The following is a 141,915-nucleotide window of genomic DNA, read 5'->3' as shown; positions in this document are numbered from 1 at the left end:
CCTTTGGACTCACAGCCATCCTCCTGCCTCAGCCTCCCAAGTGCCGGGTTTACAGGTATGCACCCTTTTTTTCTTTCTGTACTGGGGATCGAACTCATGACCTTGCACCTGCCAGGCCAGTGCTTATGCCACTGAGCTAAATCCCCAGCAGGAGCCTAAACTTAACCAAGGAAATGCTGATTTGAATCACCTTGGTTAATACTAGTAGAGTCCTAAGAAGTTGCAGTCTTCTTAAAAGTACAATGTGATTTCCTCATCTCCTTTTTCCCTTTTATTTCTTCTGTCCTACCTCAGGCTGTCGTCAAACTTACAGGATTCTCCTATCTCAGCCTCTCAGAGTGCTCGGATTGCAGATGTGTGCCCTTGTCCCCAGCGTGGTTTTACTTTTTTTAGAGGGTGAGTCTGGTGAGAAGTGGGTGTGGGAAATGTGAGATCCCAGAGCGCATTTTGTTCTACTTGATCAGTGGGCCACACACTTCTGTGGACCTGACACAGCACAGAATGGAAACAGGAAGCATCTGAGTCTCTAGCCTTGACTGGCTGTCCTAGGGGGAGCCCCAGGGGGAACCCCTGAGTTTTATCTCAGCTGGATGGGGGAGGGTGTTTCTTGTTCTTTTCAAAAAACGCAAAAGCATTGGGTTTCCAAACCCGTGCTGTCTTGTCAGAACACAGCAGTAGGGTAAACCCAACACTGTCAATAAGAAGTTTTTTTCATGGACCTTAAAAATGGATGTCCCTGCAAGTCCCTGGGCAATTCACATTTCACTATAATAATTTAGCATAGTTTAGAAAGATGTCAGTGCAGCCTTTGTAACTACTCAGAACATTATTAAGCAAAAATGTTTTGAGACCTCAGGTATTCAGTGATGGCCTCAGTACTGATGGCACCCGCAATCCTGCTTTTTTAGGAAGCCACTCAGCTTACCTACCAACTCTTGTGTTTCTGCTTCTTCCATTTTGGGTTAGTGGGGACTGCGTCCAGGGCCTTTGCATGGGATGACATCCCCAGCCCGTATTTAAAAATTTAAATTTTGAGACAAAGACTCTCTAATTGATTAAGTTGCCCAGGGTGGACTAGAACTTCCAATTCTCCTGCCTCAGCCTCCCAGATTTTAGGAATTACAGTGTGCACTCTCATGCCTAGGTACTTACCAACTCTTAGAGTGAAAATAGCTCCTCTTTCAAAGACCAAGAAGACTTTGAGGTATAGCCTAAAGAGGAAAACTCCTGATCAAACCCTTCCCCGAGGACCCTACTCTTTTCTTCTCTACATTTTCAGTCCAGAAGCACAGAGGACCAGAGATGTGCTGTTTTGCAAGCACAGATCCTTACGGGCCATCAAAGCACCACTGTGCCCACTGTGGGTAGCACTTTGAGGACTTAGGAGTGGGCCATGGGATCCCCATGGTGCCAAACCACTGTCAGATCTGAAAGGGTGTATTGATCTGCCCAATTTTTAGAGCAATGATTCTCTGAAGTATGGTCCCAGCAGCAGCCTAGACCTTGGCTGGGAATTTGTTGGAACAGCTGAGTCAGAAAGCCAGGGCCCGGGCCCAGCGATCTGCATTTTAATGAGCTAACTGATTAGCAGCCGGTCCTGGTGCAAGGCCCAGTGTAAGACCCTTTGAGTCATACGGAGTGAAGCTGACAATTTCTGGGGGCCAACTGGAAATTTCCCCTCTGGTGTGCATGTACGCGTGTGTGTGTTGCTGGAGATTGAAGCCAGGTCTTTTAAACTGAGGAACTTTAAAAAATTTTCCTTTTTAAATGTTGAGACAGAGTCTCACTAAATCACTAAATCGCACAGGTTGGGCTCAAGCTTGGAACACTCCTGTCCTACAGTGCTGGGACTATAGACACGAGCTACCACAGCTGGCTCTATTGGCACCTTTGACCCCACAGTGGCTGGACTTTGTACCTCCCAGGACATGCGCTGTCACGGAGACAACTATGGCACCTGTGTACTCCCCCAGCTCCTATGAATTTCAGGATTCCTAGACTCAGGTTAATTCTGCACAATTTTTAAATGGAAGACCGGAAGTATTCTATCCAGGGAAATTTTACCCTCCATCCTTGATCTCTCCTTTCTAGATTCCAGTTTTTTCACATATAGAATGAATCCTTAAACCAGGGATCCCCAGTCTCCAGCGGACGCGCAGAGCTTTAAAAATGACGGATCACACCCGAGATTCCCATTCAAGTGATCTGAGCTAAGAACGGCGCCTAGGGAGCAGTTGCCTCAAGAGCCCAGCAGAGGGCACTGCGTCCCTGCACATCCAGGGAAACCTGCGGTGGAGCAGGCTTCTGCGAGCCAGCTGATCCGCGAGGGCGAAGGGCCCGAAGGCATTGCCCTTGTGCTCCCTAGAACATCGCCTCATGAGGCACTAAGTTGTGAATCTTGCTGAGTGACTTACAGGCAAGTCCCAGCTTCTAGTCTTTGATTTCTGTGGTTTTACAAAGGGAGGGTTTGGACTGCGTTCGTTGTTGCATGAAATGCGCAGCACAGTGACCCGCGCGCAGAGGGAAAGCTCACCTCCAGACCCGGTAAATGTGACAGCACTGGAGAGTGGAGGCTCCCAAGGGTCCTGACTTCAGGGAAAGAGGCAGTGGGGGAGGGGCGTCTACGCCTGTGCTCCTTTGCACCGCGCTTGCCTCCTAGCCACGGTGGGACTAATTCCATCTTACATCTGAGGAAGCCAAGGCTCAGAGATGTCAAGGAGCTGGCTTAAAGTCACACAGGAATCGAGGGTGCAGCATGGAGGGAAACGTGCGCGTTTGACTTCAGAGCCAGGACTGGCAGCTCTGCGCACCAACAGGGGCTCCTGTATCCGCCTCTCACATCAGGAGCAGACCCCACCTCCCAGACGCTGGTTTCCGGAAGTTGGATTTCTCCTTATCTTTCCCTGCTCTGGCCCCAGAGGCTGCTGCCTGCTGCTGCCTGGGAGAGATGGACTCAGAGTCCACTGTAGCCCTGCTCTGGCCATCTTGACATCCGGCCAGTGCAGGGCAGATGCCTGCTGAGCAGCACCAATTTTCAGACTTTCCAAGTGTGAATGAGATTTCTGACAGGACTGGTTGCCCACTGGCTTTGCTGCGGTTAGGAGGAAAGAGAAATGGAGGAGACGCAAAACAGGGGCAGAGAGGATCTATTCAGAGGGGAGAGAAAGGCAGAGGCAGCAGCACAGGAACTTCTGAGTAGAATGAAGGGCTTCCTAGGTTCAGAGAGGTTAAGTGCCTTCCTAAAGGTCACACAGCTAGCAAGCAGTATAGGCTGGGTGAGCTCAGCTAATTGGTTGTGTGTTTAGCATTCCCTGGAAGCATAAACTCCCAACCCAGGTTAAACCTTGAGATGCTGTAATGTTCTCAGCTGCATGGGCAGAGGGGAGGGTTGGGGACAGCTGGAAAGGAATAAGGAGAGTGTTGGACTTTGCTGCTTGACAAATTGCCCTCCCCAGAGGGTCTCAAGATTAGGATTTGGGTGTTGTAAGCAGAGAGACATTTTCACCAGACACCACAGCTGTCCCTGCTTTGGCTTTGAATATCCCAGACACCAGAAATGGAGAAAATAAATCTAAATTTTTATAAACAAAAAAAAAAGAGATTGAATTTGGTGTCCAAAGATTGCCCCAGACAGAGGCATCACCAAGAAAAACGGGCAAGTTGTGTTTTGGCCACTTCTGCCATCAGAAGGTGTGGCAGCTGAGGCCGGTCAGGGCACAGGGCTTACCCACCCACTTGCCCACTCCCCCTCTGGCTGAGGGGAGGACTGGGAAGGCACGAGGACACTGCTGTCCACTTTCCCACCGGGATACTATGTCCTGAGCACGTGTCCCTTGGTGCCACCTACACTGCGTCTCTCTAAGGCTGCCATCCGTCTGGCCAGGGAGTTCCAGATTTGGGGTTGCCTGAAGCCTCCCAATCCAGGGCCCTGACATGGTGTTGAGAACGACCAAGCCATCCAGGGGACTTTCTCCTGCCCTGAGTTGGGGTGCGGCAGCAGCCCAGGGCTCCTGGGAATACAAGTCTACCTCTTCCTGCCACCCTGGAGTATGCCCTGTCCTTGTGCTTGTCTCTGATTCTGGAGAAGGAGGCCCAAGGTGTTCCCTAGGCATGAAGGAGAAGCCCTTCCGGATGGCCAGAGAGGCCCTGCCCGCTCCTGCACCGCTGTGGGAGGCCAGCACTGTGCGGCAGACTGGGACTTGTTGTTGGGCACAGTGAGACAACAACAAAATCACTAGTCTTCCAGACAGGACTGGCCACATGGCCTCTGTCACACCACAGGCCCCTGCCAGGTGCCCCCCGCCCATTCCAAGCTACACCACCACCATCTCAGAACTCCCATCGCTGCTCGGGACTGACAGCAGTGACTTTCTTACTTTGTTTTTCTGAAGCACTCTGTTTTTTATAATGAAAATAACAGGGAAAGCTCAATGCAGAGCAGAGAGCCAGAAGCTCCTTTCGCTACCTTTTCTTCATGAATCGCAAAGCCCCGTCCATTGAAGGAGGGTGGAGAACAGGCAGAGCCGAATGTAGCCGTGTAGGGGTGGTGCGCACCTGTAACATCAGCACTCTCTGAGCCTGTGCAAGTTAGTGACTTAGCCAGACCTTGTCTCAAAATAAAGAAATAAAAGAACTGTAGCTCAGTGCAAAGGCCCTGCATTGGATCCCAAGTTCTGAAACAAACAACAAAAAATGCAGGTAGTGGTGGCCTCCCCGCCCAGGCCCACAGTGACAGTCCTTGGAGGCCAACGGTAGCACAGTTGAGTGAAGTTGCTGGCTGGGCTGGGCCAGCAGAACAGAAAGGACAGGAAGTGGAGACATGGCAGGGCAGCTGGGTGTGAGGCTAGGCTCCCTGGTTAATGTCCCTGCAGGCAGCACTGAGAGGGGGGACAGTGAGGCTCCCACTGCCTGGGCCAGCCTCTAATTGCACCGGCAGGGCACATCCGCTCCTTAATTAGCAAAAGCCACAATATCCTGGTGGCTTGAGAGTGCAGCCCTAATTGTATTTGGGCAGCAGCTGAAGGATAATTACCCTTCCCTATAGGTGCTTTGAGTTCTTTTGCTTTGTGTTTGTGAGCTCTTCCTCTTTAGCTGACCTTCCAGCTGATTGGAGCCCATGCAGAGTGAGGAAGATTCAGGGGGTCAAGGGGGATGATGCTGTTGAGGCTTGGTCACTTCCAGTGGTCAGCCAGAGCTAGGGCACGGTCCCACACGGGCCTGAGGAAATGCCAGGTTCCCTGTACAAGATGCAAAGGAGAGAGTCCCTTCTTCCCCAGGAGGCTGCAACCCTCTTTGATCTAACCCTCGTGGTAGAGGCTGGCTTTGAACTCCAAGCTGCAGGGAACTGAGACCCCCTCCCTCTATTTAACCCATTGAGAAACAGAAAGTTCATTGTCCTTGATTTCTTATAAGACAAAAATAGCCCCTGTGTCTGATCCTGGTGAGAAGGATGTAGGGCATTGCTGGCCCTAGCGATTGCTTCAGAGACAAAGACCCCAGAGTAATAGCAGAGAACGTGGTTCTCTGAGGTGTAAGGGGTTCACAGGACAGCTTAGGGCCGTAAGTGTTTCCAGGGGAAGCAGGTCTTTCTAGGGGACCTTGCAGATAAACTTCAGGGGGGAATGATGAGCTGCAAATATCACAAGCGGAGTTTGGAGAGAATCGCAGCAGCTCTCTGGTCACCACACGACAGACCTGTCTGTCCATGTGAGCAGCCCAGACTCCAAAGCCACCAACCAAGTCACTGTCCTGCTCCAGGCAGTGCTCGTTCTTCCACCCCAGTGCTTTGTACACACCCTGGCCCTGATTACACAAAATGCTTAGCTAAGAGGCAACAAGCGTGGGTGAACCAGCTCGCACCTCATAATCCTCCTTTCTGGGCCCTCCCTTCCTGTGAGGACAGATCCAGTGATGATGGACTTGAGCTCCTGATGACCAGTTTTCTAACATTTCAAACATTCTGGGCTCTATTTGGGAAGATGTAACTACCCCCTCCCCAGAGGCTACTACGGTCCCAGAGAAATGTACCCTGAAACAGTGACTTGCCCTCGAGCCCACTAAGTCCCACTCCCCACTTCTAATTTCTTTCCTCTGAATTTACAGCTGTCCCCTTAGCAACGCTTGTTTCCATGGTTTCCTCCATGACAACGATTCCCCAACCCCTCTTCTCTTACTTCATGACAGTAATGGGTATAGGGATCCTCAGTGTGGCTACTCCACATAACCATGGTAACAGTTAATTGAGCCTTTATTTTTTGTGAAAAGCTAGGGAATATGAAGCTTTTGATTTAGAGTAAAGGTAGAGGCAGGGACCGGTCCAGAGCTAGAACTGCCATTCTCTGAAGAGGAAGTTAAGGGACTTGGCTGAATGCTTGTCAGTAGCATGTAGTTTGGACCTGTGTTCAGCCTCTACTTTAAGATGGCTAAGCTCTAGGAAATCAAAAGTGACAAGACATAGCCCCTCATATTGAAGGTTTTACCGGGTGGCACTGATGTTCATGGTCCCACTGGCATCAGATGTGGTCCAGGAAGGAAATGCTCCTGGTAGCAACATTGTAATCATCTGTCCATCCCCAGCATCCCCTCCAGCAACCGCCAAGAAAATATTGAGCAAGGGGTCCGTGGATGTGAAGACATCCTTCAGGCTGCCAGGCTGTTATTGGAGGGTCTGTCAAAGAAGGAAGGAGAATCTTTGATTCCTCTCTTAGAAATGTGGAAATCAGTGCCATCATCCCTAAATTGTTCTGTTTATTGCAGGCAGAGAAGAAAAAACAAACAAACAAACAAACAAACAAACACCCCAGACCTGCTGAACTCCACTGTCATAGGGGCTGAGATAGCCTCCAATCCCGGGGCCACCATCACCTACCTGCTACAAGCCATCTTTGGTAGGAATAGGTCTCATTTAGAGGATCATCATCTCCATCTATTCAGCTTTTCTCCTTGCTGGAAATTCAGGCCAGAAGGACAGCTGGGAAGAATGAAAGTGGGAAAACAAATCAATGACTATAAGACAGCAAAGCTGAGTGAATCCAAAATCAGAGTTAACTGTTCATCTCTTCTAGCTTTCCATGCTTGTTTCCAAAAGTTTCACCAGATCCCTAACAGTGAGGACCCATTCTGAATTTCTAGGGAAAATCATGAAATTCTCTGTGTCTTCACTATGATGATATCCATAACCTCTGCTGACTTGGAATAATCATGACATAAAATAAAATGAAAAAATCCACAGAACAATTTATTATGCAGATTTGCTCAAGTAAGCTACAAGTAGCTAGGTAGAAAAGTTCATCCTTGCCAGTCAAATGCAATCTGGATTAGCCAAAGTCCCAGGCCCTGGGTCCAAGAACTCTGAGTTCTGCCCTTTGCTACTGGGTAGACCTAAGGCAGATTTAATCATCTTGGTATCCTGCTCACTCAGCTAGTCAGAAAAGGATAAATGGCTTCCTCTTATTGGTTGATGAACAAAATACATCAACCAATGAGAGAATGGTTCTTCTTTTCTGGCCAATAAGCTCTTGCTTATTTCTTGAAAGGAAAGTAAATCCTTTGTCTATAAAGAAATGAGTAGAAAGGGAATTTGATTTTTGTAACAAAATGACTACTGTTGCTATGGGACATTATTGGTGTGATCAGTGATTGCTGCTCAAGAGAATTATAAAAGAAAATACTTTCAGGAAAAAAAAAAAAACTACAAAAAGCAAATCAGTTGTGTGGCCTGGTCTATCAGGAAGTTTCTATAGTAACATGTGAGAGGCATTTTAATGTAAATGCTCCCCAACTGTATCTAGCTGGTCCACCAATGTCATCTTTGGCCATAAGCATACATTGATATCATAGTGATTTTTAAGAATTATTTTTATCAACAAATGAAAGAAAATAATAAAAGGAAAGATGTTTGTGTTGGTGCAGGCATTGCAGGCGAGATATGGTTACTGCCTAAAATATGGAGATTTTTCTCCTTTTCTGTGCAATCAAAATAAGGTTTTGCTTTGGAAATAGAAAGTTACAGGCTGTTAATGAGAAGAACTAACGCATAGGACCCAGGTCATCCTAGTAACGTGCTAGTGATTTTCCCTGAAATCACCCCAGAATGGCACAGCTGCCTTTCAAAAATTGCGGGTGAAGTGCTTCTCTAGCCAGATGTTACAAATGAACACATGTGAATGGGACTGACAGGTGGAAACCAGAGTCCATATTTGTCACTCCAGGGAAAAAGAAAAGACCCCGGAGCCAGATGCTAGCGGTGCTGTTTGTTAGTTGCAAAGATGAGCTGAGCGCTGGAGGAGGAGAGAAGAGAATCTTGAGCCGGTGGCTGCTTGTTGTGGGGAGTGGGCTTCTCCCTCCTCCAGCTCTGTGCTTCCATCTAGAATGCACTCCCTCCCCATGTGAGGGTTCGGGGCAGGGGCTGTGATGGCTTAGACTCTCTTTACAGTAAATATCCTTGGACAAGACCCTTGCTCCTTCTTGTTCCCCCACGAAGAGCAAACGCATTTTTCTCATTTAAAGGAGGGGGAAAGGGAAGAGAGAAAATGGGGAGATTGGCGCCTCCAGTATAGAGGGATAAGTGTAGAACTGCAAATCCTGAAGGTTACTATTACTTCTAAAGCAAAGGTTCGCTGGAGCTGGTGTGGGAGGGGTTGCAGGGAAATTGCCCTGCGCCTGGATTTGAAAAGAAAAATTCGTCTCCCAGGATTTCCCCAGGTAGTGGGGGAGGATGAAGTGGGAGGGTGCTGACGTTCACCCGACCTTGGGCTCCAAAGGTTCCTTTTAAAGAATCAAGGTGCTCACGGTAATCAGTGGCCAAAGCCCCTCCATTCACTGTAACCAAGGCAACAGGAGGCTGGGGTTGGTTGCCTAGTAACCACACGGTGCTGCGTCCTGTCCGCCGCTCTCTCCTCCCCCACCTCTGTTAGCCCTTTTGTGGTAGATTCCCCCTCCACGGCTTTTGCCCCTTCCTGGCAAAGCAATCCCCTCTGCTGCTCGTACATAGGGCAGTTTGGATGTCTTTGAATTTAAAAAACGCGCAACTTGATGTTCATTTCGGACAGATTTCTTTTCCTATGTCCAAAGGTTGGCACCAAGAAAAAATATGCTTCTCCCCTCGCCCTCAGTATCTTTTCTCTCCATCCCGACACTTTTTGTTTCATTCACTTTCAGTGGGGCTACGGAGATTGTGGGACGGGAAGGGGCGGGTTAGAGAGAGGATGTGGAGATTTTGCCCAAGAACTCCAGTGCTGGAGATTACCATGGAGCCTATGCGTCCCTGGCCCCTGAAGCCTGACCGGCACTTAGCGCTAAGTTTTTCCACTAGATGCAAGAAAGGGATATTAAATGCCCTCTGAGAAACACCAGACCTCTGGAGAAACGAACAAGAGGTGTCCCACCATGCTCTGCAAAGCCACCTCACCTCCTGGACTTCGCGCTGGGTTCCAGGGATCCTCACCAACTCCGCAAGCAGGGCGCTGTCCAGCTTCTGGTGCTGAAACTGGAAACTCGGATTTGCCGGGGAGGGGCTCCAGGGACCTACGACAGGCGGATTGCGACCCCTAAACAAGGACCCCGCAGGCAGGGAAAGGCGAGACTAGCACACAGCTGCGCTAGATGCTCTTTTTCAGCAAACGGGCCTTCCGCCTCTCCATTACCCTCCCGGGTTGGTGGATTATTTGCTGCCATCGCAGTGGGTAGGAAAAAGGACCCTGGACACGAAGATTATTACTCAGTTGCTTCTGGGGACTTTCCACGTTTCCCCATCGGTGCTGGACTCTCGGAGTGTTGGCAACTGGATTCCCGGGGCTCCTGGCGCGCAAACCCGACTGGGACGCTTTTCTGGGTGCAGCAGTTCTGCTGAACCTGGAATCTGAGGAGCGAGCAGCCCAGGTGACGTGGAGCGGGTTGAGGGGATAGGGGAAGGGGTTTTTGAGAGCTGCACTCCCGAGGCTGGGGTCTATCTGCCCCACAGAGCGAAATGCCCTGGCTGGGTCCAAACTAGACGCCCCCACAACTCGGGCTGACGAACAGCAGTTAGGAACGCCAGGCTCCGGACAGTCCCCATCTCACGCCCCCTGACTTCAGCCTCGTGACTGCAAGAGGCACACTGGGCAGTGCTGAGCCCGGGCTTGACCTTGGGAAAGGGCTCGGTCAGGGACTTTGGCTGGGATTTTACCTGGCATTGGTCGCCCTGGCCGGAGAGGGAAACCGATTGCTTGCTGTCCACTTCTTTCTGGAAGAAAACTCCTTCCTACCTGCCGCTCGAACTGCAGAGTGAGGGCTGGGGAGGAAGAGGAGGATGGAGGAAGCGGTCTGGGGAATACTTGCCTCTCTCAGGCTGTCTGTCCTGCCCGCGGCCGCCAGAGTGGGAGGCAGGTCTGGAGTTCGGGCAAGGTCCGCCCAGGTGTCGACACGGTGGACGCGGCTGCGGGGGCCAGGGAACAACAGCTGCTTTAAAGCCGGGAGCAACCCACAGGTGGCCTGTCAGAGGCACGGACGTCCGTGACGTCATCCTGAAGGCCAGCAAGGAAGGGAGTGTTGGGAGGGGGTCACCGCGCTTCACATCAAAAGTCCCCCGTGACCATGGCAACAGCTGGGGGGGGGGGTCCGCGCACCAGCAGCCTGCTTCACCCTCCCACATCATCCTGCGCTCCGCTGGGCTGGGGTCCAGCAATCACGCTGAACTGAGCTGCGTCCGCGCCAGAGGAAGAGCCATAGCAACCCCGGGGACCAGCTCTGGGTCCCGTGCTTGTTCCTCCAGCCGGGCTGGTTGGTGAGAGCCGGAGAGGAGCTGCCAGGTCCCAAGGAGAGACTTTCGACGCCCACAGGGCGACCGTGCAGAGTCCTTGATTTCCACAGGGACCTTTCCTGTTCTTCCACCGCGCCACCTTGACAGCCCAGATGTGGCTCACCTGAGCACTCACATACGCGTCCTCCTCCCGCAGCCGGAGAAGGATCCCAGAGCCAACCCCGCTCCCCCACCCCCGCCCCTGCACCGCAGCAGGCACCTGGACTCTCACCCCTGAGATGCCTCTGACCGCATCCTCACCTGTCTGAGCTCACAGAGGCTCCAAAGCTTCCCTGGAGCTTCCGAGAACACAAAACCCGGCCAGAAATAAATCTACCAGGGATGGCGCACACGATTCAGGGATCACCGACTGGTGGCTAAACAAACGAGACACAAAGAGTGTTTTCTTAGTCTCCTACTGTTTTTAAATTTTGAAGTACTTGTTGACAAGTCGGAGATTTTACATGGAAATCTGAGTTTTCCGCGTCTCTGGAGCAGGGTGTAGGCATCCTGCCTGCCTTAGGGAAGCCGTGAAACCTGCAGAAATGGCTGGGGTACAGGCCTGCCTTTCCTTTTTACCAACTCACCAGGATATTTGTCACTATCTTTTTATTTTTATCTTATTCTTTCGACAGTAAAGAAGAAAGTGAATTTTTTGGTCTCTACCTCGCCTGGTTTTCCATCACTCACCTGTAGGCACCCCACTTTTTGCCCCCCGAGTCTCCCCACATTGATCGGCAGAAGCTGCCGTGGTTTAGTTCAGGTGTGATTCTGAATACACTGCTGGCTGGGGTCGCATGGGTCCAGCCTGGTCTGACGCACAGAGTTCCTTGTTGCCTACTTCCTGACCACAGAGAGAGGCAGCAGGACATTTCCTGCTATAAGGCAAGATTTTGTTTTGTTTCTATTTTTGTGTTTAAAAATGTGCAGGTACTGTGAACATTTAAACATCGTGTTTTCCATTTATCACCTAGATATATGATCACATACAAATTTTCTCCTTTTTCAGTGCTGGAGATGGAATCCAGAACTCTTTAAATTTAAGGAGCACTATCTCATTCATAAGTATATGGAAGGCTAGGGCTCTAGCTCAGTGGTAGAGTGCTTGCCTAGCATGCATGAGGCCCTGGTTTCAAATCCAATGCACACATGCTCGCACACACACGCACATGCACACTAAAATAAATGGAGAACTGGAAAAAAGAAATTTGAACCACTCTCGTACTCACCCTTTGTCATGGTAACCTAGCTCTTTGTGAACAACTGTTAGGCAGTGGTGGTAAATCCGTGGCAGGCACAGCCCTCTCTGTAGGCAAGAAAGCCATGTTGCCGCACCAGCAGAGCAATGGACAGCACTTGTGTTTTCTGAACTAAACCCTTCGTATTCATGTTTAATTGCAGTGTTGGCAGTTTGTGATAAGTAAGTGGGTTTGGGGATGATATTTGGGCACTTGTGTCTCTAAAAGGTTTACCATCTCTGCCATTAGGTTTCCTGATGGAGTTCTCCAATTCTTTATCTACCCTGATTTGATCCTTAGCACACTGTATTTCTCTTGGAAATATATCTTTATTTGTAGATCTAAGAGCTTTAGGCTGTAGGAAATATGAGAGGACAATAGTAACCATCCATTCATTATCTGTATAGGACACCTGATACTGTGTCAAACATCTTAAATCACATAGCTGGTCTGATAGCAGAAATTCCCTGTTAATAAGGAGAAAAAGCAGAACTCTCACTGTTTAATTCACTTGAGTTACCAGGGCTCTTTATGCTAAAAAGACCTAATTGTGTTCCTTACCTGAGTTATCAAAATTATTTATTCAGTAGTTTAAAAAGTTAAACAGACAATTACAAAAATTGAAAAACAACAGATATGTATTTGGACATGTTTTGTGCTTTGTTTAAAATAAAAAACGTGAATTATACAATATAGGGTACCACTTTCCACATACTTTTTTTTTTAATCCACTTCCAAATTCTGGAGAGAGTATGGTGAAATAACTCATGGTAATTGAAAGTTTGTTAAATTTATTGAAATGCAATTTTGTAAGGTATATAAAGTATGATAAACATGTTCATGCCCTTTGGGCCGATTCTTCTTTCTGAATATTCTAATAAAATAATCTTAAATATAGGAAATGCTACAAATGTGAAAATATACATTTTAGTATTGGCTAACTTTTTTAAAAAATGAAAGCAATGTGGGGGGCTGGGATTTAGCTCAGCAGGCATAAGCGCCTGCTTTGCAAACAGGCAGTCGTGAGTTCGATCCCTGGTACCGATAAAAAGGAAAAAAAAAAAAAAAAAAAGAAAAGAAGAGAAAAAGAAAAAGAAAAAAGAAAAGAAGAAAAAAAGAAAGCAATGTAAATATTCATCCATAGGGGTCCGGCACATCAACCTACTGAATGGATGGAATGTTCTACCAGCTCTAAAGACTATACAGATGCTGAGACGTGAACAAAAGAAATACTTGTGATATACTGTCAAGGAAAGGAATAAGTAGAATGTAAAATTGCCTCTGCAGTTATGATTAAAGCAATGGCTTAAAAACCATGCATAGGGCTAGGGATGCAGCTCAGTGGTACACACATGCTTAATAAGCAAGGCTCTGGGTTCCATCCCAGCACTGAAAAGAAAAAAAGAAAGAGGGGCAGGGGAGCATGCTACATAAAAAGCAGAAGAGATGTGTACCAAAGTGTGATGAAGTTGGAATAGGTGAACTTTAGTCTTTTTTATCATGTGACCCAAATTTTCTGAAATGTGACATAGTTCTGTAATTAGAATACAATAGAAGTGTGAGAGGGGGGTATTTATTAGGCATTTATTACTTATCTAGCACTGTTCAGACAGGTGTAATTAGGACTCGAGTGAAGACTGGGTCTCAGACCTGCACAGACTGTTTCAGATTTTGCCTGGGGTGTTTGGTGGTCATGGAATGGTTTGCCTTGATCAGTAAAAAGCTGATAAAAGACATTTGGTTACTGGTCACCTCAGATCTATCATCCGTGTAGCTGGCCTAGTCCTCCTCTCCCGTGAGTGTGCTCTGTTGCTGGCATCTACCTCCTGACCATGTTTCTTTCCAAACATGAAGTAATAATAATGATAATAATATTTCCCTTATATTTTTAGTTATAATGCTTCACATTTTGATGCTTTCCAGTTTTTTTCCAATGTTTGTTTTTTATTATTGGTACATTTGTAGTGCATAATGATCACATTTCTCATGGGAATTTGGTACGTGTACATAACACATCTTGATCCCTTTTTCACTTCCTTCCCTCCTCCCCTTCCTTCTCGCTCCATATCTTGGTGCCTTTCCCGTTTGCAAATGATCTATCTCCCTACAATGTTTTATATAACTTTATATCACTAAAATATTCAACTTAAGTATTGCATCATTTAATTATCATAACAACTTTATGAGGGCATGAATTACTTTCCCCAGTTTTGTTTGATATCTGGTTAAGTAACTCCCAAACACCCACAGCTGATAAGTGGTGGATCCTTCTATAATTTGACTTCTAGATAGTCCGTCTTCATAGGAAAGTGGCAGTTTAACTATGGGTAATCATTCTTCTTTGGATTAAAATTTAAAATGGAGGCAGTATTAGTTGGCTTTGTGTTATTATAACAAATACTTGAACTAACTGACTTTAAAGAGAAAAAGTTTATTTTGGCTCACAGTTCCAGAGAGTCCAGTCCATGGTTAGTTGGCCCCTTGCTTTTTAATTTTTTTATTTTAAAGATAATAAAACAAAACAAAACAAAACAGAATAAAGCAAGTCACAACAGAACAATGCAAGTGATACAGGACTTCAAAACAAGGCAACAGGACATCAACGATGGTTACCATGAAGTTGCTCATTTTCTTCAAAATAGCTGTCCATACCACCACACACATTAAAATCAATCAATCAATCAATCAATCAATCAATCAATCAGACAAAAAGAACACAATCAATCAGAACAAAATAATGAAAGCATTACAGGACTTCAAAACAATAGGAAATCAATAATGGCTACTATATTGTCTCTTATTTTCTTCAAAATAGCAGCCCATATCTTCATATATAATAAAATTAAACATTACAAAATAGACTAAAACCAATCAAAACAAAAGAATGAGAGCATTACAAGACTTCAAAGCAAGATAATAAGAAATGGACAATGGCTACTGTAATATCTCAAGTTTTCTTCAAAATAGCCATCCCTACTATCACATATGATAAAATCAAATAAAGCAAAACAGTAAAACCAATCAAAACAAAAGAATGAGAGCATTGTAGAACTTCAAAACAAGATGATAGGAAATTGACAATGGCTATCATTGTGTCTTGTTTTCTTCAAAATAGCTGTTCATGCCATCAAACATAATAAAATCAAACAAAACAGAATAAAACTAATCAAAATAAGAGAATGAAAGCATTTTAGGACTTCAAAGCAAGAAAATAGGAAACCAACAATGGTTACCATAATACATCCTGTTCTCTTCAAAATAGCTGTCCATATCATCCGACACAGTAAAATCTAACAAAGCAAGATAGAATAAAATAAAACCTAACAAAATTATGAAAACAATACAAGAATTTAAAACAAGATAATAGGAAATTAAACAGTGATTACCACTTTCCCTTTTTAGTTATTTCCTCCCCTATCACTTTCATAATATCTATTGTGTTTTTTGGATTCCACTAACTCCTTCAGTTTTTTGTGCCAGGGAGATACTTGGTGTTCACCCTATGAGTTCAAATCATTTCCCTCATGAACACGATCTCCAGTTGCATTTATTTACCTGCAAGAGCCTTGAGATTATCCTACTTTATAGCTGGGTAGCTTTTCATTGTATGAAAATCCTGTATCTTTCTTATCTATTCTGCTATCAATGGGCAAGTTACCCTTGCTTTCTTCTGATCTCCTGTTGCATGGAGCAACTGTTTTCTCTCCTTTGATTTTCAGTCTATGAATTTCCTTTCAAGTTAAATGTGCTTCTTGTATACAGCATATCTTGTTTCTTGATCCACTCTCCCTGTGTTTCTTTTTATTGGTGAATTGAGGCCATCTACATTAGTGGTTACAATCGGCATGTACTGGTTCATCTCTGCCACGCTATCCTCTTTTTTTTTTGGTATTGGGGATGGAACTTGTGATCTCATGCTCTCCAGGTAGGCGTTTATGCTGCTGAGCTAAATCTCTGGTTATGCTATCCTCTTGTTGATTTTCCACTTTTCCTCCTCATTCAGTTGCCTGTTCTGTTTGGCGATCCACCTCTGCTGCTGATCCTGGAACCATGCTCATCTTTATCTCTGTCTAGAATATCCTTTAGCACTCTCTGTAGGGTTGGTTTGGTGGTCATGAATTCCTCCAGCTGTTCTTTATCATGGAAGTATCTTCATTTTCCATAAATTTTGAAAGATAGTTTTGCAGGGTATATCAATCTGAGTCAAAAGTTGTTTTATTTCAGGATTTGAAATACTTCACCCCAAACTCTTTTTGATTTGAGGGTTGTATTGATAAGTCTGCCATGATTCTGACAGATTTTTCTTTATAGGTGATCTGTTTCTTTTCTCTAAGAGCTTTTAACATTTTGTTCTTGTTTAGAATTTCTCAGATCTTGATTGTTATGTGTGTAGGGATAGATTTATTTTGGCTGTGGCTAGTTGAAGTTCTATATGCCTCACTTATTTGACCACCAGATCCTTTCCCCATGTTTGGGAAATTTTCTGCTATTACATCTGTAAATAGTCTTTTTATTTCATTTGTGCTGATCCCTGCTTCTTCACTGATAGTTATCACTGTTAAATTATTTTTTTTTTGCATCACCTTGCAGCCATTGAATTGTTATTTCCTGGTTCCTTGTTATTTTTAAGAGATCTTTCCTTTCATGATTGCTAGCTGTGATCCTGTCTTCAAAGTCTGAAAGTCTATCTTCAGTCTCTTTCAAGCAGTTTTTCCAGCTTTTGATTGACTTTTTAATTTCCTGAATATCTCTTTGAATCTGTTTCACGCATCACTCTGCCCTCCTATACTGTTCATTCAAGGTTTCCATGATTTCACTATATTCCCCTCTTTTTAAATCTATGTCTTCTTTAGATATGCTCAGCAATTCTTTCATTATGTTTGTGATTTCTTCTTTTATCTGAGACATTATTTCTGATCTGATTCCTGATCTGATCTGATCTGAGCCTCATGAAGTTGTTTCTTTACTTCAGTTGCTATCCTTTCGGGGATTTCAGGTATGTGACTTCCATTTTCTTCCATGTCTATATCTCCCAGACTTGTTCTATGTAGGCTCGAGGTCTGAGATTGCCTTTTGCTCCTTTGTCTTGACATTTTCCTGGGTTCCTCCCAATGAGCCAGTATTAGGGTACCAGGCACTTCCCATGTTGGCTGTCCCTCTACTGAGTAGGGAAATGGGACAGGTTGCTTTGAACCCAGGTTCCCAGGGTGGTAGCAATGTGTGGGGTAGGCTTCTCTAGACCAATGCAGCTACACTGAAACTTCCCTGATGGTCAGGGGTATATGGTGGCAGGGCTGTTTTTTCTCACATTCTGCGTGTCTGCACTGGGACTTCCCCGATGGCAGCAAGCATACAGGGGTGCATTTGCCTGATTGTCCAGGTGGGCACTGACTGTCTACAGGAAGAAAGCTTTCCGATGGTGGCAGTAGTGCATAGGGGCAGATCCGGCTGTGTCTGGCCCCTTGCTTTTGAGCTAACATGAGACAGTACATCATGGCAGTAGAGTATGATGGATCAACACTGTTCAAAGGCATATCTGGAAAACAAGGCTAAAGGAAGAGAAGTGGTTAGGGTGTCAACATCTCCTTGAAGACATGCCTCCAGTGACCCAAGACCTCTCACTGAGCCCCACCCCTTAAAGTTTCCCACCACCTCCCAATGGTGCCAAGCTTGGAACAAAGCCATTTACACATGGGGGGGGGGGACATTCCAAATCCAAACTATAGCACAGATCAGATTGGTAGCTTAGCAGACTTTATTGCTACCACTGACCAAATATTAATAATCCTGGGCACTACCAGTTTCTCCAATATTCTCATCCATTAATTCCTTGGAATTTATAAACCTGGATCAGATGTCAAGATTCTATGATAGAGGATATGGATATGGCTCGGTGGTAACATATACAACACCCTGGATCCCATCCTCAACATTGAAGAAAATCTTTTTAAAAAGATTCAGTGGGATCAGATATTCTGTGTGTGTCTCTGAGATAGGTTAACATTTCCAAAAATGTTCCTTTCTGAAAAAGAAGATGGCTGTTGAGAGACTTGCTTGCTACAGGTGGCTAAAAGGTCACTGATATGCCAACAATCTCATGTCCCAATTGTGGAGTCAGAATAATGCAGGGAGGAGCCAGGGGATCGCTCTTCTTTTATCTCACTTAAGTAGCAAATATTTCTTTTTTCTTTTTTTTTTTTTATCACTTTTTTTTTTTGTCTTTTTTCATTTTTATCGGTACCAGGGATCGAACTCATGACTGCCTGCTTGTAAGGCAGGTGCTTATGCCGCTGAGCTAAATCCCCAGCCCCTCTTTTTTTTTTTTTTTTTTTTTTTTTTGTCTTTTTCATTTTTATCGGTACCGGGGATCGAACTCACGACCGCCTGCTTGCAAGGCAGGTGCTTATGCCACTGAGCTAAACCCCCAGCCCCGCAAATATTTCTCAATACTTCCCTGATTACCAAGAGAGCTTTAATTTTTAGATTCAAGAGCTAACCCAGCCTGTGGTGGATGGCATTACGGCAGATGATCAGATAAAATATTCTTTGGAAAGAAAATATAATAGTTATACCAGTTCAGAAAGGAGCTATTTTACAATTTAGATTAAACTTGTCTTTGGAAGATTTAAAATACAATGTTGGAGAATTACACACACACACACACACACACACACACACACACACACACACACAGACAATTCTTGGTTTCTGGAGTATTTTTGATAGTCTAGCTACCCAGGTAATTCTAAAAGTGACACAGGTTGTTCTTGGGTAATATAATCACTTTAAGAAATGGGAAATTCCTCATTTGCTCCATGTGTGGAAAATCATGTGACTTGTACAATTAAAAGTTAAAAATTTATCATCGCTTTTATTTAGCTCTTTATGTTTATACACTGAGGTTTATTGCACCTTTGCTTATTGTAACCAAAATAGGAACCCAAACCCCTCAGCTGTCTGATTTTTGACAAAGGTGTCAAATAGATGTGGGGGAAAGGATAGCCTCTGTAACAAATCATTGCTGGGAAAACTGTTTATCCACATGTAGAAGAATGAGTCTGGGCACGTATCTCTTGACCTGTAGTAAAATAAAGTAAAAATGGATCAAAGACCTAAATATAACTGAGTCTGCAGGAAGTTAACATAGATTAAACACTTGAAGATATAAGCATAGGCAAGGACTTTTAAAGAGAGTTCCACTCCATGTGAAATCATATCAAGAATCACTAAATAGGATTACACCAAATTTAAAAACTTCTGTACAACAAAGGAAGCAACCAATAGAGTGAAGAGATAATCTATGGAACTGGAAAAAAATTTTGCCATCTACTCCTCGGATAGAGAACCAGTACCTGACCATATATGAACTCCAAAAAATTTAGACCCCCCACATAAAAGACTCAGTAAAAAAAAAAGCACAATTGAAATGAAACAATACTTCTCAAAAAGAAGTACGAATGGTCGTATGTGCATTAAAAATGCTCAGCACGCCTATCGTTAGAGAAATGCAAATCAAAGCAACACTGAGATTCCATCTTGCCCCAGGAAGGACTCAAGGACTCAGAAAACAACAAATGCTAGTGAGATTTTGGAGGAAAAGGAAGCCTTCTACATTGTTGATGTAAACTAGTGCAACTGCTATAGAACTAAGTTGAAAGATTCCTCAAAAAACTAAAAATAGCTGGGCATGCTGACACATGCCTATAATCCCAGCACCCGGGAGACTGAGGCAGAAGGAACATCATGAGTTCAGGGCTAGCCAGGGGTATATAGAGAGTTCAAAGCCAGCCCGAACTAAGTAGTGAGACTTTGTCTCGGGGGGCAAAAAAGGAAAGAAAAATCCTAAAAATAGAAATTCCATTTGACCCAGATATACATTTTCTAGGTATTTTCACCAAAGAGTTAAAGATATGATATTTCAGTGATGTGTTGTATACTCCCATTTATAGCAGCACAACTTCAAATAGCTATATCATGGAAGCAGGCTATATGACATTTAACAGACGAATGGATAAGAAAATATGGTATGTACACAACTGAGTATGACTCTGCCACAAAGATGGATAAATTTCAGTGAGTCATAGGAAAATAGACTGATCAAAAGGCCATAATGCTAAGTAAATCAGACATAGAAGGCTAAATGTCACATAATTTCACATATGAAAGACCCAAATATAGATAATTTAAATTAAAAAGATGATAGCCAGGTGTAGTGGCTCGCACTTGTAATCCTAGCACTCAAGAGGCTGAAGCAGGAGGATGACTGTGAATTCAAGGCCAGCCTGGGGCTGCAAAGGGAGCTCAAGGTCAGCCTGGGCTGCATGGTGAAACTCTGTCTCAAAAAGACAAAAAAAAAAAAAAAAAAAAAAAAAGTGACAGGAAGCAGGGAGCCAGAGCTTTGGAGATGGGAAAGGTACCCAGGGAAGGAAGGAGAGGGGAGAGAAAGGAGAAATAAAAGTGATTCAGACGTGATATTTGTATGTACCAACCACCTGATATAATTATTAAATATTGCAAGCAAATACCAATAAAAATAGATAGCTTAAAATACAGAAGCAACCCAAGCATCCAACAGTGAGTACACAGATAAACAGATTGTGGCATATACACATGATGGAAAATCACACAACCTTATGATGGGAGAAAGCTCAGACAATACACAGCCACACAGATGAACCCAGAGGATGCTGCGTTGGGTGAAATACTCTGGTCACAAAAAGACAAATCCTGTGTGATTCCATTCATGTGAGGTACTTAGAATAAACAGATACACAGGGACAGAAGGTAGAATAATCATGCCAGGGGCTAGGGAGTTATTTTTTCATGAGTACAGAGCTTCAGTTTTGCAAGATGAAAAGAATTCTGTGGCTGAATGGTGACTGACAGTCACAACGATATGAATATACTCCAAGCCCTTACAGTGGTAAGTTTTATATTACATGTATTTTGCCACAATAGAAAAATAAATAAAAGAGAGGTGATTACAATGATGATGTCCAGCAAACCTTGAGTTGTCCCATTCATACATGAATATGATGAAAATTCAGGTCAAATGCTAATTGTTGCTTCACTGTACACAGCACTTTGTTCCACAGGATTTGTTGAGTGGATGGTATATGCCAGACACCATACTAGAACATTAAACACAAGGATGAATGAGACACGTAGGGAACGGACTTCAGGCAGTGTAAAGTCAGCTGCAAAGAGGTGCAGACCTTCCTGCAGCAAATGCAAATACTAAATAACGGATAAAACGTAACAACAAATGCAAATATTCATCCAAGCTCTCAGAAATAGGAAATCCTTTGGTGTTAGGAATAATGAAGGAATGGAGCCCTGGAAATGTGAGCTCAGGAGTTGCTGTCCTGGAAGTTCGGTGGGTTAATGGACCTGGGGATAAAGCCCTGAGGGCCAGGTGCTTAGTTTGTGCTTAGGGACAGTATAGAGGGTCAAAGGCTCAAAGCAATCAAGAAAGAGGATCTAAGGTGCCAGCATTGAGCTGAGAAGAGGCTGGTAAAGGCTGCTTCCTTTGGGAGTGAGAAGCAAGCACAGTTCTACCAACGAGCTCAGAAATAACAGCGAGGACTGCTGATGAAGTGAGAGAGGAAGAAAGAAAGAAAAAGCCAAAAAACCTCACATGAAATATGAGGAATGAATACATAGGCCAATCTATTTTAAAACATAGATGTAAAGAATCCTAAATAAATTTTTACAAAGCCAAATTCACAAAATATGTAAATAAGACTTTTCTTAGGTATGTAAGAATTTTTAATGTTTGATGATCTTAATTTATGTAAATTAATGCACATTTAAACTTAGAAGGGAAAACAATCTTATGAACACTGAGCAAATGCAGACAGCATTTGATAAGATTCGATACTGAGTTAAGATAAAACTTTTAGCTAAGCTGGCATGAAAGGAAATTGCCTTCCCTTAATAAAGGGTATCTGTTCACATTAACACTAAGGTATGAAAAGCGTTCTCTCTCTTAAACCAGTAATGTGACTGCTTGTGGCAATATGATGTATTAGACCTTGAAGATATCAAAGGGTCCTTAGTTCAGAAATGAAATTATGTTATAGAACATGTAAGAGAATTTACAAATATTATTATCTAATTTTTGTATGGTATCAATGTTTGAAAATCAATAACACAATTGTAAAAAATCAATGTAATTGAAAGTTGGCCCTTTGGAAAGGTTATATAAATTAATAATCCTGTAGACACATTAAGAAAAAAAGAGAGCATATTCAAGTTGCTTTAATCAAGAGTAAAGGAGAGGAAAAAAAGTAAAAGAGGAAACACTACTAAGCCGACAATAATAAAAATTAGAAGAGTACTATAAGCAATTATACACAAACAAATTAGATAATCAAGATAAAACTGGCAAGTTTCTGAAAACACGCATACTGGTAAAACTAACTCGAGAAACATAGAAAATCTAAACAGATCATAACAAGTGAAGAGATTGAATCAATAGTCAAAAAATTCCCCACAAAGTAGAAAGCCAGGAGTCTTCACCGCTGAATTCTACCTAGTATTTGAAAAATCAAAACCAATTTTTGCCTGGCATGGTGGTGCATGCCTGTAATCCCAGAACTCAGGAGGCTGAGGCAGGGGGATTGCAGCAAGGTTGAGGCCAGCCTGGGCTGTATAGTGAGGCCAGGCCAGCCTGAACTACACAGCAAGACCCTGTCTGGAAACAACAACAATCAACCAACCAAACAACAACCACTCAATTTATTATAAACTTTCTAAAACTGAAAGAGATGGGCTGGGGATATAGCTCAGTGGCACAGTGCTGCCTGGTAAGCACAAGGTCCTGAGTTTGATTCCAGACACCAAAAATAAATAAGTAAATAAGAGGAGGAAGCATTTCCAAACTCTTTCTCTGAGTCCAATACTAATGTGGTATCAAAGCCCTATCACAAGAAAAAGCCCCTACAAACTAGTAATAATGCTTATGAATACACAATTGCAATAAAATACTGGAAAACCAAATCCAGAAGTATATTGAAGGTATTATACCCTGTCTTAGTTACTTTTTATTCGTTGCTGAGCAAAATACCTGAAGTCCAAAGTTGGGAAAGGAAAGGTTTATTTCTTACAGTTTTTGGAGGTGTCAGTCCACACTCAGCTGGCTCCAAGGCAGGGTGGCATGGCGGGGCTGCAGTTCATGGCAGATGCAAACAGGAAGGCAGAAACCAGCAAGAGAGTGAGACACACCTTCTTCCTGCCATTACATTACATCCTGGCTCCACCCCTAGGTCAGTGTAGCCCTGACATCCCCTATCCAAGCACTAGACAATGAACCTATCACAAATGCACAATGCAAATGCATGAGGCCTGGGGGCCACCAACATAAACCATGACATACCCCATGATCAAGAGGGTTTTATTTCAGGAATATATGATTGATTTAAAATACAGAACTCCATCAATGTAACAGCCCATATTAACCAGAACAAGGGACATAATCCAGTTAACTCTACAGAGAAGAAAAACTTTTTGAAAAAATTCAATACCTTTTTGAAGCCCTCAAGTGAAGAACAGGAAACTTCCATAACCTAGTAAAAGGCATCTACTTGAAACCATAACTCAGCCAGTTGTTGTGGCAAATACCTGTATTCCCAGCTACTGTGGAGGCTGAGGCAGGAGGAGTGCAATTTGAGGATACCCTGGAAAACTTAGTGAGACCTTGTCTTAAAATTAAAAAGAAAAAAATTTTCTGACACAGGGCAAGAGAGATAGCTCAATGCTAGAACAATCTTCAGTTCAGGTTCAATGTGCACTGCCACAAAAGAAACACACACACACACACACACACACACACACACACACACACACACACCAAAAAACTCAAAAAACAAAAAACAGTATAAAGCCTACAAATAACATTATACTTCATGGAAAGACAAAAAGTTTTCCTCTTTAGATCAGGAACAAAAAGAGAATATTCACTGTCATATTTCTAGCCAATATTATACTACAAATTCTATCAGTTAAGGAAAAGAAATAAAAAGGATTGGAGAGGAAGGAGTAAAGTTTCCCCATTTATTGATTATAAGGTTTGTATACAGAAAATACTAGAGAATCCACACAGAACTATTAGAGCTAATAAGTTCAATACATTGGCACATTTTATACCGTAGCAATGAACATTTTGAAAATAAATGCAAGAAAATAATTCTATTTGTAATAGCAATCAAAAGATTAAAATTTACTAAAGAGTAAGTCTAATGAATTTCAAGACCTACATTGAAAAATATAAAGCATTGCTGAAAGAATTAAAGAAGAGCTAAATAAATGGAAAGAAAACCTCTATTCATGTATTGGAAGACTTAATATAGTTAAGATAATAACCTCCAAACTGATCTGTAGATTGACAATGATCCTAAATCCCAACACAATATCAGGGTTCAAACTAGCATTTTTTTTTTTGCAAAACTGACACATTGATCTTAAAATTCATATGAAAATTCAAGGAGTCCAAAAAACCCAAAACACTTAAAGTAGAAGACAGGTGGAAGACTCATTTCTCCAACACTAAAACTTGTTGCAGAACACCAGTAAACAAGACAGTATGGTATTAGCATAAGGAAAAACATAGATCAGTGGATTAAATTTGAGGTTCAGAAATAAATCTGAATATCCATGGTCAATCAACTTTTGACAAGGGTGCCCAGACAGTTCAGTGGGGGCAAAGAGTTTCTTCAATAAATGTTCTTGGAACAACTGGGTAGCCATTGTGAAAGAGTGAATTTAGACCTGACTTTACACCATCTGTAGTAATTTACTTAAAATGGATCAAAGACCTAAACAGAAGACCTAGAACTACAGAACTCCTAGACCAAAGCAATAAGTGCAAGACTTTGTGATCCTGGGTTATTTGACAGCTTCTTAAGTAGGACATTTAAATCACAAGAAGTCAAAGAAAATATTAGACTTAATCAAAATTTAAAACTTTTGTGCTTCAAGCACACTAGCAGGGAAATGAAAAGACAGTTCACAGAATTGGAAAAATATTTGACAACATATACTGAAGTTCTCAGACCCAGAATATATATAGAACTCGTACAAATCAATAATAGAAACATAATCTAATTATAAAATAGGCAAACATTTGAGTATACAGTTGTCGAGAGATAATATGCAAGTGACAAACAAAAACATGAAAAGATGCTCAATGTCATTATTTGCTTGGGAAATGCAAGTCAAATTTACAGTGAGTTAAAGCCATTAGAATGGTTATCATTTTTTTAAAAAAAAGATCAAGTACGGGTGTAAATATGGAAAAGTATAACCCTCGAATATTGCTGGTGGTGATGTAAAATGATATGGCAATTTTGGAAAATTGTTTGGCAATTCCTCAAAATGTGAACTAGAGTTATCAGATGATTGAACAATTCAATTTGTAGGTATATATCCAAAATAACTGAAAACACAGAAATCTGTACCAAAAGCTTCATAGAAGTATTATTCATAAGAATCTAAAGTAAGGAAAAATTCAAATGTGCACACTCTTGATAAATGATTAAGAACATGTTTAGTCATATAAAGGAATATTATTTGATTGTGAAAAGGAACAAAGTACTGATTAATACTACAACACTTCAACTACAACCTCGAAGACATTATAACAAGCAAAAGGAGCCCAATATAAAAAGCCCAATACGTAGTGTCTGATTCCATAAGAGATAAATGTGTAGAGACAGGGAGAAGATTACTAGTTTCTAGGCACTAAAAGGAGGGAATAATAAAAGTGCCTGTGGGGGGGGGCATAAAGTTTCTTTTGGGGTGATGAAAGTATACTGGAAGTAGTAGCAATATTTGTACGATCTTTTTTTTTTTTTTTTTGGTCTTTTTCTTTTTTATCGGTACCGGGGTTCGAACTCACAAACACACACTTGCAAGGAAGGTGCTTATGCCACTGAGCTAAATCCCCAACCTTGCAATGTTTGTACAGTCTTGTGCCTATAACTAAACCCACTGAATTGCATAATTTTTAAATGGCGAATTTTATGCTATGTGAATTATTTCTCAGTCACAAAAATTAACACCATTCCAGAGCAACACCTAATTTAAAAAGACAGTCTGCTAAATGAACTTGAAATAACAAGAACAGCTCTTAGTTACCTAGAAACAACTTTAATAATTATACACTATTACTTGAGGACTAAATAAATGGAGAAAAGTTGCATATTTGTGAATGGTGGTAATGGTATGACAATGCTGATTTTCCAAAATTAATTTATATATTTTTTGCAATTCCAGTTGGAAACTGGGGTATCTTTTTGTGGGCATGTTAACTTGACAAGCTGACTTAAAACCTTATATGAAGTTAAAGAGCAAAGAAGAGCCAAGAGAATTAAGAGAAAGGAGGAAAGAACTCCTTACTAAATACAAAGACTTATTATAAACCTGGAGTAATGATGTGAACATATATTATTTTAAAAGGGGGTAACTTTTGAAAATGTTAAAATCACTCCATTGAAGGCTTGGGGGAAAGGGGACCAGAGAGCATATGAGATAAATTCCTAGTTGCTATCGTAAGAAGACTGTAGTAACTGTCTAAAGTTGGTGATTCAAAGAAAGTAATATTTACAGATGCTGTAGAGCAACAGACATGACAAGTCCTAAGGAAACAGCTGAAGAATCTGAATTTAAAAGGAAGGAGTGTGGGGAAGGGTTAGTGTGAAGCCGTAGACTGGAGATTGCTGTACTTGGCTTTAAACCTTTAATGTAACCTGATGCGCTAAAACCACACAAGCATATTACTTAGATTTTACAAGTACTTTCTAAAGCGCCTTAAAATGTCTGACAAATTGTATGTGATTACTAGTAGAAGTACCAAACTGATCACGTTGCTTTTACGTCTTGTTTTTTCTCTACCCGAGGAAAACATGGCATGAAATCATCCAGTGTGATCGCAGACAGCATCAGCTCGACATTGTTCCGTTTCTGGCCTTCCAGCCCACTCTATGGAGTACAGATGCCCTTATACTCAGCAGTGTGCTCAGTTTAACTTACTGTACTAAGTAGGCGATATATTCATGGCACATAAACTCAAAGCGGTGTAAACTGCACGCAGTAAAGACAGCCTTCACCTCACCCCTACTCATCTGATTTCACTCCTGTATCTACCCATCTTATGAGTTAACCAGTCATTTGTGTTAGTTTCATGTATATTCTTTCATTGTTTATGAAAATACAAACACGTGACAGTGTATATTTCACTAGATGAGCCCGTATATCCCAGAGATCTTTTCTTGCAGTTGCCTACAAAGCACCCTTGCTTTTCAGTCACATGGATCTTTTTTAGGTACATTTGTCACAACTCGTTCAGCTAGCCTCTACTTACAGGATTGTTCCCAGTCTTTGGATAAAATAAATATACTACGCCGAATGACTTGTATATACATTATAATGTAGTTTGCAAGAAGAATTTTTTTGCAACAGTGTTTGTCAAGAACACTTGTTTTCTGCCAAAGTAAAAATTTTAAATAAATTTTTTTCTTTTCTCCTGTTTTTATTCATTGTTTCACTAATGAACCATTGGTCTTTCTAAGTATTTCTTCAGTGCCATCAATTTCAAATGGGAACATTCACCATGGAAACATTAAAAAGCAAGTTACAAAAAGACTCAAGCAGTAACAGGGATGTAAGAAGCAAAATACATATAATGTTACTAATGCATATTGTCACAGTTAAATGCATATGTGCCAAGTGTTAGTAACACGGGGACAGGTTGGTAGTCACCTCTGGCAAGGAAGGAATGGAGTGGGGTGATGATAATTGCATTGCATCATTTCATTTCTTCTTAAAAGATATCTGGGGTGTATATTTTAGGGTGTGTGTTATTATAACAGCTGCTAAAACTAAGGAGTATATCAATGGCTATCTTTTATATTTGCTGTATTATAAGCATCCTTGACATTTTTAATAATTTATTTTACAAAGTAGATACAGTCTCTGTTCAAGGTTGCTCGATGGTAGAAAATGGGAGCCTTTTAACCTCTCGCAGGTCACTGAAAGGGGACAGTAATCCTTCGTTTTCTGCCTGATAGCATTTGGGCGACGCTCGAATATGCTTATTCACAAGAGAGTATCTTCAGAACTATAAATTTTGCTTAAAGCATGGTACTATTGTTATCACATAAAATTAAATGGCCAAAACAAAATGAGCTAAGAACGACTCCGCCTGAGATTTATAACGGCAGCTCCTGCTAATTTACAATTAGGTTACAGATAAAGGAAAGGTACTCCAGTGTCCCTGCGTGTTCCCCCAGGGTGTTCCAGCAGTGCAGATAAAGGCCACTTGCCCAGGGAGAGGTGAGCATAAATCACTCCTGTGCAGTCCACCCTACTCATCAGTGTGGCTTTTAGAGGAAAATACCAGAGACAGCAACCCACAGCAGCGTGGAGGAGTCATCAGCTAGTTCGTCACTGAGGTAAATCATTTGAGAAAGGAGAAAGGTGAGTCTGTGACATTCTTGGGACAGGAAGACCTGCAAGAAGCCTCCAAGCAGCTCAGCTTCTCCTGCCCTTGAGGAGGTCGTGGATGAGTTAATTAATATGCACGGGGGACGTGCCTGTCCCCTGGCTGCTTTTAAAACCCACTACTGTCACTAAGATGATGTCAGACCGTCAACTGGATGGGGAGGAACCCGTTTCCTGGGGAAATCTCAATAAAATCATTGTTTTCCTATTATTAGGAGGAAATCTTGTTAAGTGCTCCAAAAACGCTTCTTTTTATGGGTTTGTGTTCCACAGCCCCCGGCAGCCTTGGCTAGGTTTCATTCTAAAATAACATTTTCTCTCTGTAAAAAATGTCTTGTTGCTCCAGGCTCTAGGGCTCAGTGACCTTCAAGAGTTTTTAACTGCAGGAGAAACAGAGGTGAACTGGAGGTTTGCAATTTGTGCCACACACACACACACACACGCACGCACGCACGCACACACGCAGACACACACAGACACACGATTTGATCTGTCTTCTTTGCTTCCTCTTTTTTCCTTCATTTCATAAAATCTTGAAATAGACAATGTGTTGGTTCCCGCTCTGACAATCAGGACAGTGTTCCCATTCAGCAGTTCAGAATTAGCAGTAGTCATAAATCTTTCCTTCCTTTTAAACAGACTTTACTCTTTTAGAGCAGTTTGAGGTTCACAGAAAATTTGAGCAGAAAGAGCAGAGTTCTGGTATATTCCCTGCCCCTCACATCCACATGCCCCTGGCTCTCAACCTCCCCTGGCACAGTACCATGATTATTATATCAATGAATCTACATTGACAAACACTTACCGCCCCAAATCCATAGAGTTCACCCTTGATGTACAAGTTTGGACAATTGAACAAGGACATATCTGCTGTTATATTATATGGAATAGTTTCACTGTCCTAAATTAATATATTCTGATATATTGGCAGATACATGTGCTTATTATTTGACTTCATCTGGTCATCCATCCCTTCCCACTAAGACCCTGGCAAGTACTTAGCTGCCAACCAGCTCCATGGTTCTGCCTATTCCACAGTTACTCAAATAAAACCATATGCTATGCAACCTTTTCAAATTGGCTTCTTTCACTTAGTGGTAAGCATTTAAGTTTATTGCATGTTTTTTCATAGCTTGATAGCTCATTTTCTTTCATTCTTTTTTTTTTTTTTTTTTTTGCTTTTTCAGTACTGAGCACTGAACCCAACCCGAGGCCTGCACAATGATTTACATCCTCACCTCTTTTGAATTCTTTATTTTGAGACAAAGTCTTGCTAAGTTGCTCAGTCTGGTTCAAACTTGTGATGCTCCTGCCTCAGTCTGCCGGAGTGTAGTGATTACAGGGCTGTACCACCGCATCCAGCCCCTCACTTCTTTTTAGAGTTTTATTATCCCGTGCAAAGTAATGTTTCATTGTATATGTGTAAGTATCCATTCATCTATTGAAGGACATCTTGGTTGCCGCCACATTTTGGCAATTATAAATGAAGCTACTAGAAACAGGTGTTTCACATAAAGTAGAAATGTCTAATTATAATTAGGTCAAGCTTATAAATGATTTTGCTCATGAATTGTGTTTAGTATCTAAATCGTTATCATTGCCACAGAAGTCAGCCGAATTTTCTCTTATACCATACTCTAGGGGTTTTTAGTGCACGTGCGTGTGCACCTGTGCCCTTGTTAGGTGCTGAGGACAGAAGAGGGAACATCTTTGCCTTATTTCTAATTTTAGCTAGAAAACTATTTTGTCATTATTTCTTATGGTATTAACTCTAGGGTTCTTGTGTGGATAAAGTTTCGAGTCATTTGAATAAATACCAAGAAGCATGATGGCTGGGCCTTCTGATAAGAGTATGTTTAGTTTTATAAGACACCTGCCAATCGGTCACCCAAAGCCTCTGTCAGTACCACGTGGCCTTTCCTGCAGCAATGAACGAGAGTCCCTTTTGCTCCACATCCTTCCCAGTATGCGGTGGTGACACTGTTCTGCATGTTGGCTGTTTTAGCAGGCACACAGTGGCATCTCATTTTTACCACAGTTGGCATTTCCCTAGAGACACACAAATGGGAAGCACATTTTCACATGCTTATTGGCCACCTGTGCGTGTACTTTTGAGGCCCCTGTTCAGGTCCCTGAGACATTTTAAAAAATTAGACTGGCTTCTTATTGTTAAGAATTCTTTGTTTGTTTTGTTGCTGTTTTGTGTGCTTTTGTTCTTGCTATTTTTGTTTTGAGGTGGGCCCAGGATCGAGTGCGTGCTAAACAAAGCTACACCACTGCCACTCCCTAGATCCTTTGTATAATGCTCTGAATAACAGTCCTTTATCAAATACATCTTGCAAAAATTTTGTCTTCCTGTCTGTGGCTTCTGGCCTGTCTTCTCAGTTACTTAACTGTTTTAGATCAAGCAGAAACGTCCAACTTAGTTAGGTCCCTCTTATCAATCATTTCATTCATGGATTGTGACTTTAAAGTCTAAATGTCATCATCACATCAAAGGTCATCAAGATTTTCTATTATGTGTATATTCCACGGGTTTTTTCGTGTGTGCACATGTGCACGTATGTGCATGTGCTTGTGTTTTCTTTGCTGGGCCCTGGTAAGAGGGAACATCCTTGCTGATTTCTAGTCTTAGTTGGAAAACTTTTTGTCCTTATTCCTTATGATATTGACTGTAGGGTTCTTGTAGAAGTTCTTTATCCAGCTGGGGAAGTCCTTCCTGTATTCCTAGTTTGCTGAGAATTTTTACCATGAAAGATATTGGATTTTGTCAAACGTATTTTCTGCATCTATCAATATAATTATGTGATTTCCTTCTTCTTTAGCCATTGATGAGTTACATTAATTGATTTTGAATGTTGAAACAGCCTTATATATCTGACATAAATCCAACTTGATTTGATGGTTAGTTCTTTTTATATATCATTGAATTTGATTTGCTAATCTTGAGGATTTTTTGCCTCTGTGTTCAGGAAGGATATAGACTTGTTACCTTTTCTTATAATGTCATTATCTGATTTTGGTATTGGGGTAATTCTGGGCCCATAAAATGAGTTATAAAGTATTCCCTATGATTGTATCTTCTGAAAGAGACTGGAGAGAGTTGGTATAATTTCTTCCTTAAGTGGCTGACAAAATTTACTATAGATTTTGGTAAATTTAGACTAGAAATCTATTTTTACAACATCTTGTTAATATCACCATTATCAGATTTTTAAATAGTGATAGCCTCTTAATATTACTAATGGCCCCATTATTAGAGTGACTATGGGAAGAAAAAGCTCTCTCAGTTTTGAGCTATGTGGAAAAATGAAACTAGGGTTTGTTGTTTAAAAATTATTAATAATTTCAAGATGATGATAACAGAACCTTTATAAAGATGTCAGCCCTTGGTAAGCAGGGAGTGCTGTGTGACTGTACAAGTCACATGTTCCAGATACATGAAGACTTTGATCCTAGGCAGGAACTAGAACGTATTGTCCACTTACTGTGCTTGTACTCTCCTAACAGGTATTCAACAAGTCCTCATTAAATAAATCTCCCTAAATTCTCACAATCACACTATGAGTTACATTCTATTCTCCCCTGTTTTACTGATCTAACATCTGAGGCTTGGAGAAATAAGGACCTATACTCAAAGCACAAGGTTAGGTACTGGCAGAGAAAGAATTCAGACCACAATTTTCTGAGTTTTAAAGCCATATCCAGGCCAAGACACCATGCTGAAGATTGTGGTACCAAAATCTCAGGGCTACTTCTGCCTGTAAAAATGGGTCAAGAGCTTGTTCCACAGCTGCATCTGTGGGCTTAAAACAGAGGTGGCCCATGTGTGTAGAAATAGACCAAAGCAGGGAAGCAGTAGCCCCTGGGGTGTGTAGGTGTGGAGAAGGAAAATAATCAATCTGGAAGCCACAAGGACCTGCAGTGTTACACATCTTCCTTCTCAGTTCCCTCTCAGTGGGATGGAATCGTATACTTCCTACTCTCAAATCACCGATCAATTAACAAGGCCTCATGGTTTCTATTGGATCTGCCTCAAGACAGTCTGCTCTGAGCAGGAATGTTCTTGGATGCAGCCTTCCAAAAAGAAGCACTTTTGAACTCAAAAAGGACTAGTTTCTATCTCTAAAGTCAGTTTTGTCTTCCCTAGCCCACCAGTTGAAGTTAGATTTTCCTGCTCTATATTTCCATGGCACTGTGAGATCTTCCTCAACTCTGGTCACAGGGGTAATTAATTTTTCTGTTTGTTAGTCCATGCCCCCTGCTGCCCTGAGGCCAGCATGAAGTCAGAGCTTTGGCCCATTTTGTTCAATGTTGTGTTCCCGGCATATAACAGCACAGGGCATACAGCGCATTGCTGATAAATCCTTGTTGGAAGCTGGGCGAATGGGCGGGGTCTCTGCAAAGGCGTCCCCAGCAACCCCATCATTATGTTCGTGATTTCAGGCTCAGAACCATCCCAGCCTTTAGATATGGTCATACAATTAACTAAACTCCAAGAGGTTGTTGAAAATGTACTGTTGAGGAATCTTCCAAGGGGACCAGGCATGGAGATCTTTTTCGTGGGTGGGCCTGTATTGGTTGGTGGGCAGGCTTTGAGTAATACCTGGAGCTTTGCTTAAGTCAACAGTAAGCAGCCTGTGCATTTATGTCTGTAATAGGATGAAAGTCCTAGGAGGCTGAGTCATTTCCTGGAGTTAAAACATTGTTCACCAGGCACAGGTACCTAAGGCACTGTCAAAATTTGCTTTTCTGAAATTGTTTTTAACCTTTCACCAACCTCCATTCTTTTGGTTCCATTTTTCTTGTTTCATTTGTTCTTTTTATTTTTAAATAATTTTAGATTTAAAGGAAAATTGTAAGAATGGTAGAGAGGATCCATGTGTATCTGTTAGTTTCTTCAAATGCCAAATATTCACAAATCACTGATCAATTAACAAGGCCAGAAAAAGAGCATCTTGACAATGGTATTAATGAAACTAAGACCTGATGAGAGTTTCACAAATTTTCCTTTTAGTATCTTTCCTCCACCTTTTTTGTTTTAGGATCTCACATTATATTTGTGTGTCAAATCTCCTTACTCTCCAATCTATGGCAATTTTAATTCTATCCTGTTCTTTATGACCTAGGCATTTAAAGAATTCAAAACGAAGATAAGTTATGTTGCAGAACATCTCTCAATCTGGGTTTGTGTACTGTTTTCTTGTTGATTAGACTAACAACACGCATGACTGGGAAGAATACTATGGAAGAGAAATTGTCTTTTTCAGTGCATTGGTTGAGGTGCTCCATGATGGTGACCTCTCATTATCAGGGATACTGTTAACTTTGATTGCTTGCTTAAAGTGATATTGGCCAGATTTACCCACTACAAAGTCATTTTTACCTTTGTGATTGATAAATATCGTATGGAGACAGCTTAAAATATTGCTAATATCTTGTGTCTGCCCCAGCTTTTGTCCCCTGATTTTATCCCCTGATTTATCTTCACTGCAATAAGCATTACTGTAGACACATGACTTCTTAAAAAATGTCTTAGCTATCCAGGTCACACAGGAGTATAGTTTCATGTTCAGTTTAGAGTTTTAAATTTCTCTCACTCTTGTCGATCAGTACCACTATGTGCTCAGTGATAAAATCTTCAGAAGGGTGCTTTTTTAGTTCTATTTCTTATGTATGACAAGGAAAATCCATCATGTCCCTGTTCCACTCCTTGCATTCGGAGGAATGGAATATTATCAGTTTTTTGACTATCCATTCAGGGAGATATGTATGCCCACTATTTATATTTACATCCTTCTCCCCTTTTTTATGGTATCAAAATGGTAGTATGCCTTATGTATAGTTCTATACCTTAATTTTTATTTGTATTTAAAATAAAATTTGGAGCCATGTGATGTGGCACATGCCTGTAATCCTATCACTCTGTAGACTGAGGCAGGAGAATCATGAGCTTAAGGTCAGCTTAGGCTACAGAGCAAGTTCAAGGTCAGCCTGAATTACATAGGGAGACCTTGTTCCAAAAACCAAACCAAACCAAACCAAATTATTAGCAGTCATTCCAAATGAATACATAAAGGGCTTCTTCATTAGATCTAATGAGTAGCAGAACATTTTATTGAAAAGGATTCTTCTGTAAGGACTATTAGTTCCTTGCTAATGAACGTATGGTTAGCTTTCAATGTGTTCGTCTTGAAATGATATGAAAATGTATTATGCAGATGCTCCTTGGCTTATGATGAGCATGCATTCTGATAAACCTGTCATAAATTGAAAATATTGTATGTTGAAAATTACTTAATACGTCTCACCTACCAAGCATCATTGCTTAGCAACCCTGCACATCACGGAGGACTGCCGTGCACCCTCATTACCACATGGCTCACTGGGGCAGTAGCGCTACCCAGCAGCATAACAGAAGCTCATTTCACTTATTGCTAGTCTGGGAAAATAGGTGTAAGTGTATATATATATCAGCTATCATTTTCTATCAAAAATACATATTTTTTTGCAGTACTGAGGATTGAACCCAGGAATTTCTCTCTGAGCTACAGCCCCAGTCTGTTTTTGATTTTTTTTTTTTTAAATTTTGAGATAGGGTCTTGCTAAGTTGCTAAAGTTGCCCAGCCCTGGCTCAGTCTTGTGATCCTCCTTCCTCAGCTTCCCATATGTTAGGATTACAGTGGTGCAATACCACCAGCTGCTTAAAACTTAAAGTTTGAAATATGGCTCCTCCTTTTGCAGCATCATAAAGTAAAATAAATAAATAAATAAATAAATTGAACCATCCTGCTTCAGGAACTGTCTGCATCTTTATATAGATGCAAGTATTGTTTTTACAGTAAGTTCCTGGACATGGAAATTCTGGGCCCCAGGCATATGCATTTCAGTTACTCTACATACTGATGACTCATCTCCTCATGGAGGCTTTATCAATCGACAGTGTCTTCAGCAACATGTGAAAGAAGGTTTCCCCGCTTCCTCTTAGAAATCTAATACATCATCAAATGTTTGGCTCTGCCAACATGATGAGTGAAAAATGAATATCTCCACATTGGATTTTAACTAAATTTTATTGTCATATATTACACATGCAGAAATATGTGCAAATAAGTATACAGCTGGGGACAGTGTCCAGGTTCTTGAGAAGCAGAGGTCCACAGACCTCTCTCTTCCCTAACCTTAGGAAATCCCTCCCTGCCAGCATCACACTGATCGCCCTCCTGAGACTCTTTATGGAATCCCTTGTTCTGAGCCTCACCTTGCTCACACTGTTTCTGCTTTCTGTTCTGCTCTGGGACAAGGGATGGCAAGTCCTATCCAGCTACTAGAAGACGAGCAGGAAGGAAACCTAGAAGAAATAGATAAAGCACAATGTTTCAGTATATCATCCTGCCATCATAGTGTCTCATGTGATTACTCTACATTTCTAACACTGCTTTACCTCTTCCCAGCTCGCTTTGAGTATGCACCTCCAACACCACACACACACACACACACACACACACACACACATAGTACATTTTTAAAAATTAGTAAAGCTGAATGTGACAGCCTACACCTGTAACTCCAACACTCTGGGAGTCTGGAACAGGAGTTCTGCAAATTCAAGTCCAACTTAGGCAACTTAGCAACTTAGGGAGGTCCTGTCACAAAATTTTGAAAGAATTTTAAAAGGCTAGGAAGGTTTTTCAATGTGAATGCCCTAGGTTCAATCCCCAGTACTGCAGGGAATGGGGAGTTAGTAGAGACATTGAAACTAATGCCAGCTAGAACTTTCTCACACCTCTCTGTGGAGCAGGCTCATGTTCAATAGCTGCTAACTAGGCTCCCTTGCCCTGTCACACTCTGGAGTTTGTCTTTTCTGTAGGATCATCAAGGTTGCCTGGCAACCACCAGCAGGTCGGCCTCTCAGATGGTTTTCTTAAAGAAAATGGCAAAGCTCTCCTTCCTGTTAAGGTCCAAGCAGGGCCTAATTAGTGTGAAGCAAGAATCAATCCTGAAGGGGAGTTGGGGTGGTACAGGATGGAGAAAAGGTGTGAAGAGCACAGAGAAGAACCTAAGATGGGCACTTGGAGCCAATGTGATAATGGTCATGACTTCTTAAGGGTCTGTGTCTAAAACTTGCTCACAGACAAAAATTTGGTTATTTTGTTTGTTTGTTTTGTTTTGGTGATAGTGGAGGTTGAACCCAGAGCCTTATATATGCTGGTTAAGTGCTCTACCACTGAGCTACATCTGCAGCCTAAACTCTTTTTTTCTTGTGCAGTGCTGGCATTGAACCAAAGGTTTCCTGTATGCTAGGCAAGTACTCTAGCAAGACTTGCCTCTGGAGCTACTCAGGTGTTATGGTTTGAGTCAGGATGTCCCCTCAAACTCTCATGCAGTCATGGAGGCAGGCTTCTAGAGTTTGTAAATGACTCATGGTTCAATTCTGGGATTAAGAGTGTGAGTGCCACGCCCAAGTGGGTGGGGCCTACATATAATATAAGGGACAGGATCTTCTTTCCATGATTCTTCCCTTTTTGCTCCAAAAACTATAAGCTAAATAAACCTTTCCTTCCTTCATTTTGGGTGCCAAGTATTTTGTCTCAGCAATGGCAGAAAAGTAACCAAGACACCAGGCTCAGATGAAATTCCAATTCCAGCTCTTAGCATGGCAGAGCACGGAGCATGGCCCAGCATAGGGGACTAATGCAGCAGAAGGATTTGAGTTTTGGTTGGCTTGAGAGGTGAGCAGATGAAGGCTCCAGAGCAAGGAACATTTTGGGGTATACATAGTTCCGGGGACAGGGTTTGTCTGGGGGGGGGCGGGGTGTGCATTGTAGGAAGAGAGCCCATGCAGGGCGGGAAGGGCAGGTGCTGGTGAGGCTGATGCTCTGGTTGTGTCCCATAGGGATAGTCTCTGGAGTTCCTCATCTCGTGGGCCCTGGTAGCTCAGTGTGTAGGCATTAGGTCTAACCTAATCATGTTATGCTCTTTTAGAATACCATAGACAAGCTAGTTTATAATGGAATTTATTCCTTATAATTCTGGGTGTTGGAAGATGTATGATCAAGATCACTTCCTTGGTGCGTGCCTGAAATCCCAGCACTCTGGAGGCTGAGACAGGAAGATTGCTGTGAGTTCCAGGCCAGTCTGGTTATCTAATGAGTTCAAGGCCAGCCTGAATTACAGAGCAAGAGCTTGTCTCACAAAACAAAACAAAACAAGACATAAAAAGCAACAAATAAAATCCACTTCCTAATACTTGGGCAGTTCCCACTTCACTGTGTTGCATGTGGCAGGAGCCTCACAGGAGTCCCTCAGGCCTTTAGTAGAAGGACACTAAATCCCTTCAAGGGGGCTTCAACCTGTGGCCCAGTTACCTCCCAAGGGCCTCTCAGCTCCTTTTAGCAACTTGGATACTTTGTGGGGATAGGAACATTCTGCCCACAGTACCCATCCATGCCTGGGCCCTTAGAGACACCACCCTCTGGTCTCTGTTGGCAGGGTTGGTAGCCTTGAGATTCTCTTCATGAGCTGTAGAAATTTCAACCCAGTGTCTCTGAGCCCATATATGGTGTTCAGGCCATGACTAGCCTGGCCAGGACACCAAGCTCAGAGAGAGGGGCAGAGTGACATCAAGGAATAGACAGGGGAAAGGACCGATCTGCTCCTACTAGAGCCCATACTGGGCCAATGGACCTATACAGGACTCCCTCAGTCAGGATTGGGACCATAAAATTACAGAGCAGGAGAGAGGAGGGGCAGGGAGCTGGGTGCTGAGTGCTGCTGGGTGCTGAGTGCTGCTGGAGTTCACTGCAGATGCTGGGCGTGTCCAGACAGGTGATGCGGAAGAAGGCCCAGCTGTTGCACAGGAAGGAGCACTGCCTCTTGACAAGTGTCTGCAGTGGGTCAGATGCTTCCATTTGTCTTTGATCCTCACCATCACCAGTAACACTGACCACATCATCCTTGTGTTGCAGGAGAGGAAATTGAGACCTAGGTCACGCAGAGTGACCTAGCTCAGGAAGTAGGAGCATCAAGATTCAATGGTAGAGATGTCCCCTCATTCAAATTCCACTCTTTCCCCCCTCATCGCTGCCTTGGTCCAATAGAACACATCCAGTCTCTGAGACCACAGATGTGCCCCCTGGGCCTGGGCTACGGGCAGGACTGTCACACCTGACAGTTTAACATCAGTCAGCTATATGTTTCTTTGCTCCTCACAGGTTTATTTTTCTGTCCAATTTATAAACAGAGGGCTAACAGGAAGAGTAGTGCATAGAGGATACTAAAGAATATAGGTCAATGATGCTTTCCGAATGCAGGCACCTTTGAAACGGTCTTCCAGCCTGGGACACAGGACATTTCCAGCTGCCCTGGCTGGATTTTCCTTAACACAAATCAGAGCCCTATCAGAATGGTAGGATGCGTGCATTAATGGTTGTCTGCCACTAGATAGAGTCTAACATGATTTTCTAACACAGGTGCCGTGTTTTCTTTCTGAGCGCTATGGTTTCCAGGGCCCAGAGAGGAGGGAACAAGGTGATTGTACAGCAGATAAGTTTCTAAAGGCCAGCATTTGGGGTGATTAATGAGCCCCAGGCTGCTGCTCAGATTCAGGCTGATAGGGAGAGAGAAAAACCTTGTTCAAACTCTCCCTGTCCAGCGCCCCCCTCTACTACCCAGGGCTCTTATCTCCCTGAAGTGAGAATCAATTGTGTTTAAACTACCAGGAGTCCTAGAGAGGTCCCTACTTCCACAGCTTAATCTGCTCCTAACAAGGAGAAATATTTCCCAAGTGCCACCTGGGCACACACTAGGCTGCATAGAAGCCCTTGGGGCTTGAAGGGAGGGGTCGCTTTCCCCAGCAGGTGTCTGGTACCCCTGCCACTCACTGCCCCTGAAGAGGTGCAAGGAGGCCCTGGTGGCCCAGTCTGAAGGATAAAAGTGCCAGATGGCCAGGCAGGTGTTCCAGGTGACTTAACAACCTTATCAGATGCACAGTGGGGCCCAGCCTCCAGCGGACAGTAATGATTTTTTTTTTTTTTGGCAGTACATTGGTCTACATTCTCAGTCCTTTTTTAGTTTTTTTGTTTGAGGCAGGATTTGGCTAAGTCATCAAGTTGTTCTAGCTGGACTTGAGCTTACTGTCTTCCAGCCTCAGATTTCCAGAGCACTGTGTTACAGGTATACAGCACCATGCTCAGTGGCACTCAGTATTTTTAAAGCTCCCAATTGAGTCTGTTGGGCAGCCAAGTCGGAAACCACCAGCCCTATTATACAGTCTTCTTCAGGGCACTGGAGGGCGAGGTCCATCAGCCTGTTCCTTATCTTCTGCTGCTCATGAGGAGGGGTCTCCCACACTCCCTGCTGTTCCTCTTTGGCTGGGCCTGTTCACTTCCAAGCAGGCGCAGCCTCTGGTCTCCTCAGCTCTCTGTTTCCACCTTCCCTACCCACCCTTCTACTGCTCCAGGGCTTCCTGACTGTCGCTGGAATCCCCTTAAACCCCTAATTTATTCCCCCCCCCCACACACCCCTTTCTCTCCTGTAGACCAAGTCCTAGCAGTGGAGACTTTTATTTGTAACCTAATTCCTTCCTTGTTATGGCTTATGTCTAGTCTCCCCTCAAAGCCTCATGCAGTGCATCTTTTTCAGAGGTGGCTGGATCTAGAATGTGTGATACTGAGGTTGATTCATGGTGCAATGCTAGGATCAAGGGTACCAGGGTTAAGGACGTGAGTGCTGCCCACCCGGGGTAGCCTGGATAAAATGTAAGGGGTAGAAAGAGCCATGGTTGTCCCTTGTTTCGTTATCTTCTGTCTAACACAAACTGTCTCTCCTCTGTGATGACAACCTGCCTTGGAGCCAAGTGATGATGGGCTGAAACCTTTACAAACTGTGTGCTAAGTAAACCTTTACTCCTTTAACTGTGGGTGTTGGGTATTTGGTCTCAACAGTGAGAAAAGTACCTGAGACACTCCTCCACCCTATGCTCTAGTCAAATTGAAGATGGTATGTATCTGGGTACTCTTGGTTGTTCTCCTGTATCCCACTTCCTTCGGCTCCAGTACCCAACCACTTATCTATGGACAATCCTCACATAAAGGCCTTGCTGAGCCAAATCGAATTTAGTACAACACTGTGCAACTGGACTGTAATGTGAAAGAAACATTTGTCTCGCTGAGACACTGTTAAAAGTCATCATATGGAAAGCAAAAGGGACTATTGAGCAGTTTAATAACCAAGTGTCCCCCCAAACTTGCCATCATTTCCTGTTATTTTAAAATCTTAAGCTTATCTATATGAATCTTCTCTGAGTGTAGGAATAAAATGTGTTCATCATGAATTCTTTCACAACATAGATAAATATAGGGAGAAAGTGAATCTCTCTTTCTCCTCCTGGTAATAGTCACTGCTGATAGATCCACGTAGGAATGTGCAGCCTTTTAATTACCCAGGTGCTGTGGACTGAAAGTCTCTGTCTCCTCCCTAACTTCCTGTTGAAACCCTAATCTCCAGTGTAGAGGTATCCAGAGATGGGCTTAGGGGAGGTGGTCAGGTTGTGAAGGCTGAGCCCTTAGGATGAGATCAGTGACTGTAAAAAGAGACTGAAGAACCTACTCCGTGTTCAGCAGCAGTTTCCTGATCCACAGATCAGTATCAGAGACCTTTCCTGAAGACTTTCTGTGACCACAGGACATTTCTACCAACTGATCACCTGCTGTGTGCAGCCTCTTGGCCCTGTACTTCCTAACTGGCTCTCTGTGCATTTCAGTCTCCGCTATGGTACGAGTTACTTATTACCGCATCCTCAGGAGGAGAAAGGCCAGATAAGAGAGGGAAAGGGAAGGAGGGTTGTCCTGTGCTCCTGCCTGCTCCTGTGGGCTTTGGGTAGACAGGAAGTCAGCCCTAGCACATCTGCACCCCACCCTGCCCTTAAGCCTCCTGCTCCCGGAGCAGGTTCAAAATCTGGAAGAGCCCAGGAGAGGGGTGGTGGTTGGAGGAGCTTCTTGCCTTGTAGATGGGCAGGCCATCCTCAAGGCTCTTCTGTCTCAGCTGTCTCCATTACCAGTTTGGGTTCAGGAGGATTGTTTGTTTAACCCTCACAAATGAGGAGTGATTGTTGGTTCCAGTGGGAGGAACAGCTGTTCCTCTCCTAAGCCAGCCCTGCTGGCTGCACTGAGCAGCCTCCCGAGGTGCTATCGAGCTTCTGTGCCTCACAATCACCTCTAATTTCATTACTTTCTTTGAGAAGAAAGAAACTTCATTCTGAAGCTAGGATTTCTCATGCTCCTTGGGCTTTGCCTCATTTGCCCCCAACTCTTCCTTTGACTCCCCGAAAGCAATATGAGCAACCATTTCCAGGACTGGAACATTGTGTGCACTCCCATCCCTGGCTACTCACACCTCTGCCATTGTCCCTTGTGCTGCCCCTGAGGGAGGGGGGATAGAGACTCCCAGAGACACTTTGGGACCCTGTTTTCAGGAAAATGTTGCCCAGGCTCTGTTACACGGTGGGAGTGCCTCTCCTTCCTCTGCAAAGCCCCACATCCTTCCTCCAACCAGCCCCACATCTCAAACCAACCTAGGAGCTGTGCCTCAGGCTTTGTGTCCGAGCTAACTCATCTGTTCAACAAGTGTTTGTTAGGCTTCTAATATATGGCAATCGAAACCATATATTTAACAAATTTTTCTCAGCACAGTGTCCAGGTAGGATAAAGCCATAGTTGTGACTTTGAAGCAGGTCACCCTCCTTGCAGAAGTTCCAAATCCACCAGGGCATGAAAGCAATGGTGGGTTGAATGGAAACAAACAGTTGATAAGAAGTTGGATTTGATTTGCTGGGTGTGATAGTGCATGACTACACTCTCAGCTCTTTGGGGGTTGAGGGAGGAGGATAGCCATGAGTTTGAGGCTAGCCTAGGTTATATAGCGAGACCCTGTCTCAACCCTCCTATACACAAACTTGGCAGCCTGGATATTTCTGCAAACAGCAGGAAAGGGCTAAGCATTGAAGAGGTCCTGAGCTGGCTATAGCAATGCTGGTGTCTCTGCTTAGAGATGAGGAGGGTGAGTCTTAGAGTCTTTGCCACTCTCTCCACCGTTCACTTCTCCCTCTGTGACTCAGGGATGCTAATCCATGCCTTGTTGCCTAGGGATACTATACTGTTTACCCCCTCAGAACCTTTGAACCTCTGGCCTCTTCTGCCTGGTTCCTCTCAACTCCATGATGCTTCTGCAGCATCACATTTGAAGTACTAAGTCTTCTGGGTTTGTGCAGATCCCTATCTGAGTACTTACTGCATCTGTGAATGGGACTGCTGGTGAATGTCTTTCCAGCTGGACCCCAGGCTTCCTGAGGCAGAATCACAACTTCCCCTGGGTCTTGTCACACCATCACAGTGCCTGACACAAGGTGACACTATAACCCATACTTTTCTGCCTGAGAACAAAAGCAATGTGCTCAAGAGGAAGCTTGATATATGGATAAGTGATTTTGTGTAAGAAATAGTAAGTGCTCCAAATAGCAGCTGCCATACTCCTATTGACCTTCATCCAGAAGTCATTCTCTCCCAAAACAAGAACAGCACGGGTGATTCCAAACAGGGTCAAGTAAAGCTGAGCCTCAGTTTCTGCATCTGCAAAGTGGGGATAATGATACCTACCTCAAAGCTGTAAAAGGAGTTCAATGAGATACTGCAGGTGAGATAACTGGCAGAGCATGTGGCACATAATATATGTCTATTAAATGATGATTGCAATTATTTTGATCCATGGGTGGTGATGGTTGCTCCTTACTTAGGATAAAGAACGTGTACACTGAATGTAGAGGAGAGAAGTGCTCTACCAGACTCTTCTAGAAGAACAGAAAGCACAAGGGCCTCTCATCCTGCTCCAGCAGCAGGATGTGCTCCTTGAAGGCTAATGCAGGGAGCGAGAAGAGCTGCTAAAAGCCTGGCTTAAGAGCCACCCAAGGATGGCGGTGGGTGGAAGGACGCTCCCAAGTCCTTTAGGTCCCCTTGCCTGTGCCTCCCCCATCCTCCTCATGCTTCAGGCACAGAGGAGGCAGGAGTGTGAGGGTGGCATTCGACTGCAGACTGAGTGCTCCTGCCCCAGGGGAGAGGAAAGGTAGCGAGTGCACAGGAGGGGGGACCTCGGAGCGAGCTGGAGAGCTGTGAGGACGGAATGCACCGTCCAGTGACTGCAATGCTACTGTTTGTGCAAAAAACTCCGACTCAGCATTCAGCAAATATTTGCCGGATGCCTATGTGCCGTTGGGGATCTACAGTCTCAAATGGAAATGGGCCATTTATGGAACGCTGACTTCAAATCTAGCCCAATACAAACATTTCATGCCTTTTCCTCTTTCTTTCCTTATTTGTTTGTTTGTTTGGTTGGTTGTTGGTTTGTTTGCTCAGGCTGGCTGTGAATTCACGATGTACAGCAGCCTGGCCTCAAACTCGCAGAGATCCTCACAGCAATCTTCAGGGTCCCGAGTGCTAGAATTACAAACAGCACCACCACTCCTGGCCGATTTTGTTCTTCTCTCAACAGAAGCATTGGGGACATTCTTGTCTCCTTTTGTTATGGGTTAAACCTAAAATGCCCTTCAGAAATGTCACGTATTGGAAGGTGCTTGGGTTGTGGGAATGTTATGTTCTATTCATCTGTTGATGAGTTCGAGGCTGAATGTGCTGTTAGGGGCCTGGCAGAAAGTGGGTCACTGGGGGCGGGACCAGGAGGGATGTGTTCTTGTCCTCTTTCTCTCTTTTTCTTGCTCTTTTTTTCTCCTCTCCTTCCTGGCTGCCATGAGTTAAACAGCTGGAACAGGCCCTTCCACTATACTATTTCTGCTTTGGAACCAGCTGTCCATGGACTGAAACCACACAGCCAAATAAACCTCTCTTCTTCTTTGTAACCGGCGATGGAACTCACAACCTTGCACTTGCTAGGCAGGTGCTTATGCTGCTGAGCTAAGTCCCTGACCCAACCTCTCCTCTTTTAAATTGTAGGTGTCAGCTATTTTGTCCAGGAACTGGCAAACTGATCACGATGCTTATTCAATCCATTGGCCAAGTCCTGCAGGCTCTATCTTGAGCGTGTGTTCCAAATTTGAATGAGTCTCAGTTCCTCCATTTCTACCACCCCCAGCAGGTTCTGCACTGTTGCAGGAGCCTCCTGGTTAGTCTGCCTCCATCCTGGTCTTTTAACAGTCCCCTTTTTTATGGCAGCCAGAGCAAACCTTTTAAAACATGTCTGCTTATGCTATTCCTCTGTCTATAGCTTTTTTTCTCTCTCAGGATTGAAAGCACAGTCCTCAAAGTAACCCACAAGGCACATGGCCATGCTTTTGCCGCCTCTTTAGCCACATCATACTCTGATAGCAATAAAAGCTGGGAGAGTGAAATGAAGTCCACTTCTTGGGAAAGGCAGCAAGGAGAAGAACCTTCAGCCTCATTTACTGCTAAGAGATTTTCCAGGAAGTGCAGAATGATGACATCCCAACCCAAGAATCCACGGTAAATTGCCAAATAGCAAGAACAGTCATGGGAGGTCAGGCATCACTATAAACAGAGTTTAAAAGCAAAGGCAAGACTCACATAGAAAAAAATGTTTGCAGTACTAACCAAGGATCAATACCCAGAATATATAAATAGCTCCTAGTAATCAAAAAGAAAAATAGTTCCCAGTAGAAAAATAATGTAAAGGCAACTCATAGTAGAAATGTAATCGCCCAATAAGTGTGGGGAGGGAGGAGAATCATTCTCACCAGAAAAATGCTAATTAAAATGATACAATGTTATCTTTTGCTAAAGCAACTGGCAAAAGTAAGAAAGATTTATAATATGAAGTGTGGGTACTTCAGTAGCACCTATATAATATAAAGTGTTGGTGAAGATGTACAGTAATGAGAGCATGAAATTTTTGTAATGACATTTGCTATTAAAGTAATCAGCATTCTCTATTAAAACTTGAAAAATGTGTAACTTCTGACATAGTGGTTTAATTACTAATATACGTCATATGTTTGTGCTCAAAGAGGTGCATAGAAGATTATTTATTGAAGCATCTTTTAAGAGTGAAAATTGGAAGGAACTTCAGCGCTTACAAATAGAAATATGATTAAATCGTGGGCACTCATTCTGTGGAACTGTGTCATGAGTTAGATCTCTATGTACTGACCTAAAACAATCTCCAAACACATCCCTTAAAGAAGAACAGTGAATTGCAAGACCGTGTGTAAGGCAATATCCACTCATGTTCAAAGACAAGAGTGAAGCAAGACTATTTATAGGACTCTTTGTTTACAGATTTAATGCAGAAAGGCTTGGAAGGGAGCTTTAAATTCCTGCAGGAGAGATGGGACTGGGCATGTGAAGGAAGAGTTAGACCTTTTACTCCATTTCTATGTTGCTTGCAGTTCTACATGGGTAATTTGTTTACATATTATTTGTTTATTTTAAATTTTTATCAGTACCTGTTTCATTACATCCATTGTGGGGAATTGGTACACTTACATAATACATCTGTATTCTTTTAGTTTTCTTCCCCCTCCATCCTATTTTTGGCCAGAATCAAATTTTTTTTTATCTTAAAAGTCTTTATAAAGTGAATCATACATACGGCTTAACAATCAAACTAACTGGCTAGAAAACATACAAAACACATAACACAATTATATTAAATCAAAGTATAATTTCAGATACATTGTCCATGATGGATATCAATAATTTTTTCCTTTATCTTTTTCCTGTTGTCTGTCTTTTTTTTTTTTTTTTTTTTGTCTTTTTCTTTTTTATCAGTACCGGGGATCGAATTCATGACTGCCTGCTTGCAAGGCAGGTGCTTATGCTGCTGAGCTAAATCCCCAGCCCCTGTTGTCTTTTATTTTGTATTTTGTTTATATATTGAGTTTCTCATATAGAATAAACCACGAGATGCTTATTATTTATTTCAATTAACATTGTTTTTCAAGGTGCATTCATTTTCCTAGAAATGACTCAAACTTATCCTTCTTTCTGGCCAAGTAGTACTGAATGTGTATAAATAACACATTTTCTTTATCCATTCATCTGTTGATGAATACCTAGGTTCCTTCCAAGAGTCAGCTATTATGTATTGTGCTGGTATAAACTTGGGTATATATATATATATATATATATATATATATATACACACATCACTGGGTATGATGTTAACTCTTTTGAAAAGATACTTAGAAGGGAAATAGCTGGGTCAAATGGAATTTCTAGTTTTAATTTTGTGAGGAATCTCTTGTATCATTTGTATAATTAAAAATGACACATCATGATGTGATGTATAATTTAATTTACAAATTTACATAAAAATGAGACCTTTTACAAAGGCAGTGGCTTCCCCATACCTCACTTCCCACCCCATCTATACTCATGTCACAGATCAGAAAGCAGGCTTAGACAAGTGACTCACCAAAGACAAAGTGACACAAGCCAGGGATGCAGGGATGGAACTGACACTAGCAGACAAGTTAGGACCGCCAGCCTGGCCAGGAGGCTGGGAGGATCACATGGTCCTTATGACCAAGAAGCTCACGACCTTGACAACAAGGCAGACCTCAAGACTCCAGGACAAAGTGGTTGTGCCTAGTAAGAACAGAATAAACAAGCGTTAACCCTTCTTGAAGGCCAAATATGTGCAGAGCAGTGTGCTAAAAGCTTTCCATGCAATAATTCACTTTATTCTCCTGGAGCCTGCGGTACAGGTACTAGAATTATTACCCTCACTTTACAGGAAGCAGTAGGCCGAGGAACAGATGGGTTAAGGAACCGGAAGTAGGAAGTATTGAAGGCTGAGCGGAAGCAGCCTCTGTCCAGTGCCCTCTTTCTTGCCAAAGGAGGGGCTCACAAGCCAACGATCATTAAGGAAGAGGAAGCCCGGTGCCCCTTCTTCTGTGGTCTCCGTAAAGTCCAATGCCACGGACAGCACTCATTGGCTCTCCATTGGGATGGGGGCGTCCTCCTGATGCTCTCTCTCTCATCTTGCAGGTCAAACAGGAGAATAAGATGATCAGTAAAGAGATACAGAAGTGGCAGGCTGGAAGGAAGATTCTACCCTATTTGTAGTAGTCATAGAAAATTTCAAACTTATGCAAAGATAGAAAAGAAAGAACAATGAACTCAATCTTTCAGAATGATTCTGGTTTAGACTACTATACTCCACAAAACAGACCCGCCTGGGAGACACTGGAGCTAAAGTCCAGTCTTCCTGCAGTGGGGAGGGGAGGGCTGTGGCAGGAGGGTGCTGTGCACTCCCCAGGAAGGGCTCATTTCAAGGCTGGAGGCCCACAGTCCACTCAGCACTGGCCACACAGATCATCCCAGTTTTGGAAACGGAGGTCATCTGAATTTTGAACTGCTTCTTTCATTTTTTAATTGAGATACATACATGTTGTAAATTATATAGCTGAGCTCTGTGGTATTCACAGAGGTGTACAATTATCACCATGATCCAATTCTAGTACATTTTCATCACCTCAGGGAGTCCCGTATCCATTAGCCACCACTCTCTCTGTCCCCCTCTTCTCTTACTCCTAGCAACCACTCGTCTACTTTATGCTCCTATAGATTTGTCTAGTTTTGATATTTCTTATAAACAGATTCATACATGTGGCTTTTTGTGTTTGGCTTCTCTCACCTTAGCACCATATTTTCAAGTTCATCTGTGTCGCAATGTATATCAGTATTTCATTCTTCTAGATGGCTGAATAATATGTACATTGCCTTTTGTTTTTCCATTCATCTGTTGACGGACATTTAGATTGTTTTCACTTTTTGGACATTCTGAATAACATTTCTACGTGAACGCAAGTTTCTCTGTGCACATAATTTCATTTCTCTTGGTTATATATCTACAACTGATATTTCTGGGTCATCTTGTAAGTATTTCCCCCCTCTGTGATGTTTGGGATCAAGCACAGACTTGAGTACACTAACCACAAGCTGTACCGCTAAGCTGAATCCTCAGCCGATGTCTAACTTTTTGAGGACTTGCTAAAATGTTTTCCACAGTGGCCTCAACATTCCCATCAGCGATGTATTCCACATCCTCACCACTTCATATTTTTCTGTTATTAGTCTTACTGTTGTTGTTGTTGGTTTGTTGAGACATGGTCTCCCTATGTAGTTCAGGCTGGCTTTGAACTCACTATGTAGCCCAGGCTGGCCTCACACTCATGGTAATCCTCCTACCTCAGCCTCTGAGTGCTGGGATTACAGGTGCGCACCACCATGCCTGGCTAGTATTTTCCTTTTTAAAAGAAATGATAGCTACCCTAGCAGACGTGAAATGATAACTCATTGTACTTTTGACTTGCGCTCCCCTCATAACTAACGATGGAGAGTATATTTTCATGTGTTTATTGGAGTTGAAGAAAATGTTTATTCAGATCATTTGTCTGTTTTTCAATTGCATTGTATTTTTTCTATTGTACTGTAAGATTCTTTATATTTTTTAAGCTTATCAGATGTATGATGTGCAGATATTGTCTCTTATTCTATGGGTTGTCTTTTCACTTTTGTGTGAGTGCCCTTTAAAGCACAGCAGTTTTATTTTGATAAAGTTCAGTGTATCTGGTTTTTTCCCTCTGGTTTCTGGTGCTTTTGTTGTTATACCTAAGAAATCATTCCATAACTCCAGGTTATAAAGAATCATGCTATGCTTTCTTTTAAGAGTTTTACAGTTTTAGTCCTTACATTTATGTCTGATCCATATTGAACTGATTTGTATATGATTTGAATTAATGTGACACAGGATAGAACTTCTTCTGGGTGTCTATTTCTCTCTCACTTCTCCAGTGCCACAGCTGCACAAGAATGATATTATGCTGTTATTCTTCAACCACTGGCGTTTGTGTAACTCCCAGTTCCAATCTCTGGCCCAGAACTGAGGTAGCAGGCTTGAAACATTTCCACGTAGGCAACATTTGATAGCTCAAACTTCATTGCCTGTTTATCTTAGTTATTCTCATCTCCGAGATGCAATACCTGACACCCAAAACTCTTAAGAAGGAAAGGTTTATTTTAGCTCATAGTTTGTAAAAGCTTCAGTATCTAATTTAGAAGATGGCAAGGTCACATGGAAGAAAGACACGCAGAGAGAAGCAGTTTATGGCTTGCTGGAGAGAAGCAGAGATCAGTGAAGTAAAGAGAGATATACACTTTAAGGTCAGGGAAAACTAATCCACTGATGAGTGTCACACCCTCACGATCCAGTCACCTCCCTAAACCCTCACTATGAGCACACAAGAATTTAGGAGCACATTTAAATATAAACCATAACACTGATCTTTTGTCCAACGTTAGATGTAAATAAATTCCCTTAGAAAAGGCAATTGAGTGCTTGAAATCCTGAAGAACTCATATGAGAGAGTCAAAATTTGAACCTAGAAAAGATAAACCTGGAAAAAGGAAGTCCTAGGTTTATAGGCACATTTCTGCATCCTTATATTTGTGTGAATATACAAACTCTTGGGGTCTCAATTTCATCTTCGGCAAGTAAGGCATTGTCTTTTAAGTAGTACTAACTTCATAGTGCTTGGTGCCTGTACTTTAATGCCTCTAACTCTTCCAATGACTTTTAAGGCAGGTCAAATCTTCATATCCCAGGACAGGAAAAGGAGACTAGACCTGATAATGACTTGGCAGTGTGAAGTGTGGGCCAAAAACCTGTGCTCTTTCCTCTCAGTTACTCTACATCTCCCAGCCACTTATCCTCCGTCAGCATCAGTTTCCTCACTGTAATAGTCAACAAACATTCTTTGTGGCACTGCAGTGGGCAGAACCATTTCTTTATTGTCAATAGTTTTATTGAGCACCTACAAGATGCCAAACCCTGTTCTAGGTGAGAGTATTAAGGAAGAAAAACACAATCTCTACTCTTGCCACTTATATTCCAGAGTTAGGGAGCAGAACAAAGAAACAAACAACAAATGAAGTAATTTCAGATCATAAAGAAATACCATGTTATGGTGGTCATGGGAACCTTCTTAAGAGATGCTTGTTTGGGTTTGTTTCTAGCCAATGCACCAAAAGCAGGCAAAAAGCAAAGCAAAACAAAAACTCTCAAACAACAAAAATCAAACCAATGAACACAAAAAAGATGATATTTTCAGGGAGACCTGAATCATCCAAAGGAGGCTTATGCAGGAATATCTGGGGTCAGACTGCAGCTGCACAGGACAAAGAAAAGGCCCGAGGGATCCAGCAGCATGTAAGAGAGTGAATGAGATAACATAAGTAACAGTCAAGTAAAGGCTATGGGACTAAGTTAGTGAGGAGAGCTTTCACACTACGACCAATATGTGCCAGCAACACATATTCAGTAAGATAAATACAATCTACATGCACAAGGCACTCGATATATAGAAGACAATAGAGAGATGGCTTTTCAGCTGATAAAAACGGAGCATCCAATCTCAAATTGAAAAGTTAATTCTTATTCATGGTTTTGAAAACGTGCCCTGCAGATGCAGTGATTTTGCCGTAGGAGATTACAGAGATGCCCAGGTTAGAGCGCGGGGTTAATTTTTCCTTTGTAGCCGCTATGGGTTCACGCCTCCTCCGGGCGCTAGGGTGCGCTGCAACATTCCTCAACTGGTGGTGCCGCGCTCTTCCCCACTTCCCTTCTCACTGCTCAGCACTTCCGCTGCCCAGCGGAAGCAGGGACGGTGAGCCGCGGGCGCCGCGGTCCCGAAGCATGGCGGGGGCGGGGCCGGGGGAGGTGTGCGTGGAGTAGGTTGGGGTATCCCTCGCCCCGGCCCCTTGAGCCAGGACCTGACAGGTGAGGACCTATTATTTTTGGCCCAGCCTCCAAGCCAGTCAGACGTTCCCTGGGATGCTCCTCCCTGCATGACATCGAGGCCCCAAGACCCCCAGCCGTCCCACACTATTTTCTTCCCATTGAGGCCCCGCCCCGTTCTTTTCTTTCCGGGGGCGCCCCCTTAGGCGTGTTTGTCCGCCCCTTGACATCCTTTACTCTTTCTACAAGCCATCTCAAGGAACTGAGGGATAGGTGCACCTTCTGCCGTGGGGAAAGTGATACTTAGTAAGGGCAAAGAACTTAGTGCCATACGGTGAGTTAGTGGCCCTATTCAGCTAGACTTTCTTCTTCCATTCCGTAGAGGACTGAGATGCTTACTTTGTGGCAGCAGCACCAGAGCTGGGATCTGAGAATATCGAGGTGAACAAAGTAGCCATAGTTATTTCCTGTACGGAGAGTACAGTTTAACAGGGGAATCAAACGCTAAACAACCATGCAAGTGAAAGTATAAACACAGATTGTGACATTTACTGTGGAGGAGACAAACAATGGCAAGTTTGGATTTAGTTAGGGGACATGGAAGACTTCCTGAAGGAAATGACATTCCTGTTGCAATTTGAGAAGTTTTGACTTGGGCTGGGGGAAATACATTTGTAGATCTCTTGATTCAGGCCCAGTGTTTGAGAAGGGATGTTTGCTGTGTGTCAAAACCCTGCTGAGCATATGGAATATGATGTTTGTGTACTGGACCTGTAGAGCTCTTCACTGGTTCATGAAGGCCATGGACACAAATAAAATACAGAGGCAGAGTTGTATATATAACAACAGGTGAAGGAGAAGTATACTGCTATACTGGAATTTTATTTAATGGAGGAGTGAAGGAAGGTTGCCCTGATGAAGTGATGATTAAACTGATAGGTAAAATAGGTTTTAGCAAAGCCAGGAGAACTTCTGTAAAAGGCCAGATGGGCAATGAGCCTTGTGGTTTTGGTCGCACCTACTCATTTCTTCTTTCTTAGGGCAAAAGCAGGTTTAGGCAGTATGTAAATGAATGGGTATGGCTGTGTTCATGTGAAACCTTGTTTACAAAAGCGAGGCAGGGCTTGGTGGCATACACATAGAATGACAAGTTTGAGGCCAGCTTGGATAACAGTGAGACCCCCATCTCGAATAAACAAACAGGGAGGTGGGTTAGATTTGGCCCAGAGGAATAGCTTACAAGAGACTGTCCACTGAGCTACATCCTCTCCACTGCACTGTGGCTTTGATTTACATTTCTCTGATGATAAATGATAATACATCCTATCATTTGCAGTTTTGGCCATTTGTATGTCTTTGGAGAAATGTGTGTTCAAGTGCTTTGCCAGTTTTAAATTGGATTTTAATGAGTTTTAGTTGAAAGTCTAGAAGCTCTTTATATAATCTAGATATTAACTCTTCTGTGGTTTTGTTTTTTGAGACAGGGTCTTACTACATAGTTCAGGTTGACTTTGAACTCACTGTATAGCCCAGGCTGGCCTAGAACTGGCAGCAATCCTCCTCCTCCTCAGTGTCCTCTGTGCTGGGATTACAGGTGTGTGCTACCATGCCCAGCATCTATATATTAACTCTTTATTAGATATATAATTGGCAAATTTTTCCTGGCATTCTGTAGTTTGCTTTTTCATTCTGTTGAGAACACTATGTCATTTGATAAACAGGAGTTTTAAAAACTGATGTATTCTCATTTGTTTATTTTTTTGTTGCCTGTGCTTTTTGGTGTCCTATTCCCCTTCCCCTCCACAAAAATCGCTAAATCCAGTGTCATGGAGCTTTCTGCCATGTTTTCTTTTAGTTTTATATTACAGATAAGATGTTTAGTTCTTTAATCCATCTTGAGTTAATGTTTAGTAATGGTTTAAGGGTCCATTTTTCTCTTTTGCAAATGAATATACATATTTTTTAAAAGTATCCTTTGCTGAATGCTATAATTCTCAAAACCATTTAATCACATGTATGAGGGTTTTCCTGGGCTATCTCTTCCATTGGTCTAATAGTACCAGGATTTTAAGATTACAGTGACTTTGTAATATATTTTGAAATCAAGCAATAGAGCCCTCCATTTTTGTTATTTTTCAACAATATTTGGAGTCTCACAAGATCCCACATAAATTTTAAGATGAATTTTTCTGTTTTTGCAAAAAGTGGGATTTTTGACACGGATTGCTTTGGATCCCGCAGATTGCTTTAGGTAATTTCAGCAGTCTAGTAAATATTTTTGCTTGTATGAGTGTACATGGAATGTGATTGTTATTTGTACTGTTCAAATGTGAGGCACTTGTGTGTTTATTCTGTTGATCATTACTGTTAGCATGCTTGGAAAGTATTCTTTATGAACTATGTCCTTTCTCACACCTGTTTCTAGCCTTAGAAATAACACATTGCCATGGTGCACATCTTTAATTCCAGCACTCGGGAGGCTGAGACAGCAGGATCGCTGTGAGTTAAAGGCCAGGTGGGCTACAACATGAGTTCAAGTCCAGCCTGCAATGCATAGTGGTACCCTGTCTCAAAAAGACCCCCCCTACCCAAAATGTCAGCACCACTTTCTGACAGTTAGTGAAAGAGGAATGCTGATTACTGTCAAGTTTAGAATGCCTAGGGTGAAAAAAAAGAAAATATAGGACGAGACATATATACATTGTTTGTTTGTTTACTCTCTTAACTTTTGCTGTATTTTCCATGCAGAAATGTGATCATGGATCATCATGTTTCCACCATCAAACCTCGAAGAATCCAAAACCAGAATGTCATTCATCGCTTGGAACGTCGGCGAATCAGTTCAGGCAAGGCAGGTACCCACTGGCACCAGGTCCGAGTGTTTCACCAAAATGTCTTCCCCAACTTCACAGTTGTCAACGTTGAAAAGCCACCTTGTTTCTTACGTAAATTCTCACCTGATGGACGCTACTTTATTGCTTTCTCTTCTGACCAGACTTCCCTTGAAATCTACGAGTACCAGGGCTGCCAGGCAGCAGAAGACTTACTGCAGGGATATGAGGGGGAGATCCTGTCCAATGGCAATGACCAGCGGTCAGTCAACATCCGGGGCCGGCTCTTCGAACGCTTTTTTGTCTTGCTGCACATTACCAATGTTGCGGCCAATGGCGAGCACCTGAACCGGGAGTGTAGCCTCTTCACCGATGACTGCCGGTGTGTCATTGTGGGCTCTGCGGCCTACCTCCCGGATGAGCCCCACCCTCCTTTCTATGAAGTGTATCGCAACAGTGAGTCAGTGACCCCCAGCCCACGGTCCCCACTAGAGGACTATTCCCTGCACATCATTGACCTTCACACTGGCCGCTTGTGTGATACGCGCACCTTTAAGTGTGATAAAGTGGTCCTGTCACACAACCAAGGGCTGTACTTGTATAAAAACATCCTGGCCATCTTGTCTGTGCAGCAGCAGACCATCCATGTCTTTCAGGTGACCCCTGAAGGCACCTTCATTGACGTGCGGACCATAGGCCGCTTCTGCTATGAGGATGACCTGCTCACTGTGTCGGCTGTCTTCCCTGAGGTGCAGCGGGACAGTCAGACAGGCATGGCCAACCCCTTCAGGGATCCGTTCATCAACTCCCTGAAGCATCGGCTGCTTGTTTATCTGTGGCGCCGGGCAGAGCAGGATGGCAGTGCAGTGGCCAAGAGGCGTTTCTTTCAGTACTTTGACCAGCTGCGGCAGCTGCGCATGTGGAAGATGCAGCTTCTGGACGAGAACCATCTGTTTATCAAGTACACCAGTGAGGACGTGGTGACTCTGAGGGTCACAGACCCGTCTCAGGTATGGGTGAGTTCTCCTGCCCTGACGCTGTCTGTCTCCTTGGAGATGGCATGGTTTCTTGCAGCCACTAGGTACCTGTCAGGACTACACATTTTATGTTGTCTAAATTGTTGGTGTCCTACGGCCCAAACTTAAAACAAGCTTCTTTCCCTCTGAGCATGTTCATTGATCTGGACAGGTAGAAGGTAAATCTTAAGCCGACGGTGCGTAGTCAGTCACCTGTGTGATTGTCATCCTTGTTCTTCTGGGAGCAGTCTCAGTACCTGGAGATGGAGACCCAGATGCCGTAAAGTCAAAGCTGACTACTTTTAAATAATTCTGCTTTGGTTTTGTAAGACTGCTAATCAAGCTGGCTGCTTGGCATTGACAATGAGCATGAGCACTCAAATGCAAAAGAGAAAGTCCTTTAAAAATCTGTCCCTTTCTGTTCTTTATTTTCCAGTCTGCCTTGGAGGCAAGGCTGATGATCACTGTGTAATTTCATATTCACATAATTACGAGACATCTTAGTAAAACCATGATATAATTAAACCCTGTCTGGGACTATAGAGAGGACATAAGTCAATTTTTATTTAAGGTTGAGCTACAATTACCTTCTTTTTTTTAAGATGGAATAAGTTGTCTGTGATCTCTGCACTTGAGATTATCCTTTTGTCCTTTGCCAACAGGTGACCTTTTTTTCTGGTAGCTACAATAAGATGTAGTTAGAAGGACTACTAAGACTGTGTCCTTTAGTTGCAGAGTTTGTAACTCTACACCCAATCTCTCTGCCCCAGTTGGCCTCGTCTCTCCTCCCCCAGTTTAATTTGATCAGTTCCAATAAGGTCGGTGTGTAAAAAGTACATCTAAACACAAAGCCTTGGTAACATTATGGGCATTATTCTCAGGTTGCTTTCTAGCCTTTTTAATTTAAAGCCAAATTTAATTTCCAGGTGACTGCAAAAGCTATGAAATAGGACCTCTGGGAAGGACTAATTACTAATACAACAGGTGGGCCAAAAGGCTCCAGAAATTGGTAGTGGAGATTTAAATTCAATCAGAGCAGGGTGAAATACTAATCCCAGTATTCTGAAAACTTCTAGAGTCCTGTTGAGAGCTTACAGAATAATTCACACTGCTACATTCACTGTGATAAAGATTAGGGGTTCCTGGGGCTTCCTGTGGGAGAAGCAGAGCATTGGAGGTTTAAAGGAAGAGGGCTGTCTCTCCAGGGCCCATTCAGAAAAAGTAGTAACTCTGCCACCTATGGCATCTGAATGCTTTTCAGGTTCCCCTCTGATCTTAATTGCTCCAAACCTCAAATGTATTTTACAAATACTCTGGGCTGAAAGAACATTTTGAAGGAAGAAATGGAAAATGTCTCTCTGATTTTTCATTTGTTCAGCAGCAGTACCCTGCATGGATACAACTTGCTTGAGCAGTTTTAGGACACAATGTACTTAAGACGTCTCTCTGCATGTTAGAAATATTAAGAGGGAAAAATAAATACCCCTGAATTGGACTTTCAACTGTACACATACAAGAGAAAATCATTTGCCAACAGGCAGCCCCAGGCTGCAAATCACTTTCTCAGCAGGAAAGAAAATTAAATCTGGCATTTTAAAAAAGTTTTTTTTTAAATCTCAAAATGGGTTGGGAAGCAAGTAAGGAATAAACATTTGGAATGAAAAATACCGAATTTGCGCAGTTTGAATTGAGGAGTTGGAAATCTTTTTATACAAATGTGCTGCCCAACTCTGTAATTCTAGCAGGACAGAAGCAGTGGGAAATCTGTCCACACTGAGGCTGTCTATTGATAAGGCGTCTGGTGCTTCCTGTCTTGGCCATCAGGAGTCACGCGTCCACCTTGGTTCTAGAGCAGAGGTGCTCACTTGTTTTATTTGGGTGGTGAGGATTTTAAGCCAAGTGCTATTTCCTAGGCATTTCTTTACACCTAGCTGTTCCTTAGCACTCGCTTTTCTTCTGCAGGCATCTTTCTTTGTGGTGTACAATATGGTGACAACTGAGGTGATCGCTGTGTTTGAAAATACATCAGATGAACTTCTGGAGCTCTTTGAGAACTTCTGCGATCTATTCCGCAATGCTACTCTGCACAGTGAAGTCCAGTTTCCCTGCTCAGCCTCTAGCAATAATTTTGCAAGGCAGATCCAGCGCCGGTAAGCTCTTCTTCAGGCTTAGCAGTCTTTAACTTTAAAGAAAAAAATTTCTTAACTTGTTGAGGTTAGGCCCATAGTTGTTTTCTCCAGGACCCTTTCTCCTCTTCTCCCTGCCCACCAGGCCTTGGTTGGGTCTGCCTGTTACTGTAACCAGCCCTTTTTGTCATCCTGAACTTCTGTCTTGACACCTGTTGAATTAAATTATTTGTCAGGCACATGCTTATGCTGCTGTGGTATATCCTTGGCCCCTGGAATTAAATTATTTGTGTATTGAATTTTTTTTTTTTTAATCTTTTTCTTTTTAATCGGTACCGGGTACCGAACTCACGACTGTCTGCTTGCAAGGCAGGCGCTTATGCTGCTGAGCTAAATTCCCAGCCCCCGTGTATTGAATTCTTATTAGAACATACATGACTTGCAGAAAGATACTGTGTCTGTTTATTTATTCATCCTAGTGGTGCTTTGTCAAGCACTTAAATATTTGTTGAAAGAATAATTAAAGAAATGATTTTAGAACTTTTAGTTAAATGTGATATATTGAACACATGTATTTATCTGTTCTTTTGCCAACTCTAGTAAAACAACAATAAAGAAATAAAAGATTCAAATCTCTAAGAATAAAGAGAATGAGAGAGGAGACATAGGGAGGCAGGAAAGTTTTGGAAGCTGAAAAGCCAACAGATGAATGATAACTGACCTAGCAGACTGAGGGCTGTAAAATTTAGTCATCAACAAACATGTTTACCTTACAAAAGCCAGAGAATTGTGGAAAGGATAAGAAAGTTGGAGGCCAGGGTACCTCTGAAGGTACCTGTGAAGTACCCAGGCTGAAATCAGGAGGGTTGGTAAGTTCTTAAAAGTATCAAATCAGATCCTTTAGATCACTGCCCTAAACTAAGTCATTTAAAGGGCTGCAAGTTTAGTCTTTATTTTTGCAGTATTGGGGATCGAACTCATGATCTCGCGGTTGCCAGGCAGGCACTTACGCCACTGAGCTAAATTCCTGGCCCCTATTCTTTCAACAAATCGAGCCAAGTTCATGAGACAGAGCTGAGAATGGAATGAGAAGCATCATTACTAAAAACTGAAATTAATGAAAGTGACATTTCACTGGGCAAGACTCCCATCTGGCTTCCCAGATACAGCATCCAGGCTTATAGCCCTGGGCGAGAGTAATTTTCTCTAGGAAAACAAACCAACCCAAAGAAGAGACTTTCAAATACTGACTTTTGGAATTCTTTCACAAAATACCTGGACCACTAAACAGACAATAGCAGTTAGCAAGGTCCTCTTCTGAACTAGAGCTTCTAACAATTACCTTAGTACATTATTGTGAAAGGAGTGATTCCTCTGGGCTCAGTTCTGCCCTTGTGAGGAAGGGCCTCTTTGGGTTTCACACACTTAAATTATTTTATCCTTAGTCTGGGCCCCATGATAGACCAGACCACAGTAAATGGATGAATCAGAATAAGCATTACTGCTGTTGGGAAAAATGAATGAGTCAAGCAGATATCCTAATGTACTGGTATCATATTTATGTAAAAGGATCCCCTCACTGGAAATAGAAGAATACTAATACTCAGATTACCGATTGCTTTTTCCTTTTTCTCTGGTACATATAATCTGCCTTAACATCTCTATTCTCTATGGGAATTTTTGGCAGTATAACATGGCTCAGATTTTACTGTTTTCATTATGGAATGAACTCTATCCTTCCTTTTCTTCCTTCCCACCACCTCCTGCCCTGCTCCGTTCTTTTCCTTTTTCCTTTTTTCTGGTGGTGGTGGTGGTGGTGGTGGTGGAGGTGGTAGTGGTCATGGAGGTGGTGGTGAGGAACGAGCCCAGGAGTGAAGGTAAGCTCCATGAAGGCAGGAACTTTTATCCGTTGTATTCACTGCTGCGTCTCTAACACCAAGGCCAGTGTCTGTCATGGGGGAGGAGCTCATAGGTGTCTGTTGAATGAGTAAAGGATTTGGACAAAACTTTTTTCTGAAAACTGTTTCCCAATAGCTTCCAGAGGTATTCTGAAATAGTTTTCAGAAAACAGCTAGCTCCTAGAAAAGAAGATAAAGGTTGAAGACAGAGATTGCAAATTCTAGCTCTGTGGCTCTTTGAAGAAAATTTTGCTTCATTCTACCAGAGGATTTTGCAAAACTGTAGATTCTCTCAGATATTTTTAAACTAAATTCTCAAGTTTTCAAACTATTATTACTGAATTTCAAAAGGTTGTAGAAAATGCCATTTGTAGTGTATATTAAATATTGACATTTAAAAATAAAATTAGTGCTTAATTGCCAGAGCCACAAAAAAATATTACAACACTATTTTAGTATAGGCAAAGCAATCTAAATACCTTAGTAGTTTGGTGTTCAAATTGTCTTATATAGAAAATACAGAGCAAATTATTCCCTATATATTGGAACTTTTACATCGCTTCTTCATATTTTAAAGTTCATATATCACTCTGTCTCCCCTACAGAAATTTATCTTAACATATTTTGTGGACTACCCTCTTGTACTTTATTATTAAAAGCAGTATATATAGAAGCAAAGTTATTTTTTGTTTATTGTGAACATATGGCTCAAAATGCTGAATTTTATGGTAATCTTGATTAAAATAAGATGAGTCACTTGTATGTCCAAAAGTTTAAAAAAAAAATGACACTAAGGATGAGAGTCTTTACCTTAAAAATGACCAAATTTAAGTAGAATTAAGGAACAAGGAGTAGAGGCAATGCTGCTTTTACTGAAAGAATTCAAAGTGGAGGGACAGGAGCATTCCTAGAAGTGGGAAGCTGTTGAAAACTTAAAATGCGTTAGATATAGTCAAGGAACTCTATGAAAATGGAATAAAGAGATACAGGAAATAAGCAGTAAAAAGAAAAGTGAGAGGATCTGCCCATGAAAGCCAGTGTGTGGCTATTTCAGAAGCAGCCATACAAGAAGAAAGGGAAGAAACTCGAGGGGCAGTTTTCCAAGGCCTCACGTCCCAGATTGCCCAGGCTGTCCCGTGCTTGCTGGCGGTGGCTTATGCTGGTTCATGAGAGCCCACTGTTACACTCTTAAGTGTTTTTGCAAGCTGATTGCTAAACACAACGTTGTTAAAATTTCATCATTTCCTGAGAAAGTATAGGAAAGCAAAAAATAGAGAGGAAAGCCCAGAATCTCTTACTCAAATACAACTATTAACATCTTAACATATTTCTGGCAGTCTTCTTTTTTAAAAAAGGCTTTTTATTTTCTTTGTGTTTTTAATCTTACCTTATAGGCAGAATTAATATAGCTCACTTCTTTTGCTTACCATTATGATTAACAGTTTTCCTGCTACCATATAATCTTTGAAAATCGTAGTTTTCCATTAGGTTTTAAAAGTTTTCATTGTCTTAGACAAGAAAGTACTGGATGTCACAGAGACTCGCCTGCCTGTCTGAGTGCTTTCTCCTGATAAGCAGTATTAGGTGGGTAGATGTGCAACTCTGTGCCTGCCAGTGTTCTTTCAGGAACCTGCAGCATTGTGGAGGTCGCTTTTTCTCTGAACACAGAGTGAGTAGTTTGTCCAGGGTCTGGGGGAAGTGGGCTCTAAGGAAAGGCAGAGAGGCAGCTTCTGCTCCAGATCCCCCGTGTTCCTCCCCTCCTTCCTAATTCAGTCTGTTATTTGAGGAAAGTAAGTTCTTGACTTCCTTTTCCTAGTTGAGCTGTTATCAAAAGGAGCACAAATAGTTGTTGTAGACAAGTTACACTTGTCTGAAACTTGTTTGTAGAGTTGGTGGGAACTTCTCTACAGTAATTTAATGTTCACATTTCTGTTTCCTGCATTTTTAAGAGTGTCTGTACCTACCTTGACTCTGCTGTATAAAAGAGTTCTATCTTTGGGCAGAGATTTAGCTCAGCAGCTTAAGCACCTGCTTGGCAAATGTGAGGTTGTGAGGTTGATCCCTGGTACTGAAAAAAAAAAAAGAGTTCTGTCTTCATTCAATACGTAGGGTTAATCTTTATTTAGAGGATGAGTGCTGTTTAAATTCATGTTTTTCTATTTAAAGTTCCAGGCAGCTGTGGAGAAAGCCTTCCTCATGGGTGCTTTATTTTAGGTTCAAAGACACGATTATAAATGCCAAGTATGGAGGGCACACAGAGGCGGTACGCCGGCTGCTGGGTCAGCTCCCCATCAGTGCCCAGTCTTACAGTGGCAGCCCCTACCTGGACTTGTCCCTCTTCAGCTATGATGACAAATGGGTGTCAGTCATGGAGCGACCCAAGACCTGTGGAGACCACCCTATCAGGTACTGTGTTACCGCCTCAGCTGCAGACTGTGCAGGGGCTCAGGGTGGCCTGCTTTCTCGCCCTGTCTTCCCTGACAGCGTTCATAGCGCTGCCTCCACCGTCCGTGCCTTTGGGTAGCCTGCAAGGGCAGGCTGTCTGTGATTGGTGAGTGTTTTGGTCACTGAGATTCTAGTCTGAGAAATTAACTACCGCTACTGTTTGCTTCCCACTAAGACATCTAATTCAGACAGGTGTTTTCTCCTTTTAAAGATACCAAGGGAAAGAAATAATACTTTCCCATTAATAATCTAATACCATTGCATAATAGTTTTGCAGTTGAGACTTCATTGTGATATCTGACTCAACTATTTTATCCCTCCTGTTACTTAATAGAAAAGATATTAGAGATAGCTTGAAAAGTAGGCAGACTTAGGAGAGAGCTGTGCTTCCTCTCCGGGAGGGATGTTGGAGTTTCTCACTGGGACCTGAAGCCAACCTCTTAGTCCTCTTAGTTTGGTTGTTTGCAGACCCTTCTGTCTCTATATCTGGAGCCTTGGGATGTGCCAGCTGTGAGGAGGAGGAGCTGGCACCACTGTTGCTAATGGGTTTCCTGGTAGGGAGAGACTTGTGTTCCTGGAACCCTAAGCACACTGAAACTGGTGATTAGATCCTTAGAGTAGGTGCCTTTCATCATTCATCTTCATTTTGCATTAAGTAGGTCTGTGTAAGCCAGGCATGATGGTGTACGCTTGTTACCCCAGTACTCAGGAGGCTGAGGCAAGAGGTTTGCCATGGGTTTGAGGCCAGCCTGGGCTACCTGGTGAGTTCAAGGCCAGCCTGAACTTCATAGCAAAACCGTGTCTTAAAGAAAACAAAATAAATAAATAGATAAGTAAATAGGTCTGTGTATTATACTCTGTACAATTAATCATTCCTTTGGGAGTTTGCAGTCACATTCCAAACACCAATTAAAACAAGTTTTTACTGTGTAAGTTTTAAACTTCCAGGAAAATAGAAGAGTGTGACCACCCACTGTGTCCTGATTTTCAGCTGGTGTCTAGTCTTATTCCATCTCTCTAAACCACCAAGACTTCCTTCTGCACTGCTGCCCTGGATTATTTTGTAGAAAATCTCAGTTACCCAAGCATCTTACCTGTAAATACTTCAGAATGAACTTCTAAAGGACAAGAGCTTTAAAGTGCAACAACAAACAGAATGTGGTGGCAGCTACTTCTAATCCCAACATAGTGGGAGGCTGAGGCAGGAGGAATATCCCCAGTTCAACTCTAGCCAGGGTGATTTAACAAGACCTTGTCTCAAGAAACCAAAGAAAAAAGCAAAAAACAAAAAAACAAAAACTAGGGATTTAGGTCAATGTGAAGGCCCTGGGTTCGATCCCCAGTATCCAAAGAAAAGCAAGAACAAAATTCCTTAACAAGCGAATGTGGTGGTGCGTGCCTGTAATCCCCGAATTTGGGAGACTGAGGCAGGAGGATTACTGAGAATTCGAGGCCAGCCTGGGCTACAAAGTGAGTACAGTCCCAATCTCAAAAAAAAAAAAAAATTCTTAACGTATCATCCCATTTTGAGAAAATTAATCGAAACTTACTAATTCCACCAGGTAGCCAGTTTTCCCAACCTTTACTTGTTGTCTTGTAATATTCTTCCCCAGGGTCTCTGTGGAGTTCCTAGACTGGTGTTTGGTCAGCGTTTCTGCAGTCTCTTTGCTCTCTGGGTTCGGCTTCCCTTTTGTTTTCCGTGCAGTGAGATTGTTGTGCATCCTGCGGTGTCCCCACGTTCTGGGCCCTGCCCATCACATCCCGTATTTCTCATCTCCCGGGCCCTGTGCAAACAACTCCCATGAAATGCCAGGCTCTTGTGAGTCCGGACTGTGCGACTAGGGTGAATGTGCTTTCTACACATAAAAGCACATAATGGGCCTCATCCGATGTACTCAGGAGCTAGAGATACATTTGTCCTTTCTGACTTCCCTGCCTGCTCATTTGTAAGGATGAGTCTAATAATGCATCTGGCAGTGCTACTGCCTATGACTAAAAAGGGTTTTCTTGTAATTCTTGCGTATTTTAATTTAAATGTAAAATATAGGGATATTAAAGGCATTTGAAGAGATAAGGCCGTTACTGTAGCCTGTTTACATTTGCTACAGTTGTAATTAGGCTTAGTGTCATAGTTTATACTGTTTTTACTGTCTAAACATTTTTCTGTTCTGTTCTATCATCTTCACAATCATAGACCTAATGATGGCAGGCATATCATCCCTTTGAGTAGGCGTGCCATAATTTATTTAACTGTTCCCCTATTGCTGACCATTTACCCTTTTTATGGATTTTTGTATTAGTGTGACTGCCCTACTAGCCGTCTTTCTTTCCCCTTTGAACTGGGTCTCACTCTTTTGACTACGCAGTTCTCAAACCTGTAGGTTCAAGTGTTCCTCCTGCCTCATTCTTCCAAGCACCAGGGACTGCAAGTGTGTGACACTGGGCCCAACTTTTCATGGTCATTTTTAATCATGTCACTACTTGATTTAACTTCAATTCTGAGGATATGAATTTGAGGAATAAGATTATTTCATTGTCTGCTTATGTATTTGTTTTCCAAAAGGAAAATTAGAGAGCTGTGTAATTCGGGGCTGTCCCTGTCCTAGCACTTGCCTCTGATGCAGCCCTGCCTGCCAGTCAGCTCTAGTTTCTCCAGCCACAGGTCATTTACTTTGCATGTGAGCAAAGGTGGGTAAGTAGCAGGATGCAGGAAGGTTATCTTTACTCTTACTGTATTAGATGGAAGGTTAAAAATGACTTAGTACTTTGTTTCTGTGATTGAAAAAGAACCTCCCAAAAGAATTTATTCTTAAATGTGAAGACTCATAAAGATGGGCTTAGAGCCAGGCTGTCTTGTGTGGTAGCCGCTCGTCACATGAGCTGTCTCCCTGAAGTGAGTCAGAGTTGCGATGTGTTCAAGTGTCACATCAGATTTCAGACATTCAGGAAAAAGAAAAAATAGGTAAAATACCTTGTTAATATTTTTATATTGATTTCAGGGTGAAATTGTATTTTGGATATATTGGATTAAATATATTAAAATCAATTTCATCCTTTTAAAAACTTTTTAAAAATATGGCTACCTGGAAATCTAAAATTATATGTGTGTCTTAGGTTTGTGGGTTGTGTCTCATTTCTAGTCCTGGCCCACACACTGGTTAGGCAGGAACTCATGGAAGTGAGAAGGCTATAGTTTAGGTATAACCAGGGGTCATCTTGGGAAATAGAAATGACCATGACACAGGACAGCATAGTAAAATTTCATAACCACTGTCCTAACATGACCGAGGTGCCGAGGTGATGCTAAGTCAGGACGGATGTACCGTGAGGTTCTTAGATAGAAGGGTGACTCCCCACACCACTGCTGTTCAGATTTCATGGTGGCAGTGAGTCTCACCCCCATCCTGTCTCTGTTCCCTTTGTCTCTTTAGGTTCTATGCCCGGGACTCTGGACTGCTCAAGTTTGAGATCCAGGCCGGCCTACTGGGCCGCCCCATCAACCACACAGTGCGACGCCTTGTTGCCTTCACCTTTCATCCTTTTGAGCCTTTTGCCATTTCTGTGCAGAGGACTAATGCGGAGTATGTTGTCAACTTCCACATGCGACACTGCTGCACGTAGGTGCCTCACCGCAGCCAGGTTGTCTGGCCTTGTAGCACTTGGCCTGCTTCTTTTCTCAGTGGACTCTGCAGGAGTACCCTGCCCACCCTGTGGGTTGCAGGCTGGCTGACCAGAGAGAGAAGCAAGCAGCTCAGCCTAATGGGATGTTTGTTGTAAACAGTACTACTGCCAGTCAATTGAGGTCCTTTGCCTTTTCCCTGTGGGAATGCTCAGCATTAATTAAATCCACTTAATTTTTGTTTATTTAGCATTGTAGTGCTGTGAAGATAAAGCATTACACCTTTGCCTCCTTTATCTCACTTCCTTGGCATTATGGTTTGCAGCCTGAAGCAGGTAAATCCTGTTTACACACGGGAGCTATGTATGTCCTCTGCTCTTACCCAATAAGCAGAGCTATCTTTATAAGACAAAATTAAAGCTTTGGTATTTTCTTACTTGAATATATCCCATTTGATGACTCTCTTATGTTCCTGTCACACTGATGCTTTTTGAGTGCCTGGGTTCCAAGTGGGACTGGAAGAGACGGCAGCTGCTCCTGAGAGCACTGAGTGGTGAGTGCCAGCATGGAAGACAGTTATCTGCCAGGACTGTTCTCTTCCCGAGGGTTTTCGCCTGGTAATTGTCACAGCTGGGGGAGCACGGTGTAATTGCACAGTCTCATACAGAAGCATGCTCAAGTCTGCACCATCTGTGTGGGGCAGGTGGGAGACTGAGCACGCCTCACCCGCCATAGCAGAGAAAAGCACTGGGCAGCACGTTTTGTCCTTTGGGTAGGAGGGGCTGGCCAGCTCCAGGTGTCCCTAAAGAGATGTGCCCTGAGTGGCTGAGCTGTCACAGCTGTCCTTCAGATACCTGCTGACCTTCAGCCTTCATTCTTTTGTTACATTCTCAGCCAGTCTCTTCCAGGGGGCTTATCAGACTGTTTATATTTCATCAGCATAATGAGTCCTGCAGTAATGTAGGCAGCTGTTTAGCAGTATCTGCCTCTGAAGGCAGCTTTGAGATACTGTGCTCCAGAGTAGGCTGGAAAAGGAGCTGTGGCTGCAAACAGCTGGACGCTTTATTCCTTCCACTGTCCTGATTATTTCCGTTGGGGCAGAAGGTGTGATGCAAGATGCTGAGCCTCACAAAACAGTTTGGCTAATTTAATTCTCTTCAATAGTGAACAGCTAAATCCGTTCTCTCTTAGCCTGCAATGCAAGATTTAAGCACCTACTGTGAGTCAGGTAGATGCTGTATCACATGCTAAAGGGATCATCATAATACAACTTGGTAAAAACTCTGTTGGTGACTCCCTGAGGACACTGGAGGGATGAAAGCGAGGCAAAGGAGGAGAGGAATCCCAGGGAAGCGACACTGGGACCAGGTAGAAGGGAGTGTGTGGTGTCACCCAGGTTGAGGCTCTTTCAAGGAGCATATTGATAAAGGCATAGACACAAGAACAGGGCCACTGTGGTCAGCTGAGTTGGGTAATCTGATAGGGCCACAGCATACACTGGGGTTGGGGAGGGGCAGAAGTGCTTGAAAGGCCGGCGGAGGGAGATCGTGAAGAGAAGTGTGCACAGCGCCAGGCCTTTCTGCAGAGGAAAGTGTGATGGGAAGTTCACCCAGGTAACAGCAGTGTGGAGAGTGGGTTCGAGGGGAGAGAGTGGAGCAGGGGAGGGCAGATGAGCCAGGTGGTCACCGGAGAACAGAAGGGCCTGGATGATATGACTGGCGCTTGGGAGGTCATGGAAAATGCAGGGTCCCAGAGCTGGGGGACCTAATCGTGTATTTACATCACTGTACCTCTCATTGCCATGGAGTTTGTCACGTGAACAGCTTTTGTCTGTAGAAGGCACTTGGCCTCAGTAAGTACCTGAAGACTTGGTAGAGTGGCGAGGTTGCTCAGTGACTTCTGGTGACTCAGTGTATTCTGGCCCTTCTGCTCGTGAGCTGTGTGTCACCCTGAGATTTAATTTGTGTTCCCTTCCACGTTAGTCACACGTTGATCTGGTGGTACCTTCCATCTCCCACCAACTCTGCCGTCCAGCTCTGACCTCACCCAGCAGCCTCTCGCCTGTTCACTGTACTCACCCACCACAGCCTTGCTGGGATAGCGGCTTCTGCCTTAGCTGTCAGCCAGCCCCCGGGCCTCTCCTGATTCCTTAGCCTAGGTGCAGGCTCTGTGGCCCACCCTTACGTTATCTTCCACTTCCTTGCTGCTCTGACTCCTTCGTACTCATTTGGAAGCACCCCAACTCTGCATGTCCGGGAACACCTGAAACTTGCTGCAAAAAAATCATGTCCGTGCTTAAGTCCGTGGCTGCAGACCCACAACAGCCGCTCGGCACGCTGAGGGACCCTGATGCATGCTTTTGACCGACTTACTTGCTCTTTTCCTGCAGCTGCTGTTTAACGCCTTCACCTTTCTTTTTGAAATTCCCGTTCCTCGGCTGGTCACCTTGCCACCTCCTTTTTGGCAGAAATAGAAACAGAGAGTTCTTTTCCCTTTCCTGTGTGTGCCTGTTGATCCTGACTGTCATCTTGACTGGATTAAGAGACCCCTAGAGAGGTAGTTGGATTATGAGGTGCTAACCCATAATCCAGATGAGGAGTTACCCCACTGATGGGTTCACAGTTGAACGGACCAGTAGGAGGTGGCACCTTCTGGGAGGAAGTGGGTCAGGGATCTTGGCTTTGGGGACTGTATCTGGTCCCTGGCTCTTTTCTTTTTAGCTCCCTGCTGCCTCGTTGTCATGAGTTTAGCAGCTTTTCTTCATCATGTGCTTCCATTGTTTCTGCCTGAGAGCACCTGACTGGCCTGAAGCCATGAGCAGAAGCTAAGACTCTGCTCCTTTCATTTGTGGTCCTGCGATGTAAAGCTGACAGTGACTTAGGCTGGCACTTCTGTCCTGCCTTTTCTCCTGTTCCAGGGAATAAAATAGCTTTGCTTCTCAGAAACATCACGCCCTCTACCTGGCCACTGAATCCTTTCTCCTTTTGACTTCAAAAAGCTCCAAACTTTGTTCCTAAGATTATTTTCCTTTCTTGCATGGCCTCTCTTGTGGTAGGTCATCCTCGCTGGCATTCTGATATGAGTGATGCAAACAGCCTTCTGTGGCATGCATGCTGTGGGTTTGCCACCACTGCTTTAGGACTTAATTAACATCTTTACAGTTTCCTGCGGTGGGCCCTCCCTCACCTCCAATGACTGTCCATTTCCCTGTTACCTTTCACAGCAAAACTCCTCAAAAGAGTTGTCTAGAACACTCCTCTCTCTGTGTTCTATTTTTCCATAACCCACATCAGAAAATTTTCTGTCTTCACCATTCCACTGAAACTGTAGTCTTTACAGTGGCCCTTTGTGTACCTCTTAATTCAATTTCCCAGTGTTGGAGAGAGTTGGTTTCCCTCTGTATTCAGATACTTTTGGTTCTTCTGGTTTCTAGGGCAGCACTTCTTTCTGGATCCCCTCCTCCTCCATGAAGTTTACTTCTTGTTCTCTGCTGGCTCCTTGTCATGTGCTTACCTTTAGCTGTTGAAATGCCCCAGCCCTTGGTCTTAGGTTTTTACTTTTTTCTCTATATTATTCTTTAGTTGATTGCATCAATTCCCATAGTGTCAAATTCTGGCCATGTACCGATGACTCTCAAAGCTGTAACTCCAGGCTAGGCGTTTAGCTCAGCACTTGCCTGGCAAGCACAGGGTTATGAGTCCCTAGTACAAAAAATAAAAGAAAAAGCTGTAACTCTATCCTTGACCCTGTCCTTAGCTCCAGCTCATGTGTTCCATGACTTACATGCCATCTTCATTTGGATATAACAAGTATTTCAAAGCTAGCATAACAACACTGAGCCCAGCCATCTTTCCTTCAAGGTATCCCATTTGGTTTCAATATCTGTGCTGTTACTTGAGCCAACAATGTAGGAATTTGTGTCAGTTTCTCTTTTTTTATCATTCCTATTGATTTCATGCTTGTGATGCTCCGTGAGCAGTGTAAACCAATCATTACAGTCCCATAGTGCTTGCTGGTGACTAAAACAGAATCCTAGATAGACCAAACCAGCCAGTGTGAAGTCCTGTCATGTGTCTTGGTTAAGGTCACTCATACAGTGAAGTAAAGATACAGTCAGAAATACAGTGAAAATATTTTTCTTTTGATAATGTCAAAAAGGAAACATGTAGCTAGTGTTTCCATTATCCAAGGACCCATGCCCATACTCAGAAATATAACCAGCAGTAGGACAGAGCTGACCTGCTTGCAGAATGAAGAGTAAGGAGTTGGAACACAACCATGCCAGCCACTCTACATCCAGATGTTCAGTTCCGTGAGATAGTAAATGTCCTTATTTTTTAAGCCTTTTTGAGTTGGGTTGTCTCTTCCTTAGCGTTGAAAGCAAATTAATAGCTGCAAAGAGAAAGGTCCCTGAGGAAAGATGTATGCAGTATTTGCTGGCCGGGTACCTTCTAGGTTCAGTTTCAGTAGCCATGAAGCCCAAGGAGGCTAGGACTCCTATTAGATTTCCGTAAGATTCCTGGCTGTCCCGTAGCCACTTGCAGCCATGCTTGAGCTGTCCTGAGTGGTCATTATTTGGTGGTGGTGGTGGGGGGAAGGGGCATTGACATAAGGTCTTACTATGTAATTCAGGCTGGCCTTGAACTCCCTCTGAAACCCAGGCTGGCCTCAAATTTGTGGACATCCTCTTGCCTCAGCTTCCCAAGTGCTGAAGTAACAGGCATGTGCCATCACAAGCTGGCTTGGCCCAAGTATTTCTTGTAATTGTGAGGAGTTAAAATGGGAGAGAAAGGGCTCAGCCCACTGTGTCCTTGGCCTATGTTAAGTTCTCCATCCCTACCTGTGTGTTTATGTATGTTTTATTCTTAAAGGGTTTAAGGAATCTCTTAATTCTAATATCTTGTCTCCACAAGTGCCTAATGAATTTCAAGAATCTTTGGAGAAGCAAGTTCTTTGGAACCAACATGTTTAAGAAAAACAGGAGCAGATTTCAGGACCATGTCTTAGGGATCCAAATTCCCTGCACCCTCCTCTCATCCCTCCTGCGTAGAGAGCACCCATGTCAGTGTCACAGAATAGCTACTCTGGGCCTTTGAGAGAAGGGCTCCATTTAAATATAGCACATCTCTCATTCAGACCATCACGCAGCACAGTATAAATTAGATAATTTTTAAAAGAACGGTAGCTTCATTATTTTCGAGTACACAGAGTAACTTGAATTCAGCAATGAAGTGTTCCATTGTAGAAGCCCTTAGGGACATTCTTTAATGAGTAGATTATAATTATTGGTAATCAGCATAACGGTCTTCTGCAAAGCGTGTTTGGAAAGCAATTGAGCATATTAAGTGATTTTGATGTTCCAGGGGGCAATTTTGTTTACAACATTAATTTGCTCAATATATCCCCTTTATGACTGTAACCCTCTGTGGTTTAAAAGGGAAAATTCTAAAGGCTGTCTCCATCACACAACACTTGATTACCCTTGCAGGAGGCAGAGAGATGCACAGCAGGACTGGGCTTACGCCTGGCCTCATAGAATACGGGAACAGCTCTGGTTGGGTGTGAGGTTAGTGCAAGCCCTGGCCCTGTCAACTACAGGGCCCAACTATGGGCTTGATAATAACTGAGTCTCAATTCCTCCTCTAAAATACAAATTGATTTATCTACTTCCCAGGGTTGATGTGAGCACAAATGAGTATTAAAGCTCTTAATACATTAAGTACTTAATAAATGCTAGTGATCTTCTTTATTTCTACACCTTTCACCCTGTATGGGAGCTGCTTTTGTCTCTGTTGTCTCTGAGACAGCTTAAAGCCGTACTAGTACTTCACTTCCAGGACCCAGTGACACAGGCTTGGTTCTTCTTTAGGCCCAGCCCCTAACCATCCAAAAGAGACATGCTCTGTCTTGGCCTCTGTCTCCACCTTACTCAAGTCTGAGATGACCAGAGCACTCCTAACCCTCTTTGTGGCCTAAACCATTGGTTGAAGGGAGCTTTGTTTGCTTGGGGTTTGGTATCATGGTATTGATGAATCTTACTGACAGCTTGAAGCCATGCTCAGCACTTTACATAGCATGGTACTGGCATGTCATCAGTTCTGAGATGTACTTTCCAAAAGTTGGAGTCTGTCTTCAGATTGGTGTCTTATCAGTGCCAGCCAGGCAGCAGGTAAGACATAACTGTCGCCATCACTTGTGCATGTGCAGAGTGGACATGCTCTTCCCATTGCCAGCATTCCTGTGAGTAATGTGATTGTAGGTGCCACAGGTATTCAACATAGATGCTTCTGAAAGTATCTTCCAGCAGGCTATACAGCGATGTGCTATTATAGCAAAAGGTTATTTTATTTTGCACTCAGAGGCAGAGGCAGAGCCTGTACCTAGTGGACTGACGCTAATGTGAGTAAAGCTTGCATTTGCTGCTGGAGGGATGAACCTGGCTAGGACAGCACAGAGTAGCAAGTGCATTGTGGAACAAAGAAAAATGTCCCCTAGTAAATGGCATTTTGCTGATATGCTGAGATGGGTACAAAAGGATTGAGGATTAACCCCCCAACACAAGATGAAGGAGAAACAGCCCCAGCCCTCAGAAAGAACTGAAAGAAGTTTCGATGTAATGAGAGGCCTAGTGTGACCAATTCCTGCAAAGCACAGCACTAATCATTGAGGTGCGAATCGATTTGTCAGAAACTCAGTGCTGACTTTGAGCAGGAGCTGATAACCATGGGACATGTGATCCAATACAGGATAAAAATGAAATGCGTTTAAATGGGACATGCTGATGAAACTGGCTGTTCTTCAACAGGCCTCAAAATTGAAAAAAGGCCCAGCATGCTATTTGAAAAAGTATGTTTTAGGGGCACTGGGATTTCTCCTCATCAGATCTGGTAAGACATACAGATGATTGTCACGAAGGAAGAAGAAGCTTGTGGCTTAGGCCACACGGCATCACCGTAAGCATCTGACCTATTGGAAGGGAATAAGAGGAAATGTAGGCGGCAGATTTTATTGTGATGTGTCCAGGAAGGAATGGGCTAGCAGGGTAAGCTGGAATAATTTTGGTGGACTCTAGGGTATAGAAGTTGTCCCTACCAGCCTGGTACCTGGCCCTGAGATGACTGGGCCCATGGTAAAGACCCCTAAACAGGTGATTAAGAGTGTGGGCTCTGATTTATTCCCAAGTTCTATGAAAGTCTTGTTGATGTGTGTGGAAAGGTTTTTTTGTTTGTTTGTTTTGTTTTTATCCCTAGGAATTAACAAACACTGACACTGCCCCTGGTGGGCCAGAGCCATCCTGCTCAGCCACTTCTGGATTGAGGACTCTGAGAATTTGTGTGAGGTGGTACATGTTTTCAGCTCTTGTGTTTTGGAGGCGATTTGTGTTTGCCCACATAAATAGTGGTATGAATTTTGTCATATGGCATCTTCTGTTTGAAAAGTGCAGGATTACCTTTGTTTTGTCGATAAGAAAACTGACCTCAGTGAGATTAAACAATTTGATCAAAGTGGCATTACTAGTTAATGGCAAGTAGACATTAGTACAGCCTGTGTCAGAATTCATTTACATTTTGAATTTATATAGGCCTAAGCTGACATATTCTTGACTATCAAAAACAATAGTTGATTACTTAATATTTTTGTGCTTATATATTTATCTGTCTCCTTATAGGGAATGACCCAACAATGGTATCCTTTATTAAACAGTGATAATATATTTCACATGCTTTCTCATCCTCCCGAACACTAATATGCTGCTTTATTTGTTCATTTCTGTGTTAAACATTTATTGAAGATCTGCTAAGTCCCAGGACTAGGAATATAAGAATGCGTAAATAACCAGATGCAGTAGCAAATACTTGTAATCCTGAGAGGCTGAGGCAGAGAAGATAAAAAATTCCAGGCCAAGCTGGAGAACTTAACGGTTTAGCAATACTCTGTCTCAAAAATACAAAGTAAAAAAGTGGTGGTGATACAGCCCCATGCCAAGCTTCTGGGTTCAATCTCTACTAAATAAATAACAACATGAATGAATGAATGAATGAATGAATGAGTGAATGAATGAATGAATGAATGAATGAGTGAATATAGCCCCTTGGGTTACTAATCTAACCATACCTCCCAATATCTATCACTGTCTTTTTCAAAGGAAGAGGCCCTTGCCTCTCTTTGGCTCACCTGTTTCAGATCAATAGCGAAACCAGGAAAGCAATCTCTGTGTGGGGAGTTGGCCATAAAGAGCTGAGTGTCAAAGTGCTTTTGTGTGGAAGCCCACTGCTGGTCCACGTGCTGCTGTCTCCTCAAGAATTTGATGCTGGGGTTTGGTCTCCTGCATTTGCAGTGCCCGCGGTGGGAGGGCAGCCTGGCCACAGCATGTATCAACTCTGGAGAGCAAAAGTGGGTCACAGGCCCCAGGCAATGGGGGCCCCTCTGTCCTGGTGCTTGTGCTTCCTGAGGCCAGAGAACTGGTCTCCAAATCCTGTTTCTCTCCTAAACTTATTAATTATCTCCTCAGGATTACAAGAAGAAACTGCCACTTAGTTCTAATTAATTTTTAAAAGAATAGAGAGGGGCCTGTATTTCTTAGAAAAGAAAGAAAATTTGAAGAATGGGAATATTCCAAATAGGCACAAAGAAGCAAATGAAAGGTAATTTTCATCTCACATTCTTACTCTACTCTCAAAGTTTTGTTGGGTTTGAAATCTACCCTCCAGGAGGAATGTATTACTCAAAATAAACTGAGGTGGTTTTCTCTTAGAGTCAGTTCTTTTTATTTTAAAATGTCCTTTGGGATACTTTCTTTAAAAAAATAAAATTTATCTAAATTACTTTGAACTCAGGATTGGTAGAGGTGAGTCTGACATAGGCACATGAGGACTTGGAGAGGGGTTTCTTTGAAAAATAAATTATTGGGACAGCTTTGAGGAGATGAAACATGTATTAGTTTATGTTACAAACTTCAGAATTTGAGAAAAAATGTTCATCGAGGTCATAGAGAAGAATAATGATTCATACTTGGGACCCATCCCCTCAAAATCTGGAGGGACATCAGATTTCTTTGTTGTGGAGGCAGGGATGCGTTTTAGAAGGCCGAGGAAAGTTGTGTTAAAATAATGTAGAGTTTCGTAAAAAGGCAGAGTGGAGGAGCTGGAGTGGAATCCAGGAACATTTCCATGGGTCTCCCGGTGAGGACTGGGGGAGAAGCAGCAAGGGCCATGTTCAGAAAAGGAGGAGGGACACAAAGCGGTCCTGTGATAGCTGCAGTGCCGCTGTCTTTGAGGTTACTGTTTGTGTGAGGAAGCCCCTTCTAAGAAAGGCAGGGGGAAACATCCCACAAAAAGAATACCTACAAATGAAAAACTATGCATGGCAAAACATGCCCAAACAGTCAAATGTCAAATGCCGACACCTTTATCAAAGGGTCGATTTCCTTATTTAAAAACATTTTATAAAAATATAAAATATGAGCCATCTAAAAGAAAAAAAAAATAAAGAATATGGTGAGTGTGGTGTTTAAAGAAAAAAAGTACAACTCATATGGCCAACAATTATATGAAAGATTTTGCTAGTATTTATTTCTCACCCTTCAGATTATCAAAGATTAAAAATGTTTGCTGACCCGATGGTGGTAAATGTGTAGGATACTCTCACTCACTGTTGGTACAGGAATATGTTGACTCTGATTGTTTAAAGACAAAAAAGCAGAATGATAATAAATGGATATAATGTTTAATGGAATTAGAATCTAGCCCTAAACATGTATCAAAGCAGAAATATTTGCGAAAGGGAACAAGATGTATGTTCATTGCAACATTTTTATTGGAGACTATTAAATGTGCATCAAGAGAAGACAGGCTAAACAAATCATGAAACAGCCATAAAATGGGGCCTGATACAGCTGTAAAAGATAATGAGGCAAATCTGTACATATTTACTTGGAAAGCTGTCGGAGATGTGTTAATTGAAGAACTATTTAGTGTGATTGTTTTGTAAGAAGTAAAAAACAAACTACACTTTACTGAAGTTGGGGTCAACATGGATGCAAATAGATTTGTGCTCACTGAGTCACAGGAAGGATCTAGGAGGCTCTGTAATGTGGCTGGCTCTGGAAAATGGGCCTGGAAATAAGGGAATGTAGACATTTACTACTTAGTTCATTTTTATCTTTGTAATTTGTTCACTATGACTGTGTATTAAAAAGACTTTTAGAGTTAAATTTTTTTAAATTATAGGGCTGAGGATTTAGCTTACTGGTAGAGGGCTTACCTAGCGTGCATAAGGCCCTGGGTTCCATATATCTACATATACATATATGTGTGTGTGTGTGTGAAACTTACTGAATTTAGCATTTATCTAAGTGTAGTCTACAGTTCAGCAGTGTGAAGTATATTCACATTATTATACCACCAATCTCTAGAACCTTTTTTCTTGGTTTTGGGGGCTGGGGGTAAGTACATGGTCTGCCACTAGAGCTGTGTGATCCACACCCCTCGCCCCTGGAACTTTTTCATCTTGCAAAACTGAAATTCCTCACTCCTGTGCCACTCTTGCCCAGTTCCTGGAGACCAGCGTTCTATTTTCCATCTCTGAATTTGCTTCCTCTACATTGTACATAAGTAGAATCCTATAGTATTTGTCCTCTTGTGATTGACTTATTTCATTTAGTGTAATGTCTTTAGGGTTCATTTATGTTGGAGATTGTGTCAGAATTGTCTTCCTTTTTAAGGCTGAATTTCATCCTGTGTATAAATCATGTTTTCCCATTCACTGATGAACAGTGCCGCCTCTTAGCTATCGTGAATGGTGCTGCTACTGTGAACCTCTGGTGTGCAAATATCTCCTGGACTCCGGCTTCAGTTGTGTTGGATTTGTACCCAGATGTGAAATTTAATGTGATTTAAAAAAAATATTTAACCAGTGAATTCACCTGCGGCAGCAAAGGCGGTGTTAGGCAGACACGCCGGGCTACTTGAAAAGTTAAGTGTTCTGAAGCCTGGATTTTCTCTGCCGCACAGCCTTCTAGGGCCTTTACAACTTAATTCCAGCCCTCTGAGCCTTCCCTTTGCAGAGTCGCAAGGAGGCTTAGCTGGCCTGCGAACCTGGTTGCTCCCAGCTGCATTAATTCAGCACATTTCTACAGCTCCCTGAAGGACGAGACGTGACAGCAGCATTTAATTAGTGGCCAGGAACATGCTTTCCCAAGGACACGACTGATTTCTCAGCCAGCTGTTGCCGGTTGCTCCCTAGCAACATGTAGCCCTCACATCTGATTGCTCTAAGGCCCCTTCTCTCTATGGCCATCCACCTGCTGTCGCAGCTTGGGGTGGGGGCAGCGGGGCCTTGAGTCTGGGGCTAATTTTCCAGAGAATGTGAGTGATCTGAACCTGTTGTTCCTGCCAGCTACGGTGCTAAGCCTCTTGGCCTTTGAATGACCTACCAGTGGTTCAGGTGTTTCACTATGTCTCTGCTTCATGTTCATGATTAGAACAGAAACAATAGCACTAGTTATAATGCAGACAGAACAACAGGGTGTGGGAAAAGCCACTGGGATTCTAAAGTATAGCTTTAGCGATAGAAGGCTTAGGGAAGAGAGAACAAATGATCTTGCCCTGGTTGGTAAGCCTTTTTGCCAGGACAGACTGGGGACATCAAGAATATTGCCTCTGCCAGAGCAAGGCAGGAGCTCATTTTGGGGCCCACTAATTGCTTTTAGTTTCTAGGGCTTTGACAGGGCAGTGAGGAGACAGATGCTGAGCAGTAGCCACCACTCTGCATCTGAATTTACCATTACCCAAGGTCACAGGATGGCTGCTCCAAGACTTCCAGGGGGTTCTGGCCCAGGTTGTGCCCTGGAGGCTGTGACTGGAGGGGCTGCTCATTGGTATGCTTCCTTTGGCAAACCTAGTGCTTTTGAAGGCTTGAGGTTTTGTGGGATATCCTGCTTTTTCATGTTGCCATCAAGAGGCCCCTGTCCCATATGCCAGCCGGAGTCCCTCAGCATGCTTACTCCCCCAGCCCCATTTATCAGCCTCACTTGTGCTAACCCCTTGCTCCTCAGTGGCCACGAAGCCTGGCTGCCTCTGCAAGGGTCACCTGGGATTCACTCCTGTGCTTACCTCACACATATTCACCAAACTGCTACTGAGTATCTGATCCTGAGCTAGGCACTGGCTTTAAAAGATAAATAAGGTGTGATCCTCATGTTTCCAAGTTTATGGACAAGATGGGGAGACGGGCAAGTAAGTAGACTTGGGATTGGGGGGAAAGGGGCTGAGATCATGTGACCAGTGACCGTAGGAGGCACCGAGACTTTGGGGGAGCTTCTAGAAAGATGTCACCTGTGTTGGAAATTCTGTCAGATGAGAGGAGTTAGCCTGGTGATAAAAGAGAAAAGGAGGAGCCTGGAATGAAATCCAGCTGAGGTGGCTGGGTACAGAGGCACACAGTGGGAAGAGCTGGCATGTGTGAGCCCCAGCAGCAAGTCATCTGTGGCTCATGCCCACGTGAGGGTGGCCAGAAGGCAGCGGGGAGTAACTGGAGAGCCTTGTCCCTGCGGAGATTTGCTCTTAGAGGGCCCTTGAAGAGTTTAATCTGCAAGGTCATTTGTGAGATTTGTGTTCTCACATTACTCCTGCTGCAGAGCGGATTTGTTGGGAGCCGGCAGTCCAGAAGCAGGGAGGTTCAGAAATGAAGCCCTTGCAGCAGTGCAGGAGGGCGATGATCCTGGTCCAGGAGGCTCCTGAACTTTTCTTCCACTCCTTAGGGGGTAGGACCCCCAAAAGGGTAATGGAAACTTCCAGGCTCTTGGCACCTTCCTGCCCACTGTGTCCTGCTTCTCCCAAACCACCAATTCCTTAGAACTTGGGGCTGGACTCTGATATGCATAAGGCTGAAACAGATTCAGCGTCCTTCAGTCTGTGACAGCTGTTGTTGGATAACTGGGCTGGCCAAGAGCCTGGCTGACTGACAGCCCATGGTTTCCCTCCTACGGTACCACCTAGGGTGGTCTTGGTGCTGGGCACCTGCATGTGGTTTGGCCCGACCTGGAGCCTCAGTCTCTCTAACCAGGCCAGGCTGCAGTGCCCTGTAGCCCCAGGGAGATGGAGAGGTGTGGAGTGGAGCTGGCAATGGCAGGGCAGAGATGGGGAGGATGGGGGATGGAGAGCCATGGAGAAGGGGCCAATTGCACAGGAGAATGGGGAAAGGATGCAGTCAAGAATAGGTAGGCAAGTGGGGAAGGTGGGGCCTGACCAAGACTGGGAAGCCAGGATGGGAAGAGGTGCTGCACCCTTGCCTGGCCAAGCTCATGAGGCACCCAGAAGGGACGCCCACAGTGGTAAATCTGGAAAGCCAGAGGTCTACACTGAAGGTAAATATTGGGGTGCCAAGGGCTGGGTATGGTGCAGCAGTGAAAAAATTTCTTGCCATATGTGGGGCCTGGTTTCCATCCCCACTACTGTGAAAGGAGGAGGAGGAGGAGGAGGAGGAGGAGGAGGAGGAGGAGGAGGAGGAGGAGGAGGAGGAGCAGCCAGAGGTAATACGCAGCTAATGTCTAGTGGAGAGTGGCCTAGGTAAGTGTTTTGATTAAGAAAATGGGAGAGGGGGAAGAATTTAGATATATTATGTGCAGGCACAAATTCTCTATGATAAATGATAAATGTGATCATTATGTGGGCCAGAAGTGTACGAACAAAATTAATTTTAACAGTAAGAAAGTGTCATGGGTGGCATGATGCATGCCTGTAACCCGACACCTGGGAGACTGAGGCAGGAGGATCACTATGTGGCTAGTGTGGGATACATGGGCCACACAGAAAGACCCTGTCTCAAAAATCAAAAACAGAAAGAGGAGGAAAAAGAAAATGGAGGAGAAGAAAATAGCTACAATCGCTGTTTCACTCGCAGTTACTGGTGCTTGCCAATTTTTATATTTTTTAACTCCACTACAATCCCATGAAGCAGATACGACTGCATTTCTGATTCAGAGATGAGGAGGGAAAGGGTAGGAGATATTTGTAGGCCTTAGAGTGCCAATGGGAAGGCCACATAGCTTTGAGGCGTCCCTGGACACCTGTCCTGGGGTTGTCAGTCTCAGGGGTGAATGGGAGGAGGGAACAGCATTCCTGCTTCACATTAGAATCTGGCCCCCGTTCATACACTGAACAGAAAGGCGGGGTGCGAATCCAGTCCTGCCTGATTCCCGTGCTGAGCTGTGCTCTGGAGCACATGTTGCCGTGGGGCCAGGCTAGGCAGCGAAGGAGGTGAAGGCCCCAAGCAACTTTGAGGCACAGGAGCTGGGTGACCGGACTGCCTGGCGAAGCAGGAGCAAGGAAGGGGATGGAGACCATCAGCTCTAGTGAGTGGCTAAGAGCTTGGTCTCTAGAATTCAGACTCCTTGTTTACTCAGCTATCTGGTCCTGTCGTGTCACCTCCCAGCCTCAGTTTCCACATCTATAAGTCAGCCTAATACCATTGACTTTTCAGAGTCATGTTGAGGATCCAATAAGAGACTGCACATCTGGCTTGGGCCTGACCTGCAGCCAGTGCTCAGTATGCATGGTAGAAACACCTGCCCAACCAGCCGTGGTGGCCTCTCCCCAGAGGGTGCACAGTTTCTCACTGGATCTGGGTGGGCACAAGGGGTGTTGGAAGAGTTAAACTGGCGTGTTCGAGTCATCCTGCTGGCAATGAGAAAAGACGAGCTTTTCCCATTTCTGGAGAGACAAGGGAGAGGCTGACCCTTGCTGCTGGCTCCCTTTCCAGCTGCTGCTCATTGACAGAAGTGAAAATAGAAAGCCACCACCTCTGTGTTCTCCCACTGTGCTGGCAAGACGGGCCTGCCTTAGCCTGCAAGCACTTGTGTGTGTGTGCGTGTGCCTGTTGGATACTGTGTGAGCTGCAGGGCAGCGGGAGGCCTGGTTGGGGTGGGTGGGTCAGAGGAAGAGCACCCTTCCCCACCTTACCCACAAACAAAGGAGGGCTGGACCTGACACAGTGCTGAAGGCAGCCTTCCCGGGGACAGGATGGCAGAGAGAGCAGAGGTCTCTGAGTGAGAGCCTCCCAGTGGTCACAAGTTCAAGGCCTGCCTGGCAATGACTTTACAGTGAGCTCATTTCCATGGTTCTACTTTCCACATTCTCTGAATGACTGTTAGCATTTGAATCTTCAGGGTTTGTGGGGTTCTGCACTGTATGGGTTCTATCAGGTCCAAAGACAAGCCTCACTCAGGGTGTCACTGTAGATGCTCTGCCCACACCCACCTGACCAGCTGCACAAGAGGGGCGGCTCCCTCACCAAGCCAGTGGCCCGGATAGCAATACTGTATTTTAGTATCAAAGGGGAATTTTACAATTCATATCTGGAAACAGCGTAAATTATTGAGATCCAAGTGTCAGAGGGATGATGGTTCAGCAAAATGCATGTCATTTATAGAGTGGGAAACCAGCAAAGCGAACAGAGGTGAGGGGGGTCCCTGAAGGTCCAAAGCAGGTGCAGGCCTTTCATCTGCAGTGCTTCCTGGGGATACATATGGTCTCCTTGTGGAGTTCAGGGCACTTTCAGAGGAGGCTTAGCAAAGCTGCTCTTTTGGCAGTCCTGTCAGAATGCACACAGACAGAGATGGAGCCTTGGTGGAGGCCAGGGAGCTCCAGGGCTGCTTGGGTTTCCAAGCCCACAAGGGAGCTAAAACAGCAAATGTTTTTGGGTGCTTGAGTCAGTTACTTGTACTAACAGCTCTCAAGACTCCCTACTCTGACTGTTTCCATTTTACAGATGTGGAACTAAAGCACAGAGAGACAAAAAATGACTCTGGGGGGTCACAAAGCTGGAGCCAGAATTCCCACTCAGATGGCAGTGTCTGCAGCTCAGCCACCACTCGCCCTGTACGCAGTAAGGGCTCCTGTCTGGGGAAGGTGTGGGGTGGAGGAGCGCAGGTGGCACACCTGGGGCCCACTGCACACAGGAGGCCATTCATGTGGAAAGGCTGGAAAATCCCCATCTGAGCCCCAGATCCCAGCCAGTGGAGTAGCGTGAGATCCTCTGAGGATAAGAGCTGCCTAGAGACACCTGCACATCTCTGGCCAGGAAGGACAAGTGGCAGATGGTTGGCCATGGAGTGCGGTTTTGACCAGCTGCTGTTGCAGAAAGGAGCTGCCCACGTGCCCGTGTCATGAGTGCACGGTGACAGTGGATTAGGTGTACTCGGGAGCCTCAGTGACCATCCAGTAGAGACTCACGGCAGGCCCTTTGAGCCCATCTGGAAACCCTGAGTCCTGGGTGCTTACTACTTGTTAGCAATCCTCCAGGCAGTGGGAGGTGACACAGCCACCACTGAGGTATTGGAATCTGTGGCCTCTGGATGGCCAGGCTGTTCCCCAACAAATGTCTCCTAATCTGAAGAGCTGGGAGAGGAAGAACTTTCCCAAATTTCCAGGGAAGCACCTTGTAGTCTCCCTCCTGGATTTGAGGGGTGGAGCTAGGACAGTAGTCCTGGGCCTGTCACTGGAGCAAGTGGCCTCTCTCCTGGCCTCTTCTCAGTTCCACATTGTCTGCATCCCCTTTGATCTGGATCTACTGATTCCATCTGTCTGTCTTCCTTTCTGTTTGTTTCCTGCCTCATAATGGATTTGGAACATCTCTTAAAAATACATTCAAAATAAGAAAGTGAAGAAAATATTTGTGTGATCTGGAGCCAGAGGAACACACAGCTAAGCCAGCAGAGGAGGCTGGAATGCTAGGGCTCCTCAGTGACCCTTTTGCAGAATACTGGTCCTTGAACCTTCCAGTCTGGCATATTTTACAGTATAGAGTATCATTTCAGGTGATTTTTCTTCTTTATATACCACAAATGGTTGGTTTATTCAATAAATATTTATTAAGTATCTACATTTTAAAAAGGATATTCCCACCTATTTTATTTCTAAACTCCTTTGTCACATTGTTTCAGAATCAAGCCACTGGCTAATGTTTTGAGTGCCAGCGCTCACAACAGTAGGCTGTATGCCATGTGTCATTTTGGTACTGATCTTCTTGATAACCTAGTATGTCCACTTATTGTGTGGACCTTTCTTGGAAAAGATCTTCAAAGTCATATTTTACAGTGTTCTCCAACATTCCTGTGGAATTTTCTGGAATGTGGATGATTCTGGGGCTGGGACTTTGCACCTCTGCATTATGGAAGGGTGAGGGGTGCCCTGCATGACCTCAGCCCTGGCTTCGAATCTGCTGTTCAATGAGGCCCTCAGCACATGCTCAGAAATCTACTCCTGCACTTTTCTGGGCTCCAGGTGCGGGTTCCTGCTATCACAGAGTTACAATGTAGAGCCTCTGAGACTGAGCGCAAATGAGGAAGCTAATAAATGAATGTTATGGTCTGATTTGTGATTTGCTGGGGAAGATATGAGCTGGCCACGAAGGAAGGGTGGCAGGAAACAGGGATGCCAGTGAGGAGCCCACGGCAAAGGGTCAGGGAAGCCCAGGGTGGTGGCAGCAGCAATGTTGAGGAGTCAGACTGGGATGCATTTTAGAGGGAGGGCCACTTCCTATCTTGGACACAGACCTGTCTCAGCGTTTGCTCCTGGGAGAACCCAAACTTTGATGATAAGCAGATGCATTCTGTGGCTGATCCCTCCCCTCCACCTCAGCTCTTGCCCCTGTGGCCCATCCTTCCCACCTGCTACTCAGGGCACCCTCAGTCCACTAGGGAAGGCTGTACGTGATATCATACCAGTCGCTTCCACATGCTTGGAAGAAAGGAGAGACCACTTCCACTCTGTCCCAACCCTTTCCCATGGACTGGGAATTTTTCCCATGAGCAGTGGCCTTGGCAGCCTCCCCATCCCTGGATCAAAGAGACACAGAGGTCTGAAGGTCAGCTACTGCCACACGCTGTCTGGAAGCCCTGCCCTGCTGATGGAAAGGTAGAGCACCAGAGTACATGCAGTGACAGGTGGAGCAGAGCCCTTCCAAGACACTGCTGTAAACACCGATTCTAGTCACAAGCCCTTTTCTGCCTGCAAAAGGCAGCGTGATTTTTGTTACTTGCAGCCATGAGCTTAACTGGACCTGCTGCTGATGAGCGAGACCCCGGCAAGGCGGCTCTCTGGGGATTACTGTACTCTGCGTAGCCGGGTGACAGAGCCCTTCAGCTCCATGCACCCCACAGAAAGCCTCTGCTGGAGCACTCCACATGGGTGCATGGGTGGGGAGGAGGTCCCCAAAGCACATCCATGAAAGGGCCACCCCGTGGGGAGGGAGGTGTGGTGGCCAGTGCTCGCCCAGCCAGCCAGTCCCACACACAGCACTTGTTCAGCAGGACAACCTTTACGCCTCCCCCAGTTCCGTGTTCTCCATCCCAGCCCTGGAAGCCCCTAGACATGGAGGAGGGGAACGTGGGAGCAGATAGGAGAGGGCAGAAGCTTTGGACCAGCGGTTTGTTACAGAGTCCACTGGACTTTACAGCTGTGAAGACAGACATATTTATCAAAATAGAAACTGCTACATCCCCAGCCCTGGGTTTTTCTTTTTTTCTTTTCTTTTCCTTTTCCTCTTTTCTCCTCCTTTCCTTCCCTTTTTTTAAAATTATGGTTCTGAGAGTTGAACCCAGAACTTTTGCACTGAGTTACATCCCCAGCCCTTTTTTATTTTGAGACAGCATCTCACTAAGTTGCGAAGTTTCCCAGGTTAAATTTAAACTTGAGATCCTCCTGCCTCAGCCTTCTATAGTGCTGAGATGACAGGTGTGTGCATTCCCCCCGACTCCCAGGTTCCCATTTTTAAACAATCCTTTAAGTTGTTAATGCATGTGACTTATACGCGTTTTATTTACAATAGATTTCCCAAGGAGGAGAGAAGGTGAACAAAGGCAAGCAGGAAAACAGATCCCTCTTCCAGACCCTGACCTTTTACACTTAAATCTCATGAAGCGGAGTCACACTAAGGAGGCCACCCAAGAGCGCAGGCCTGGAGTGGACACTAGCCAGATGCCGCCCTTTGTGTCGTCAGAGATACACATTTCTCCCTCCTTCCTCATACTTTTTTGGGGGTGCTGGGGATGGAACCCAGGCTCTCATATATACTGAGCAAGTGAGCCAGTTCCAAAAGGGACCCGTTCTCCATGAAAAATAACCAGAGCACCAGGGGCTTTTCCAAGATGGGGCAGGGAGGGGAATTTAGAAAGGGAGACGTGAGGAACATGGGTGATCAAGGGATGGCAGAGGAATCCTCCGAGTTCAGCAAGCTCTCTGATGAAGGGGCTGGGCAGGGAAGGAGCTTGGGTGCGAGGCAAGGCTGATCCTGTGTCCTGTGCTCCTCCTGAACCCTGGGAGGCTCAGGAGCCACATGATGACCCAGTTTCCTGCGTCTGGCTGAGTGAGTGAGCTCTGATTATGGGAGGTGTGAGGGCTCTAAATGACTGCAAAGTACGTTTCAATCAGACAGAAAATAGGTGAGAAATGCATTTCCGTTAATGCCCCAATTATTCTAGTCCCAACAGGACAAAAAATGTGCTTTTGCCTGCTCCCACGGCCCCCTGATTGTCCTCTGTGCTCACCTGGCACAGCTGAAGGCTGGTATGACCGTCTGGGAGGGCCTTGGGTAACCCTGGCCCTGCAGGGCCCAGGACGCAGGTGCGGAGAGGAGAAGCCAGTCCCTTAGTGCTGCCCTCCCGGCCCAGAGAATCCTCTGCAAGATCCTCCCTGTGCAGCTTCGGTGCTTACACCTCTATGACCAGAGGTGGCATCTGAGGTGTCACAGCCTCTCTGGCTCTATCTTGCCTGTTGTTTTCTGCCAGCAACATCTCTGCATCCAGTGTGTCTCCTTGCCTCTCTGCTTCCTGCCTTGCCTTCCTCCGTCACTGTGCGTGGGGTGGTCTTCCTAAAACCTGCCTCTTCCAGGCCGGGACCCTAGTCACTCTTTCAAGCATTCCCACCGCCTACTGACCATAAAGGACCCTCCCAGGGCAGTGGGCTATCTGGGTGTTTACAGATCTCACATCTCTGCATGTGACTGCACTCAGCCAAGCTCCATCTATTTGTGTGCTGACAATTGGCTACACGCTTCTTTTCACCCACACTGGCTTCTCCAGTGTTCTCTCCTACCCTCTTTATTCTATTCCTGCAGCTATGCACTGGGGCCTCAACACAGCAGAAGTGTGCTCTTCCACAGATCTCTCCCCGGTCCACATCAAGGGATTGGCCATGCTCTGCTTCCTTGGAGGCCCCAGGGAAGCATTGTTCTTACCTCTACTGTTCCCCAAAGATGCTAGGCTTACAGCTGCCTGTCTCAGTCACTGCCTCTGTGATCACACAGTCTTCTCTCCCTTGTATGAGCCAACTATGCTGATTCTATATACAGACACACAGGATTGTGTTAGGACCCGCCCAGATAATCCAGGATAACTCCCCCATCTCCAGCTTCCCAATTTACACATCAGCAAAGACCCTGCTTCCATACAAACTAACGTTTTCAGGTTCCTAGGTTAGGACCTGATGTTTTGGGAGCTTTTCTCAGTCTTCTAGTCTCTTTACCTTGTTCACCTGTATGCTAAACAGTTTGCTATTTGCCACACAGACTGGATCACCTCTGCACATGTCCCCTGACGATGCTACCCTCTCTGTGGGAAGTCATTGCTGTCCATCACCCCCCCCATCTCCTATTCATATTTTGAGCTTGGGTGTCACCTCTGCTAGGAAATATTCCCGGTTCCTCTCCTCATCACCACTGCCATCACATATACTCATAGGAGTCCCTGTCAAGTGGGAGTCCCCACGACATTGCAAGAACTTTTCTGAGTTTGTCTCTCCCACTAATCTGTAAACTGCTCAGGGCAGTTACCAGGGCTGGGACATTTTGTATCTGAATGTTGATTGATGCTCCAGGAAGGAGGGAGAGGAGAAGGGCCCTTGAGGGATAGACTCTTGAATCATTTGGCTTTTTAATTTAATTTCATTTTTGGCTGCAAGTTTTTAATAATCGAGCTTAATCTACAGTTGAGTGGATTAAAGGAAATAGGAAGATGGGTGATTGGCTCCTATACAACATTTTCTAATTAAAAACACAGGAAAAGTATTTGAGAATTATAATAACAGCAGCAGGCACCATGGGCAGATGGGCATTCACCCTGAGGTTTTCTGCCAGGATTCTATGGGATGGAAGTGGGGTCCCTGAGGACAGAGGGTGCAGGGACTTGTGGGGCTGGTGAGCCCCCATGGTGACACTGGCTGTGTACACAGCTATCTCAGTGAATTTTCTTAACAGCTCCTAACGAGAGGGGAGTAGCTGAGGTTCAAGATGTAAGCTCTCCCCAAGGTCACACATCAGAACTGGGATTCGAATCCTGTGTGTGTGACTCCAACAATTGCTTTTCCCAGCCCAGTGGCTGGAAGGGATGGGTAACCAGTGGGGGGCACTGGCCAAGAGCCAGAGGAGAATGAATAGGATCTCTAAGGACATCACTGTGGCTCCTGCAGCACCCCTGGGGTTCCCCCCTGATGTGACCTCATGCATCAGCATCTGGGTATTCCTCTAGGGGTCAGCTGTTCTGGATGCCAGAGCCCTACCCCACTCCCTTCCCCCATCACCCTGAGGGGAAGACTGAAGCCTGGTGGGGCAAGAGGAGTGTGGGCTCACATTGAGCCTAGACAGCAGGTGTTTCCCTGTGACACCACACTGCCCCTCAGTTGACCTTTCCTTTCAGTTCAAGGGGATTACACAAATCCAAGATGGCTAAGCCACCACACGGCGCTATGGAAACGAGCACCCAGCTCTCTTTGCCCCTCCTTCCAGCTGAGCAATAACAACACGAAGGCCAAGGCCGACTTTTCTGGCAAGGCATGTCAAGCTAATTCGAGAGCAAGTGTACAACGCGATTTGACCTTCGGATTGCAGAGGAAGAAGCCAGATTCATTACAAGAACAAATTTCAGGGGCAAATCTGGTCTTTACCAGACCATCACTGGGCACAGGGAGTGTTACAGGGTCTGCATGTGATAAAAATATACATTCAGAAAATGTTATATGTGCACTTCAGCAGATAATTTGCATAATGCTTGACCACAGCTTCTATACATTAAAAAAGTTTTACATTTCTAACATTTTAACTGGTTCAGAAATCTGAATTTCTGCAAAAACACATACATGATGCCCACTTTGGAAAGGTGAGAAAAGTGAGAAAGGTAAAATGTTAAGTTCCTTTTTCTTTTTTTTTTTTTGAGATAGGCTCTCTCTGTGTAGCCCAGGTTGGCCTCAAACTCATGATGTTCCTCCAAACCTGAGTGTTGGGATTACAGGCATGAGTCACCACGCCTGATATAATTTAAATTCTTACTAGATACATCGGTACACTTGCCTGTAATTCTGGCCATATGGGAAGCTGAGAGAGAGGACCATGAGTTTAACCCCAATGTGGGCAACACAGAGAGAGTCTCTCAGTCTCCATCTATTTCTTCTTTGTCACTGTCTCTGTCACACACACACGTCCTCTTTTCACCTGCTCCATGGCCACTTGGTTTCTGTGTCTGAGAATACTACCATTTTGCATGCTATCACGCTCTCCAGATACTCAGTACAAACATATATACATGTTTCCTTTCCTACAAGAAACAGCGGCCACGCTCAGCACGCCTTCCTTTCTCACGGGGCAGTGCATCGTGGCTTGTCTCTGGGCTGGCATTTCCTGTGGCTGTGCTGTAATTTCTCTCACTAACCCCTGATGCTGGGCCTTTAGGGCTCCATCTTTTCCCGCTGTGCACAGTGCCGCTGTGGTTACTTCTGCTTACTCAGAGCATATAGGAAAGGATATCAGGGCTATACTGCCCGATATGGCAGCCACTGGCTATATGTGTCTGTCACGTTTAAATGAATTCTAGTAAAATATAGAATTCATTTTTTCAGTCACACCAGCCACAATTCAAGAGCCATGTGGGCCCAGGGGCTTCCACAGGGGCAGGGCAGCTATGGGACATTTCCCCTGTGCAGGAAACCGGTCTGTCTGGTGGCCGGCGCTGCTCTTGCCGGATGACACATTGCTGCAAGAGGAGGAAGCCAAAGGTCTGTGTGTCTGAAGCTCGGGCAGAGACAGCCGAGTCTCCCTCTGAAGAGGCTCTAGCTATTTGTATCCATCAATAAGAGCGAGGGGGGAAGGAGAGCTCTTTTGTTTCCCAACAATTGTCTGAAATGTTGGAAAGAACAAGGTTCTCTCTGTGCCGGCTCCAAGGACATTCTGTTTCTGTCATGGTGTCCATGTTGCTCATATCAGACTCTGCTGTTCCCAGCTTATAATGGCACACCCGTCCTTGGGTCCCACATGTGCAGTCCCCCTTGATGCCCAGGCTCTGCTGCCTGGCCAGTGTCCGCCTGCTTCCAGCTCTCAGGCTCTTCTCCCCTCTGCATGCCCTGCCTGGCTCCTGCACGGCAGGGAAGCGTCCATTCCTGTCCTAGAAGACATCCTTCACCAGGGACTCAGTGCCAGCCCAAATCTCCCTTTCTTCTGCCCCGCTGCCTCCCACCCTCTCTCCCCTTTGGGGAATCATGAACCCCACTCTGCCACTGCCTCAGGCACCTTCCCACACTCATCCCACGGAGCCGCCAGCTGACCTGCAGGCAGCAGTCTGCATCTGGACTGTGCCTCACTTCCCAAGTGCTGGCCTCCTTGGCTTCAAGATGCTAGAGCCTCCTGTCCTTCGTTACTCCATCCCTGGCTTTGTCTGGTCTCTTCCTTCAGCTTTGACAGCCTGGGCCACCTCCTCCTCGTCTTCTTTCTCCTGGGCCATCATATCCCTGCTGTGGCTTTGATTAGCTACTCTACATTCTGAGAACATGGTAATACATTTTAATTTCCCTTCCCTTGATTATTAGTTAGATTTAGCATCTTTTCATAGATTGTGACCTTCTGTATTTCTCCCCTCATTAAAAGTTGCTTAGAAGCAGATCCTGGCCATGACAGGGACTTGTCCTCCAGCACTGCAGGACCCTCACTCAGCTCCTACACCCTCTCAGCACCCGCACCCAGTCACTGCAGAGGGACCCGGGCCCAACCTGCACTCTCCTCACTCTCCCTCTCAACGTCCTCCCCTAGAGTCCTCCTCCTCTTCCTGTTCTGTCCTCTTGCTGAGCGCCCTCTCCTCCCCAGACCACAGGCCTCTTCACTCTGTGAGAATTTCACATTGCATCATTTCTTCTTTACCCCTTTCCCCAACAGCAGCAGCAGGATAACTATCTGATCCGTATCTCACAATTTCTTTTCTTTTTGGTTTTTTTCAGACAGGGTTTCCCTGTGTGGTTCAGGCTGTCAATGAGCTCCTCTAAGATCTTTGATTCCCGAGTTCCTTTTTGACCTTGCCTTCTGCACACCTCGCTCCCTTTCTCCATCACATCCACTGAGACTGTCCTTATTCTTGGTGGAGTCCAAGTTAGTTTCTCTCCTTCTTTCTCCCCAGTCCCGCCTTGACCTCCATTAGCCTACCCATCCAGTCCGTGGCCCGTGACCCTCATGCCCACTAGGCCATAGCCAGTAGCCCAATGATGTTCCCCTGACTGTGGGCTGTGCCTGCTGCTTGGTCAAGTTTTAACCCCAAGGCCATCACGAGAACCTCTGCCTGGCCTGCATCTCCTCCTCCAGGTCTTCCCTTCCTTCCTACATGAACGGGATCGCTTTACTTCAGCACCATCAGCAGTGATGCCTGTTACAGAACTTCATCCAAACTGGCCACATCCCTGTCCAGCCTCCACAGGCTGCGAGCCCTGGGACAGTAGTGACGGCACCAGACCTCTGTGTGGACGAACAATGTTGGCTCAATTTTGATGAGTGCAGAATTCTTGCTTCTGGCAATGACCATCTCACTACTGTGAGGTTAACGTACCCAGATTTAAAAATTAGTAGAGTCAGAGAGGGAGAGGGAGAGACAGAGATGAGAGAGAGAAAGAAAGGCAGAGACACAGACACAGAGAGGCAGAAAATAAAGGAGCCTGCTGGAGTTTATATGCAGTCTTACAAATGGACGTACCTGAACTAGGTCAGGCAGCTGCAACTGGGAAACGGTTTATCCTAAAGTGCCATGTGATTCTGTTAGTACCCAGTGATCCAGGGTTAAGCGAGTTTTACTTGCATCTCAGTGCCAGGTCTTGGCCTCAGTGGAAAGAAGCGAAAGCATTGCCTCTATGTTGCAAGGAAAGAAACTACATCTGTCCTTTTTATTTTTGCTTGTGGAGGAGAGGATAGGTGTCCCATATGTAGCCAGTCCTGTGCCAACAGCTTTAGAAGTAAAATTGCACCCACTGAAACTATTTGGGGTCCTGCTGCCAGGAAACATCATTGCCTGTGCCCCACAAGCTGATGCCAACACTGCTGGTGCAGATGCTCTGGGCCCAAGGGCAGGGCTCGGCCTCTTCTCTGCCTGGGAAAAACCAGACACAGTTTCCCCTTTTGCTCAGGACAGAGACCAGCAGCCGTGTTTTAGTAAACAAAAACTGCCTTGATCAGTCCATCTTTGGTGAAGGCTGTTGGGACCAGTTTTCAAGATGCCAAGACCGAATGACTAAGACTAATTTTATTGAAGAGAGCAGTTTTCTTGGCTGGCCTGAAAGCAACAGTAAACACTGGCAGCTTGTGACAGTGTCGCAGTGTGCATTTCCCAGGATGCTCTGGGAAAGGAGGCCTGGCCCCTGGGACTCCTGCTCAGCAATCATTCCTAGGCCTAGGCCCACTGATCCTTCAGGGTCCTTTGTGAGCTTGTAGGTGCTTGTTCTCCAGAGCTTCTTGTGACTAAGTAACACTGTCCTGCGGCTTCACAGCTCCGTCTGGGCTTCTGTGACGCTTATTCTTGGCCTTCTCCTAACTCATCTGTCAACACTATCAAGGATCCACAACAGCTCATTCTCCTGCACTGTTACGAGCACCCTCCTGGGTCCTCTGACCAGCCACCTTCCTTCCTGGGGGACTCTGTTCCTGCAATTAACCCTGCTCACCACCCTCCTCTGGGACACTCCCTCCCGGGTACAGGGGAAAAGCTGCCTGTCACTTCAGTGTGCTGGACCCGGCACTCCAGCAGACCTGACTGATGGACAGCACCCTCATACTGCTGCGGCAAACTTTGAGAATGGCCACTAACTGTGCCAGTCTTCTCTCAGAATCCAGAGATGGAAGGCCAAACATTCTCCTGTTGGGGCCCAATTACAACTTGTCAGTGGGAACGGTTGTTGTGGAGAGCCCTGAAGATCCTGGCTGAGAGGTGACAAACAGTGTGTGAAGCCAAAGAAGGGGTCTGGGCCACACCACTCACGCTCACCGCAGCAGAACCCTCCTATCAAAGCTGGCATGGGACAGACATTCCCTTTCTGCAGCCACTGGGGAGCGCCGCTTCTAACTCTTAAGAGCAACAGCCACGATTATACAGACAGTCCGAGAGTTCTTTATTTCCTCATAGCCGGGAACCTGGGCCCCCGCTGTCCCCACAGCTCCCTTTGTACCTACAGGAGGCATGGCGTGGCTCATGGGGCGCACCCTCCTCTGCTGGGGGATGCGGGCAGAGGCTGCAGTGAGGGGAGCCTTTGGAGAGCGCAGGGCTACAGTGAGCCCTTTTGTGGAGGCTGCTCCTCCAGTCAGCTTTCTGCGTGGTCGGGCCAGAGGTGAGCTGAGGTCGGGTTCCAGTGCAGTCACCTTCCCTCACAGCCTCCGGGCCTTCCTGGGGCGGCAGCCGTTGTGTGGGTGAGGGGTGTTGTCTGTGATTGAGATCACTTCCAGGCCGCCCATGGTCAGGCCCTTGATGGCAGACTGGAAGGGGCAGAAAGAGAAGGATGGCATGGTCACAGAAGTGGTGACCTGTCGCCTCTAGACCACACAGGCTCCAGGAGGGTCGAGGTGTGGCAGGAGAGGGGAGTGGGGAGGCACCTGCAGCTCCACCCTTACCCTCCGCTCACAAAGGGCTCCTGCCAGGCCCGGACCCAAGTTCTCAACGCCGTCTCCTCTCAGATCACACCTGCCACCCAGTACAATGTGAGCATGAAGACTCCTTGGCATGTCTTCAGCATCAAAGCTAAAAGCACCCCTGCCTGGCTCGGGACCCAACTCCCTGGCCCCCAGCATGGGCCTCACCACCAGAGAATCCTGTTTTATACTGCTCTCCCCACCCCCTGGAGACACCCCTTCCTGGGTGCTGAGACTGCCTGCAGGATGCTGGGATGCCTACAGGATTCCCTGGGGGCTGCCTTCCCATTCCCATGGGCCCAGCACACAGCAGACACCCAAGGAGTGTCCACTGAGTTAAACAAAGCAATCCAGGCTTGTTTTGGGGGCTTAGTAGACTGTAGGAACGGCAGAGAGAAACTTTGAGCCATTCCAGGGAAACCCACTACAGAGGCTTTCTTACCCTCTCTCTTCTACCCAGCTCTCGAGCCCCAGTTCTGCACACACCACGGAGAGCCATGGTCACTCACCCAGCGCCCAGGGCCCAGGCCTTTCACCACAACTCGGACGTGGGTCACACCCTTCACTGTAGCTTTCTGGAGAGAAGTGGTAAATGGTGAGTGCCCCAGAGAGACAAATACTGGACCCCAATCTCTGGCACCTTCCTTGGGAGCCAGAGGGAAGGGGCAGTCGCAGAAGCAAGCAGGGAGCCCGAGGACAGAAGAGGAGGGGGGAATGGCTGCGGTGGAGGGCAGATAGCGGCAAGCTGTCAGCTGGACTGTGGTCTTTAAGCCCAGCACAGCACCGCCACCTAATGGAGATTTTTAGGTAGGTAAAAGCAGAATTGCAGATGGTGAGGTATTCCCTGGGATTTTAAGGCTGCGCTTAAGAGCATCACTGTTTAAAATGTTTACAGTTAATTTTCCTCTTTTAATGATAAAGGCAGCTCTTATAGAAACTGGGAAACTACACAGAAGTCACTCATCATTTTGTTTGGAGACAAGGTCTCATATGGAGTTGAGGCAAGCCTTCAGCTATGTAGCCCAGGCTCGGCTTGAACTTGTAGCAATCCTCCTGCCTCGGCCTCCTGAGTGCTGAAATTACAGGTGTGTGCCATCGTGGCTGGCCCACAGAAGTTACTCATGACCTACTACGCAGGAGCCACTGTCAACATTGACAGATTTCTTTTAATTGGGTATCATTGTCTACTGTTGGGCATTTATAGCATTTTGATTTTTGGTGATCATTAATTCACAGCAATCAGTATCTCTGGAAGGTGAGCTCCATTTGAAGACCACGGTTTTCCTTCAGGAAAGACTTGTGGCCTGGCAGGGGATGAACACTGTAAGACCTGGGCTACAGAACAAGGAGTGCAGGCTGTGGTCCTAGGCCAGGCTGGGCTCCTGTCAGGGAGCTGAAGAGGCTCACTGGCTCTGACCAAGTTACACACTCTGATTCTGAAACTGGCTCTAGAGAAAGCAGCTAATTCTGCAGATTCACAATAATGAATATAAAGTGTCATGTGCATGGTAGTTGCTCAATAAATATACCAACAGAGGCACATGACAATTTGCTTATAGAACTGGTGCTGTATGGGAGTCCTCACTATATCACATGTCCTCCAGACTGTGTCCCCCTGCCCATGCTAAGGGCTTCTAAACTAAGAGAGGGCTGAGGCTCTTAAGCCTTTTTTTTTTTGGCTCTGACTCCTAAAATAAACCAAGTGTATTATCTGTACCAAAGGGAGAAAGCATAAAGAACCTTTGCTCGCAGATCTGCTCAAGCCATGTGCAGTGACAGGACACCTCACAGGTGCTGGCGTGTGTGTCACTGTGCCGCTTCTGACCTGCTGCTTTAATGCGAACTCCCCGTAGGGGACTCTCCACCCAGGGAACTGCCCGGCGCGCACTCACCGCCGCGGCCGCGATGCCTGCCGTCTGCGCTGCGATGCCCGTGCCCTTCTTGGCGTTCCGAAACCCTTCCGTGCCACAGGAAGCTCGGGCCAGGGGCACGTTGGAGGAGGAGACCACCTGGATCTGTGTGCTGGGAGCAGGGAGGCATATACATGTAACTGTTGTTCAGGGAAATGAGAGCACATCTGGGATTTTGAAGGCCTTAGAAGGCCGAGTGAGAGAGAAATGGGCTTGACTTGGAAGCCAGTGCAGCCAGTGCACACTGCTGTGCACGCCACACAACACAGGCGTGTCCCTTTGGACTCACCGTGCACCCTTCTCCCTGTGACACAGAGGTCAGGGCACCGAGGCCCAAGTGAGAAGGTGGCCGGGCTGGCACTTACTTGGGAGTTTATCTCTGGCTACTTCCCTCCTAAAGCCACATACCCTCGGACCATCCCCACCAGCACCCTCATCCCCCGGTACTCAGCTAACACTTAGTAAGCACCTCATGATCTGCCCCTACTACACATCCTCCAATTCTTGAACGGGATCAAGAAATACTGTATCCAAAGGACAAAAAAATTCTGATAAATACCATATACCCACTCTAGTTCACATTTTCATGAAACTTTAGCAAGCCAGAAGTATTTTCCTCAAACAAGAAGGGGTGAGTGAGCGTAGGGACCCCGGAATTAGTACCATCACACGGCACTCAGCACCCTGACTTCCCATCCGGGGAGGGTGAAGTGGAAGGAAACCCGCAGGGGATGCCCAGGGCGCCCCTTTCTGCTCACTTGTTGTAGGTCGCTTTAATATGTGCAATTGGGATCTCTTCAAATTTCTTCCCTGCCCACTGCAGGGAGCTCTCTTCTCCTGGAACTGGAGGGAAAATGCTGAAATCAGAAGAAGCAGTTTACTTACAATTGTGGTGGTTATTTTTGTTTTAAGGAAAAGAAAATAGTAGATAAGCCCACCACGACAAACAACACCCTCAGGCTCCGGTCCCGCTCGGGGTGCCGCTGCCCCCACCACCCCTTTCCCAGCGCGCTGGGTCACTGCGGCTCCTGCGGGCACGTGCTTACAGGGCTTTTCTTCTGCTGTGGTGCTTGGGGTCGAGCCCCGGGTCCTGCACAGGCAAGGTGAGCATTGTACAGTAAGCTACACTCCTGCTTGGAGCTGCTGAATTTCTTGACTTGCTGACTTCAGACACATCTAGGGACTCTCTGCTATACGAAAAGACAATTTAATTCATATTCTCCATCTTCCCTTGTCTTGCTTAGAGAATCACATCCCTACTTTCCAGTGCTTTACAGGCTCCCCTTTCTGCAACTTAAAAATACAGACAAACTTCTACCTCTTGTTTTCTCAATCATTGACAATATCTTGTCTCTATAAGAATGAGCCCAAAATCTCAATACTTATATTATCATCATTATTATTTCAGATTATCCTAGCAAACCTATGTAAGGGCTAGATGGCAAATACAGTAGATTTCCTTGGCCAATGTTCAAGAGGTTTGTGTCACTACTAAATTGCCATAAATAGCCACAGACAATAGTAAATAAACAAGTGGTGGTGCTCTAATAAAACTTTACAAAAACAGGCAACTGGCTATACATAGACAAGTGGCTTTCAATGCAGGTAAAACAATTACCATTGAGTAAGCTTCACCGTAGACTTTAGAATGGGTCCAGGAACCTACTTCCAAATACCCCAGCGAATCAGATGTGAGATGTGTTGGGAACACTGACCTACACACTGTATTGAGTTCAGCTTTCGTCTATTTCTGGTGTGCTGTATATAAGTTCTCTTCATTTTTCGATGAAGAGACTCAGGTACAAATACGGGATTAGGGTTAAGGAAAGCTGGGCTGAAACCTATGTTATCTACCCCGGTTATCGCACACCACGCTATGCTTTTTAAAAATCTGAACACACGCAATTGTCATTCAGCAACACGGCTGGGAGTTAGGTCCTTTGTTCCACTGTTTCTACACTCAAGTCAGATACATGTTCGTACCCATGTGGCCATGCTGAATTTCTAATACAAAGCACTCCATTTTAGAAAAACACTAACCTGAGCACCGCTCTCTCCTATCCTTAGCTGCTCTTCTAAAGACAAAACTAAACAACAGCACATGGTATCCAAAGGTTACATGTGTTCTTTTCTAGGGTTTGAGTTTAGAGATGATGTAAAATCTAGCAGGCTGTTGGCTTATCTGCCTACATGGAGCTCGAGGAAGAGGGTGAGTCTTGCAGGTAACTTTAATGTTTAAAAGATGATCACTTCCCCACTGATTATTTTCCCCTGTTGACATGGGACCAAAAAGCCAAGTCCACTGAAGTCTGAGTGTAACCAATGTAATGCGGTTTAAAATGGCAAAGTTTCACAACTAGAAAGGATTTAGAACTTACCTGTTTAACTGAAAGCCTGAGCAAGACCAGGCCTTTAATGTATACATAAATAAATGGTTACACAAGGAAGACCCCAAAAATCAAGACAAAGCTTTCAGGTACCTGTCAACTGCCTTTTTCTACCCATCCTTACACCCGGGTCACGACAGACAATCCATTTGCTAACAACTGCTGGAGACAATTTTTAAAAATGCAAATATATGTAGAAGATGCAAAGGACAGCTCCTGGCTCAGCTTTCCTTAGCATCGTTCCTACTGTAATTGCTGGTGATCTCAGTAAGATTCTTCCAACCGTTTGGTTTCTGTTTCTAAATCAATGTCCTGCAACAGCACATGCCCTCTGCCCTACCTTAGCTACTTACTTCTGGGGTCACTGTTCACCTTTGTCATTACCGACACCTGGGTCCACATGCTGACCTTCAAGCATCACACCCTCTGCCCACTTGCTCTGCGGGGACTTCAGTCCAGGAACTCTTCAATCCCACAGGGCCTGCAGTCCAGCGATCCTACCAGCTGTCCACCATCCCACACACTCATGTCCTGACTTCCCTCCTTGCTTAGATTAAACCTCACGGACAGTCCTAATGCTATCCTTCCCAGATGCTCTCGATTCTGTCTCTTCTTGCTTCGCTGTACTGCCCTGGCAAGGCCCTCCCTCTGGCCAAATCCATCTCTCCTGTCACTCAGCCTGTGCAACTACAGTGATGCTGACTGATCTCTGTGACTGGGGCTTCTCAACCTCATCACTACTGACAGTTTGGACAAGGTAACTTTTGTCATGGGAGGTGCCTTGTGAATTACGGGGTGTTTAGCAGCATTCCTGTTGTCTATTTACTAGATACTGTTCCCCAAGTTCTGGCAACCAAAGATGTCTTCAAATACTGCTAAAAGTCTCTCGGGGTCCAAGTTGGTCAAGGCTGAGTACCACTGCTATTGCTTCAATGACTGCTAGCATTGAGCAGGCCCTCGGCACTGCCTGGCGATATCAATATTCAATTATCCTTCCATTCTTTTGGAAGACTCTTCTGTACTTTCTTTTGTCTGCTTAAGCTTCCAATTCCCTCCTGCTTCCTCAATGCCAGCTGATGACCTCTACAAAGAAGCAGAAGCAATCAGCTTCCTCCAGCTCCCCGACCGAACATCTGTGCCCACGGCCTCTGTGGTCTCTCTCGTTCCGAAGCTCCGCTTGTGTATTAGTCCCTCAAGGACACTGCTTTAGCAGTGCTGGCACTTCAGTGCGTAGTTTTTTGCTCTCTACTGTATCACTCTCAGCAGTAAAACATACTGTCATGCTCCAAACCTGAAACAACCCCCCCGCAAAAAAAACAAACCCAAACCCCTTGAGCCCCAAGTTCGCTTGACTGTCCGTTTCTCTATTCCCCCTTACAGCAAACATCCCCTGAAGAAACTGATACGCTCCTGTTTCTTCCTATATATATATTTTTAATTCTCCTTGAATCCACTCCAATTAGTCATCAGCCCCTAGGACTCCACCAGAAGTGCTCCAATCAACACCACCAACCAAATCTACATTGATAAATCCAACCAGCAGTTCTGTACCAGTTTATCAATGCATCACGTCAGCAGCACTGGACATAGCTGCTCTGCCTGCCATTAACCACACTAAAACTTTCCTGGCCTGCTTTCTACCTCTCTGGAGGTCTCCCCTCACTGGTTTAGTATCACTACCCAAATCTCCCCTCCATGTCGTATCTCCACTTAGATACTGGGGACCCTTCAAGTAACCACTCAAAACTAAAATCCTAGTCTTCTCCCATCTTAACAAATAACTCCATCTTTCTAGCTCTTCAGGTGCAACATTTCAGAGTCTTCTTTCATTCTTCTTTTTTTCACACCTTATATTAACAAATCTTGTTGACTATACTGTACCTTCAAGATCTATCAGTCAGACCATTTACACTAACTCCCACTATCAGATGGGGTCCAAACCATCATCATTTATTTTTAGGTAGGGTCTCACTATGTAGTTCAGGTTGGCCTTGAACTCTCAGCGATCCTACTGTCTCAGCCTCCCATGTGCTGGGGTTACAGGCATGCACCACCACGCCTGGAAGCACCATCATTTCTTGTGTAGATTATTTCTCCAGTTTTTAAACTGTGTATGAGACTTCTCTCAATGGTTTAATATCAGCACGGTGGCAAGAGACTCTTTTAATACAGCAAGTAAGATGGTGCCAACCCTCTCAACTCTCCGGTGGCTTCCCATCTCACTTAGAAGTCCTCAAAAGGGTCTACAGGCCCTACAGAATGTGGCCATGCATGCTTGTTGGAACTCCAGTCTCCCACTGTTCTAGGTATTTTCTATTTACTGTCCCCAACACACTAGGATTTAAGTTCTATAGGGCAGGGCTTTTTTCTGTTTGGCCAGGTTTATGCCAGTGCCTGGCACTGTTCAACTGTTTTTTTTCCCTCCAGTGCTGGAGCCCAAACCTGGGACCTCATGAATGGCAGGCAAGCACATTACCACTAAGCTATACCCCTAATCATGGCAATGTTGAATGAATGACTCCAACAGAATCTTGATTTAAATTCCTTCAGCATTCAGGAAAGTGTCAAAGCTCCAGGATGACAGATAAGACCTTTCCCATTCTGCTTTCTTCTTATCTTGCTGGCCTCATCTGTCATCACACACCTGAGCACATTTTATTCTTCTACACAGATGGCTGGTTATCTCCGGCTGAGATTCTGGTCATCTTGTTCAGCCGAACTCCAATTTATATCTCAGCTTCACATTATCTTCACTGTCTTGGCTAATTTCCTCAGAAGTGAGACATTTATTCTTTCATACTTTCAACTAGTTCTTACCTCTGTTATACTATCAAGCAGAACATGGTGAAACTGGGTGCATATCTGTTTTTTTTTTTTTTTTTTCCAAAAAATACTGAACTATCTGAGTGGAGGAATGACATTTTGTATTTCTGGCACCTGGCACATAGTAAGTTCTCAGTAAACACTGGTTAAGTGGATGTGAAATTAAATGAATGGGTACATCGACTGCATACAGAGGTAGTAGCACCAGCAGGAAGCAAGATGCCACTGCCCAAGGCTGAGCACAAAACTCATCCCAAACCTTCAATTAACTCAAAATGCAAGATGATCTGCTCCAAAGTGTAAAATCCCTCTCACTACATTCTGCGTCCAAGGCAGGGAAAGTTGTTAGTTTGACATGAAATTAATCTCATAGGGAAGAAAGCACACAAACATTTGGCATTCACTTGTTCACCCAACATAGGTTCACCAAGCAGCTACAAAGTGCCACAGCTCATTTCATGTGACTTCCACAAACAACCCCTTAAGCCATATTCCCATTTTTTGATGAGAAAACTGAGTTTCCGAGATCGATTTCCATTAGGTCCTGCGCATGGCAAGTGACAGAGTTGGGAATTCACTGGTTCTGTCTCTGGAAGGTGGTGGGCGGGAGTCACTGGTGTGGGTCTCCCGAGGACTGGATCTCATGGTCCTCACCTGAATCTGCTCTGCCTTGGAGGCTCCTTCTCAATTTCCTGTTTGGCAGCCGCATCTTGCATCTCCTGGGCGTCAGTGTGGATGGTCCGGGCTGGGACACCGGTCACAACCCTGTGGAGGAGCAATGCTCGGTAAAGTCCCGGTCATTGGAGCCCAAGTAGCACAGGAGACACGGACAGAAGCGCAGTCCCAAAAGTGACAGTGGAGTCGAAGAGGCAGTCTTACCTGGTCGTCAGGGGCTGAGTCCATGACCGCGGGATCCAAGACCTCGCGTTTCTCACAAACTGCATGTCTTGAATTTGACCCCAGGCAGCACCCGTCGGTGGCGTCGACCTAGCTAGAGAGACGCCCACACCACTAATGCCTGCGAGGGAGGGTACAGAAGACAATTCTTCTTGTTGCTCTTTATTAGGCGCCTTAAGTGTTTTCCAAATTTAAGTGCTCAATAGAAGCTATCGTTGCGTGTTTATCTGGGAACTCTTCCTCTTTTAAATTTCTTAACCCGAGAATTTCAACCACCCCTGCATATTGGGATGGTTTGTTCTAGCACTTCCGAGGACTGCCCACTTCCCCATCCGACGCCTCCGCGTTGCCTTATGGGAGTATAGGGTTGGCTAAGATCGCTTCTGGGAGTCGCGGGACATTTTGGGAAGGCAGAAAGATGGCGGCGCCCGTGAAGTATACTCTGTCTGGGGTGACGAGAGGCTGGCGACGGATGGAGAGGCTTTGGGCAGGTAGCTTGGGTTCTCGGAGTCTGTCTCTGGCGACCGCACCCTCAAACAACAGATCGCCGTGGCGTTTATTGGGCGCGTTGTGTCTGCAGCGGCCACCGCTTATCTCCAAGGCTCTGACCCCACTGCAGGAAGAGATGGCGGCTGTGCTGCGGCAGGTGGGAGTGGGATGCGGGCTTAAAGGGTGCCGAGCGGGCAGCACTAGCACTGGGACTTGGTTCGATCCTGAGTTCGGGACCAATTAGTTTGTGTGACCTGAAGCAGATCATTTTCTTTCTCAACCTCACTGTATTGGTCTGCAAGTATAACTTAATTGATTTAGATTGACACACAGTTGGCATTTATCAGTTTATTTTCACTCCTTTGTTGGCTCTTTGGACAACTCTTTGGAGGCGCTGTACTTTTTTTATTCATCTAACGCGTTTGGGATTCAGTGGTGACCGGAATTAGCCCCTGTCACCAGGAACGTGCCCATAGGACGGGAGAAAGTCTGGTGTGTGGTGAGTGTTAAGCACAGGAGGCAGGGGGCACATCGCTAAGATGCCGGTGACAAAGTCTGCTCTGTTTTACCTCAGGGCTATTTTTGTAAAGGGAAAGTAAAGTATTTTTAACAAAAATTAAGTGTAGTGTTTGGGAGGGTACTAAGTGCCACAGATAATGATTGGCGGATGTTTATATTTTGCGAGCATCTGAGATGTTTTTTGTCTTGAACTGTTGAAAGCTACCACCTCTTCTGTGTTTTTCTCAGTTTACTTATTTACTCATTTGGTAAATTATTCACCTTACATATGTTCACAGCACATCTGGTATTGTGTATCAGACTGTGTGCTGTGCTAGAGATCCAGTACTGAATCAGACAGGTGTAGCTGTGGCTCAGGGTTTTCAGTCCAGTGGAATGAGGGGGCAGCCCTTAACAAATAGTCACATAACTAACTGGAGACTCTGGTGAGTGTTGAAAAGGAAATTACAGAGTAATATGTTTCACAGGGACACCTAATTTAGAATTTATGGGCGGTTTTAAGGAATGTCTCTCCGAGAGAGTGATGTTTAAATTGAGATCAGAAGGATAAGATGAAGTCTCTTGGATAGAACATGAAGAAAAACATTGTAGGAAAAAGGGAAAGGCAGGAAAGTAAGATGCTGGCCGAAGACGGATGGGACTGGAGTGAAGTAGTGGACCCACAGTGCCTATCACAGGCCTCTGTTCTTGGTAGCAGTCTTAACCCTCAATCCCATTCTAAAATACTGACAAATGGAACTGAAGCTTTATGTATGAACTGAAGCTTTTTTGCATTCATTGCTTTCTGTGTAGTGTTTTGATTGTATGTTTGCATATTTTGTGATAAACTTATGAGCCTGTTCAGGGATTTTGTAGCTTCCTTTTACTTTTTCCTGTCCTTTTTTTTAAGTTTGTTTTTGAACCACTTTTTGGGGGGAATTAACACTAGTTAATGTATTCCATATTGATATCCTCAAAGTAGTTGTTCAGATTACAAAATTTAAACATGAAAACAATGATCAAACAATCAAAGCACAAACTGTTCTTTTTGGTGAACTAACAGAGGTTAGTAGTATAGTTGTGTATCTTGTACATACACACACACAATCTTTTTCCTTCTTTCTTTCTCTTTTCCTTTATCCTGGTTGTTCTTTTGAGCACTTTTTTCCCTTTCATTTTCACAGTATCTCGTGTACATTTTGAATACTATTTACTTTCAATTTTTTTACGTTAGGAAGCCAATATGATATTTTACACATGCGAGTCTGATTTATTTCACTTATGACTATGGTCTCAAATTGCATCCATTTACCTATAGAAATCTCAAATTTATCCTTCTTTTTATCTGAATAATACTTCATTGTATAAAAATACCACTTTTTTTTTTTTAACCCATTCTGCATGTGATGGGCATTTGGGTTGTTTTCAAGGTTTAGCTATTACGAATTGTGCTCCTATAAACATGGGTGCACATACATTGTTGTGGCATGATGTTTCCATTCTTCTGGGAAAATATTCCATTCCTAGTTTTTTGAGGAATGTCCTGATTGATTTCCACAGTGGTTGCACCAGTCTACACTCCCACCAACAGTGGAGAAGGGCTCCTTTTTCCCTGCAGCCCCACCAGCATTTGTTATTGGTTGATTTCTTGATCGCAGCTATTCTTTCTGGAGTGAGATGGAATCTCAGTGTTTTAATTTGCATTTCTCAAATGACCAGTGATGTTGAACATTTCTTCATGTATTTGCCATTTGTATTTCTTCATCTGAGAAGTATTCATCTCAGATGCTCTTTTTTGAATTGGGTCTTTGAATTTTGGGGGTCCTGATTGATTCCAATTCTTTATATTTGTTCTATATATGTCCTTGTTCTGAGAGACAGTTGGCTACGATTTTTTTTTCATTCTTTTGGTTTTCTTTTCCCTATGTTGGTGATTGCTTTTGATATGCAAAAACTTTTTAATAAGATGAAATCCCAGTTATTCTTTGAAGTACTTCCTGTGCAGTTTGCATTTTGTACATGAACTCTTTGCCTGCCTCTGTGCCAAGATTTTTGCCTACCTTGTTTTCTAGTAGATTTAGGGTTTCTGTTTTAATATTTAGGGCTTTAATTTATTTTGACTTTCATTTATTACCTGGTGATGACATGGGTCTAGTTTTAGTCTTTGCCATGTGGAAAGCCAGTTTTTCCAGCACCACTTATTAAAGGTGATATTTTTCTTCCAGTGAATATCTTTTACCCTTTTGTCAAAGGTAAGGTGGTTGAGTGCCTTCGTAGTTGTGTCTGTGTCTTCTAATCTGTCCCACAAACCCTCAAGTCTGTCTTTTTTATTTTTTTGCCTTTACATCCTGTTTTTGATCCTTTTAATTTTTCCAGATTGAGATAGAACAAAGTCTCTATTCAGATCATGAGCTTCGTGCTCTGGATGAAGCCCAGAGAATGGCAAAGAAGAAAGCTGATCTCTACGATGATGAGCAAGATGAAAAGGATATATTGCTTGTACAAGATTTGGAAGATTCGTGGGAGCAGGAATTCCAAAAGTTCAAACCTGGAGATCGTGTAACAGGTTTGTGATCTTTTTAAGCCAATGAAAAAGAAGGGGAAGGGATTTTTCGTTCTCAGATACAGGGCAGTTGGTTAGCCTCTGCCTTGTGTTTAAAGGAACAACTTCAAATAACAAAACAAGGAAAGTAAATTCTTTCCCTTTTTCTTTGCATCTATCCAATACAATTTTTAAAAGGCCTATGTTAATTTTGTTGTTAAAGTGCTCTTTTCTCAGTTAAATTTTGTGACTGTTATCTGAGTTTAATTCCTATTCTAGAACAGAATGAAAAAAATTAAATCTTTTTCTTCTAGTTTTGTGTTTTATCAGAAATTTCTCTTAAAGCAAGAGATTCTGTTGTCATTGTTTCAGAGATGGGTGAAGAACAGAGAAAGTAGGAACTACTTAGGTCAGGAATAGTGATAAATCCAATGAAGCAGTCATGTTTGAGTTTTTATGGGTCTTGTTTCTTTTTAGAGTATGTTTTCTCTACAGAGGAAACAGCCCAAGTCTGCACCCTGAAAGAGAGTTAGATAGGTCAGGGTTATAATGGCTGTATGTTTTCTGAGGGGAAGGGTTATAGCTCTCCCTAAAAGACCCTAAAATTTTTAAGTTTTTTGATTCTAGTAGAATAATCTTGTTTGCCTCTTCTGACCCCTTTTTCTTCCTAGAAGCCGATAAAAAAAATGATCGAACCTCATTGCACCGGAAGCTAGACAGAAACCTTGTCCTGTTAGTCAGAGAGAAACTTGGAGATGAGGATGTTTGGTTGCTACCCCAGACAGAGTGGCAGCCAGGGGAGACCCTCCGAGGCACAGCTGAGCGAACACTGGGCACTCTCTCAGGTGAGTTCTCCACACTCTAAATCTCATGGGGTTCGCTTCAGAACTGGGCACATTGATGCGTGCCTGTGGTTGAGAGCCTGAGGTGGGAGGATTAGTTGAGCCCAGGTGTGAATGTCAGCCTGGGCAACATAGTAAGGTCTTGTCTTAAAAAAAATTTTTTTTAGATCCACCTAGAGAATTTATAGGCTGATTGTGAGAGTAGGTTTAAGGAGAGAGAGTGGGATGGTAAGTGGAGATTTCCTCTAGAAAAATCCAGACATCCCCTAAAATGAGTGAGTCTATCTGTGTACCACTGAGATTTTAGTACATTCAGAACTGATATTTCTACTAATCCCTCTGCCTTCATCTTGTCTTCGTAGCTTTGCTTGTCAGTACTGTGGCTTATTTATTCACTGAACTAGAAGCCTCAGTTTTTTCTTAATCTCATTCCAGCATACATAAATCTTTGAGTCCTATTTGGTCTGTTCCAAATAGTCCTGTTTTTATTCTCTTGGCTTTAGCTGTGACTCTCTTCACTTCTTATTAGACTGGCATATCTCTGCTGGCACGATTGATGCTTGAACTGGAGAATTCTTTGTGCTATTCTCTGCATTGTAGGGTATTTCGCAGCATTTCTGATCTCTGCCCACTACATGCCAGTAGCACTGCCTCATCTACATCCCCTAACCCTTACCCTCAGTGTGACAACCAAAAATATCTCTGGACGTCACCAGATACTACCTGTGGTGGACAACCACTACACTGGCCTCTGGAAGGAGATACTAAGGAAGTCACTCCCTGCTTTTATATCTTACTTTTCAGTGCTGCTGACATGGACTTTCTGAAGCACAAATCCCTGGTTACTTCTCTGCATAGAATTTATAAAAGCTTTCCCTTCCAAAGTCACATTTCCAGCACGGCTTAGAAATCCTTTTTGCCTTGGTCCCTAGCTTGTCAGTCTTCTGACTTGCATTGTTAATATATATTCCAAATTCTGACTCAAAGCCTTTGTATCCCTTGACTAATACAGCATTTCATATAACTTTGCTTTGAGGCATGCTGGTTCTTAGCAGAATGCTTTAGTTCTTCCTGGTCTGGCTGCTCAGTTTTTAAGACTTGGCTCATATATTTTTCATACTGAGATCTTTGCTGAGCCTACAGGTAGAGAGAATGCCTCTTCCTGGGCTTCTGTCACACTTGCATGTGTTATGAAACAAACATCTACTCTGTGCCAGGCCCTCCTCTGCAGGCACTTGGGCCACAGTGATGAATTGGATGCTACCTCAACTTCCTAGCAGCTTAGGCCCTAATGGAGAAAGCCCTTTCACTTATCCTGTTACAATATAGTAATTTTTTTATTGCACACTTCTCTCCCCTGCCAGAATTTTGAGTTCATTGAAAGGCTGAAAAGCCGTCATGATCTCAACTGTCAGCAAAGTAACTGGCACATAGTAGGTACTTGCTGATTGTTCGTGGGGTAAATGGATTTGATGGCAGAGATGTACAACTACTTGACCAGCCTTGCCAGCAGCATAAGTGCTCTTAAGAAAATGTCAGCAGTCAGTGTGCCCCCTTGACGAGGGGCCTCTTTGGCCTGCAAGAAAGGCAGCAAGTCATAGTGGAACATGGCCTTTGGTGCTCTCTGTCTCAACTACTGCGTAGGACTTGGCAGTTGAGCTATTTGCCAAGATCATTGTTCAAGCGCTCAGCCTCCCTCAAACCTCCATGACAGATCTTTGCCCTGTGCTGCTTCCTGCTTCCCTTTCACATAGAAGAGACTCCACCTTGGCTCTGTACTTTTCTCCTCTTAAACTTTCCTTCGTAATTAATAAAGTTAAAGAAATGTGTAAGTGGTATTAACAATTTGTTTTACATTTAATGCATAGATAATAAAATATATTGATTTATTGCAAAAATATGTATTGCAAATGTATTAAAGTAATAATATAAAATAAAAGTGGTAAAGACAAAACTCAGGCAACATGTAAGAAAAATAAGTGGGTTACTTTCTTCACACTGGCTCCCCATTTCCAGTATTTCTGCATGTTGGGATTCCTGGAGGTTGGATTAATAGGTCAGAACTAGGCACACTGAGTTTTTGATAAGTGCTTGTCCTCCCAGACAGTGTAGAACAGGTGACATCTTGAGGAAAGTGTGGGACTGCCATGTTGCCTCAACCCCCAAATGTGTGAAATGGCACGATGCGATTTTTCCTGTGTGGCTAGTAAAAATGATCAGCTTTGGGAATTAGCACATTTCTGTTGCTTTTCATATGTTTATTAACTATTTCTTCTTTTATGAACTGCCGTTCAGATCTTTTGTTCATGTTTTAATGAGCTGATTTTTTCTTTTTTATTTGCTTCTATTTTTTAATTCATCTTTTCCAGTTTGTGGCAAAGTAATACGCATTATTGAATTAAGTTTGGAAAATCCAGGAAAGTATAAATAAATGATACTTCAGTATAATTCACAGATGTGCGCTGCTCACATTTCATATTGCGTATGAGTGAGCCGACACCATGTGGAAACTTTTCATCAAATGCTATTTAACAAGGAAAGCAATTCATGTATATGGTCAAAATTTTCCAGATAGCAAATATAGTATAAGAAGTTCTTTTTGTGGGTCTGGGGATTTACCTCAGTAGCACAATGCCTGCCTGGCAAGTATGAGGTCTTGAGTTCCTCCTAGTGCCAAGGGAAAAAAAAACTACTTTTTTTCCTGAGAGACAGCTTTCATTAACAATTTTTGTTGGTGTATGTATATCCTTAGAGATTTTCTATGTGTATACAAGCATAAAAATAAATAATTCCTTTTTTGGTATGTAATAGGAGGATATAAACACATACACATATACATACACACAGTTAAATGTCTTTTCCTCATACAACTTTTTTTTTTTTTGGTCTTTTTCATTTTTATTGGTACCAGGGATCGAACTCACGACCGCCTGCTTGCAAGGCAGGTACTTATGCCGCTGAGCTAAATCCCCAGCCCCAACTTTTAATGTCTTTCTAGATGCACATATGAAGACTGGTATTAGATGTTTTTAACACCAACATACTATTTCCTAATATGTAGGTACTATCATTTTCTTAATCTGTTGCTTTTATAAGTAAAGCCGCAGGAAATATCTTGAATACGCCTCTTGGCTTACATGAACAAATAAATATATTTGGGAGGATAAAGTTCTACATTTGGCTAGGTAAAAGGGTGTGTACAGTTAAAATTGATTTTGGCAAATTATTTGTAATATCCCCCTAATTTATATTTGCATTATATATGTGAAAGTACCATTTTTTTTTCTCTTAATCTCTCACACAAACCTTAAAAGTCAGACTTTTGAACATTACTACTATAATCTTTTCTCAGTATGTGCAAGGGATTGGTTCCTGGCCTTTGTCCTTCTCTTCTACACTTATGGATCTATAAAATGGCGTAATATTGGCATATAACCTGCATATATTCTTCTGTATACTTTAAATCATCTTTAGGTTACTTATACTTAATACAATGTAATTGTCACACGAGTAGCTGTTATACTTCCTGTTTAGGGAATAATGACAAGAAAATGTCATGTGTGTTCAGTATAGACCCCTGACCTGTGGATGAGGAGATAAGGAAAGCCAATTTTGACATATTATTGTTTGTTATGACATATTTTGTTTGTTGTGATGTTGGGCATTGAACCCAGGGCTTTGAGCATGTTAGGCTCAAGCTTCTTCCACTGAGCTGCATCCCGAGCCCGTGACATGTTACTGTTGTTTAAATTTATAGTTCTTTAATTATCAGTTAGGTTGAATACCATGTAATGTATTTATAGGTTGTTGATATTGTCATGTGAACTTCTTGTTTATATAGGGTCATTTTTCTTTTGGATTTGATTTTTCTTTTTTCCTTGATTTCTAAGTGCTCTTCAATAGACTACTTTAAGATACTCCTTTGTTGAATATGATGAAAATGTTTTTCATTTTGTCTTTGTTGTGCTTTGCATTTCCTTGTAGGAAGATAAAGTTTTTGTAGACAAATACGTGTTATTTCATTTTGGGAGTTTGTGAATTTTACGTCTTGTGTAGAATGGCCTTCCTCACTCAATAATGACACAAAAAATATCCCAATGTTTTTAAATGAAAAATTTAAAAATACAGAAGAATTTTGGAACTGTTAATTGCATGAAACCACTATCCAGAATGAAGAAATTGTTTTTGAAAATTTGAAATTTGGTTAAATCTTTCATTGGTGGTATCACTTTGATGTGATGATACTACTGAGGTTGGCTCTGCCTGGTTTTCCATATAACTAGCTGGTTCATCAGATGCCATTTAATAATGAATCTTCCCTTTCCCCATCTTTGGAAATGCCTAATTAGGATTTAAACCCTAGTCACAGTTTGCACGTATTAGTTTTTAACTTTGCTTGTGATGTTTTCACACTGGAGCAGTCAAATCTGAGTTGCTTTTTGTGTTTTGCTTGTGACATCCCGTTGAAAGGCGGGTGAACTTTGCTATACAGATAGCAAGTATTGTCAGCAGATGGTGAGCAGGATGTATGCAGGAGCCAGCTGCTCTCACTCCAGAAAGCGTTTCTGGAACTGCATTGCTGACTTCAGTTTGATTTCAGGGGATAGCGCAATAACTGGGATGGACCTGATGAGTCTGGACTCCATGGACCAGGAAGCATTTGGATTGAGAGGACAGCAGACTCTTTCAGGGGTGGCCTCCCTCCTCCCTCCTAGGGATTGCTTTGATTTCAGGGCTGGAACTGGCATTCGTAGAGAATTCTGTGGTTTGGGGAGCTAAAATTAACTGGAGGGTGTGTTTTTGTCTCCCAATTTTTTTTTTTTTCTTCCTTCAGAAAACAACATGGAAGCAAAGTTCCTAGGAAATGCACCCTGTGGCCACTACAAGTTCAAGTTCCCCCAGGCATTGCGGACAGAGAGTAACCTCGGGGCCAAAGTATTCTTCTTCAAAGCACTACTATTAAATGGAGACTTTTCCCAGGCTGGGAAGAAGGGCCATCATGTGTGGGTCACTAAGGACGAGCTGGGTGACTATTTGAAACCAAAATACTTGACTCAGGTTAGGAAATTTCTTTTAGACCTCTGATGGACTGAGCTGCCTGTGGATGAACCTTGGAAAGTTGGGCCTCAAGAACTTTTGTGTGGTTCCCCCACATTTGCAGGGGATGTTGAGCAGTGAATTAAACTTGAAGAATTAAATGAATCTGTCCTGTGTTGGTCTCAGCTGATTCACTCTGGGATGACAAACTGGCTTGTTCCTGTAAAGAGGGATCTTCTAGGGTGCCTTTCCATTTCTCCAAGCTGATAATTTTTGATGTTTTATTACTTTATAGTAAATTAATAGACTTACTAGGTCCAGGAAGAAAAAAGAGAAAGAAATGAATTAACCCAAAGGCTTGAATTCTATAAAGTTTCTAGAAGCACAGGAAAAACCTTACTCTGTAGTATTAGCCAATTTCTAATTTGTTTTTCCTTTGTATTTGATAGGAAGGTAGTTTAATCTAACTGAGGAAGTAATAGCTTCTTTTCCTTCCTTTTTCAAAATCTTTATCCCTTCTTTTCCTTTTTTTTTTTTTTTTTTGGAGATAGGGTCTCACTATGCAGTTCAGGCTGGCCTTGAACTCACTGTATAGCCCAGGCTGGCTTTGAACTCATGGTAGTCCTCCTGCCTCAGCCTCCCAAGTTCTGGGAACTTCTTTTCTTTCTTAAAAGTATTTTAATATTTAAAAATAAACTAGTCGTATTGTGTCTGTTTTGAAGTGGTCATGTGAAAGAAGCCAGTTTGGCTTACTGCCTTTCTACAAAAGGAGGAGTCAAGGCCTTGGCTTGGAGTCATGGTGTATATCACTTGTGGTGTTAGAGGAGAAGGGTGACCTCTTGCCTCTGGGTTGGGCCTTGTGGCTGTTGAGTTTGTTGCTTGGGTCATCACTAGTCCCCGGCACCTGCCACAGAGAAGGTACAAGTAAACATTTCACTTTGTGAGTCCAAGAGAGTAAGGGAGTCAGATGGATCTATTGCCAAGAATTGTGGTTCTAGTGGTGAGCCTACAGTCCTGGATCCCACGACTTCCTGATTTCCTCTCACCCAGCCTTCTAAGTAACAGACAGCCGTCTTGATAGGAACTTTGTTTCTACCACAGATGTAGCCTTGTCTTTTTGCACAGGGTCAGGGAAATTGCTTTCTGTGATGAAAATGAGGTACCTCGTTCTGTATCTTATCGTCTTGCCCTTTACCTCCTGCATGTGTTCTCTCCCTCACTACTGGGGAAAAGATGTGCCCCAGGACATTGTGCTCATCAAGGGCAGTGGTGGCACCCAGGAAGGAAGCCTGGGCACAGCTATAGGACCAGGGCACTCTGAGTTTTGGATTGTGTCATGCATGTGATCTGTACTGCCTGATTTAGAGTCTTAGGCTCCTCTAATCTAGAAGGGTAGGAATGAAGTGACTATTTTTATAACCATGTATAAAGTGGTCAGCTTATTAACATTCTTTTTTGTTTTTTTGTAGTGTTAGAGATTAAACTCAGAGGCTTGTGCCTTAGGCAAATACTCTACCAATGAGCGACAGTCTAGCATTTTGTTAGCAGGACATAGTGTGAAAGTAAGTAGCCCTTCCGCTGTGTTCAGTTACCTGGGGAAACTGAGTGGAGAGGGTGAAATGGGTATAGCCTGGTCGCCCTTTGTTTTAAAAAACCCATGAAGAAGGCACCAACCTTGGCCAGATGTTTAGTATTATTGGAACTCATCTCTTTTAGGAGCTGCATCTCAAAGGTCCTACGTCTCTAGTGGTGCAGCTCAGACTGTAAGACTACCAAGGACCAGGACACAAAGTAGTAGGAATTTCACTGCACCAGGGTCCTCATTGGGCTTAGTTCTGCTTTGTTTGGGTTCTGGCTGCAAAATTCCACAGTTTTTAGATGATTGTCTCTAAACTTTGCTGTTATTTTTGGAGTGTGATTTTAGATTGAAAGATATTCAGAATTTAGTAAAATTGACAGCGTTTGCTGAATGCCATCTTGAACTTTTCACTGGTTGTCAAGCATGATCATAAATTCTTTGGGGCAAGTTGGCTAGGGACAAAAATAAGACGTTCTCTGTGTTTTGAGGGATGGAAGCCTTCAAAGCAAAGGGCATGGTGGAGGAGAGAGCCATGTGTGTGGTAGTGTGCAGATTAGGAGTTGCAGTCTGAGTTGTATTTGTACAACAATGTGTGCATTGCTGCATCTGAAGTGTGGAACTGCCCACCCCGGTCACCAGGGTTCTCCAGAGGTGTAGGCTGGGCCTTGCCTCTGTGGCCATTCCTTTCCCAGGTGACTGCCAGTGCTTCTGGTTCCCATCTTTACTGGTAGTGTAGAGAAAATGCTGCTGCATTTACAAACATCTTACCCTTGAGGGGACTTCCTGCTGGGCCGTTTCTGCACCGAGAGGTGCCTCTAGGCTTAGCACTGTATCAGATTATCAATCTGACACCCAAAACTCCAGTTTCAAAACCTTTGAGTCAGCTTCTTTCCTCCAAGGCATCAGACTTAGAGTCAGAGAATGAGTTTGAGTTTAGCCTTAAAAGTTACAGCAACTATCATTATTAACGTTATTAACGCTAGTGGAGTGACTCCTTAGCACCTAGAACAGTATGACGACCCTTAACTAAATATACATTTTTATTTAAGCCAGCAGTGCAGGCATTGTTATCCCTATTTTATCAATGAGAAAACAGACCCAAAGAAGTTAGCTAACTTGCTTAGGATTGCTTGCTAGTGAATAATTGGATTAGAATTCAAACTCAGACCATTTGTGTGCACAGTTAGTTCTTAATCCTGTCCCAGCATATTCATTTGTAAAATGAAGATGCTGCTGTTTCGCAGCTAATGTGGCAATTTATTTGGAAGTACTTAGCACTGTTCATGGCTAATGTTTGCCTCCTTCCAACAGGGGCTCCCAGTTCTGAATTCAGCTCTGTCATCTGTAGCTTTTACAGCTGTTTTCACCTTTTCTAGGTTATACATTGTGGCAACCAAGCATTTCTGACCTATTTGGAAAGGGACACGGGTAATTTGAACATTAATAGATTCTATCAGCCAGTCTCAGAATGGCTGTGTGGCAGGTCAGTCTCATAACTGCATCCAGCTACTCAGGCGTGTTACCCCATCCCACCCTGGGCCTGGCTGCCCACAGCCACTAGGTGCAGGCTTATGGGGCACTAAAAACGGAATAGACCTGCTGACCCATTCTATTACCCCAGCAGGAGAAAAAGGAGCGCTCTGAAAGGTCAGCAACCCAATTATGAGGAGCTCACAGATCGCTAAGCTGCAAACACACAGCACAATAAAGCCTGTTTGCTTGAAAGCTCAGGGCAGTCCCAGCCCCGCCTTTCTCAGCCTTTCTCGCCTTTATTTCCTAGAAGCCCATGGAGTCTGGATTATGGTCAGCCACTTTAGATTTTCAGTAACCTTTTACCTCCCTTGGAATTTCAGAGCTCAAGACAGGAAATGGGGGAGGAAACTGCTCCTACCCTGCTTCTGGGAGAGGCATCCAGGATGGATCCTATGATCAGACTTGGCTGGTTCACATGAATCGTTGCTGTAGCTGAGGTGGGGACCGATAGGTCTTATGAGTCAGGTTGGGGATGGCTTAGAGGGCAAGGGATCCATGTACTCTTAAGTCATCCCAAAGTGGGCCGGGAAAACCAACACCAGGCAGTACTGACATATCGTTGGTCACTGAAGTAGCAGACCCCATGCTGCAGCTAGCTGCTGAGTGACTAGGGTAGGAAAGAGACCCTCTAAACCTCTCTTTGGCCCAGTAAGGAGAAAACCATCCTGGTATAGTCAGCCGAGGATCCCTGAGACTAGGTGCTTGGGGGCAACAGGGCTGGCAGGTGAAGCTGAGAACATATTGGGAGTAGGGATTTGGAGGACACCTTCAGATGGGGAAGCATCACAATCCCCTCCCTGCCTCTCTCCAAGCCAGATTGCAGGTGGAGGGGCAGGGTGGGGCTTTGTGACTGACAGCTGGGATCATCTGCCAGAGTGCCACAAGGTGGCAGAGTCTGCTAGTTTTTTCTGGATGCAGAACATTGTTCCTGAAACCTTCACTGCACCTGGCCTTGGCTGTTGCCTTTGAAGCAGCTCCTGCCTCAGGCTAAGCAGTCTTCGGTGCCTACCCTCTTGGGTAAAGGGCAGCCAGGAGCTGACATGCAACCAGCCAGGACAGATTCAGGGTACTTGGGCCATCTGTGAGTATTCACATCTATGCTGTGTCCAGGATGGGAAGTGGACCTAGAGTCCCATGTTTTGGGGCCTCTTCATGTAGCCTCATGCTAGGCCTGCCTGTCCATTTATATGTGCCTCACTCATTCTTTGGTCAGCCTGGTGTGGAAGTTTTTTCCCTTGCCATTTCTAGATCATTTAACAGATTGGAGATGAAGACACTATGAATGTCCAATAGTCAGTAGGTGAAGGAGTCAGGATTTGAATCCAGAGCTATATAATTCTGAAGGCACCTATAACCCCTTCCACCCGGACCCTTAACCTTTGTAACAGAATTCTTGAATTGGTCACCAAGGGACAACTGCTGGAGGCTGGTTGGAAAAACCAAATGGGGACACTTTTTTAAGATTGTGAAGATTTAGAGTACAAAATAGTCTAAAGGAGTTGACATCCTTAACTTGGAGATGAGAATGATGAGAATCACAGTCTTCAAATATATGCATTGCTTAGACGGGGGTGTCAGTTACAGATATTCCTTGTCTAATGACCTCCCTGTTTAACAACTGTCCAGACTTATAACTTGTTGCTTGAACTTATGACTTGTGCTTTTTTATTTTTTTGTACATTTCTGTGGATCTTGATACATCCACAGCGTCTTTTTTGGTACAATATACCTTGTATATACAGTAATGTAGTTTTTGATGACTGTATTGTATAGTGCCGTACTGTAGTTTTGTGTTGTTACATATTACAGTACTGCACATAAGATTTATGCAAATAAAAGCAAAGTTATCAAGTTGGAATTTTCTTTGACCATTTCTTTGTTCTGAATGTTGTAATGTGCATTCTATATATAATTCATCATTTAGTGACCAAGTCACCTAAAAACCTTGTTGCGGGACCAGAACTTGGTCATTAAATAAGGAATGTCTGTGGTTGTCGTTGTCTGAATTAGAGGAAGTAAGGTTAAGATACAGCAACAGAAATTTTGAGAAGTTACACATGGGAAAACTCTTTAGCACATTATGGTAAATTCTTCAAACATTCCAGTTACCCTTCAACAGATATTTGTGGAAGAGATTGCTTTTACTGCCAAGCACTGGATGTAAGATTGTGATCAAAATTCTGGACCATATTCTCATAATAGTTTCTTTTTTTTCTTTTAACAATAGTTTAGTTCTAAGGATGGGGTCAGATCCATCAACAAGTAAAGGGAAATGTGCACTGTGCACCCAGCCCTGTCGCCCCTGGGGAAAGCTTCCCAAACAACCCAGGCTGAACTGACACCCAAAGAAATGAGGCGGAGGGAGCTGGGGAAGGGTGGGTAGGAAATGCATGCACAAAACTCAGAGAGGTCTGAATGAAGTTCTATGGGATTGAAAGGCAGGATTTATCTTAGTGTCTTGTGTTCTTAACTGTCCAAGACAGTTTAGGAATAGTTTTGTCTGAAAAGAGAGTGGGTTCCTTCATCTCTTGTATGGTCGCATTTTATGTCAGGGTTGGATTCTAGTCACAAATTATGGATTATCAGTTAGCCTGGAAAGACTCCTTAGAAAAATGTCACATTGGTGACTGCCCTGTCTCTTGGGGAATCCAGCATGGAACTGTGTTTCCTTCAATGATTGGGCCAGTCATGGTTTATTTGATTGCAGCTGGACCCTCCAGCTGGCTTGTATTTAGTATAAAATACTAAGATTCTAGGTGTTGTCACTTAGGTGGAAATGATTGTGAGTCTCTGGCTGCTGCCTCCAGGAAGGCCTGAATTGGAGCATTTGGGACTGAGAATCACCCTAAGCATCAAAACACAGAGTCAGGATCCAAGATGGAATTTCCTCACCCATCTCAGGCTCACTCCAGAGCAGGATCTCAGGGAAGAGAATCATGGATGGGGACACTATAATTTGTCTTACCTTAAAAATCTCTGCCTGACAGACTGCCAAAGTCAAATGTGCGTGTGCTGTGATCCTGCAGATTCTGTGCTCCTCCTTGTTTCCTAGTGTTTTCAGAGCTCCCTGTGCACTCCCATATCCATTGCTAATTATTTGGCAATGGAACTTGTGTCTTAATACATATACTAAAGGATGCTTAGCCTCAAAAGGCGATGAAATAGCTTTGTTTTCCCCTTTGGGGAAAGTTCTTACACCAACAGTGAGAGTGATTTAAATAACTAAGTTGGATCATTCCAGCCTTAGCCAACAAGAGTATGGAAATATGAGTAGTGATTTGAAATTTTTTGTTTAGCATTTAGATGGACTCTGAAAATAGGTCTAAAAATCTCACTGGGCTATGGCTGCAACCATAAAATAAGAATTTAACTTTTTAAGGTGACTACTTTGAAAAGTACATATGTGAAACAAATTTTATGTTTCTTGTAGTTTCTCCACATACAGGCTTTGGTCAGGGTGCCCTCAGTTATACTGTGTGCAAAAGTAGGCCAAGGAAGTTTAAGATACACCAAGTATGGTGGCACATGCCTGTGATCCCAGCACTCTGGGAGGCTGACGAAGGGGGACAATAAGTTGGATCCCAGCCTGGGCAGATTAGTGATTTAGCAAGATTCCATCTCAAAATACAAAATAAAAACAGGGCTGGGGATGCAGCTCAGTGTGAAGGTCCTGGGTTCACTCCCAAGTACGAAAAAGAAAAGTAGCCTACGTGTCTTTCCAAAAAGAAGACTCAAGACCACAGTTTTCTACCACGTCTGTAGAGAATATTTCTATTCTCTAGTCCCCACTTTTTCTCAAAAATCTCATACACAAGTCATAAATCACAAATCTCTCTCCATACACACTCGAACATCATGTCACAGCTTTGATCATTCACATCACATACGCAGTTTCTTGGACATTCACAGCGTGCGCGCACACACACAAACACCAAGAGTTTAAATATTCTCCTCACGCATACAACACACCCTTAGCTGTTCACATCATACACAAATCATACATAAATGGTTGAGTCTTTATTCCTAGCACACAGAGATACAAGCCTTTGACATTGATCTGATATATATATATATATATATATATATATATATATATAGTCTCCTTTAACAGTCGCATCAGCCCGTGAGCATGCACTCTCATCACACACATCTTTGGATCTGATATCATACACATGCACTTCCTTGAGCATTCACATCACACATATCCTCCTGAATATTCACCTCACACACTGTGCAGGTCTCTTGCCTGTGCCTCTGGTCCTCAGATCTTCCTCCTGCTGTGCTTTGCAATGCACATGTGTGTATATGTTGGGGGGTATGTGTGATGATCCCTGTAAGTTACATTTCTCATGACATCTTGCTGACTGGATTCCAGCAGGGTTTGATTAATAAGAGGTACTGGTGAGAGTTGGGAGAGAAGAGAGGCTAAGCATTTCTCCTCATTCTTTGCTTGGAAGACGTTTCTAGCATCTCTGGGCTCCCAGATTTTTTCTGGCAGCCTTCCCTTTCACGTTCCTGCAGAACGGCTGAGCCCTGCGAGAGCACCACCTCCCTTCTCTGTCTCGTCATCTCCAGGCGTAGTGATGGCTTTTGCTAATCTCTGAGTTGCTTCACTGTCGTATTTCTGATTTTCAGTCTGCTCAACACCTTTGTAACTAGTTCTCTTAATTAAATTCTCTTTCTGAACTACCTGACACAGTGACTTTCCTAGTTGGATCCTGACCTTAGCCGGTACCCACACCCCCAATATTCTTCCCCTGGCTGTGGTCAGAACCCTGGTTCAGAGTATTCAGTTAATTGAATGAATGGTTATAGTGGCAACTTTTTTTCCCTTACTGTTCTTGAATTTTTCTTGGGTTCGAGGATTTTGTTGGGTAAACTTTATTGCATGCCCGAATCCCTGAATTTAGGGACATCTTCAGCCCTGTCTAGATGGATTGCAAATGACTACAGTGTCAGCACCTAGTCTCATGGACTCATGATTTTGAGCACAGTGCTTTTGGAGTGTGGAGGGTGAACTGCCCTTGACCAAGTTACACCCTTCTAGAAACTTTAAGGGCATCATGTGTAGCCACATCAGAAGATCCAGATGTGATTTCAGAAGCAAGCGAACCAGCACTATCTAGGTTAAATAAGAAAAAATGGGATCATCTCTCTCCTAAAGATACAGGTACATTTATGGTATGAGCACTGGTCCCCAAATCTAAATTCGTAGCCTGAAACTGACTTGGCCACGCCACCATTTGCCTCAGGAGTTTTGCTTTTTAGAATCATGAAGTTCTATTGCTGATCACTTATTCCTGTGTGCAGAATGTGGAAGGAACTGTTTGATTTCAAATGTGTTACATGCTTGCTGACCTGTGTGCTTCACTGACGTGTAAGAAATTTAGATTCATGGTCTTGGTTGGGGCTGCCATGGATGATCGGTATGGGACCCATGCAGTATGTATGGTGTCCACAGGGAGGTGCCACACACAAAAGTATACACTGCCCAGATGCTCCAGGCCAAAAGCTACACAGCTTGTCTGAAAGCCCATTTCCTGTTCCCCGAAACCTTCTGGCATGTTAGTACCACCAGGCAGATACCTACCTGTTATAAACTGAGTCAAAGCAGTGAAAGACTACTGCAAACATGCAGCTATGTTGTGAGGCAAAAATCACCAAGTTGTTAGCACATTAGAGTGAACTAATAAAATTAAGCAGAATCAAGAAAGTATAAACATTCAGGAGAGGTTCAATTTGAAAAGGTAGAGAAAACTAGGAAAAAAGGTCATAGAGCCAACATCTAAGCATTTTCCTATGTGTTTGAGTCAATTAAACACATTTTTACTTTGAGCAGACAGATCTGCTAGGTTTTCCCTGTAGATTTGCCCTAAATTTTCATAATCTGCATAAGATGCAGGAGGGAAGTAGGGTCATATAAGCATTCCTAATAGGTAGGCGAGGGATACAGAGCTGGGGAATGAAGTGGCATAGCGGCTGGTCACTGGAACTAGTCACTAGTCACTAGTGACCCAGGAAGCCAGACTTAGAAAGGATGCCTGTGGGTACTAGAATCAGTCAGTAGTGGTGTACCCGGTCACCTCAGCATGGGTTTGGGTGACTGGCCAGCTCTTCCCTGGCATGGGACAGAGATGATGGCCTTAGACTGACACACTCCAAAGGATGAAACTGAATGAACTCTTCCTGTGCTTCCACCTTCTCTCTGTACCTTCGGGACAATGGCGCCCAGAGAGAGGTGGCCACTTACCTTAGGTATTGCACAGAAGGAAGGCGAGGGTGAGACACTCCAGGAGTCCTGATTCTCAGCCTGGGCTTTTGTCCAGATACCACTCAGGGAGCGCCTGTCCCCAGTGTGAGCCCTGATGCCTCCTGGGAGACTCGGGCCTCCTCGCTGCTCCTCCCATACATCTGAGGAGCTCACACTGCCCTGTGCCAGCATCCCTAGCCCCCTGGCAGAGCTCCTTGGCCTTCGTGACACCTGTGATTAGAGCCAGCATGCCAGGCCTGTGGAGGCAGGGAGAGCCAGGCTCTTGTCCCTGCCCAGCTTTTCCTGGGATTACAAAATAATACATATGAGGAAACATTAGCTCATCCAAGTTTACGGATTATGTAGAAATCAAATTGTAGTAATCTCCCCAACCATCTGGTCTTGGTGCCCCGAGCCAGGACCTCCCAGAAGTCCCTCAGGCCCTTCAGGGCTGGGGCCAGGACCCGGCAAGCTCCTCATGCCCAGGGCCAGGCCAGTATTTTCCAAGGGACCTGGAAGGCCAGGAGGGTTTTTGCCCTCAGTATAGGAGAGAGGAGGGCAGGGGAGCCAGAGCCAGAGCAGGCATGTGGAAAAGCATTCATTACCAATCATTCTGCATATGGACAGTCCTCCTGTTTAGGTAATGAAGACAACTTTGCATTTGAGAAAGCATCATTAGGCACATTTCTGGGGTGGGAGGGGAATTTTTCTGATGATTAGTTGCACATATCTCTCATCCTTTTGAAACTAGACCTGAGCAGTGAAGTGTTTGTGGCTAGTAGAGTCCGCAGCCTACTGAAGCTTTTGAAGGGATAAGAAGAGAAGCAGGGTAGTGTCATGTAAGAGATGTGGATTCTGGCTCTGATCCACCAAGTTTGTTTGTAGCTGCTTGGCTTTAGGCAAGTCACTTGAGCTTTCTTTGCTTCAGTCCCTCATCTGTAAAATGATTATACTAATAAGCTGCGCCTTTTGGGGTTGTAGTAAGCTTATTTATTTATTTAAGTGAGCTTATTTATTTATTTAATTTATTTATTTTTGCATTGTTGGGATTAAACCTAGGACCTCGTAATGATAGGTAAGTGCTTTACCAAAGAGCCACACTCCCGGCTCTAATTGTGTACATTTAAAACCACTGGAAGATTGCTTGTCACCTGGTTCCTGAATCCAGAGAACATCCGGAGTTTGAGTAGGATTGTAGCTATTTCCTACTTACACTTGTAGGTGGTAGGTGGGGGTTATGATGGTGACACTGTGTTGTTTTGTAATCCTTGGTGATTTGCAAGTGTAAAGGTGTAAAAACTCCTATTCTGCCAGATTTTGAGCCACCACTAAATGCAGAATTGGGAAGAGGTCCACACAACTGGCCCCTAAGAGTTGGTGTGTGCTGGGTCCCTCAGAGCTCTAGCCCTGTACCCGCTGGTATGAGGAGGTTAATAAGTGTTACAAATGATTATACTGGCTGGTGAATAGCCACTATCTTAAAAGCTTTTCCCTATACTAGTAGCCACTGTTCCTCTGCTAGTGAGCTGCCCAACCTCCCACTAATCCATTTGGTATCACTTCTGGTTTTCTCGAGGCTATATGAGACCAAATAAATTATTTGGAGGATCACAGACTTGCATCCCAAAAGGTGCCAGGTCATACACTGAGTATCCTGACCCTGCCACTCTTAGTTATGTTGACAGAACTCCTCCCCTCACTGTCTCCAGGCATGGCTATATCTGGAGGCTCAACTGAATCATCAGAGTGTCTTATCTCTGTTAAAATGGAGTTTGCACATGGTTTGCTTAAATGATTAAAAACGTAATCAATATGACCTGCTTCACCAACTTGGAATGCAAACACCATCACATTTCTTTTATTTCTCCAATTAGTTGCTTGAGCAGTCTTTATTATTCAGAAATTTACAGTTTCTCTTCTGAGGGTTCCCACCCAGCAAACTTGTTGGTGGCACACTAGGAAGGAAGTGCACCTACTTCCCAAGGCCAGGCAAAAAGAACATATAGAGTTGGATTTATCTCCTAGCTGCCATTTCAGTCTGGTGGTGACCATCGTGCTTTGGCTCAGGACTCCTTCCTGACTGGTGTGCAAGGGAGGTTGGATCCTGGCAGGATGGAGCCAGGCAAGCAGCAGAAATGAATATGAGGGGCTAGAAGTGAACAAGAGTGTGGGGAGCAGGCCTGTGCATCCGCTAGCCAGCTCTAGCCATATGGAAACCTGTGTTACTGTAGCAGAAGATGCCACCCCCACCTCAGCCAGTGTATTTTGGTTTATTATTTGCCCAGGTAATAGTTCCGGTTATAGTTCCTATTACTTTTGTTTCTTAGAAACAACACAGCTGGTCCCTGTGTTGCATAACTGGTCACTGTGATGCATATTGTAAGGACCAATCCCCAGCTGACAAGCCATTCTGCCTCTGTGCTTCCTGCTTGCTTATCCCACATAAGCCCGAGACCACCAGGGATCAGGGCTTGGTATTTTGGGAATGATCTCGTTCAGTGCCTGCTGACATAAAATCCTGAGTCTTATTTCAGTGTTTCTGTTGCATCACCAGATTTTTTCACATTTTCAAAACAACCCAGATATATGTGGGGTTTTATTTTTGAGGCAAGCAGCAAAACATAAACAGCTTTAATGAATTGTCACATATGTATACGTTTTACATGTGTAACCTTCACCCATTGGAGATTTGGGACATTTCTATACCCAGAAAGTTGCCCTGTGCGCCTTTCTAGTCAATAAATACTCTTGGCATTACAAAGGTGACTGCTGACTGTAATTACCGCTTTATCTGATCTTGACTTCCTGTGACCAAAATCTTACAGTCTGTATTCTTCTGTGTCTAACTCCTCTTGTTCAGTGTGGCACTCAAGGGTTCCCGTGCTGCATGCACCACTCATTCCTTTTCATTGCTAAGTTACACTGCTCAAATTTGTTTTCCTGTACTTTTTTTTTTTTTTAATCAATACTGGGGATTGAACTCAAGACCATACCTGCTTGCAAGGCAGGTGCTTATGCCACTGAGCTAAATCCCCAGCCCCGGTTTTCCTGTACTCTTGTTGAGGAATATTTGAACTGTTTTCACAGCTACCGTGCACGTGTGTGTGTGTGTGTGTGTGTGTGTGTGTGTGTGTGTTGGGGGTATGTGTGTGTGTTTTCAGTCCTGGGGATCAAAACTAGGGCTTTCACACTGAGCTACATGTCCAGCCCTTTTTATCTTGCTATAAGAGCTGGTTGAATCACTACATTGCCCAGGTTGGACCCTGCTATCCTCCTGCCTCAGCCTCTCAAAGTGCCATTAATGGCTCGTGTAACTTTGTTTCGTGGACACGTGCACTCCATTTATCTTGGTTATACATACCAGGGCTGATGGGAAATATATGAATATTTAAATTAAAAATTTATTATGGCTAAAGACCATTGCCATAATCCTTCTCAAAATACTCTGCCTTGTTTTGAACCTACTTTTCTCCTCTTTCTTGCCACTTTATGAAGAACCTCCGGAAGTCTTTTTTCAGAGTGTCTTTATGAGGTGCGATCAAAAATATGGTAAATGCTGCTAACAAGTGCCACCCAACAGAAAGGTGACTCATAAAAACATCACAATGTGTCCTTACCCACCTTATTCACCAGATCTGACACTGTGCAACTTTGGGCTCTTCCCTGAAGTCATAAGGACTGCATTTTAAATAAATTCAGCACATCAAAGGCAGCCCCAACAGCACAACTAAAGACATTCAGAAGACTTTAAGACCTGCTTCAGAGAGTGGCCAGAATGATGGGATAAATATGATTAAAGTGAGGGAGACTATTTTGAGGGGCATTAGTGACAATGTGTCTTTTACTGTGGTAAAAGTTTAGAAAAACTTGCTGCATGCTTTTTTGATCATACCTTATAGATCAGTGTATGCCAGGGCCGTAAGATAGTTATTTATAACTATTAGAAATGAATGGCTTTTTGTAAAGAATATGGCAACCTACACTCTTTATTTATTTTAATCTTAAAGATAGTAAAGTCCAACAAAACAAGACAGAACAAAGACAATCAAAACAAGGAAACAAAACTGGTACAGAACTTCAAGGCAGGATACCAGGAAAACCATAATAGCTATCATAGCATATCTTGTTACTTTCACAATAGTTGTCCATTCTATCAGGTATAGCAAAATCAAACCAAAAACAAAACACTGTAAAACCAGTCAAAGCAGAATGTTGAAGAAAGCAAAACAGTCGATCAGAACAAAGCGCAACAGGGAAAACACTATTTGACTTCAAAGACAAGGTAGAAGAAAATCCACCATATTTGCTGTATTGCATACAGTCATCCGCCCAAGAGATGCTCAGACCACTGTTCCTAGGCCTGCAAAATCAACCAAACAACACAAGCATTTAGTTACTTTATGTACCTTAATTGCTGTCAGCTCAGGCTGACCTCGGAACCATCCGGTTGCTTGCGGGGGTGAGGGGGTGGGGGGAGTGGGGTGGGGGTGGTATGGGGGGCGGGGAAGGGCGGATATGGATGGTGTTTGACTCTCAGCCGGCAGGCCACCAGTAGTCTCATGACTTTTCTCTCCCTGGAGTGTGCGCAGCTTGCACAGCTTACCAGGAAGGCTGGCTGGTTGATTTCTTGATTGGTCCTCGCAGTCCCAGCACGGCCGATTCTCAGGAGATGCTGACTTTCTCTGCCTGGAGTGCGCACGGCTTGCGCAGCTTACCAGGAAGGGCAGCCTACGTTCTTGCCAGTAGTGTTGAAGAGTTTCAGTGGGTTCCTGTCTTTATCAGCACCTTTGGCGATTCTAGTGAGTGTATAGTTGTTATCTCCTTGTGGTTTCAATGTATACTTCACCATGAATGATAATATATTGAACACCTTCAGGTATATTCTTCTGTAAAGGTCCTCGTCAAGGACTTGGATATAGTGCTTGCCTAATATAGATGAGGCCAAGCTGGGCATGGCGGCACATGCCTATAATTCCAACCCTGGAGAGGATGAGGCAGGAGGATTGCCTCAAATTCAAGAGTTCAAGGTCAGTCTTGGCTGCATGGCAAGACCCTGTCTCAAAACCAAAAACCAAAACAAAATGAAACATACATCAGGTCCTGAGATGTATCCCAACACTGCAAAAAGGTGGGAAATAAAAGAAAAAACAACAACAACAACAACAACAACAACAACAACAATAAAAAACAAGAAAGAAAATGCTCCTTTTCAATTCCTTGGTTTCCTTTTTCTTTTTAAATTGGAGTGTTTTATTATTATTTTGTATTACATGAGTATTGTGTATATTGGCCATATTTAAGCTTTGTTTTGTTAATGTTTTCTATTAGAACCCATTTTGGTCAAGGAACTATACTTTGTATGATTTTAATCCGTTGAGATTTATCAAGATTTGCTTTGTGTTCTAGCGTATGCACTATTTTGGTGACTCTTTCTTGTGAATTTAACAAGACTTATATACTCCAGTTGTTGAGTACTGTTTTCTATGAATATCAGTAGATCAAAGCTGTTGTGTTGATGATTGGTAGTGTTAAAGTCTACTATATACTTTTTGATGTTTTCATTTGTTTTTCTATGTACTACTGAAAGGGTATGTTAAAATTGAGGCTATGGATGTATTTCTTGTGTTTGATTTTTAAGTTCTGTGTAGCTTGAAGCTCTGTTATCATATATTTATGCATTTTTGATTGTTAGATGTTGCTGATGAATTGGTCCTTTTTCATTATAATGTGCCTCCTTTACTTCTAGTAGTACTCTTTGTCTTGAAGTCTACTTATCTAGTCTACCAAGTGTGGCCATACTATCTTTCTTCTGATTAGCATTTATGTGGTATAGTATATTTTTTAAAAATCTGTTTACTTAAAACCTCTGTCCTTATATTTAAAGTGTGCCTCTTGCAAACAACATAATTTGGGCTTGTTTCTTTATCCAAACAGTCTTCCTCTATGTCAAAAGTTTCAGTGCCTGGTGAATTTACAGTTAGTAAAATTAAGAATGGGTTCTTACTGTACATTTTATCTCTTTTTATATACAGTATACTTCATTTTGTAAACTTGATGCTTTCCATGATTCTGGTCACAAACTGGATGAAGACTGAACCAAACTCAATGATTAGGTTCAATAATAACCTTATTGGGGGTGGGGTGGAGAATTTGATTCAGTTTTTGTCCATTTCATTTTGTGATGAGAATCTTCTCATGTTTCCTTTTTTCCCTTGCTGGCTTTTAAAGTACACATCTTTATAGCATTTTAAATGTTGTTCTGGAAATTATAATGTGCATCCTTAACTTTTCACATTTAATAAACCATGTGTGTTAGTCAGCTTTTCATCTCTATAACGAAGTACCAGAGATAATCACTTTACAAAGAGGAAAGATTTATTTCATTTCACAGTTTCAGAACTTTTGATCCATGTCTACTGGTTTGGGCCTGTGGCGGTACAGTGCATCATGGCAGAAGCATGTGGCAGAGATGGCTGCTTACCTCATAGTGCCAGGAAGCAAAGAAAGAGAAAGAAATGTGGATCCCAGTATCTCCTTCAAGGTCACTTCTCGAGGGACCTCCCTTCTCCCCATAGACTTCTCTTCCTAAAGAGGCTGCCACCTCCCAATAATGTTGCAGGCTAACAACCAACCCTGTAGTGTATGAGCCTTGGAGGACATTTAAGATCCAAATCAAACACCATGCACCTATGCGGTTAGTACTGGTTATTAGTGTACTATTTAACAAACAATGTAAATATAAAGATCTTTTTTTAAGTTGCTGGGAATGGAACCCAGGGTGTCATACATGTTAGGTAAGTGCTCTGCCACTGAGCTGTTAACCTCAACCCAATGCAAAAATTTTACCAAGTTTTATTCCTTTTATTCACTCTCCATAATTTATGCTATTTGGCACATAGTTTACATTTAGACACAGTGTTAGGCACTCACTTCAAAGTTATTATTTTTGCTTACATAATATCTAAATATATACATATAGATATTATTTTATATTTAAATATTACTAGATATATATGTATTTGCAAATATTTACACTTTCCGTGCACTCTTCATTCCTTCTTGTAGGTCCAGGTCTCCATTTGTGCTTCAGCCAGGGAAGCTTCCTCTTAAATTTCTTTTAGTATAGTCTGCTACTGATAAATACTCACTTCTTCTGTTTTTCTGAAAATGTCTTTGTTTTCATACATATAGAATTTTATTTTATTAATTAAGTTTATTGGTATAATTTAGATATATATAAAGATCACATTCATCATAGAGAATTTGTATCTGTATGTAATTCCTATTTTTTCCTTTCCCCTCCCTTCCCCTCCCTTCAACCCTTCTTCCCCTCCTTATAGACAAAGTTAGTTTGCATTTTATCCTTACTTTCTTTTTTTCTTTTCTCTTCCTTCCTTTTCCCTCTCATTTCCTTTTGAACAATTTCTTCCTGTTTCACAGTTTCTGTTACACATTTTGGTTCTTACTTAGATTTTCAGTTTCTCACACCAGGGAGACAAATGCAATATTTACACATTTGTGATATGTGTTCAATTTATTTCCCTTTAGAGTATTGTCTCAAGTATTTACCTAGAAATGTCTTGTTCATCCTTTTTTATGACAGAGTAGTACACCATTGTATAAAAAAGCACAACTTTTTTATGCATTCACTGATCGATGGGTATTTTTTACTTGTTTTCAAGATTTACCTATTATAGGTTGTGCTGCTATAAACATGGGTGCACATACATCACTGTGGTATGATGCTTTTAATTCCTTTGGGAAGATGCCAGGAAGAGGACTATCTGGGTCAAATGGGACCTGTAGTCCTAGTTTTTTGAGGAATCTCCATAATGGTTTACCTTGTGGTTGCATCAGTCTGCATTCCCACCAACAGGGGAGAAGGGCTGCTTTCTCACTTCATTCCCACCAGCATTTGTTATTGGTTGATTTCTTGCTAATAGCTTTTCTGTGTGAGATGAAATCTCACTGTTGTTTTAGTTTGCATCTCTTGAGTGACCAGTGATATTGACTACTTCGTCATATATTTATTGGCTGTTTGTGCTTCTTCTGAAAAGTGTGTATTCATCTCAGATGTCCATTTGGGTCTTTAAAATTTGGGGAGTCTGATATTTTCAGTTCTCTACATGTTCTAGATATTAGTCCTTTGTCTGAGAAACCACTGGATAAAATTTTTCCACTGTGGGCTGTCTTTTCACTCTGTTGATGATTTTTTTTGCTTTGCAAAAGCTTTTTAGTAAGATGAGATCCAAGTTGATTCTTTGTAGTATTTCCTGTGTGATTGGAGTTTTGTTCATAAAGTCTTTGCCTCCACCTATGTCTTCAAGAGTTCCTACCTATTCTGTAGTCTACCAAATTTAGTGTTTCTGTTTTAATAGTTAGATCTTTGATCCACCTTGAGTTTAGTTTAGTACATAGTGACAGATATAGGTCTAGTTTTAGTCTTTGGCATGTGGAAAGCTAGTTTTCCTAGCACCATTTATTAAAGAGGCTATCTTTCTTCCAATGAATATGTTTGGCAAGATAAGGTGGCTGAATATTTGGAGATGTTTTTGCATCTTCTAATCTATTGCACTGATCCTTTTTTTTTTTTTTTCAAGTACCATGTTGCTTTTAGTCACTGTAGCTTTATAATAATAGTTTCAAGTCAGGGATTGTGATGCCCCCTACCTTGCCTTTTTTGCTCAAAATTGCCTTTACTATTCTCCATCTCTTCTGACTCCAAATGAATTTTAGGATTGTTTTATCTAATTCTGTGAGATAGAGTAGTTGGAATTTTGATCAGAATTGCATTAAATCTGTATAACTGTTTTGAAAATATGGCCATTTTCACTATATTGGTTCTTGCTATAAAAGAACCAGGGATATCTTTCTATTCTCTGATATCCTCTTCAATTTCCTCTTTCAGAGTACTGTAGTTTTCAATAAAGAGGTATTTTACTTTCTTTGTTAGATTGATTCCTAGGTATTTCTTTTTTTGGATGTTACTGTGAAAGTTGTAGTTTCCCTAATTTCTCTTGCGGTGAGTTTGTTTTTTATGTACAGGGAGGCTATTGATTTTTTGGTGTTAATTGTATGCAGGGACACTACTGAATTTGGTTTTTAAATTTTTTGGTGACATTTGTGGGGTCTTCTGTGTAGAGTATCACATCATCTGCAAATACTGGTAACTTCTTCCTTTCCTGTGTCTTCCTCTTGCCTATTTCCTAATTCTAGACCTATATTAAACATCAGTGGTGACAGTGGATAGCCTTGTCTTGTTTCTGATTTTGTTTACTTTTTGTCTTTTTGAGACAGGGTTTCACTATGCAGTTGAACTCACCTTGTAGCCCAGGATGGCCTCAAAGTCATGCTGATCCCTTGCCTTAGCCTCCTGAGTGCTGGGGTTACAGGCCTGTGCCGTAACGCCTGGCCTTTGTTCCTGATGTTAGAGTGAAAGCTTTCAGGTTTTGCCCATTTAATATGATGTTGGCTGTTGGTTTGTCATAGATGGCTTTTATGAGATCGAGATAAAGACCATCTATTTCAACTTTCTGTAGCTTTTCTTTTAGCCATGAATGGGTGTTGGACTTTATCAAATGTTTTTTGGGCATCTGTGGAGATGATCATATGGTTTTTTTTGGTCACATATAGAATTTTAAAGCAATGGTTTTTCTTCCAGTATCTAAAGAATGTCATTGTGTTATTTTCTGAATTCCATTTGTCTGTTGAGAAGTCTGCTATAAATTTGTAAATCTTTTAGTTCTTTCTTTAAATTTAATACCTAATTTATTTTACCTGCCCATCAGGGTTATTTTTTTTTTTATCATCTTTGGTTTTCAGTGGTTTAGTTGTAATGTGCTCTTTGATGTAGTATTCTTTGAATTTATCCAACTTGAAATTCATTGAGTTTCTTGAATCTCTGGGTTGATGTATTCATAAAATTTTGGAAACTCTGTGCCATCATTCTCTCATATATTTCTTTTGCTCCAGTTCTCTTTTCCTTCTTCTTGAACTCCAGTTTTATCTATATTAAACTGATTTTTCCTCTCACAGCATTCTGATGTTACATTTAAACAATTCTTTTTTCTTTGCTCATCAGTTTTGCTGTTTTTTTTAATTGACCCGGTTCTGGGTTTACTGATCCCTTTTTCTATTTGTCCAGCCCGTTAAGTTGTTTCCTCATTAATTTTTGAAATTTCTTCCAATTTTTTTTATTTTAAAGAGAATAAAACCAAGCAAGATGAAACAGAATAAAGCCAATCAAAACAAACCAGTGTAAGTGACACAGGACTTCAGAACAATAGGAAATCAACAGTGGTTATTATAAAGCCTCTTATTGTCCCCCAAATAGCTGCACATACCTTCAGACATAGTAAAAATCAAACAAAACAGAACAGAATAGAACCAATAAAAATAAAACAATGAATGCAATAAAGGACTTTAAAACAAGATAATAGTAACTCCAAAATGGCTATAAATGTATCTTATTATCTTTGAAATTGCTACCCATGCCATCTGATATCATAAAATCAAACAAAATAAAACACAATAAAACCCAACCCAACAAAATAATGAAAATGATACAAGACTTCAAAACAACATAATAGGGAATTAACAGTTAACCACCTTCAGAAGGAGATCCTCCACAGATGCTACATTGCATATTATTATCCTCTGAATAGATGATCAGACTACCGACTTTAGGCCTGCAAGGTCAGTGAGACACTAAACGCTACATGCATTAAATTATATTTTACCCAATAACTATCATTGCAGCCTGTGTTTCTCCAGATCAGCTGGTCACTTATGGGGAGGTGGGTTTGACTTTTCTTGTTTCCCAGCCTGCGCACTAGAAGGGACTTGCATCTGGTTGTGCCTCCAGCGGCCCGCTCATGGTGGTGATTCACAAGGAGGGTGTGCTCTTGTTGACTTCTTTTTATCTTTCCCTGCAGTCTGTGAATGGCATTGACTCACAGGAAAAGGCTAGTGTCTGATTGTTCCCCGAGTGGCGTGATGCTGGTTCACAGGGAGGACATGCTCCTTAGTAACTTCTTGTTCTCTTCCTCTGCAGTCTGTGAATGGTGCTGACTCACAGGAAAAGGCTGGTGTCTAGCTGTCCCCCCAGTGGCCCATTTCTTTTCGTTCTGTCTTTTTTTTGTAATGGGTATCTTGCTGTTACCTAGGCTGGCTTCGAACTTGGGATCCTGCCTTACACTCTCCAACAGCTTTCCAAATAGGATCCCAAATAGGATTCTGTGTGTAAACTACCATGGCCAGCTTAGGTTTGAGATTTCTTTTGATTGTGCTTTAAAAGTTTCTGCTGATAAAATTCTTTACATTTATATTTTCCACTAATTCCTTAAAATATATGTAATTATTATGTCAAAGTATTGTCTGTTAATTTCACTCTCTCAGTCACATGTGGGTCTGCTTTTATTGATTATTTTACTCTCAAGATAGATAAAGTGTAAGAAAGAGTAGCAGAAGCTGAAGTAGTCAGTATTTATCACCAGAATAGTGATGTCTTTTCTTTTTTCAGCAACAAAAACAGTAGATCTACTGGTTTCAGATGTTGTGAGGTTGGGTTCAGGTCCCTCGCTTGGGATTTAAATACTGACCATAATATCATTTTTCCTCCCTCTCTCTCCTTTCCTTTCTCTCTGACTTCCTTTTTTGCTTACAGAGTGTCATGCAGTGGGAGATCTCTTGCTTTGTTTTCCTGTCGAAGTTTGCATGGTACTGCACAGTTGATAAACCTCTTGTGAGGGAGGGAGAGCTGGAAGCCAGTAAGTGTCATCTCTGCTTAGAGAACTCCATTGCATTCCAGTCTGTCATTCCTGTTGGTACAGTCATTACCAGTTAATCTCGGTTCTTTGTAATTCAGTAAAGTGCCTTGTCTATTGCAGATGTGCCTGCTTGCCAGCCTGTTTTGAAAAGTAAAAGCAGCCACTGGACTCTAGTCACTTACGGAAAGCTGTCTCTCTCTAGAATTCAGTCTGTTTAGATTGTGCTGCATCCTCGTTGTCTTGGAAGTGTGATTCTGTAGTTTATCTGATGTTTTCTGATTTTTTTTGTGGGACTGGTAATCTTTTATGACTTTGTCCATCCTAACTGGAAGCCAGGCCCAGTTCTCATTCTTTTTAATGTGAAACCATCTCATTGTCAAGGTAGAAAAAAATATTTAAATGAGTGTTGTGCAGACCAAATAAAATGCTTTTGTGGGCTCGGCTGGTTTTAGGCTCTGGGATGTAAGCTTGCTGTCCTGGATCTAAAATAACTCACCTTTATGGATACAGTAGCTGAATTATTGTAATGTCTTCATTTCCTGAAAAACAGTATGAGGTTTTTTTTTTTTCAAAGATGTGCATATACTTAGGGAATTTGCCATGTTTATGCTCTTCACATCTTTCTAAGTGTTATGATGGGAAAAATGTCGAGTATCTGTGCAGTCAGGCCATTGTTGCTTTTATTTCGCAGTCTTCCAACCACGGAAGTCTTTGGATCCTTGCACCTCCAACGCTGCATTCAAACAGGATGGGATCTGCTGGAGCGAAGAAGAGAAAGAATTTCGGTTGCCACAATTGATTGATTGATTGATTGATTGATTGTGTGTGTGTGTGTGTGTGTGTGTGTGTGTGTGTGTGTGTGTACACTTGACTGTACAGCCTTGGAGGAACTAGCCAGAAGTCTAAATCATCAAATCCAATACCTTGGACATCGTGGCAGGGTGTCCTTTCTCAAGGTCCATGCCTGAAGCATGGATCAGGGTGTCTCTCAGAGGACCAAAGGGCAGAGACAGGCCCAGGGCATGGGCCAATGAGAAGGAAGCTACTCCCAGGGCAGCACACCTCCTTCCAGCAGATCTTACCTGCTATTAATAAAACTATGTTTTCTCATCCATTTAGTTATGAAGTTAATCTTATTCTTCTCAATTATAACTTTTAATGAGCCAATGATCAAACTTTTGCGGAACATATCATTCTCTGGGATATGAAGTTCTGTCAAAAAATTTTCCCTGGGGCTAGTAGGTGATCAGTGAAAAAACCAGGGCCCTGTTCTTCTGAGAATGGAGGGCAGTCATGGTGAGTGGGAGGTGAAGTGTGTCCAGGTTACTGTGGTGCTCATAATTGCTCCATATTTCCTCCCTTGGCCTCCACAGTGCTGACTATAGTTTGTTAGTGACATATCTGGAATATCTATTTGTTTTTGTTCTACGTATTTTCTTTTCCCTCATGTCCAGTCTTTTTTTCCTCCTCCTTCAGGCCTCTGCTCAGCTTCTCTATGCCTATTCCACATCAGCATTAGAGTTTGATTGTTTCTCTAGAGTTGTAAGTGGTTTCTCTGTGGCTTCACAGAGTTCTTGCATTTAGTTATCCATTTTTACTCTCTTCTTGAAAATTTAAAATCTTTTATTAAATAAATGTGCACAAACATATACACACTTTTGATTAGATAAATGCTCAAAAACATGCAGTTCTCATGAATGTCTCATGAATAAGTGACATGCTTAATGAGGTACTTTGCAGAAATTCAAAGGTTAATTTAGAAGATTAAATAAATACTCAGAAATGTACACAGTTTTTGTAAACACTTTTATATACAGTTCAAAATAGATGACATATTTAATAGCAATGCTGTAAAAATTCTAAATTCATTTGGAAATATTAAATAAACAAATATGTCAAAGCATATCAGTTCTTCCACAGGCGGCAACCAAGTGGACAGACATGTTTTTCAGTGGCTGGAGTTGTTATTTAAAAATGCAGGCTCAGCAAAAGGGAAGCAAACCTTTAGATTTTATATGTCAATAAATGAAGTTCATGACTCAGCTCATCCTTGGCTCCAAACTTGTTATGGCATGAAGGGTACCAGGAGGTAGGACTCTGGTGGAGGATCAGTTTGGTCAGCTGGTACCACACACTCAGCTCAGCATTTATTCCTGCCTTTAGGGCTCTGTGCTCCAGGCCATGTGACACGGAGCCAGGTCTGTCCCCACATCCACAGGAAAGGAGACCTTGCTGGCCAGTTTGGTGGGTGGGAAGTGTTTACTGCAGCTGAGTATATCTGGCCTGGGGCAACACGAACCCACACCTTTGTGCTGATGTTCTTTCCTGTCTCTGTTTGGGAGCAAATAGAGAAAAGGAAAGAGCCCATACTTTAAATTAAGAATCCTGGGGCAACTCACTTAACTTCACAGATCTTTAGTTTTTGTGACTATAAAATGAGGCGCATAGTATTTTCTTGCAGGGCTTTTGGTTAGGATGAAATTAAATAATGGATGAAAGGGCTTTTGGTAAATTATACAAAGTGCTGCATATATAGTTAATTGTGATTAGCTCCCCTGAAAATACTCAATTCAACTTAAGAAACAGGTGTTAAGTACTTACTGTGTACCAGACAGGCCCTATTTTAGGCACTGCAGGGGATAGAATGGAGAATAAGACTCATCCCCTAGCAGAAGAATGAGACACCAGCAAGTAACTGTGATGGAGGTCTTTTCTATGTGCATTTGCAACTGGAATTGAATGCACTTTTATCAATAATTACAGCTGAGGTTAACATGCTGCAGTGAAGACTTGTTTCCAATAATCCGTTCTTCATTTTCTAGTAATATATCCACCTACTTTTATCTGAGGATTCACTTCTCCCTCTTTCTCAGCAAGCGTGGTTTGAGTAGGATCTGCCCCTTGCCCTGAGGGAAGCATGAGGCTTAGGCTCATACATTTGATGCACTTGAGTCGCCTGCTGATGTTGATTAACCCAGGAGCCAGCACATACGTCAGACCAATCAGAGTCAGTGAGATTCAATTCTGAGAGCTTTGTTTCATTGGTGGAGAAGCAGAGTTACATTTTCCCTTACAACCCGAACCTGGAAGAATGTGGTGTTGGAACTGCTATCGTCACTCTATGGTCATATTGGTAAAGCTTTTCTGCTAATGACACTACTCAAAGAAAGCAGGTCCGAGAGAAGAACCAGATTTTAGCTATATTCCTTGAATACCTTATATTCAGCCATGCCTGAAGCTGACTTGACCTCTGAACTTTTCAGGTACATATGACATTCTATTCTTATTGAAGTTCCTGTGCCTTGTGACAGGAATGCTCCTAATTCATACCAGAATGCCCTAAAGAATCCCTCAAAAGTCTCCTGAGAGACCCTGTAGAGAAGACCACACAAAGCGAATATTTCACCTCTTGGTTCTCCTCCAGATTCACACCTATGTCTAAGAAGGCCAGGAAGCAACAGGAGGACCAGACTTTTAGCAGGATTGCAGCTTAGTGCTTAACCACATCTACCTATCCTGTGACAGTGATCCACCCTTCTCTCGAGTGATACCAGGCCTGAACATTTTCCAGTTGTAGACCATTGCTCCCTCTCTCTCCCTTCTTAACCATTTCTGGGAACAAGCCTCATCCAGAGAATCTCTTCTAAGTAGGGGAAAGCATGAACCCCCTTCCTTTTCTCATACTTTTCCTCCAACCCTGTCCAGGGTATCTCCCAACCAAACAAGGGCAGAGAAAAGGCTAGAGAGTAGAGATTATGTATGTGCAGAAAGAGGAGGTGATGTGTTCACTTGTCATTTAGTGACCTAGCTTCAGGGTCAGGCCACGAAACCAGGTGTGCATTTTTAGTCCAGCCTGCCTTCACCCACTGTAGGACTAGTTTTTTACACTCTACATTTGCATTTCAGTATCTCAGATGTTTTTAGATTACTGTGGTGTGTCTTGGCATGTAAGCACTCAGGGATCAAGGATGGTGTTGATTGATCCGGATCATTAGGCTGCCTCTTATTTGGTATTCTGCTTGCATGGGAGTCCAGCAGGAAGTTCTGATGGACCTGACAAGGCTGAGGCTGAAAGCTTGTTGATGTCACAGGCTCAAGTGCAGTAAATCTCAGGACAGTCAGTGGAAGAGGCAAGATGGGTGGATGCAAAGTTGGGTGAATTGCTTTCAAAGCAACTCACTTGAGTTCTACAGCTGTCACAGGTCATTCTTTGGATCTAGGATTCCTTTCTGGGAAACTGTGATTTCCCTTTTGGAGAGTTCACTGGAGGACAAGCTCTTTCTAGGAGAGTGTGTTTTAAGGAGAGCTAGGACCAGCCTGCATCGGTAATATGACATTGTATCCCTGCCTGTACATTTTCTTTGCTCATTTGCTAGGGCTCCCCGATCCTGAAAGGGGCTCTGTGTTTCATTCAGGTTAGACTAGGAATATACAGGTAAGATTGAAGCTGATTAGTTCCTCGATCAATTGACTCTCCCAGGAATTTGAATAAAGACTCTGACGAATGAGTTGGTGAGTTGTGAGGCTGAGGAGGGAAGATGGAGTAGGCCAGTAGACGTGGCCCAGGGGTGCCCACTGAAAGTCCACATTGTGGATGAACCAGAACCATGACACCTGGGTGAAACCATTCTACAGAGATCTGGAAACAAAATGGTGCTTCCCAGAAACAGAAACCCAGAATGGCTTTGGAGCCCCAGTGTTACAGTCACTTCCTGCTCATTATTTCCTTTCGTCTTTCCTGGCAACCTTCAGTTAAACTCTTTATGACAGGGGTGGTGAACCTATGGCACACGTGCTGCAGCAGCATACAAAACCCTTCTGTCAGCGTGTGAGTCAAGTCATCCCAGCAGGTGGGCACTAAATATTCAGGTTTAATTGCAGTGTTGACACTTTGCAATAAACAAGTGGGATTAGGGTTGCAGTTTGGGCGCTTGATCTCTAAAAGGTTTGCTATCGCTGCATTGATTGAGCTGGCATGAGAGGGGTTTCTGTTCCTTGCAACCGAAGTGGTCCTACACACACGTTACATCCCCAGATCCTCACAGGACCCTGTGTTTAGCTGAATGCATCTGTGTGCAGACCAGGGCTGTGAATAAGCAGCAAGCAGTCCAAGACAAGAGTTGTCAAGACAAGTTCTCCTTAACTTGATGAGACTGTTGAGTGAGATGAGTTACCAGACATTTCTGGATGTTCATGACAGGCTTGTGTTAGGGACAGGAGCAAATAGCTCTAGTGTCTTCAAATCCACAGAGAATATGAGCATTGCTTGGCTCTATGGTTCTCCCCCACCGTATCAGAGCCCCTGTGTTTTCTTTTTGTAGGATCTGAGGTTCCCAAGATGTTCTCTAGTCTCCATGTCCCCCTAGTAAGTTCTACCTTGATTCTTTGAATCTCAGTTCCAGCCCCTCTCCTCTTCCCTCCTTTGTTTTTTTTGGACGTTGAACCTGCATACTTAGCAGTTGAAGAACCTTTAATATAAAGTGGCAAATACTCTGCGCTTCATTCCTGTATCCCTGGGCCTTGACCTAGCTACTCCCACAGGTGGATCCCAGCTCACCCTTTGTCCTGGATCTTTATCTTACGTCCTGTTTGTAGGTTCACTCATGGTAGAGGCTAAGGAGACATTTATAGGATTGAATTTGGGGGAATACACTGATGTTCTTCTAGGGGGCCTTTGACAACCTGAGGGAAACTGTAGAGCCCCTAATATCCTAGGGCAATGAAGGTTAACCTTTTAGAGACTGAGTGCCCAAACCACAACTCCAAACCACTTATTTATTGCAAAGTACCAACACTGCAGTTAAACTTGAATATCATATGTCTGGCTGCTGGGACGATGCTGGGGTGACTTGGCTAACAGAGAGGGCTCTGCATGTCCCCTGCTGCGTGGGTGCCATACGTTTGCCATCAGTGTCCTAGAGGAATGGGCAGAAGGGGCACAAGAGTCTGAGAGATAGTCAGGGCTTTGGAAGGAGGTGAAAGTAGCCTAAGACATGTTTTGGCAACTGAGTGAATCAGGATAGTCCAATTGCTGAAGCAGAAAAACTCAAGCTTGCAATGTCTTAATGCCATCGAAGTTTATTTTTTGCTCAGACACGTATATGATAAGGGTGTTTGACAGGTGGCCTGCCATGTGGTAATTCAGACACCCAGACTCCTTCTATTTTATAGCATCCCCTAGGACCTCAAAATACTCTGCTGGATGCTACATTGAGAAGAGAGAATGAGTGGGAACATAGGAGCATCAGCGCTGCATAGGAGGTGTTCCTGGGGCAGTCCTGGCAGTGGTATCTCTAAGTTCTGCTCATAGTCCCTTGCTTAGAAATTTGACCTCATAACTGTGTTAAACCATGGATTTAATTATAACTCAAGTGTGGAGAATTCAGCTGATCAGGATGACTACATTGGGAGGATAGTTTATTACTGACAATTACAGGGGGTGGATGGGCCATGCCACCCAGAGTCAGGTGTCGCGGATAGAATTCAGCCTAGGACATAGCCATGGGAGTTTGGAAACGACCCTCTTTCTTAGAGTATCAGTTTGTTTAGATTTACAAAGGGGAAATCACAAGAGCCACATCTTGTGGTGGCTATGAGAATCAAATAAGACATTGCATAAGAAGTTTTTGGCAAACTCCAGGGTGCTGTCCAAATACTAAGTGTTTTTGGTTGTCTCTTTGAGTCTGTAGGTGATGTGCCTCTGTCCCTCCTTTTGGAATGGGGGCTCTGCTGTCATTGAAGGCCCTGTCCCCAATATGCATAGGATGGGATGCAGGGAGTAGCTGGGGTAACTTGGTTTCTTGAAGCCACATGCAGACCTGGGGGTCTTTGTAAGTACGGTGCAGGATTACAAATGTAGTAGAAGACTTTGTGCCGCATTCCGCTGGGAACACATGCCGCTCACCAGGAGAAGGGCTGATTAGTGATTTTGCCAATGCTTTTAAAAACGATTCTTCCATTTTAAATCAGTACATGCTCAATAAAGAAATAGGGTTAAATATAGAAAAATACAAGGAGAAATAAGTAAAGGCACCCCTAGTACTACCACACAATCAACTGGTAACATTTTGTTTCTGCTTCCCCCTTTTTTGGTATTTTCTTACTGTGAAATGGCTTTTAATTCATGTATTCTTTATCAAAAATTCATTTTGATACATAGTAGATAGAAAATTCAACTGTTACAGAGGATTCTGCAGTGAAAAAGAAGTCTCTCTCCCCCTAGCTCCCTTCCTGGAAGGCAGCCTTGGTTACCAGTCCCTGGCATTTCCTTCCAAAGTTAATCAATGCACATATAAGTATATGCATGCATATTCTTTTATTTTTAAACACATTAGAGCATGGTGTACACCCTCTTCAATTACTTGCTTTTCCACGTAACAAAGCACCCAGAAAATACTGCACATCTGTTCATGGGAGCTGTCTGCTACACTGTAAAGACTGCATAATATTTGGTTGTAAGGATTATATCATCATTTGTTTGACTAATCTAATATTGAAAGATATTTAGTTTGTTTCCAGTCTTCAATTTTTAACATTGCCACTATGAATATTCTTATCCTATGTCATTTCACACATGTGCAGGCATAGCTATGGGATAATTTTCTGGAATTGCAACTACAGGATTAAAGACTCTGCACATTTTAAATATTATGGTTTATTGCCTCCATAAAGGTCACATGCATCCAGAGTGCATATGAATGAGCATATCGGTTCTCCATAGTCTTGCCAACAATCTGCTATTAAGCTTTGTCAGCTTGGCCAAAATGATAGGTAAAAATGGTATTCATTTTCAAATCTTTTTATGTGTTTAAGAAATCCATTTTATTTCAGTTAACTATTTTATCTTTTCCACATTCTCCTATTGGATATTGGTGTGATTGATTTGTAGAAGCTCTTTATGTATTATGGGAAATTCCTTTTGTCTTTGACATGTGTTACAATGTGTTTCCCTCAGTTTGTTAATCTTCTTGTGACTCTACATTGTTTTTTCATAAAGAAAAATTTTATTTTTGTGAAGTTAGTGTAATCAATCTTTTCTATCATAGTTTCTGGATTTATATCAGACTTAGAAAAGACCTTTCCTCTTCCAACAATTCAAGATTTTTTTCTGGTAGCTTTAGACATTTCTTTTGTCAGGAATTTATTTTGGTTTAAGAAGTGAGAGATCAAAAATTTTTTTTCCAGCTAGAGACTCAGTTTATCCCAACATCATTTACTGAATCCTGCATTGTTGGTTCTAATGATTTGAAATGTCCTAATAACCATATGCTTTATTTTCACTTGTGTTTGGGCATGTTTCTCAAGTCTGAAGTTTGTTTCATTGATGAGTTTTCTAAAGGAAAAGAACATACTGAGGAAGAATGATCAGGGAAGGTCCCTGTGACATTTCAACTGAAGGATGGACAGGAATTACCTGGCTCAGTGTGGGAGGTGGTAGGGTTTCTCAAGGAGAGACAACAACCTGGGGAGGGCTTTGAGATGGGAAATGCCTGTCTGCAAATTAGCGTATAAGGGCCACCACCACAGAACCTTTAGTTAGACAGGGTGGCTTAAACAACTGAAATTATTTTCACATCATTCTGGGGTTGAAATTCCAAGACTGAGGGGTGAGCAGGTTGGGTTTCTGGTGATACCTCCTTTTCTTTTGGCTTGCAGATGGCTGTCTTCTTATGATGGCTTTTGCTTGGCACAGGTATATGCGTAGGCTCTTCTTATATGGACACCAGTGCTGGTGGGTAGGACCCTCATTTAATCTTTTTAAAATTTTATTTCTAATTTATTTTTTATTTTTAAGAGAAAAAACTCAGAATTTAAAAACATGATAATTAGGGCGTAACAATTGTGTATACATTGCAAATTGTTATCTTCAAATCAGTTACTCAGAATACAACACATACATTGAATTGAACAACACTAGTAGCAACTTTTCTCATCAATGAGCTCAGAAATCAGTAATATAACTATCTTAACTAATATATATATATATGGTTTCAGCTTCTCACACGAGTGAGACAATATGATGTTCACACATGGGTGTCTGATTTATTTCACTTATGAGTATGGTCTCAACTTAATTCCTTCCTAAGGACCCTTTTTGCATGGATTGTCACACTAGGGGTCAAAGCTTCAAGTTGTAAATTTAAGGGAGTAGAGAACACAATTCAGTCCATAACAGATTTGGTGTGTTTCAGGGACTGGCAGAGAAGCTAGGTGAGGCTGGCCCAGAGTCAGGGAGCAAGGAGTGAAGGATGAGGCCATATTGCTGGGGAGGGTCTGATCAGGAACGGGCTGTATCAGAGATCTGGTCCTTCATCCTGTGCAGCCAACAGCCTGTGGAAGATCTTAGGCCACCAGTGACCCAGGCGAGTGGTTTGCGTACCTATCTTCAAGTCTCTCCTTTGAAATGCATGAGATGCTTGTTGGGGGAGTGGGGACACTAGGCATCTGGTCCATTCTCCAGGCCCTCCGGGAGCCTGTCTTTGCTTCGCCTTTCGGGCTCCAGCCCAGCCAACAGAGTCTACCTCTCCCTCTGCTTTCTTTTGCTAAAAACAGTGAGACCTGCACATTAGTCAGTAATTAGCTTTTAATTAGAAAAGCATGGCTTTACCTTCATGAAAGGACAAACACCTTTAAAAAGAGAATCACATTAATTGAATAAATCTCTTACCAGATAGTGCTGAAACTTTTAGTTCCTTTCATTACAAGGCCCATCGAGCAAAAGCATTTGAGAAGACTGGGGTGGTATAGCAGGCACTGGAGCAGTGTTTGGAATATAGTTGTTTTATCAGGTATGGTAGCCCGACTCTTGGCTGGCACAGTGCTTCTCCCTGATGCCCAAGTTTTCCTGTAAGTTTGCTGGAGCAGTGCTACTCCAAGTGTGGTCCAGGACCTGTAGCATCAGCAGCAACTGGGAATGTTGTGAAAGTGCATAAAGGTCTCATTCAAGACCTCTTGAATCAGAATCTCGGGGGCAGAGCTCAAACTGTTTTAAAAAGCACTCCAGGAAATTACAAGGCACTGAAATGCCCAGAAGGCAACTGAGAATCTTTGTCTCATCAACCTGTCACATGGAGTGTTCCCTCCAACAATCCATCTTCACTTAGGATTTCCAGTTATGTATTCACTCAACAAATAGTTGTGGGAAGCTGCAGCATGCAGACATTTCCAGGGATTAGGAATACATGATAATCTCTGTCCTCCAGGAATTTAGTCTGATACTTTTTCTACTTTAAAATCACATGAATGGAGTGTTTTAAGAGGAGAGTCCAGGAATGTATGAGAGCCCAGAGATCTATGAGTCTGTCCATTTGTCACTCAGCATCAGGCCTTCCCCACTGGGATAGGTTCTTATGCTTTGTAGGAACCATCTGTTTTCTACCCTTGATTTTGATATGTATTTTAGACACAGCTGAGCCTCCTGCCATCCCTCCAACCACCAACAATGATTGAGGCTTATAGGCCAGATGATAGAGGTGCTTTGGCATGGGATGTAGCACCTGTGCTGACCCGAAGAGAGGAAGCAGCACTTCAGTGGACATCTGGGAAAGGCCCTTCCCTACTGGATGCAGAATTGAGTATGTGTCAGGACTATAGCTATGGCAGTCTCTCGACTGTCCTGTGAGGAGTGCCCATTGGAGACTAAATGGCCAGTGAAGGAGAATGCAGTCTTCAGGCTAAGTGTTGGTGACACTGTTTAACCTCTTACACCAAGCATGGACTGAAGCTAGCCTACTCCCTGGAATATTCAGGCATGTGAGGTAATGGATTTTCTTTTACTTAAGTCAGTTAGGGTTGGTTTTCCTATCCCTTACAATCAAGTGTACTGATTTTCAATATTAGGACAAAATGGTAATATTCTGTTTGAGACTGAGATACAGTCTCCTCTACTTATGATGAGGTTATGACCTGTAAACCCATTGTGGATTGAATATTGCAATTTCAAAATATGTAGAGTATAATTAACCTTACTCACATTCTAAATCAGCCACGGAGTGTTCTGCAGAGCATCAGTTATTTTCTTGTATGGTCCTAGGGCTGAGGCTGCCACTGTTAGCATTGTGGGAGGGAATCATACTGCAGATTGCTAGTCTGGGAAGGATCTAAATTCAAATTCCAAAGTAGAGGGCTGGGCATTTAGCTCAATGGCATAAGCGCCTGCCTGGCAAGCATGAGGTTGTGAGTTTGGTACCTGGTACCAAGAAAACAAAAAAACAAATTCCAAAGTACAGTT

General features: G+C 43.5%; 3 protein-coding genes and 3 long non-coding RNA genes across 12 annotated transcripts; 4 read left to right on the top strand and 2 right to left on the bottom strand.

Moving 5' to 3' along the window:
• Positions 1 to 51,179: 51,179 nt before the first annotated feature.
• Det1 (DET1 partner of COP1 E3 ubiquitin ligase) lies at positions 51,180 to 65,656 on the top strand. 4 transcript variants are annotated; one of them, XM_013158981.3, is made up of 6 exons: positions 51,189 to 51,321; positions 54,028 to 54,130; positions 54,275 to 55,120; positions 57,089 to 57,276; positions 61,365 to 61,556; positions 65,027 to 65,656. In XM_013158981.3, exons 2-6 carry the CDS (start codon positions 54,038 to 54,040, stop codon positions 65,214 to 65,216), a joined length of 1,509 nt encoding a protein of 502 aa, XP_013014435.1. In that variant the 5' UTR covers positions 51,189 to 51,321; positions 54,028 to 54,037; the 3' UTR covers positions 65,217 to 65,656. The 4 variants fall into 4 exon arrangements, with proteins under 4 accessions (XP_003475552.2, XP_013014435.1, XP_063106091.1 ...); XM_063250021.1 differs by lacking the exon at positions 51,189 to 51,321 and adding an exon at positions 51,466 to 51,613; XM_003475504.5 differs by having other exon boundaries at positions 51,180 to 51,321; positions 54,028 to 55,120.
• Positions 55,654 to 86,795, bottom strand: LOC134476373 (uncharacterized). The gene is made up of 2 exons (XR_010047956.1): positions 85,450 to 86,795; positions 55,654 to 57,464 (listed from the first exon to the last, which is right to left on the bottom strand). It is a non-coding gene; the product is annotated as an uncharacterized LOC134476373 (long non-coding RNA).
• On the top strand, positions 77,397 to 87,301 carry LOC134476374 (uncharacterized). Its single transcript, XR_010047957.1, has 2 exons — positions 77,397 to 77,994; positions 86,906 to 87,301. It is a non-coding gene; the product is annotated as an uncharacterized LOC134476374 (long non-coding RNA).
• A 4,291-nt stretch (positions 87,302 to 91,592) lies between these two features.
• On the bottom strand, positions 91,593 to 100,423 carry Mrps11 (mitochondrial ribosomal protein S11). 3 transcript variants are annotated; one of them, XR_010047955.1, is made up of 7 exons: positions 100,130 to 100,423; positions 99,905 to 100,015; positions 94,799 to 94,897; positions 94,023 to 94,152; positions 92,640 to 92,705; positions 92,113 to 92,182; positions 91,593 to 91,977 (listed from the first exon to the last, which is right to left on the bottom strand). XR_010047955.1 is itself a non-coding variant. In XM_063250022.1 (6 exons), the coding sequence occupies exons 2-6, from the start codon at positions 99,957 to 99,959 to the stop codon at positions 91,870 to 91,872; spliced, it is 444 nt and encodes a 147-aa protein (XP_063106092.1). In that variant the 5' UTR covers positions 99,960 to 100,015; positions 100,130 to 100,410; the 3' UTR covers positions 91,593 to 91,869. The 3 variants fall into 3 exon arrangements, 2 of the variants coding, with proteins under 2 accessions (XP_063106092.1, XP_003475303.1); XM_063250022.1 differs by lacking the exon at positions 92,113 to 92,182 and having other exon boundaries at positions 94,799 to 94,883; positions 100,130 to 100,410; XM_003475255.5 differs by lacking the exon at positions 92,113 to 92,182 and having other exon boundaries at positions 100,130 to 100,403.
• A 109-nt stretch (positions 100,424 to 100,532) lies between these two features.
• Mrpl46 (mitochondrial ribosomal protein L46) lies at positions 100,533 to 109,720 on the top strand. 2 transcript variants are annotated; one of them, XM_013159006.3, is made up of 4 exons: positions 100,533 to 100,793; positions 103,511 to 103,700; positions 104,351 to 104,521; positions 109,353 to 109,720. In XM_013159006.3, exons 1-4 carry the CDS (start codon positions 100,566 to 100,568, stop codon positions 109,601 to 109,603), a joined length of 840 nt encoding a protein of 279 aa, XP_013014460.1. In that variant the 5' UTR covers positions 100,533 to 100,565; the 3' UTR covers positions 109,604 to 109,720. The 2 variants fall into 2 exon arrangements, with proteins under 2 accessions (XP_013014460.1, XP_003475304.1); XM_003475256.5 differs by having other exon boundaries at positions 100,536 to 100,793; positions 104,348 to 104,521.
• A 20,734-nt stretch (positions 109,721 to 130,454) lies between these two features.
• Positions 130,455 to 131,799, top strand: LOC134476242 (uncharacterized). The gene is made up of 2 exons (XR_010047820.1): positions 130,455 to 130,685; positions 131,377 to 131,799. It is a non-coding gene; the product is annotated as an uncharacterized LOC134476242 (long non-coding RNA).
• The last annotated feature ends 10,116 nt before the right edge of the window (positions 131,800 to 141,915 follow it).

Source organism: Cavia porcellus, unplaced genomic scaffold (assembly GCF_034190915.1).
Source record: "Cavia porcellus strain 051 isolate PalLab524CR breed Dunkin Hartley unplaced genomic scaffold, mCavPor4.1 scaffold_6, whole genome shotgun sequence".
NCBI classification, from domain to species: domain Eukaryota; kingdom Metazoa; phylum Chordata; class Mammalia; order Rodentia; family Caviidae; genus Cavia; species Cavia porcellus.
The sequence above is the reverse complement of the archived record's forward strand: the minus strand, read 5'-3'. Positions and strand labels throughout refer to the sequence as shown.

What these genes read in the sequence shown, in the direction of transcription:
- Det1 (XM_003475504.5), top strand. Translation starts at nt 54,038, where the DNA reads ATGGATCATCATGTTTCCACCATCAAACCTCGAAGAATCCAAAACCAG. An exon ending in GCAAGGCAGATCCAGCGCCG is followed by an intron (nt 57,277 to 61,364) that starts GTAAGCTCTTCT and finishes GCTTTATTTTAG; the next exon opens with GTTCAAAGACACGATTATAA. An exon ending in TGTGGAGACCACCCTATCAG is followed by an intron (nt 61,557 to 65,026) that starts GTACTGTGTTAC and finishes TTGTCTCTTTAG; the next exon opens with GTTCTATGCCCGGGACTCTG.
- Mrps11 (XM_003475255.5), bottom strand. Translation starts at nt 100,194, where the DNA reads ATGCAGTTTGTGAGAAACGCGAGGTCTTGGATCCCGCGGTCATGGACT. An exon ending in ACTCAGCCCCTGACGACCAG is followed by an intron (nt 100,016 to 100,129) that starts GTAAGACTGCCT and finishes GCTCCTCCACAG; the next exon opens with GGTTGTGACCGGTGTCCCAG. An exon ending in ATTAAAGCGACCTACAACAA is followed by an intron (nt 94,153 to 94,798) that starts GTGAGCAGAAAG and finishes CCCTGCTCCCAG; the next exon opens with CACACAGATCCAGGTGGTCT.
- Mrpl46 (XM_003475256.5), top strand. Translation starts at nt 100,566, where the DNA reads ATGGCGGCGCCCGTGAAGTATACTCTGTCTGGGGTGACGAGAGGCTGG. An exon ending in TGGCGGCTGTGCTGCGGCAG is followed by an intron (nt 100,794 to 103,510) that starts GTGGGAGTGGGA and finishes TAATTTTTCCAG; the next exon opens with ATTGAGATAGAACAAAGTCT. An exon ending in ACCTGGAGATCGTGTAACAG is followed by an intron (nt 103,701 to 104,347) that starts GTTTGTGATCTT and finishes TTTTCTTCCTAG; the next exon opens with AAGCCGATAAAAAAAATGAT.